This window comes from Amblyraja radiata, chromosome 13 (genome assembly GCF_010909765.2).
Source record: "Amblyraja radiata isolate CabotCenter1 chromosome 13, sAmbRad1.1.pri, whole genome shotgun sequence".
Taxonomy (NCBI): Eukaryota; Metazoa; Chordata; class Chondrichthyes; order Rajiformes; family Rajidae; genus Amblyraja; species Amblyraja radiata.
This window is the reverse complement of record NC_045968.1, coordinates 36338881-36459107: the sequence shown is the minus strand read 5'-3', so window position 1 is coordinate 36459107 and position 120227 is coordinate 36338881. Positions and strand designations below refer to the sequence as shown.

Below are 120227 nucleotides of genomic sequence, written 5' to 3'. Positions count from 1 at the left end.
TGCGTGACAAGTTGTTGGGAGATCTACAAGAGTGCAATTAGCATCTAAGAACAAATGTCCTTTGGGATACACCCTCTCCAAAAGATAAACAATCTCTGATAGTTGTCGGGCAATGTCCTGTCTGCAAGCATTTTCCTCACTTTAAGAAAATCCTCAGCTCTGTTCATGTTGAAGTGATGCCATAACCCAAAACTGAATTTTTCTTTAAACATTTTTTTTTTCCATTACTTTTCAGGATGTAGGTATGATTTGCAGAGCCAGCAGTTATCTCTGATGATATGTCCTAGACCCAGCACATTGAGGCAAGCAGAAAGAAAGCCATCAATGCCTCTACTTCCTTAGGAGACTGTGGAGATTCAATATGTCAACAAATACTCTCGAACTTCCACATGTGTTCGGTAGAGAGCATGTGGCCTGGTTCAGCAACTCAAACGCCCAGGAATGAAGAAGATTGCAAAAACTGATGAACACTGCCCAGTCCATCACGGGTACTGACCACACCACATTCAAAGGGATCTACAGGAGTCGATGCCTCGATAAGGCAGCCAGCATCAATAGAGACCCACACCACACACTCATTTCACTCCTATCATCGGGAAAAAGATATAGGACCCTGAAAACGATAACACCCAGGTTCAGGAACAGCGTCTTCCCTATAACCATCAGGCTATTAAGCACTATCCCCTCCAAGTATTACGCAGAATCACCACCATCTGACTAAAGAAATTCCTCCTCATTTCTTTCCTAAAGGAACATCCTTTAATTCTCCCTTATGATTGCTCTAAGTCAGTGGACTGGTCCATATTCAAGGACTCAAGAAAAGGTTCTCCTTCTCTCCACAATGCCAAGGCCATCTCTCACTGTTTCCCTCTGTGATTTCACACCTTCTGCTTTAATCTCTGGCCTTTATTCCAACCATCTGCCTATCAACCCCCCCTTTGCCTGTGTCCACCTGTTACCTGACACATTTCGTCCTGCCTCTCCTCTCCTAGCTTTCTTAGCCCCCTTCAAAACCACAATCAGTCCGAAGAAGGGTCCCGACCTGAAACGTCACTGATCCATGTACTCCAGAGATGCTGCTGAGTTACTCCAGCATTTTGTGTCATTTTTTATATTAACCAGCATCTGCAGTTCTTTATTTCTGTCATAGAACATATAACAGTACAGCACAAGAACAGGTCCTTTGACCCACAATGTCTGTGCCGAACATGATGCCAGCACGTTCATGTTTGGAGTAGAATTGGGCCATTCGGCCCATCAAGTCTTCGCTTCCATTCAATCATGGCTAATCTATCCGTCCCTCTCAAACCCTTTCTCCTGCCTTATCCCCATAACCCCTGATACACTTACTAATCAGGAATCTGTCAATCTCCGCCTTAAAATGACTATTGACGGCCTCCACAGCCGTCTGTGGCAATGAATTCCACAAAATCACCACCCTCTGACTAAATAAATTTATCCTCATCTCCTTTCTAAAGATACGTCCCGTTATTCTGAGGCTTTGACCTCTGGTCCTAGACTCTCCCATTAGTGGAAACATCCTCTCCACATCCAGTGTATCCAGGTTTTTCATTATTCAGTATGTTTCAATGCGATTCCCTACCTCACCCTTCTAATCTCCAGAGTACAGGCCCAGTGCCGTCAAACGTTCCTCATAAATTAACCCAAACATCTCCAGGATCATTCTTATAAACCTCCTCTGAACCGTCTCCATTGCCAGCACATCCTTCCTCAGATATGGGACCGAAAACTGCTCACAATACTCCAAAGTGTATTACAATACTACAATAGTCTGCCCAGTGCCTTATAATTCCTCAGCATTATATCCCTGTTTTTTATATTCTAGACAGTCTAATCAGCCTGTACATAATCTATATCCATGTAATTGCCATTGATGCAAGAAAAAACCCTTCCAGCAGAAGAAGACACAAGGTGCTGGTGTAACTCAGCGGGCCAGTTAGCATCTGTGGAGAAAAAGGATAGGCCATGTTTCAGGTCAGGACCCATCTTCAGACTGAAGAAGGGTTCCGACCTAAAACGTCACCTACCCAGCCTGAAAAAGGGTCAGAAAAGAAAGGAGGGGAAGGACCAGAAGAAGAGGGTCAGAGGGCAATAACTTCTAAGTCAAGCCAATCTACATTCTGGTAAACCTCTTCTCCACCCTCTCCAAAGCCTCCACATCCTTCCTGCAATGGAGTGACCAGAACTGCACACAATACTCCAGATGCGACCTAACCAAAGTCCTATAAAGCTGCATGATTACTTCCTGACATACTCCATTATCTGAGCTATGAAAGCAAGCATACCATGCTTTTTTTAAGAAACAAAGAATTGCAGGTGTTGATTTACAAAAAAAAAGGTACAAAGTGCTTGAGCAACTTAACACATCAGAGAGCATCTCTGGAGAACATGGATAGGTGACGTTTCGGGTCATGGCCCTTCTTCATCAGATTGCGAGTAGGAAAAATGTTGGAAGAGAGGAGGGGCAGAACAAAGTCTGCTGGGTGACAGGTTGATAGAGGTGTGGAGGGATATGGTAGGTAGATAGTTGAACAAAGGCCAGAGATGAAAAGATAGAGGATTGACGAGGTGCCAATTATGAAGTTGGAGAAAGGAATGCAGGTGGAAGGGGAGGGGAGAAATAGGTACGCATCCAGGTGGGGCATAGGGGGGGGGGGGGGGGGGGGGGGGGGGGTTATGTACGGAAAGTAGGGAGAGGGGAAGGGTATGTAGCTACCTAAAATTGGAGAATTCACACTCTCTAGAGGGAGAAAGATAAAGCACACCAATGCATCTTCTTCCCCAAGACTAAGGGTATTTTAGCAACTTCTTACCAACTTCTACGGATTCAATACAGAGAGCATCCAGACTGAGTGCATAATAGCTTTAAGCATAAAGGAAAAATAAGCTAAATTTGCACGAATTTTCGGAAAAGGATTCACCTTCATGTGAACTTTCTGCTCCAAAGAGGAAGTGAAACCAGACAGAGACACAGGTCACCAAATTAAAGGGCCTTCCCCACTTGGCCGTCATTTCCGTGCCATTTACGCGACCTGGTAGCGTGTGGGTAGCGTGTGGGTAGCTTGTGAGTAGCGCGGGACGGGCGCATGGAGTGGAGTGGAGGAGTGTGAAGTTGCGCGCGAAATCTTCGCGCGCCACCAGCCTGTCGCGTAAATGATGGCCAAGTGGGACAGGGTGACGTTTCGGGTCGAATGGGTGACGTTTCGGGTCGAGACCCTTCTTCAGACTGAAACATCATCCATTCCTTCTCTCCAGAGATGCTGCCGGTCCCGCTGAGTTACGCCTGCATTTTGTGTCTATCTTCAATTTAAACCAGCATCTGCAGTTCCTTCCCACAGATTAATTTGGTCTGCAGCTTGCTACTTTTCATTCACCTCTTTTTTTGAATAGGGTCATTACATCTGCAATTTTTCCAATTGCTAGCACCACTCAAGAAACTGGAACATTTTAGAAAATCACCATAAATATCATAAACTGGGTAAATATCATAACCTGGGTATTCAAATGACGTCACGCACTCCAGATGGCTGAGCGGACGCATGAAGTTACTACCGGCAGTCGCGTAAATGACGGCCAAGTGGGACAGGCCCTTAAGGAAGGAAAAGAGAACAATGAAGATAAACAGGTCGAGTTTATTGCCTTACGCTGAGGTACAGGTACAATGAGAATCTTGCTTGCAGCAGTAACACAAACAAATGGACTCAGACAATGCACAGAAACAAAAATTGCATTGGACAGTGAAATGAAAAAGGGCGGTACAGTGGCGCAATTGTAGAGTTGCTGCCTTACAGCGCTAGAGACCCGGGTTCGATCCTGACTTTGAACAGTATGTTCTCCCCATGAGCTGCATGGGTTTTCTCTGGGTGCTCAGGTTTTCATCCTCAACTCGTGCAGGTTTGTCGGTTAATTGGCTTCTGTAAACTTGTCCCTAGTGTATAGGATAGAAGTAGTGCATGGGTGATCGTTGGTTGGCATGGACTTAGTAGGCCCATGGGCCCGTTTCTATGCTGTATTCCAAAACAAAAACTAAACTAAAAAGACGGTGTTAAAATAGAATACAATTCGTGCAAAATGTGTAATGATGTGAAATCAACCCATGGTGCAACCTGTCAGGAACCTTTCCACAATGCATCCGTAGAAGTTTGTTCTGGTACTCGGGGACATGGGAATAACAGGGGAAATTAGGAACTGCAGAAGGAAGGGTTACTCAAAAGGACAGGGCAGCACAGTGACGCAATGATAATTGTGGCTACTTTACAGCGCCAGAGACCTGGGTTCGATCCTGACTACGGGTGATGTCTGTACGGAGTTTGCACGTTCTCCCAGTGGGTTTTTTCCAGATAGTCCGGTTTCCTCCGGCACTCCAAAGACGTACAGATTTATAGGTTGATTGGCTTCTATAAATTGTCGCTAAACTGCAAGATAAAACTAGTGGACAGGGTGATTGTTGGCTGGTGCGGACTCGGTGGGCAGAAGGGCCTGTTTCCGTGCTGTACCTCTAAAGACATCCCACGTCGGGACCCTTCTTCAGTCTCGATTGAAATGTCACTTGTCCCCTTCCCTCCACAGATGCTGCTTGACCCACTGAGTTTCTCTAGCACAGTGGGGGGTTTTTTTAAACCATTGTTTGAAATTGGGTGACTCATGTACCGAACACCTCCATTCAGTCCATAAGAGCTACCAGGAGCTACCAAATGCCTCAGGTGGGCCAAGGGACCCGTTTCTGTGCTGTATTTTAAAAGCACAAAGTGCTGGAGGTACTCAGCGGGTCACGCAGCACCTCTGGAAGAAGGGTCCCAACAGAAAACGTCGCCTATCCACATTATCCAGAAATGCTGCCTGTCCAGCTGAGTTACTGCAGCGAGTCACATTGTGTATTTTAGTAAGATTGGTGTCAGGACCAAAGGGCGGGTTATAGACAACACCAGTGGTGTTGATCGCACGGTATGACACAGATCGAGCACCACTCCCTTCTTGACTCCACTTTAACCCATGCTACAGGATGTGGTGTAGACAGGATGCGACCCACCCTTCTCTCAGCTGCACCGGCTCACATCTACAGTGGTGTCTGCAGACCCGTTAATCTCCAATACCACATTACATAAATCAGAAACAGCACTGGCGGGGAGACACAGAACTTCTTGTTTTGGTTAGCAGACAGAGAGAAGCGAGAAGAAAGAGTAACGGGAAGGAAAAAAACAAAAAACCCCATGAAGTTTCGCAAGTGCTAAACTTTGCCCTTTGAGCCACATTGTAGGTGACTCACTGCCATCCAGACACACCTTATAGCCCAGACAGATGGCAGACAGGACTGCCTTGTGGTGACTGCAGCACACACACCATCCACCACATCCTCACACTGCTTTACCTCTTCTGTTGACATAAGGAACTGCAGATGCTGCTCACAAAGAGAGGTGCAAAATGCCGGCACTCTGGATTTCTTACATTTTAATTGAGCAATGCATGATACAAATGTAAATGGAACAGGTTTGTTTTGCTTCGTCTTTGTTCCATTTCATCGTTGTTATTTTCTCTACTTGGTTGCTCAAACGGTATGTTATGCCTTTGTTAAAAAGTTACGTTTCATAAGCCCAGGATGGCACAGTGGGGCAGCGTTAAAGTTGCTGCCTAACAGCGCCGGTGACCCGGGTTCGATCCTGACCACGGGTGCTGTTTATGGGGAGTTTGTACGTTCTCCCTGTGACCGCATGGGTTTTCCCCCACATTCCCAAAACATACAGGTTTGGAGGATAATTGGCTTTGGTAAAAACTATACCAACTGTTCCGAACAGTATCTCCACAACTAAACTAAATCTAAGTAAAGTTCATAAATCCTAGGAGCAGAATAAGGCCATTCGGCCCATCAAGTCTACTCCACCACTCAATCATAGCTGATCTATCTTTCCCTCTCGAGCCCATTCTCCTGCCTTTTCCACGTAACCTTTGACACCCTTACTCATATTCAAGAATATGTCCATCTCCGCTTCCAAAATACCCAATAACAGCCTCCACAGCCGTCTGTGGCAATGAATTCCACAGATTCACCAGCCTCCAGCAAAGAAATTTGTCCTTATCTCCGTTCTAAAGGTACATCCCTTCCAAATGTGGGCGCATTGCACGTACAAATTTCCAGGGAGAGCTGAGCGTAGATCACATACATTACCCTAAAGCTAATGAAGGAAGACATAAATAGCTGGTGTAACTCAGCAGGTCATCCCTGGGGAACATGATTCACCACCAAAGTACTATCAACAATTCTTGCCCCACTAGGGGCCGGAAAACCCTCAACCACTGCTACACATCAATGGAAAATGCCTGGTTTAGTTTAGTGTATTGCCATGTGCACAGAGGTACAGTGAAAAGCATTTTTGTTCCATAATATCCAGCCAGTGGAAAACTGTGCATGATTACAATTGATCCGTCCACAGTGTACAGATACAGGGTAAAGTCCAGTAAAGTTGGATTAAAGATGGTCCAAGGGTCTCCAATGAGGTAGATGGGAGTGGGAGTAAATAAAGTGGGAGTGGCGGCGCCTAACGGCAGCGGCTCGACTACAGTCGTCTGTCTTTTTTTATTTTTGTCTTGTTAAATGTATGTCTTGAGTTAGTTTTTATTATTTTTTTTAGCTGTGTATATGTGGGGGTGGTGGGGGAGCTATGGGGGAAACCGTTTAAATCTCTTCCCTGTGCGGGGACCCGACTATTCCCTGTCGGGTCTCGGATGTCGTTGGGCCTAACATCGTGGAGCCGGCGGCGACCTCCGGCCGGGACTAACCTGAGGGCTCCAGTTGCAGAGCCTGCGGAACTGAGATCGCGGAGCTGGCCAACTTCGGAGCGGGAAGAGCTGTGGTGGCGTGCGGCTGCGACCCGACTTTGGAGTTCAGAGGCACCGGCCGCAGACCCGGTGGACGGGAACATCGGGAGCTCGCAGGTCCCTGGTGGGAGACCGCTTTTCCGAGCTCCGCAACGGCGACTTCTCCCGCTGGAATCGCGGGTTTAAAGGACATGGAGCCGGGGCCTAACATCGCCCGGCGTGGCTTAAACGGCCTCAGGACTTACCATCGCCCACCGGGGGCTTTAACATCGGAGCCCCAGTTCGCCTCGACACTGCAGTTGGACTGCTGGACCATGGGAGAAGGAACAAAGGGAAGAGATAAAGACTTTGCCTTCCATCACAGTGAGGAGATGTTGGAGACTCACTGTGATGGATGTTTATGTAAACTGTGTTAAGTGTGGGTCTTGGATTGTTTTGTAATGTAAAAAAACTGTAGAAATGATATTTCGTTCAAACCTAGGTTTGAATGACAATAAATCTTATCAAATCAAAATTAAGATGGGAGGTCAAAACCACTCACCAGTTGGTAATAGGATGGTTTGGTCGCCTGGTAACAGGATGGAAGAAACTGTCCCTGAATCTGTTGGTGGGCGTTTTCATACTTTCGTACCTCTTGCCTGATGAGAAGGAGAAGGGACTGTGCCCGGGGTGAGAATGGTCCTTGTATGTGATGTTTCAGGTCGGGACACTTCTTCCATGGAAGCTGCCTGACCCCCTGTTACTCTAGCACAGTTTCTTTTGTAAATTACCATCTGCAGTTCAATAGACAATAGACAATAGGTGCAGGAGTAGGCCATTGATCCACAATCAGTACCCCGTTCCTGCCTTCTCACCATATCCCTTGACTCCGTTATCTTTAAGAGCTCTATCTAACTCTCTCTTGAAAGCAGGCAGAGAATTACCCTCCACAGCCTTCTGAAGCAAAGAATTCCACAGATACCCAATTCTCTGGTTGAAAACGTTTTCCCTCATTTCCGTCCTAAATGGCCTGCTCCTTATTCTTAAACTGTGGCCCCTGGTTCTGGACTCCCCCAACATCAGGTACATGTTTCCTGTCTCTAGCGTGTCCAATCCCTTAATGATTTCATATGTTTCAATAAGATCCCCTCTCTTCCTTCTAAATTCCAGAGTATACAAGCCCAGCCGCTCCATTCTATCAACATATGACAGTCCCGCCATCCCAGGAATTAACCTTGTGAACCTACGCTGCAATCCCTCAAATTTGGAGACCAAAACTCCACACAATACTCCAGGTGTGGTCTCACTAGGGTCCTGTACAACTGCAGAAGGACCTCTTTGCTCCTATACGCAACTTGTCTTGTTATGAAGGCCAACATGCCATTAGCTTTCTTTACTGCCTGGTGTACCTGCATGCTTGCTTTCAGTGACTGATGAACAAGGACACCCAGATCTCGTTGTTCAAGTCACCCTGCATCCTCATAGCATCCTCCTCACAGTTCACACTGCCACCCAGCTTTGTGTCATCTACAAATTTGCTAATGTTACTTTTAATCCCTTCATCTAAATCATTAATATATATTGTAAATAGCTGCAGTCCCAGCACCGAGCCAGGCGGTACCCCACTACACACTGCCTGCTATTCTGAAAGGGATCCGTTAATCTCTACTCTTTGTTTCGTCTCTGCTAACCAATTTTCTATCCAGGTCAGTACCCTACCCCCAATACCATGTGCTCTAATTTTGCCCACTAATCTCCTATGTGGGACCTTATCAAATGCTTTCTGAAAGTTCAGGTACACTACATCCACTGGCTCTCCCTTGTCCATTTTCCTAGTTACATCCTCAAAATATTTCAGAAGATTAGTCAAGCATGATTTCCCCTTCGTAAATCCATGCTGACTTGAACCGATCCTATTACTATAATTGATTCCAGCATCTTCCCCACCACCGATGTCAGGCTAACTGGTCTATAATTCCCTGCTTTCTCTCTCCCGCCTTTCTTAAAATGTGGGATAACATTAGCTACCCTCCAATTCACAGGAACTGATCCTGAATTTATAGAACATTGGAAAATGGTCACCAATGCATCCACAATTTCTAGAGTCACTTCCTTAAGTACCCTGGGATGCAGACCAACAGGCCCTGGGGATTTATCAGCCTTCAGTCCCATCAGTCTACCCAACACCATTTCCTGCCTAATATGAATTTCCTTCAGTTCCTCTGTCACCCTAGGTTCTCTGGCCACTAGTACTTCTGGAAGATTGTTTGTGTCCTCCTTAGTGAAGACGGATCGAAAGTACCTGTTCAACTCGTCTGCCATTTCCTTGTTCCCCACAATAAATTCACCTGATTCTGTCTTCAAGTGTCCAACTTTGGTCTTAACTAATGTTTTCCTCTTCACATACCTAAAGAAGCTTTTATTATCCTCCTTTATATTCATGGCGAGCTTACCTTCGTACCTACCTCATCTTTTCTCACCGTATTGCCTTTTTAGTTATCTTCAGTTGCCCTTTAAAGTTTCCCAATTCTCCGGCTTCCCGCTCATCTTTGCTATGTTATGCTTCTTCTCTTTTATTTTTTATACTGTCCTTGACTTCCCTTGTCAGCCACAATCGCCCCTTACCCCTTAGAATCTTTCTTCCTCTTTCAAATGAACTGATCCTGTACCTTCTGTATTATTCCCAGTAATACCTGCCATTGTTGTTCCACCGTCATCCCTGCTTGGATATCTTTCCAGTCAACTTTAGCCAACTCCTCCCTCATGGCTTCATAGTCCCCTTTATTCAACTGTAATACTGACACTTCTAATTTTCCCTTCTCTCTCTTAAATTGTAGATTAAACTTACCATATTATGGTCACTACCTCCTAATGGCTCCTTTACCTCGGGTTCCCTTATCAAATCCGGTTCATTACACAACACTAAATCCAGAATTGCCTTCTCCCTGGTAGGCTCCAATACAAGCTGCTCTAAGAATCCACCTCGGAGGCACTCCACAAACTCCCTTTCTTGGAGTCCAGTACCAACCTGATTTTCTCAGTCTACCTGCATGTTGAAATCTTCCATAACAACCGTAGCATTTACCTTTGCGACATGCCAATTTTAACTCTAGATTCAACTTGGACCCTATACCCAGGCTACTGTTTGGGGGCCTGTACATAACTCCCATTAGGGTATTTTTACCCTTACAATTCCTCAGTTTTATCCATACTGACTCTACATCTCCTGATTCTATGTCACCCCTCGCAAGGGACTGAATTTCATTCCTCACCAACAGAGCTACCCCACCCCCTCTGCCCACTTGTCCGTCTTTTCGATAGGAGGTATACCCCTGAATATTCTGTTCCCAGCCCTGGGCCTCTTGCAGCCCATGTCTGTGTAATTCCCACAACATCATACTTGCCAATTTCTAACTGAGCTTCAAGCTCATCCACTTTATTTCTTATACTTCGTGCATTCATATATACTTTAATCCATTACAGTTACTCCCCTCACCTTTGACATCGATTCCTATTTCACTTAGCCATATTGTCCTATCCCTTCCTGAGCTTTCTGCCCTGTTAATTCTGGCGTCTTAACTTTTCTTATACTCTCTTTCCCTTTAACTCCATCCTTATATCTCCAGTATGTCTCCTCCCCCCCACTATTTAGTTTAAACCCGCCCGTGTAGCAGTGGCAAACCTAACTGCCAGAATGCTGTTCTTCCAAGAATCTAAATCCCTGCTTCCCACACCAGCTCCTCAGCCACCCATTCAGATCCCCTATCTCCCTGTTCCTGCCCTCACCAGCACGGGGAACTGGAAGCAAACCAGAGATAACCATCCTGGAGGTCCTGCTTTTCAGCATTCTTCCAAGTTCTCTGAAGTCAAGCTGCAGAATGTCTTTCCTCTTCTTCCCGATGTCATTTGTGCTGACATGCACGACCACTTGCGGCTGCTTACCTTCACCCTTGAGGATGCTCTGCAATCGGTCCGTGACGTCCTGGATCCTGGCACCAGGGAGGCAACACACCATCCTTCAATCCTGCCTGTTACCGCAGAAACCTCTGTCCGTACCTCTCACAATGGTTCCTTTTGTCTCCATTTAGTCTGCTCCACCAACGAAAGCTCCTCAAGGTATGCCTACTTTGAAGAAGTTCTCCTCGTCTGTCGGAATCCAAGTCACACTGGCTTGGATGATAGAGGCAGGGGGTAGCAGTGGAAAAATGCTTCTCCGACTGGAAGCCTTGGACCTCTGGCATTCCTCGAGGATCAGTGCTGGGACCTTTGTTTGTGAAATGTATTAACAACTTGGGATGTGAATGCAGGAGGTGAGATTATCAAGTCTGCAGATAACACAAAAGCTGTTAGTGTTGTGGAGAGTGAGGAGAGTTTTCAAAGGCTCAGCAGGGTATGGATCAGATGGCAAGATGGGTGGAGTGTTGGAGCGTGGAATTAATTCCCAACATGTGTGAGATAATGTGTCATGTAGGGCGTCATGGCAGCGCAGCTGTAGAATTGCTGCCTTACTGCATCAGAGACCCACGTTCCATCCTGACTACGGGTGCTGTCTGTACAGAGTCTGTATGTTCACCCCATGATCTGCGTGGGTAATCTCCAGGAGCTCCAGTTTCCTCCCACACTCTGAAGATGTACAGGTTTGTAGGTTAATTGGCTTGGTTAAATTGTAAAAGTGGTTCCTAGTATGTATATAGTGTTAGTGTATGGGGATTTCAGGTCGGTGCGGATTCAGTGGGCCGAAGGGCATATTTCCGCATTGTATCTCTGAACTAAAGGACCTTGGGTTTCAAGTTCATAGATCACTGAAAGTGGCATCACGTGTGGATAGGATAGTGAGAGGCGTATGCCTAGATCGCCTTCAGAGCTTAGGGCAGGGGTCGGAAACCTACGGCTGCCCGGGCCGAATGCAGCTCGTAACCCGAAATCATCCGGCTCGCAGGCGTTTTTTTTTCTTCCCGTAATCATCCAGCCCACAGACTTCCGTCATCTCTGGTGCCTCCCGGGCCAGAAGCTGCATTGGGGGAGCCGCCAAGCCCGGACAGAAGCGTCACCCATTCCTTCTCTCCAGAGTAGCTGTCTGTCTCCAGCTTTTTGTGTCTATTCACAAGTACTCTTTGTATCACTGTAGAATATAGACCCCGTGGAGGCGTTGCATGGTTTGTAATTGGTTTGGATTGATGATGGTTTGTAATTGGTTTGGACTGAGTGTTTATGTATCTCCCGTGACCTGTTTCAGTTCAGATGCTTACCAAATCGCATATAAAAAACACGATTAAAGCTCCTTCTGCATAAATTATACATAGATTGTACAAGACAGTGACAAGAAAAATACTGTGAAATGAAATCAAAACATTAGATCAAACAGCCCAAACTCCAGTACATCTCGTTCCACCTTAATCCCTCTGCCCGGGATGATTTTGAACCAAATCTCCTCTCAGCCCTTGATGCCACATAATTTGCATAGTGGAGTATCTTGCTCCGCTCTATGATCTTTGGCCAGTGTTCCGGCTGGCATCCACGAAGGAGCGGGATCGCTGTGAACACGTGATTTGATGCCTGCCATCCGGGGCGGGATCCATGTGTACACGTGATAGATGTGGTCCGCCATCCGCACACATACATACATCCAGGCCCCTATGCAGAACAAGGTTGCCTACCCCTGGCTTAGGGCAAAGAATATTACAATTCAGACATTACAGTGCAACTTTACAAAACACTGGTTAGACTATATTTGAGTATTGGCCCAGTTCTGGTTTCCCCATAAGATAAGGCAGTGTCATTAAGTTTGAAAGAGTGCAGAGAAAGCCAGAGAGTTGGGCAAATTGGGACTTTATTCTCTGGAGCACAGGAGGCTCAGAGGTGATCTGATAGAGGTGCATCATTTTTTTATTTTAGTTTTGGAGCTCAACATGGTAGGAAGGAATATCCTTCGACCATGTGGAGTTATGCTGAGACATGAGGAGCTTTCTAATGTTTAAAAGCGATATGCTGGAGTTTGACCAAGATTAAAGTGTACGAGTCTAAGAAGAAGGTTGGATGAATATCTTACTTTTTCTTCAACAATAAAGAAACTATTAATCAAAAGTCTGTGTTATGAAGATTTATCTTTCGAGAAGCTTTGAATGTCTCATGAAGAGCTCACATTCGTAAAACGACAATCTCCTAATATCATGCTGTCTCTTAAGTGGCTAGAGAGATAACAGAGCGATGTCTTGAACGATATAATTATGCCACTATATTAGAATCAAGAACAAGAAACGACAGGTTTAAGATGAGAGGTCAAAGATTTAATTGGAACCCAAGGGGCAGCTTTTTCACTCAGGGAGATGGATATATGGAACAAGCTGCTGGAGGAGTTGGTTGAGGCAGGTACAATAACATTTAAAAATATATATTTGGACAGGTACATGGATAAGAGAGGTTTAGAGGGAAATGGGCCAAATGGGACCAATTTAGATGGGGCATCTTGATCGGCAAGGAAACATTGAGCTAAAGGGTCTGTTTCCATGCTGTATGACTCAAGGACTATGGTTGAAAATGAGATGAGCACAGAGGAGATTCATGTTGCCTGAATTGGAAAACTAGTTATGGGGAGAGTTTGGACAAACTTGGATGTTTTCTCTGGACCACTGGCAGCCGAGGGGAGATTTAGAGATACAGCACAGAAACGGGCCCTTCGGCCCACTGAGTCCTCGCTTACCAGAGGTCACCCTGTACACTACACTGCTGGAGCATTGACGGGTGCTCTTGTGTACTCTGGAGTTCAGAAGGATGAGAGGATATCTTATTGAAACATATAAGATTATTAAGGGTTTGGAAATGCTAGAGGCAGGAAACATGTTTCCGATATTGGGGGAGTCCAGAACTAGGGGCCACAGTTTAAGAATAAGGGGCAAGCCATTTAGAACGGAGACGAGGAAACACTTTTTCGCAGAGAGTTGTGAGTTTATGGAATTCTCTGCCTCAGAGGGCGGTGGAGGCTGGTTCTCTGGATACTTTCAAGAGAGCTAGATAATAATAATAATAAATTTTATTTATGGGCGCCTTTCAAGACTCTCAAGGACACCTTACAAAATTTAGTAAACAGAATACAAAACATGTAAGCGGAATGAAACAAAACAAAAAATAACGACAAAAAAAAATATTTAATAAATAGTAAAGACATCAACAATACACAATTCAAAGACACAATTCAAAGAGAGAGCAGCGGCAGCTAATCGCGCCAGCGTTCGCTCTCCCTTCTGGCAGCCATCTTGGAAACGGAACAATAAGGATCTTTAACATAGAAACATCCCCCCACAATGGTTACCATTATGGGGGAAGGCACAAAGTCCAGTCCCCATCCCCAGTTCACCCATAGTCGGGCCAATTGAGGCCTCCACAGTTGCCTCTACAATGTTCCAGGCCGTTCTCGCCGGGAGATGGTGCTCCGGCGTCGGGAGAGTCCTCTCAGCGGCTAGGGACACCTGGAACGGCTGCCTCCTTACCGGAGACCCGCAGCTCCGCAATGTTTTTATCGGCGGTCTTCAGCTCACCGGAGCTCCAGCGCGGCGACCCAGGCAAGGCATCGCCCGCTCCGCTCCGCGATAGCGCTCCAACGCTGTGCAGCCGCCGAAGCCGAGGTGCTGGGCAGTCCCCTCGGGAAAACGCCGCTCCAGGCCCGCTGGTAGGCCGCGAGGACGGGTCGACAGTGCAACCCGGAGAAAAGCTGCCTCTCCGACCAGGTAGGGACCTAGAATGTAGTTTCCCCCTCCCCCCCCTCATAAAAAAAGTCTAGACCTCCTAAAAACAAACTCTGAAACTCACTAAAAATTAAAGAAAAAGAGTGAGAGTGCTAGCTAGCAGCCGTGCCCCAAGATGGCGCCCCCCCCCCCCCCCCCCACCATGATAGGGCTCTTAAAGATAGCTGAGTCGGGGGATATGGGGAGAAGGCAGAAATGGGGTACTGATTGGGGATGATCTATCTTTGATTTTGTCTACCTTCGATTTTCCAGCATCTGCAGTTCCTTCTTAAACACTTTGTCTACTCCACTGCGAAATCTCCTCAAGGTATGCCTACTTTGAAGAAGTTCTCCTCCTCCCTCTGGAGAGTTTCACAACCTCCTCTCTAACTGCAAAGCAGTCTGAAGAAGGTTTTGGCCTGAAACGTTGCCCATTTCCTTCGCTCCATAGATGCTGCTGCACCCACTGAGTTTCTCCAGCACTTTTGTCTACCTGGGGATGATCAGCCATGATCACATTGAATGGCGGTGCTGGCTCGAAGGGCCGAATGGCCTACTCCTGCACCTATTGTCTTCTAGAGGTGTATTAAATCTATGAGGAATTGATAGGATTATTGCACCGTCTTTGTTCCAGGGTAGAGGAATCAAGAACCAGAGGTCATAGCTTTAAGGTGAGAGGGGAAAGAAGGACAACATTTTTCCACTGAGTGTTTTGGGTATATGGAATCAGATGCCAGAGGAGGTAGAGGAGGCAGTTATCGTAACAGCATTTAAAAAATGGAAGACACCAAGAACTGCAGATTCAGATTTACAAAAGACACAAGGTGCTGTGTATCCTAACAGGCGATAAATGTTGGCTTTTGCCAGCGATGCTAAAGTTTCTGGAACGCCATGGAAATGATTGATGGAAAAGCTTGATTAGAACAGGAGCTGCTCTAAGTGTCCGAGCACACGGATTGGACGCGACCTGCAGTGGTGGAAAACATTTACATCGTCTGGCCAGAATGACATCTGCAACTCCGACCCAGTGCTTGCCGCGGGACTTTCAGGCCTCGACAACATCGAGATTTTTAACAACTCTTAACTTGAAGGTTACAAGATAGTGCTGAAAGACATGGCGAAACTTGTGCACTGCCCCAGTTTAATCTACCATCTTACACTCTTGTACTTGATTGTGCTTATGTGTAATAAGAATTTTACTGAACTGTATGGTAAAAAGAAAATTCACTGTACCTTGGTGCTTGTGACAATGAAATACCACTGAACTTCTGAAGTTGAAGAATTCACTTAGCAAGGTTTGATAGAAAAAGACACAAAGTGCTGGAGTAATTCAGCAAGGCAGGCAGCATCTCTGGAGAACATGGATAGGCGACATTTCACGTGGGACCCTTCTTCAGTCATTCAGACCGTTCTTTACTTCTTGACCCATGTCACCTCTCCATGCTCTCCAGAGATGGTGTCTGACTTGCAGAGTTACTCCAGCACTTTGTCTCTTTGTGCATTAACCAGCATCAGCAGCTCTTTGGGGTCAAGGAAAGAGCGTTCACGTCGCGGCCCTGTTTCAACCAATCTTTCCACCACCACGCACAAGACGCACAAGACAGACACCATTGTGCAGATGCCGAGAGGTGTGTTCAGCTCTGGCTGAACAACTTCTAATCTTGTGTGTGGACTCGATAAGAAGAAGAGCAGCTCTTTGTTTCTATTGAGGTGCGATAGAAAACAGGACACCATTTTAATACAGTACCTTTCATAAATCTTTATTTATAAAACCCATTGAACATTCTCCCAGTTTGAGGAAAGGAAATGTCATTTGGCATTTAGTGTTATTATATGCAGCATAGATACAGATACACACACACACACACATCAATGCAAGACAGTCTGTACCAATTACAACCATCCAAAGAGTGGTTTCAAAAATATCTTTAAACCAGTGTATAAAGAACAAAGAACAAATGTGTTGTGGGGTCTTCCCTACTTCAAATATTTAAAATTTAAAAAAAATCAGAACTTCATATCCCAAAGTGAAAACAAAAATACCAGAGGAAAAATATGTAAGATGTGCAACATTCCATTACGTTGGCCAAACCACAGCTGCAAGAAATGACAAATTGATGTATGTGCATCATTAGGACGAAGTGCAAGGTCTCCAGAAAGGACAAATATAATGAAGATAATGGCGTCTCATGGAAAATATTAACAGTACAGCCCCACCAGTCTATTCCAAGGAATCATCCCTTTTTGTTCACATATTTAACATACAAAAAAAACCCACCATGTTAAAGTTATGACATGCTCTTTGCAGTTATGAACGTTTCCTTAAAAACAAATCTTTAATGCTCACTTGTGCTTTATTAGGGCAGCTGATAAGAGAAATACACAGAAATAAAACTACACTTAAGGAACTTGACCTCTTAAAAAAAAATCGAAGGCATATTTACAATATAGCAGATAGATCCAAAATGGTGGAGTAATTGAGCAGGTCAGGCAGCATCTCTGGAGAAGGAATAGGTAATGTTTCAGGTTGGAACCCTTCTACAGAGTAATTTCACTCTGAAGGATTCCAACCCGAAATGTCACCTAATCCTGTCCTCCAGAGATGCTGCCTGGCCCGCTGAGTTATTCCAGCATTTTGTGTCTATCTTCAGTATAAACCAGCATCTGCAGTTCCTTCCTACACACATCAATATGGCATGTTTAGTTTTATTAGTTCTGAAACTACAGGTGATGCAACCCTGATTTTGAGGGGGAAATATTGATCTTTCAACATACACATCTACCCCAGAGTTACAATGCAGTCACAAATTACTACAATACCCACATAAAACTTGCATTCTGTTCTGTTGCGTTTCCCCCCTTTATTAAGTTATACGTTAGATGGCAGCTGATCATTGAAGTTCAACTTTCAATCAAAAATGTGTTATTTCCAACGTAATATTTTCCTAATTTCCACAATAATTTCCCCCCCGGAGGGTGGGGTGATAAGACTGAAAGAGGTTAAGATTCAGACAAGCTTCCACTGGTGCTATCTTTACTGGGTCGATGCAAACTATGCAATTCCAAGATCCCCCCCCGCTGGTATCCGAGATGGGGGAACCTTAGTTTAGTTTGGAGATACAGTGTGGAAACAGGCCCTTTGGCCCACTGAGTTCGTGCCGACCAACCATACACATTAGCGGCAATTTTACAGAAGTCAATTAACGTAGAAAGCCCGTATATCTTTGGAATGTGGGAAGTAACTAGAGCACCCGTAGAAAACCCATGGGATCACACAGCCAGCACCTGTAGTCAGGATCAAACCCGGGTCTCTGGGGCTGCAAGACAGCAACTCCACTGCTGCTTCACCGTGCCGCCCGCATGCAGCTGGTGAAACAGCCCTTGAAATTTCTAAAGATGCCTTGAACATAAACATTGTATTGGGGAGAGAGGTTATTTCAGCAAAATACAACAGAGGGCATTTCAGAACACTATGGTTGTTTAACAAAATTCAGAACAGGCAATTTTCGATTCACAGGAGCGTCCTTTATCATTCAACCTCATTACATTTAAAAAAAAACACTGCAGTATCTTCAATGTGTAGACGTTTATGGTTCTTCCTAATGGTTCAATATTCTCGGAGACTGTCACAAGTGGAATCAAAGAATATGTGCAACCAAAGGTTATGGGAAGATAAGAGAGTTACAAATTGACATTTACTGGGAGAGCAGATCACATTTTAAATGGCCAAAATATCCCATGTGCTGGTCAGCCAATGATTCACTTCGACAGACAGAAACCAAATTATGGACCCTCCCCCGATACAAGATCTGATCATGCAGATTTCAAAGCAATAATCTACACAAAGCGATATGGAACAACTTGAGAGCTAAACAGATGTGCATGCAGTGTAATAACTTTTCAACTCTGGAGTAATTCAGCAGGTCAGTGTCTCTGGAGACCATGGATAGGTTTCGGTTCAGGACCTTTCTTGAGATGCTGCCTGATCCGCTGAGTTACTGCAGTACATTGTCTCTCTTAGTAAACCAACAGCTGCAGTTCCAGGTATATTCAACACAATTAGCCTGCATACACTTTTGATCTCTTGTTCTGGCACTGCACAGGGTTGCAAGTACATGCTTCCTAGTTAATAAACCTAAACCTGTACGTCTTTGGAGTGTGGGAGGATATTGGAGCACCCAGAGGAAACTCACGCGGTCACAGGGAGAATGTGAAAACTCTGTACAGACAGCACCCATAGTCAGGATCGAACCCGGGTCTCTGACGATGTAAGACAGCAACTCTACCGCTGTGCCACCGTGCCGTCCCGGTGTAGAATTTAGAAATCAATGCAGAATTCAATCAAATCCCATTAAACAAAAGCAACAAAAAATTCCAACCCATTTCTGAAGACAAACCAAAAAAACATCCATAACAGCAGTTTGGCACACACAGATTACATCAAGAGTCATCAAAATTTCAACTGTCCCATTAAACCCCCAATATCTTGAGGAACCTTCCACGCCATCACCAAGGCTGCTCAGCACATCAAAGCAAATGAAATATTAAATCCAATTAATTCGGATTACTTCCAAATTAATCTTAACGGTTCAGTTGAGGACAGATAGTGGAAATTAATGACAAAATTCAGAATAATTATCACTAAAGAATTATTTATCAAACAATTCAACTATTCAAAGTTAAATAAGATGCTGAGAGAAGATATGCATCAGAGTGGCTGACCCGACAATGGTGACACTCCAGCACCTACCATCACCTGCTTAAAGCGTTTAGCTGGGAATGAGACACTGCTATGGTGGATCATGTGAAAGCAGTTCAGTGAAAATGAAAGGGATGAAGGAACTTCAATACCATGTATACTGACGGTTAAGTAAATCTGTGGAAATACAGGAGATGGAATAGACAGACAGAAAAAGGCTCGTTTATGCTGAGTTTTTCCACAAAATGCAACCATTGACCATGGTTCTAGGAATAACAGTAGAAATGATGAACAGCAGATGCTGGTTTACAAAAAAGGCAAAAGTGCTGGAGTAACTCAGCGGGTCGGGCAGCTCCCGGGAGAACATGAATTTAAGATGTTTCGGTCAGACTGGTTTGAAGAAGGGTCTCAACCCAATCATCACCAATCCACGTTTTCCAGAGATGCTGCTTGCCCTGCTGAGTTACTCCAGCACTTTATATCCTTGTTCGACCTTTAACAACTCGCAATAAAATAAAACTCATCTTCCTAATGTAACAGGAGCATTGGCGCTGAAAATTTGTATTGTCGTGCTGTGCTTTTGACTATAAAGGCATTTCCCCCCAATTAGAGGTTAATTTTCTTCTAAGGTCACTGCTCAAGCCAGTTAGTGAAAGGGATATTTGCCCTGTTGAATAGAACTGATGTCATGTGGTTATCAAACACATAGAATAACCTGCAGTGTCACAAAGTTCCCCATTTCTAAATGCAGGGAATAGCGGCAACACTATGTGAAAATATCAACCAGATTCAATATTTTCATCAAATATTCTACAAGACCAAATTTCCACCTCAACACAATCTTCTAAGGGGAAAGGCAAGGACAATACAGGGAAAAGTTAAATATTTTAATGTCTATATACCATTTTAAACCCTACACTATTTTGTTTTACTAACAATTGTTTTTGAAGTTTTCAAGATTATTGAATTTTTTAACAACCAAACTCACTTTTACTTTTGACACGTGTACACAATTAAATTATTACTTAGGAATTCTCCTGCAAACCTGTTCGGCAGCTTCTGGGTCTTATTGTTCTGACCCGTGGTCAAGTCTCACCCCCTTCCTGGTGCCCAGGTAGCTGGTATTTTTTTAAGAAATGGAGTCCAAGAATTAAATGTGCACTCCCTTGGCAATGAACGTTACTGAAAGGTCAATTAATTCAGACAGGATGATGAGTTTTAAGCATCCTGAGGAAATAAGCATTCGAGTGACCAGGCCAAATTCATACAAGAGAGCTTGCTTACGTCTTGGCAATGACAGGCCTCCAACACACATCACATCCTTTACTTTATAGATACAGGACCGAAACATGCCCTTCGGCTCACTGAGTATGTGCCGACCAGCGATCACCCTGTACAGTAGCACTATCCTGCACACTAGAGACAAGCTTTACCAAGGCCAATTAAACTACAAACCTGTATGTCTCTGGAGTGTGGATGGAAACCAGAGCATCCGCAGAAAACCCACTCGGTCACAGGGAGAATGTACAGACAGCACCCATAGTATGGTTCTAAGTCGGGCCTCTGGCAATATAAGGCAGCAATTCTACGGCTGCACCACTGTGCCACCCTATTCTGCCACAGGAGACTAAAGTACACATTGGTATCTTGAGCAACAGGCTGGGGAAAGAGTTAAGGAATCCAAAAGGAGAGTTAAGGAATCCAAAAATTCTCATCTTGCACAGCAACACCATACTTTGTTAGACACTTGGTTTGACAACAGGAAGTTCAACAACAGTGCAAGTCCTAATGCCAGACAACTTCTGCAATAAACAGAAAATACTGTGAGTGTTACCACGGCACCCACAAAGGGTGGAGATCACTAAACAGCAGTTATAAGAGGCTCTGTGGCTTGCTGAAGAGTAACAATCTGGAAAGTTGGCCATTTGCACCGATGAAATGCCTGGATTGGAGAACTGCGCATTAAAAGCAGTTTTTTACATTAATTATCACAGATCTTTACTGCCATCAAAAACAAATCCAGTTTATTATAAAAGAAAGGAAAATACAAAATGAAATCCCAAAATCCTAACATGTTTCATTAGCTGTAATGGGACAGTTTTTGTTTCATGTTAACAGACAAAAGGATGGAATAATGGAACACATTTCCCAAAATGTTATTCACATTTCCTGAATCTCAAGAAACAGAAAGTAACTTTGGTTCATCACTATAAATCAGCTGCAAAGAACAAATTGCAAGAGGACATCAATGGGTCAGGCATCATCTGAACATGGAAATAGACAGTTGCCGTTTCGGGTTGGGCCCTTCGGCACACTGAGTCCATGCCGACCAGCGATCACCCCGTACGCTAACACTATCCTACACACTAGGGACAATTTATAATTTTACTGAAGCCGATGAACCCACAAACCTGTATGCCTTTGGAGTGTGGGAGGAAGCTGGAGCACCTGGTAAAAACCCACGCAGTTACAGGGAGAACGTACAAACTCTGTACAAACAGCACCCATGGTCAGGATCGAATCCGGGTCTTTGATGCTGTAAGGCAGCAGCTCTACCGCTGCACCACCGTGATGCTGTCTGACCCAAAGTCCTTCGAGCAGTTTGTATTTTGCTCCAGGTGGCAGCATCCGCAGTCTCTTGTCTTCACGATAAATCATTTTTTCTATGTCGGGAATGGTCTGTATTCCAACATGTCATTCTAGCCAGACTAAAAGCAGGTTTCAAAGCAGATTAACAAGAGACATGGGGAGGCAATGGACCGCCATTTTAAATGCTTTTGAGGGGTGTCCTCTTTCAGAAGGAGTGCCACCAATTAACAAAAAATATTGAATGTAACCCTTGCAAACTGAAGACAAAACAGAAGTCAACACCACCGTATAATTTAACAAATACTGCAAATCTGTAGAAGAGGAACAGATGTATAATTTCTTTTACAAATTTATCACGATTTTTTGAAAAACAAAATCAAAACCAGACGCACCACAGAAAGAATTAAAATATTGTTAGATAAATGAAAATGCAAGTTTTCTGCAGCACCACAACTATACTAAATCTGTTCAATTAACTGCAGAGTAGTGGAATAAAGCTCAGAAAATGTAACAGGATGCATCTTCAATATATTAATAGCAATTTATCAAATGTAACAGCTTTCTTATGAGATAGGAAACTTTCATTTTGCACAAACAGAAGTTAAATCTGAAAGATGGGGAATGGTCAAATAAAGTTGCTAGTTATCAGAATCTTTGCTCAGGAAACATGCCTTGTTTATTGGACGAAGCTAAATTTGACTTTAATGAGGCAAGAGAAGGCAAAAATTCAAATGTATACAATGTCAACTGTGCGTGAATAATATTTAAATGTAGATTTAAGTCTCCATCCAGTGGATGAGAACACGTACGTTTGTTTTTTGGGCAATTAAACATGACAGTAACAGCTCCTAAAAAAGATGTGTGGTGTTCGAGATATCAGCTCAAGATACTACAATGAATGACGGGCCATTTTAGCCACTTCAGTATAATAAAGCAATCCCCAAACCCCAATTGTCTGTTAACCAGCTCATAATCCCAGAGACTTGGTTTCAAAGTGGCAGGATTGACAATCTCAATCGATGCACTATGGTGTAGAATTACAATTTTATCCTTGTATATTTGTAAAAATAAAAAAAGACATATTTCACAGCTGTGCAGACACGTAGAGTCACAGTATATTTGTGCACTTTTCTTTTATGGTTTACATTTATGTGGTTCCCCCCCAAAAAACATGATAATTTATAACCTAACAATTAACTAAATAAATGCTGTAAGCTATTCGACAAATGTATTTCTGTACATTTCCTTGCTGGCATCAAGCCAGTAGGTACAAGATGCTCGAACTGCTATACTCATCCCAACTTCAGACGCATTTTTTCAGCAAATAAGAGCAATGTTGAACCTGCAGGAGCGTTTTAGCCATAGCCACAGCTGCCATCTCCCTGAGCAATACCACCAGCAGCAGGCTGATGGAGATGTTGGGGGGGGGGGGGGGGGGAAGGAGGAAAGCAAGCAATGCCTTCAGATCACGGACACAAGGTTTACTGTAACACCATGAGGATAGTCAACTTTCCACCCAAACCTCTCTCCATGATTTAAAAAACCCTATCATTCTTAGGTAAGTTAAGACAGCACTTGCTCTTCACACGTAAAACTATCCACCTATTTAGTGTCAATAGGACTTATTTGGGGGCGGGGGGGGGGGAAGAGAGGTTGTCTCTCAACTGCAGAGGGCAAGTTCTCGGAAAGTTAAGCTGCATCTTACGGTTATGCAGGGTGAAATAATTATAGGCACTCATCCCCCCTTTTTTTAGGGCAAGAATTGGGTTGAGCATTCTCAGACGGTCAGCTGCAGAGTGGAAAGGCTTTGGCGATTGAAGCAAGGCATTTGTTGTTTTCAACTCTTCCACATGCAAGGGTTGGAGGCACAGGTCCAAGAGCGTGCGGACGTCAGCCACTCAGACACATTCTTCAGCCGACATCAGGAGCGGGTTGATGTATTCGAAGCCTTCAAATTCTGACTGGTCGATCTTCTTTACAGCGTCCCTACGGAAACAGAAGGAAGATCAGAACCCAGGGCCGTGACAAATTGCTATAATGAGCTACGAGGGTCATGTCATTAATTTAGTGCTCATGTACTACTGGGAATAAAATGTTTTCCGTCACAGAAGAGTACAGCACAGGAACAGGCCCTTTGGCCCACAATGTCTGTGCCGTACATAATGCCTTATCTGTCTGCACATAATTCATAATAAAAAAGGAACTGCAGATGCTGGTTTATACCAAAGAAAGACACAAAATGTTGGGAGTAGCTCAGGGGACAGACAGCACCTCGGGAGAAAATGCATAGGTGACGTTTTTGGGTCAGGAGCCTTCGTCATATTAAAGACTTCAGTGTCTGAAGAAAGGTCCAAACCCCAAATGTCACCTATCCATATTCTCCAGAGATGCTGCCTGCCCCAGTGTTACTCCAGCACTTTGTGTTTATCTTGCACATAATCCATATTGTGCCAGTCTAGGCTGTGGACACAATTTTTTTTCTTCCTGTACATCAGGTAGTTTATTTTAATCATCACTTCTGGGGGTTAAAGAAAGATCATGATTACAGCAAATCTGTTACCACTCAGATCTGCCAAGAAACCATTTTCTCTGCATTGCAACCTTTTATGGACAACTGCAGCATCAGCTTGCAAGAAACTGCTGTGAAGAATTAGCAGATTATCTGGCAGCAGGCCATCTGTCTGTATGTTAATCAGACTGGCTGCAGCAGGGAGAGATGTCAGGGAGAATGAGGTAAAAGATGAAAAATACAACTGGGACAGTCTGACACCAGCAAAGGGAGATGATGATGAAAAGCTATGGTGCACCCCACCCTAAAAGGCTCCAATTTCTCCTATCCTATTCATTTTCTCCCACCCCTCCTCCCCCCCCCCCCACCCCAATTCTTTCCCGAACCCAGTGCGCACCCATTCTCAAACTATCCCCCCCCCCCCCCAAACTTTTCACCGCTCCCTTCCACCTATATCCCTCTCTCTGGCTTTACAATTCACTGCTCTTTCAAACCCCTTCTCGCATTAGCTGCGACCTTTTGTCTCTTTAGTCTGTTTGTCACCCTTTTCATCTCCAGCCTTTGTCTATCCATCTACCTGGCCCACCGAGTTCCACCAGTCTTTGTGGTTTGCTTCAAGTGACATTTTCTTCTCGCCTTGAAATAAAAATGATTACCCACATGACCAAAAATGCTACTGGGGCAGGGTTTGCTTTTTGACAGAAATCGACCGGTCATGAGGGGAACGTACAAACTCCATATGGACAGCACCAGCAGTCAGGATCGAACCCGAATCTTGGACGCTATAAGGCAGCAACTCCACTTTGCCACCCACTGTACAGAGGTACAGTGAAAAGCTTTTGTGTACTATCCAGTCAGAGAAAAGACTATACATGAATAGCTACTGGGAATCGGCAAGATATTGAACTGACAGGTTATCTCTGAGAAGGAACAATATTTGCATCATTGAGCCAAAGGGCTTCTTCCTGACACAAAGGTTTTAACCAAGCAACACTCACTGAACTTTGAATTAATCCAATCCACATTGAAAATGTGGATTGGATTTGCTACTGCAAATAGACAAAAAATGCTGGAGTAACTCAGAGGGTCAACAGCATCTCTGGAGAAAAGGAATAAGCAACGTTTTGGGTCAGAAGCCTCATTTAAACTGAATGACTGCTAAAGCTCATGTTAAAGTTACTTAAATATTTTTTCGAACAAATCTAGTTGAAAAACTATACGAATGTTCCTGTTCTATGTGCCATTTGAGAGGCTGCCAGTGCAACAGCTGTTCAAAATATAATTGAAACTTCTTCACTTCCTTTGCGACATATTTCTAATTAGAATACAAACCAAGGCCAATGGAAGTACTAAAGGCACAAATAATGTATCTTGATGAAGGTATAACAACTTTAGCTGGCCAAAATGTTCATAGTTTAGGGTAGGGGCAGAATTTAATTCATTGCTCACCAATCTAAGATGAGCAACGTCTTGGGGCAGCTCAGTGGAGCCGTTCTCTCACAGCACTGGGGAGCCAGGATTAATCCTGGCGTTGGGTGCCATCTCTGTGTGGAGTTTGCACGTTCTCCGTGTCCACGTGGGTTTCTTCCTGGTTCTCTCCCACATAGTAAAGACGAGCAGGTTTGTAGATTAATTAGCCTCTGTAAAATTGCCCCAGTGTTTATGGAGTAGATGAGAAAGTGGGATAACATAGAACTAGTTTGGGAAGACACAAAATGCTGAAGTGGTTAGTGGGTCAGGCAGCATCCAAAACGTCATCTACCATGTTCTCCAGGATGCTGACCGACCTGCTGAAATGGTCCAGCATTTTGTGTCTTTCCTTGGTGAACCAGCATCTGTAGTTCCCCGTTTCTACATAGAACGAGTGATCGATGATTGGCGTGGGCTCGGTGAGCTGAAGAATCCCGTTACCATGCTGTATCTTTCAATCAATTAAACAATTTGATTCTTATAGAGAACAAATGACTATGTTACTTACTCATCGTCTGGAGTTAGCTGAACAGGTTCATTGGTGAACTGGGAGTCAAAGTTGTCAAGTCCAAATTCACCAGAAATATGTGGCTTGAAAGGTGGGATGATCTGTCTCTGTTCCATCTAGATTAGCAGAATTAAAAAAACGGTTTCATTCTCTGCTCAATTAAATTGCTTTCTCGGTCAATTATGCGGCCACATTCAGTCTGATCGCAGTAGTATTGCTCTGTGAAACAACTGTGTTGGAAAACAGCAGGGAGTGGGTGTAAATGGTCAAAAAGAACACAAAATGCTGGAAAGCTGGAGTAACTGAATGGACCAGGCAGTATCTCTGGAGAACATGGGTCAGCGACGATGAACACAGGCGAGGGGAGTTCTTGATAGCCAGCCGATTGGAGCAAAGGCCAGAGATAAGAGCAGAAGGTGTAAGACAGGATTAAAGAGTTGCGGATTGTGAAGCCAGAGTGAAAAAAGTTGCAGGAGAGGGTGGGAGAGTAGCATGGAAGCGAAATAAGTGTGGGTCGCAGGTGGGGCATAATTGTGTGGGTGGGGGGGGGGAATGTGGGGGAGATAGGTGGTGGTTTACTTCAATATACTTCTGGGGATATGTTGTCGGCACTGTTTGGGGCTCAGGTGCACAAGGGAGAAGAGCAAAATTCAAGGGCAAAGGTGGCGAGTGACTCAATAATGAGGGAGGAATAGACAGATGAGAAGCCAGGATGGTGCTGCACTTCCCTGGTGCCCGGGCCGAGAATGTCCAATATTCCACACCTTTAGGGGAGGTTCCCTTAAACTTGTTTGATCAATGTCAAAAAGGATGGCAAATTGTGGAACGCAGAACATAAAACAGAACTCTGGAAGAATTCAGCAAGTCAAGCAGCATCTGAGAGGGCAAAAGGTGCAAGGTGACGTTTTGAATCAAGACAATGCACCAGGACGGAGGAACGATTGTAGTTATGTAGCAGTGCGAAGGGGAGTGAGAGAGGCAGGTAGGGGTTGATGGGCAGAGGAAACAGTGTGAGGAGGATGGAAATAACTGGAAGGTGATAGATGGAACCTATCAGCCTCTGCCTCGCCTCACTCTCCCCCGCTATACACCAGCCATCTTCCCCATCCCCTCTCAGTCCAGATACACTTAACTCAAAACCTTGACTTGCACCTTTTCCTCCACAGATGCTGCCTGACACAGATTTTTCAGCGTTCTATTCTTCATGCACTAGAATGATGCTGCATTCTTCAGGAAGGTGATTGGGGTGAAATTTAATGGAGTGTCAACATGAGACTTTGTGAAGACAAATAAAAACCGACATTTTTGTCGTCACTTCACACGAGCCAAAAATTAAGTTAATTGGCAGAAGGTTTATTGGGGAACGAGGAAAGCTTTTAAACTCCCAACAGTAGCAGGAGACTGTAACTTACCATTTAATAGGATGATGGAAATAGAAACCTACATGCTTGATTGACCGTTTGAAGAGCTGTAGTCCAAAAGCTGGAAAATACTATAGCCTAGAGGGCTCCATTTCCAATTACACGAATTGCCTTCTGGTCCATAAATTTCTATGGTCGGCATTCATTGTTTCCACAGAACTACACAGACATTAAATGAAGTGTATTTTCCCCTCTCCCTTCAGGCAAGAGGTACAGAAATGTGAAAATGCATTCCTCCAGAATCAGGGACACTTTATTCCCAGTTGTTATCAGGCAACTGGACCATCCCATCATCAACTAGAGAGCGGTCCTGACCCACCTTCAACCTGGTTGGAGATCTTCCGACTATGTTTAATTAGACTTTACTGGACTTTGTTGCACTAAACATTATTCCCTTTATCCTATGTTTGTACACTGAGGACGACTTGATTGTAATCATGTATGGTCTTCCCACTGACTGAATAGTTTAGTTAAGAGATGCAGTGTGGAAACAGGCCCTTTGGCCCACCGAGTCTGTGCAGACCAGCAATCCTCGTACACTAGCACTATCCTACACACACAAAACTTTCACAATTTTTAACAAAACCAATTAACCTACAAATCTGCACGTCTTTGGAATGTGGGTAGAAACGAAAGCACCTGGAGAAACCCACATGGGCCCACCAAGAAAGCGCATACTCCGTAAGGACAGCACCCATAGTCAGGATCGAACCTGGGTCTCTGGCTCTGGAAGGCAGCAGCTTTATCATTACATCACCATGCCGCCCACTAATAGCATACGACAAAAAAACTTTTCACTGTATCTTGGTACATGTGATAAACTAGACCAGGGGTCTCCAAACTATAGCCCGCGGGCCACACCCGGCCCGCCACAAGATTTTATCCGGCCAGCAGAAAGGTATTAACACGTTCCGTGCGGCGGGCTATTTAGCGGGTTCGGTGGTAACGCAGCTTTAGAGATACATCGTGGAAACAGGCTCTTTGGAACATCGAAGCAATGCCCGTACGCACTAGCACTATCCTACACACTCAGGACAAATTCAATTAACCTGCAAACGTGGAGTGTGGGAGGAAACGAGAGCACCCAGAGAAAACCCACGCAGGTACAAACTCCGTACAGACAGCATCCGTAGTCAGGATGGAACCCGGGTCTCTGGCGCTGTAAGGCAGCAACTCTACTGCTGCACCACCATGCCATTGCTCCTGTGTTGCAATGGCAAGTTGTGTGGGGTGGTAGCATGGGGTGGGGAGCGAGGGGGTGGACGGGGGGGGAAGCTAGTTACAGCAGGGTTCCTCCCTGAGGGTGACCCATGAACATCTCTCGTTCCAGTGCGCCACACTGACCTGGACCCTTAGACCGGGTCTCCGTCAACGCATGCCGTCGCGGCCAGAGGAATCCTCCCCTGCCCTCCCCTCCTCTCTCCCCTTTCGCCCTCCCCTCCTTTCTCCCCTTTCACTCTCCCCCCTCTCTCGCTCTCTCTCCCTTCTCACTCTCTCTCCTCCCCCTCTCTCTCTCCTCCCCATCTCTCTCTCTCTTTCTCGCCAGCCCTGTGTAGATTGGCGGATTGGTAGCCGGCTCTGTGTGTGTGTATGTGCCCGATGGGTGAGCATTATGCGTGCATGGGTCTTTGTTAATATGCCTGAGGGGTGATCACAGTGCGTGTGTGTGAGAAAGGAAAGAGGGAGATAAAGATAGAGTGTGAGGGAGCGTGTGTGTGCGCGCGTGTGTGTGTGTGTGTACATTTGTGTCTGTCTGTGTGTATGTGAGTCTGTGTTTGTGTGTGTGGGTGTGCGGGTCTATGTATTTGTGTGTGTGTGTGTGTGTGTGTGTGTGTGTGTGTGTGTGTGTGTGTGTGTGTGTGTGTGTGTGTGTGTGTGTGTGTGTGTGCGCGCGCCTCAGTGTGTGCGCGCGCCAGTGTGCGAGTGTGTGCGTGTGTGTGTGAGACATTTATTTTTTCCTACGGCCCGCAAAAATGTGCCAAATATATAATGTGGCCCTCATGCTGAAAAGTTTAGAAGCCCCTGAACTAGACAAATAAAGATGATCACAAACTTTGTTACATGGTTAAAAAAAAATCCCCTAACATTTTCGGTGGAAATAGTAACACTGCTGCAGAATCTAGTTCCTCAGCTTCAGCAGAGTTGGATCAGCAGAGATTTAGGGGATTATTCTGCAGGTTGGCACACTCAGCAACAGGCACATTATTATAAAGCATAATTGCGGAATTATACAAATGCACTGGTTACAGTGCAGTGTTCCCTCATATGTCAGCCGACTGAAAAACTCACTTCCCTTCTCCACTGAAGAGTTGTGTGTGAACTTCCTCATGGGCTAATTCAGATGCTTTGTTCTTTAAAATGCTTTCAAACTCTCGCTGACAAGGCCTTGGAAAAGATCTTAACACACTCAGAGATCAGAACTTCTGCTTTTCATACATCGCTTTGGTGCATAAGAGTCAGACCTACTGACTTTTACTTATGGGTTTTGAACCATCCCGAACAGTTAACCTCTGCGTATGTGCGTCGGCAGTTTACGCCCATGCATGTCGCCATCGTACGTGCATGCACACCAGCATACCTGCCAGCCAGGAATGTCACGGTGCAGGCATGTAGATTGGTAACACTGTCCAGAGGACGTTGACGCGGGACATGCGCGAGATTTGGCTGAAAGTTAGGCTGCAGCCATTTCATGTATCAGAATATCTAACCTAAGAGAAATAGAAGATGGATCTTCCTTCCCTTTACCAGCACTCCTTGCTTTCTATCAGTACAGCAGTGTCGTGGCAAGCCTAAAAGGATCCAAGATGTATTCCCATCCTGTACCCCAATGATTTAATTGTTAGCTGAGGCAGGCTACCCTGATTTATCCTAATTGTCCCGAGTGAAAAGGTTAGTGTTAGCGTATAGGGTGATTGCAGGTCGGCATGGACTCGGTGGGCTAAAGGGCCTGTTTCCACGCTGTATCTCCAAAGTCTAAAGTAAAGAGAAAAGGTTGGTGGGTGGAACTGGAGACCCTCTCTGGTAGAGACCCAACCTGTACATGATGGGCCAAACAGCTTCCATTCACCACGCCATGACCATTCTACAGTGAATACAAGTACCAAAAATAAATAAGGAAATGTGATAATTTGGTTGCACCATCTAGCACATCATTTTGAAGAGAATTCCTTCCAAACTCACCAAGTCCCAGTCTACGTTGCGGAAGAAAGGATTCCCCTGGATATCAGCGAATCCCGTCTGCGGGTGACATCCAAGTCGCTCTGCTGGATCCTGGAATAAAGCAAAATTCGGTAAGACTACAGTGGAGGATCAATGAAAGCAAACAGTAATTAGAATTTAAGCAGCTGCTTAAGTAATGGAGAACACTGGCCTTTCCAGGAATCGAGTGAGAAGCCTATCCCCAGGTTGAATGTAATCAACAAATACCAACTTCACAAACCCACCTAAACCGAGAAAGTATTTGCTTTCAAAAAAAAGATCTAGCTCTCTCTAATCAAGCCTTATGTCCATGTGATGGCTAATTTTCCTCCTAATTACCAGTTTTAACAATTACCCCACCTAAGATAAACTGGCTGATGTAAAACACAAAGTGCTGAAGGAACTCAGAGGGTCAAGCAGCATCTGTGGAGGGAAATGAACAGCAGTATTTTGGGTTGACGGTAGGCCAAAGTCTGGCAGATTATAGGTGGATACAGCTGGTCAAAGATCAGAGTTGAAAGTGAGATAAGGATAGAAGAGGGGCTAATTGTGAAGTCAGGAAGGAAGGAAAATATGTGTGTGTGTGTGTGTGTGTGCGTGTGCGTGTGCGAGCAAATCCAGGTGGGGCACAGGGAAGTGAGGGGGGAGGGAGACTGGAGAAATTGGTTGTTACTGGGTTTATCATCACATACTTTCAAAAACATGGCTACAACATTTGCCATTTTCAGTCCTTGGGCACTACCATCACCACACAGTGGTTCAATATATTTTTTCAATAAAAAGATATGTAATGAATAAAATGGTATTTGCAAGTTGTCATTGTTTTATGTTTCTGGAAGGATCTACTATAAAATGGGAAATAAAACCAGTCAGAATTAAATACCTTGTTAAGAAATCCCTTTAATACACTTGCAGCTTTGACAGAGAGGGAGCGTGGAATACGTATCTGTTTTTCCAAAATGACTGAAATACACAAAGTTACAAGTGTGAATTAGCAGTGTCAAGAAATAATAATATTCCAATATATGCTTTGTGGTATTGGTCACCAAACAATCCTAACTATATATTCATCAATGTGTATGGTCCCGTTATATGAACTCTCCAGCCTAGTGAAAAGAGGAAGTGGGACCAGATAGCCATAAAGCCGACATCAGTGGCAGGCCATGTCGCTAAATTAATGGAATAGGGAATGTGCATCTTGTTTACCTGATCAATGAATGAATGACTTTCAGATTCATGACGGTACTCGGCAAGGGAACATCAACAAACCTTCTGGAAGATCAGAAGAAACAGTGTAAAGGAGGGGATATCAGGCGATACCCCCCCAACAATCATTATAAGACAGACCTGGAGTTTGGAACCCAAGATTACAACCCTCATTGTAGAAAGCCTGGCCAGTTCACCATGCGTGGGTGATATTTAAATCCAGGCCATCAGTCTTGTGATTTAGTGCAGTAAGTGACAAGTTATAACAGTGTGGAGTTATAGGAAATGAATTGTACACGGGCATATCCACGTAACTTGAGTGCTAATAAAGACTAATTGACTCGAGTGTGCTAATAAACCTTAGTTTGAGAATCTTTGTTTAACACGTCAGTTTATACTCTATGTAGATAACAGGGTCAACATTATATTCCTTGACTGTTCATTCCAGTAAGAACATTTCCAGTAAATTGAACTATAAAGAAGAGTGCATTTGATCAATGCATGTTCACAGTATGGATCAGTAATGAAAGAGCACAATAGTACTGAATCTTCAAGCATTAAAGAATGATCAGAACCTGAAAAAGACACCCCATGTTTATTTTCGAGATCACCATTTAAGATCCTAAAAGATATAAATAAGATAGACTCTGATTAATTATTTACTACGATCATTTGATTATGGTGATCAAGTAAAAGCTTAATCTCTAACTTGTTGAGCATAACACTAATTCACCAATTTACAGCAAAATAGTGAAGCTTGAACTTTTGGCCTCACCAGGGTGGTAGAGTTGCTGCCTTACAGCACCGGAGACACCCGGGTTCGATCCTGACCACGGGTGCTGTCTGTACGGAGTTTGTATGTTTTTCCCGTGACCTGCGTGGGGTTTCCCCCGGGTGCTCCGGTTTCCTCCCACACTCCAAAGGTGCACAGGTTTGTAGGTTAATTTGCTTTGGTAAAATTGTAAATGGTCCTATTGTGCGTAGGATAGTGCAAGTATGCGGGGATCACTGGTCGGCACAGGCTCTGTGGGCTGAAGTCATGGGCCACGTTGTATCTCTAAACTTAACTAAAGTGCTTTATTTGCCTCTATATCCCAAGTTACAGAACTTAGAGCAGAGTTCATATTTTAAGATTGAGAACTCTCAGTGCAGTCCCACTGAAAGTTCATTTCTTTCAGTCTAAACATTTACAGTAGAGTCAGAGTCATACAGCAGAGAATGGGCCCTTCAGCCCAACCCATCCTTGTCGGCTATTTTGTCTTATTATTTTAAAAACTGTCAGCATAATTGGACATCACCAAATAGCAGCAACATAGTAGAGTTAATATGGAGATAATGCAATCAAGATGTAGTTCCTTGTTGAGGCAAGAGATAACCACAGACAAAGTTAGGTGAAAAAAGGAACCGCTTGATTTAGAGTAGATTTGGCCCCAGGAAGGAGATTGGAGGAGTGAAAATTAATAGGGATTGAGCCAGATGGTCATAAAATACATGGAAATGTGGAATAATTGACACCATTATCCAGTACTGCAACATACTTAACCTAAGATAGACACAAAATGGAGGAACTCAGTGGGTCAGGCAGCATCTCTGGAAAAAAGGAATATGTGACATTTGGAACCCTTCTTCAGGCTGAAAACATCCGTAGCCAGCTCCGATTTGTTCGGGCCTTTTCAAGCTCTCTGTTTATTCTCTCCCCCCACCCCTCAACTTTCGTCCAAAGAAGGGGTCTGACCCAAAACCTCTTCATCTGGGGCAAAGCGGAATCTCCAGATTGCCCGCAATACTCAGGCAAGGGGACGTTGGAACACATCCTGAGCTGTTGCCCAAAGGCTCTTGGGCAGGGCCGGTACACATGGCGTCACGACCAGGTTCTCAAACCCATTGCAGAAGCCATCAGCATGGGAATCAGCAGCTGCAGACGAGAACGCCCCGCCACCCAGATGATCACCTTCGTGAAGGCCGGAGTGCAGCTGCCAAGAACCACAGCAGCCAGGAATCCATCAGGCATCCTGGCGACTGCGCAGGACTGGCAGCTTTCCGTAGACCTGGTGAAACAGCTGAAGTTCCCACAGCACATTGCTACGACCACCCTGAGGCCAGATATCCTCCTGGTCTCAGAGGCGACCAAAAACATCGTCTTGTTGGAACTGACAGTGCAGTGCCGTCTGGAGGAGGCCCACGAGAGGAAGATGGCCAAATATGAAGAACTGGTCATAGACTGCCGCAAGCAGGGCTGGAAGGCAAGGTGTATGCCCATCGAGGTTGGCTGCAGAGGTTTTGCAGGGCAATCGCTCTACAAAGCCTTGAGTGCACTGGGCATCAACGGAGTGGCAAGGAGAAGGGCCATCAAGAACACCACAGAGGCAGCGGAGAAGGCCTCGAGATGGCTCTGGATCAGGAGAGGAGGTCCATGGGGAGGAGCGAATGCCACCTGAACACGTCGTGGTCTGATCAACCACAGCTGGGTCGCCTGGGTGAGGGTGTCTGATGTTGAAAGACCCGAAACACCCAATGACCCCAGGTTACATCACTGATGATGTGTTCAGGAGCATCTATCGATGTATTTGTATCAAAAAAAGCATCTGCAGCTCCTTCCTACCACAGGTAACATTTCTACCACATTATAACCCAGTTTGATCTTACATTCTTTGCTATGCATGTGAAAGTCAAATCTCACTGTACCAATTGGTGCATGTGATAATAAACGTCTCTTGAAAGCTATCTTGCCGTCTCGGAGTCAAAAGCCAACCCCACCCTGTCCTTCTTGAAAAACTGCCCAAGTTTACCAGCAACACACAGGAACTGGTTGGTGTCAGCCTTTTAAGAGAAACGCTGATGTAACGCTCAGCGTTTCTTGAGTAATTGTAAATGGTGATCATGGCTTATATTTGAAGCACGGTTATTACAGTGGGAGAAAAGTGAATCATTTTAATCTCAAGCATCTCTTTATAGTCATTAAAGAACAATTCTCTCATTTAATGGTGATGGGAAATTACCAGTGGGGCTAAATAAAATGTCACAAAGGTAATCATAGATTCAATGGTTCCTGCCATTCTATTATCTGGAACCATGAATAAGAGAGCCATTTTCCAACAGTCACACTGGAAGGTACTTGCAGACATGCAAGAGGATGAACTAGCTCCATTATCAGAACCCACAAAATTAAAAATAATTTTTCATTCTTTTTAAAAGGCAAGGCAAATGGCTTGCAGACACAAGGAATTGCAGTTGCTGGTTTACCAAAAAAGACAAAGTGCTGGAGTAACTCATCGGGTCAGGCAGCATCTCGAAAAACGTAGATAGGTGTTGTTTCTGAAAGATGGTCTCCACCCAAAATGTCACCTGTGCACTTTCTCCAGAGATGCCGCCTGACCCGCTGAGTTACCCCAGCACTTTGTCATTTAAGGGGAAGAGCTTTCTTCTTGGGATGAAGGACACTTTAGGAGGCAATTTACAGAGGCAGATAAACCGACAAATCCTTGTCTTTGGGATGTGGGAGAAAAACAGTGCCAACCCACGTGGTAACAGGGAAAACGTGCAAACTCCACACAGACAGCACCCGAGGTCAGGATCGAACATGGGTCTCTGACTCTCGAGACAACAGTCTCAGCTGCACTACTGTGTCGCCAGTGATTAAAATAATTTTGAGATAACGATTAGATCATATGTTGCGTGACGTCTGTCATGACATGAAATTGTTCAGTGCAGAAAGGAGAGAACCTGTGAAATTATTTCAACAAGACAATTGGTTTTTTTTCAATATACACCTAATGGGGTTTAACATCTTATGTGAAATATGGTTGCTTGGGAAGCACTGTCCTTTCCCAACCAAGTGTCAACTAAAATGGTTTAATCATTTTAAAGTGAGATTTAAATCCTTCACTATTTCTTTCAGAAATAAATGCCACAGCTGCCAAGACTGGCATACGGAGACTCTTCAGGACCACTGTCTGGATACTTCTTGTTGTGGTTCAGGTGAACGCTTCTTCAGAAAGTCCAAAGTTTTGCTGTCATAGCGTACGAGTAATCAAGCTGCCTTTTGCAGGCAATGCTTTAGCTTGCTAGGATGCCAATCTCTATTTCATCACTCACAGAATCATACAAAAATGTAGGCTTTCTAAAGCCATTCTTAACATTCCACCGACCCATTCCACTATCATCCTCCAACAACAGAAGGTCTTAGCAAGACCCTCGGACTATCTTTAATCTGACTTTACCTTGCACTAAACGTTATTCCCTTTATCCTGTATATGTGTACTGTGGACATGTATAGTCTTTCCACTGGTTGAATAGCACACATCAAAAAAGCTTGTCACTGTACCTCACTCAATACACGTGATCAACAACTAAACTAAAACTAAAGACCCTGGAAAATATGGACTTGGACTCCCAAAGCAGATGTGCCATTCCAGACTCTGCCACAGGGAAATATTACCAAAGGAAAAGTTTCAGATTCAGGTACCTGAATAAAAATGATACATTAAATGGCGGCAGCACAAGGGCGCAGTGGTAGAGCTACTGCTTCATTGAGCCGGAGAGCCGGGTTCGATTCTGACCTTGGGTGCAGAACGTGTGGCGTTTGCACCTTCTTCTTATGACCGTGTGAGTTTTCTCCGGGTGTTCCAATTTCCTCCCACATCCCAAAGACGTGCACCTAGTGTATAAGGGGCTGGATGAAACGCTGGGATAACATAGAAAGAGTGTGCAAGGGTGATTGATGGACAGCGTGAACTCGGTGGGACAAAGGGCCAGATTCCATACCGTATCTGTCAATAAATCAATCACCGACCGCTAGTAATCCACAGCCCATGATTGTTCAAAGTGTTGAAGGAACATTCAGGCTAGAGCTAAAACCTTGTGTATGTGTTGGGAGCACAAAGATGCCCAGTGTAAACAGAGGAAAGAGTGCACCCATTTGACCTGTTAGCCGCTGAATGAGTGTGGCTGTCACACTGGCCTCAACTGCCACCTTGAACAAAACTGAAGTGGAAGCAACTCATCAAGTTTGAAGGTCTAAGATGGCTCCTTTAAGTGTTGCAAATTTCCATTTCACTTTATTACAGTTAAACACTGTCACATTCAACGTCATATTTTGCTTCTTTTTTTTTAAAACTTGTCTTTCACAAGTTTCAATGAATCTGGCTGTCATACATGTTAAGAAATACAAATTGCTTATCAGATCTTAAAAAATGACTGCTCAAGGAGGCATGAATTCTTCCTTATGAACCTTGAACATTAATTTTGCGTCTCATTTACTGGCAGTGAAGAGAATTTCTCTTTGTTGCCCCCTGTGGGAGCATTAAGCAGAAGGTTCAATGTAGTTTAAAAACAGCACCCTCTGTTGGACCGAAGATTCACTTGTTGCTAAAAGTGAAATAAAAAATAACAAAGGAAGGAGAAAGGCGAGGTGTTGCACCTTGGAAGAGGTAGTCCTCCGTGTTCTGATCTGGATTATCCGAGCTCCCCACAATATCAAACGGCGATCGGCCAGCCATCATTTCGAACATCAACACTCCCAGTGCCCACCAGTCCACGCTGAAACCTGGAAATAAAACAGGTTGCTATTTTTTTAAATCAACATTAAAGTAGTAAAAGGATGTAATATTGAGAAAATAATTGGTCTGTCAGATTTTAATCAGTCATCTCAACCATTCCTGTTTTCTGAACAGTCTGACAATCAAAGTGCTTCCAGTTCTTTGCTAACATTATACTCTGCATGGCTGCCAAGATGGATAACAAATGGCTCAGTGACTCATTGGACCTGCTGTTTGCTATTTCCCAATGGGTACAGATACCGTACAACTTTGTGGTGTTTTGGACCAGATTTCTCTCTATATAACCTCTAAGATTTCAGTGGTGTGCAATTGTGAACATCTTTGGTCAAAACTACATTTTCCCTTCCTCCATCCCCAGCTTTCACCAAGAAAACATTTTTTTTTTTAATAAATAAACTATCTGTGCAAAAATAAGGTTTTAAATTTTGTCAAATTACAGAACATTAATCAATCTCAAACTTTAAGAGGAATGTTTTTCTTGATACATCTGTGGGATCAAATGTTGTACAACATACAATGAATCGAACATATTAACCTTCCCAAAAGAGTGAAACATTTTCTCAATGATGTCAGCATCAACAAAAAAATTAGTGTTATAAATATGCAGAAGAACAAGACTCAAGACAATATCAATCCACTAGTGGGCAGTTTGTACTACACTTGATGTTAAATAGATTACAAACCCAAGGGCGACAACTGCAAATACACACCCACAACTTGATAAACAGTGAGGATATCAACCAACATTACACAGAACATCATCTAAAGCAGCTGTCATATCATAATCCCAAAAGTCCTGAAGATATAATCTTCAACATGAATTTGATCAAATACACTAAAGTGGAATAAAAATTATGTTCTTCATCAGTCATCCAATTTCCTCAAGGTTGAATAAAAGATGAACTAGTTTGGTACAAGTCTATTCATGTTTTTAATTTTCAGGAGTGGAAATGCTTATTAAATTCCTCATGCCACAACGTGCAAAATAGAATTAGACACCACAGGAGGAGTGCTGAGCATTGAGCTCATTCTACTACTATGAATGACCCAGTAAAATGTGTCTACCTGCTGTTATTCCCCAGAGTTCTGCAACTGTTCCCTTTTCCAGTATCAAATTGAATTGACTTAAAGATACAGCATGGAAACAGGCCCTTCAGCTCACTGAGTCCACCGACCATTGATCATCCATTCACACCAATTCTGTTTCTCCCACTTACGTATCCACTCCCTACATACAACGGGAATTTTACAGAGGCCAATTAATCCACAAATCTGCACGTCTTTTTGGGACGTGGGAGTAAACCGGAGCATGAGAGAAAATCCACACGGTCACAGGAAGAATGTTCCAATTCCTCATAGACAGCAACCGAGGTCAGGATTGAACCCGGGTCTCTGGCACTGAGGCTGCGACACTACCAGCTGTGCCAATAAGACTTACCAAGTTAGAATCTGCTTTCGGGAGGGCATTCCTGATTATAAACCATTCACAAAGGATAATGATGGACTATTTTTAATTAAAATGTGACACTAGTTTTCTAAATACTTTTCAACCGTGGACACCAGGTCAACATTTTAATAATAGAACTTCATTTTTTCACCCACAAACTACTCCTCCAGCTGGGAGTTAGGATTTTTCAAATGAATTTTTAACTGCTGGAGTTTGCACCAGAAGCATCCAAACAAGATTACCATAATCCTCGCCACGCAGAATCTCTGGTGCAATGTAATTGGGCGTCCCACAGAATGTGCTGGTTGTATCGCCAGGCCTCAAGCCTTCCTGCAGATAAAGTCAGGAATCAATATGAATAATTCTATGCATATTTAATAATGTATAGTCATAGAGTCTAACAGACTCTTCGACCCAACTTGCCCACACCAACCCAACATACCCCATCTACACTAGTTCCACTTTTCTGCGCATGACCTATATTGCTCTAAACCTATTCTATCCATGTGCCTGTCCAAAAGTCTCTTAAATTTTATGATAGTACCTGCCTCAACTCCCTGGCAGTTTGTTCTGTATAGCCACCATCCTTTGTGCAAGAAACTTGCCCCTCAGGTTCTTATTAAATCTTTCCCTCCATAAACGTATATCCTCTAGTTCTCGATTCTCCTACAGGGCAAAAGACTCTGTATATTGTCCTGCTCTATTTCTCATAATTTTGTACACAAATTGCAATAATTAAAAGAAAGTATATTATATTTTTCAGAACACTGTTACTCACAGTTTCCAGTACCCTACCTAACAACAGATTTGCTGTGAATCAACTGCAGCTGATGCAAATCGAGGGAACTGGCCCCTCGGCTGATATACAGTACAGTGCAGCAGTTAGTGCTGCTGTCACACCGTTCCAGCAACCCAGGTTCAGTCCCGACTCTCTGTGGCTTCTTGGTGGAGTTTGCATAAAGTGACCAGTTTTCTTTGTTGGTGCTATGGTCTTTGCCCACATTCTAAAAATGTGCTAATAGGTAAATTAGCAACTTTAAAATTACTCCAAGTGTAGAGGGGAGGTCAGAGAAGAGCAGAATTGGGAAGAAATTAAATTTCTGCATGAAGAATTCTTCAACAATTTGCATCCCCTTTATTCTTGGTTTGTACTGCAAACTGATTTGGACTTTACAGAGAAACAGCGCAGAAAGAGGCCCTTCAGCCCACCAAGTCCATGCCGACCAGCGATTATCCCATACACTACCACAATCCTACACACTAGGGACAATTTACGATTTTACTAAAGCCAATTAACCTACAAACCTGCAGTGTGGAATTAACCCAGAGCACCCAGAGAAAACCCACACAGTCAAAAGGAGAATGTACAATCTCCGTACAGTCAGCACCTGTAGACAGGATCGAACCCAGATCTCTAGCACTGTGGCAGCAGCTCTATCGCTTTGCCACTGCATAGAACAGTACAGCACAGGAATAGGCATTTCGATCCACAATGTCCAGGCCAAATATTGAAGCCAAGTTAAATTATTCTCCTCTGCCTGCACACGATCCATATCCTCCCATAACCATAAGCTTCTGAAATGTCACTAATGTATCCTGGTAGCGTGTTCCGTGCACCCACCACTGCAAAACAATAAACCTGCCCCTCATATCTCCCTTAAACTTTGCCTCAATTAAATGTATTCTATTAGTAAACCTTGTTTAATTGCAAATGATCAGCATCTTTGCTGATCCTCTCAGTGTGGTGCATTCTTACCTTACACATTCCATAGTCTGTGAGTTTAATATGCCCTTCAGAATCCAGCAGAACATTGTCAAGTTTCAAATCCCTGTAAATTATCCCATGTTCATGAAGGTAGTTTAACGCCAGACTGATCTCTGAAGAGTAAAACCTGCCATAAATAAGAAAAAGGTTCAGATCTCTTCCACATGAAAAATAAAGAAGAAATAGAAACGTCCAGATTTAAGACATCTTACGTCAGGAGCTTCAATGCCCCGAAATGTTCACTAAATGTGTACAAGAAATAAGCTCAGCCTACCTGGCATGCTCTTCTGGAAGCTTCCGTTGCCGCTGCATATGAAACATCAGATCTCCACCGTTCACATATTCTATGACAAAAAACAACCTGGAAGCAAATAATTTGAATTAACCACTAAATCCTCAACAATTTCTTACTTTACTAGATGTACAATCATCAACCACTTATTTTTATAAAGATATCGCTCTTACCACACGAAGAAAGCAGTTGAAGCTCTTGACCTAGTCACCTTGGACCTTAGAAACAGACCCTTTGGCCCAGCGTCATGCTGACTAAAATTCCCTATCTAAGCAAGTCTCATTCACCTGCGTTTGACCAATATCACTCAAAACCTTTCCCATTCATATACCTGTCCAAATGTCTTTTACATGTTATTGTGCCTTCCCCAACCACTTCTTCTGGCAGCTTGTTTCATATACATTCCACCCTCTCTACGAGAAAGTTGTCCCTCGGGTTCCTTTCCCCTCTCGCCTTAAAGTTCCTGATTCGTGGGAAAAATATTCTGTGCATTCAACATATGCCCCTCATACTTCTGCCACATACATGCATAGCTAGCACCTGACATTAAATGAAACCACAAGCAGACATTTTCTATTCCTCTAAATGAAGACTGGGACATGGAACATGAGGGGGGGGGGGTCAACCGGACAACTCTAATGGCAGAAGAATGGTACACCCCCAAATTCCACTTCTTCATAGGATTGATCAAAAGTGAAGCGAAGAAGGAAATATGTCCTAGTGGAGACGATTGTGGTGGTGGGAATCTTTTGATAATAGATGCCACATTAAATGTTATTTGCTTCGTATCAGATTTTTATCTCTGACTGCTGAACGGTCTGGAGAAGCTAAATTGCCATGTCTGTCCCTTATTTATTAAAAGGTTTGGAGCTATTCCTTCGTAGAGCACTACAGCGACTGAATGAAGGGAAGAATTATAGACGTGGCATGTATGTATCAGCCTTACTTAAAGTAACAACCCTGAGCCATCAGGTGCACAAAGTTAAAAACTTCAAATAGTCTGGTTTCTGTATTCCCAATTAAATTTGGCTACCACATCACATAAAAACATAGAAAATAGGTGCAGGAGTAGGCCATTCGGCCCTTCGAGCCTGCACCGCCATTCAATATGATCATGGCTGATCATCCAACTCAGTACCCTGTACCTGCCTTCTCTCCATACCCCCTGATCCCTTTAGCCACAAGGGCCACATCTAACTCCCTCTTAAATATAGTCAATGAACTGGCCTCAACTACCTTCTGCGGGAGAGAATTCCAGAGATTCACCACTCTGTGTGAAAAAAGTTTTCCTCATCTCGGTCCTAAAAGATTTCCCCCTTATCCTTAAACTGTGACCTCTTGTTCTGGACTTCCCCAACATCGGGAACAATCTTCCTGCATCTAGCCTGTCCAACCCCTTAAGAATTTTGTAAGTTTCTATAAGATCCCCCCCTCAATCTTCTAAATTCTAGCGAGTACAAACCGAGTCAATCCAGTCTTTCTTCATATGAAAGTCCTGACATCCCAGAAATCAGTCTGGTGAACCTTCTCTGTACTCCCTCTATGGCAACAATGTCTTTCCTCAGATTAGGAGACCAAAACTGTACGCAATACTCCAGGTGTGGTCTCACCAAGACCCTGTACAACTGCAGTAGAACCTCCCTGCTCCTATACTCAAATCCTTTTGCTATGAATGCTAACATACCATTCGCCTTCTTCACTGCCTGCTGCACCTGCATGCCTACTTTTAATGACTGGTGTACCATGACACCCAGGTCTCGTTGCATCTCCCCCTTTCCTAATCGGCCACCATTCAGATAATAATCTACTTTCCTGTTTTTGCCACCAAAGTGGATAACCTCACATTTATCCACATTATACTGCATCTGCCATGCATTTGCCCACTCACCCAGCCTATCCAAGTCACCTTGCAGCCTCTTAGCATCCTCCTCACAGCTAACACTCCCCCCAGCTTCGTGTCATCCGCAAACTTGGAGATGTTGCATTCAATTCACTCGTCCAAATCATTAATATATATCGTAAATAGTTGTGGTCCCAGAACTGAGCCTTGCAGTACCCCACTAGTCACTGCCTGCCATTGTGAAAAGGACCCGTTTACTCCTACTCTTTGCTTCCTGTCTGCCAGCCAGTTCTCTATCCATATCAATACTGAACCCCCAATACCATGTGCTTTAAGTTTGTATACTAATCTCTTATGTGGGACCTTGTCGAAAGCCTTCTGAAAGTCCAGATATAACACATCCACTGGTTCTCCCTTATCCACTACTAGTTACATCCTCGAAAAATTCTATAAGATTCGTCAGACATGATTTACCCTTCATAAATCCATGCTGACTTTATCCAATGATTTCACCACTTTCCAAATGTGCTGCTATCCCATCTTTAATAACTGATTCTAGCAGTTTCCCCGCTACCGACGTTAGACTAACTGGTCTGTAATTCCCCGTTTTCTCTCTCCCTCCCTTTTTAAAAAGTGGTGTTACATTAGCTACCCTCCAATCCTCAGGAACTACTCCAGAATCTAAAGAGTTTTGAAAAATTATCACTAATGCATCCACTATTTCTGGGGCTACTTCCTTAAGTACTCTGGGATGCAGCCTATCTGGCCTTGGGGATTTATCGGCCTTTAATCCATTCAATTTACCTAACACCACTTCCCGGCTAACCTGGATTTCACTCAGCTCCTCCATCTCATTTGACACCGGTCCCCTGCTATTTCCGGCAGATTATTTATGTCTTCCTTAGTGAAGACAGAACCAAAGTAGTTATTCAATTGGTCTGCCATGTCCTTGTTCCCCATGATCAATTCACCCGTTTCTGACTGCAAGGGACCTACATTTGTTTTAACTAATCTTTTTCTCTTCACATATCTATAAAAGCTTTTGCAGTCAGTTTTTATGTTCCCTGCCAGTTTTCTTTCACCATCTATTTTCCCTTTCCTAATTAAGCCCTTTGTCCTCCTCTGCTGGTCTCTGAATTTCTCCCAGTCCTCTGGTAGGCTGCTTTTTCTGGCTAATTTGTACGCTTCGTCTTTTGTTTTGATACTATCCCTGATTTCCCTTGTTATCCACGGATGCACTACCTTCCCTGATTTATTTTTTTGCCAAACTGGGATGAACAATTGTTGTAGTTCATCCATGCAGTCTTTAAATGCCTTCCATTGCATATCCACCGTCAACCCATTAAGAATCAATCGCCAGTCTATCTTGGCCAATTCACGTCTCATACCCTCAAAGTTACCTTTCTTTAAGTTCAGGACCCTTGTTTCTGAATTAACGATGTCACTCTCCATCCTAATGAAGAACTTAACCATATTATGGTCACTCTTGCCCAAGGGGCCACGCACAACAAGACTGCTAACTAACCCTTCCTCATTACTCAATACCCAGTCTAGAATAGCCTGCTCTCTCGTTGGTTCCTCTACATGTTGGTTTAGAAAACTATCCCACATACATTCCAAGAAATCCTCTTCCTCAGCACCCTTGCCAATTTGATTCACCCAATCTATATGTAGAAATCACCGATGATTTTTTCAAATAATATCTCCCATTTAATCCCTACAAGTTATTACAATTAGTTTTATCTTTTCTAACAGTAACATTTTGAAAATGAATAATACAAGTTAATAATTAGGAAGTTATGATTAAATAGCCACAGAATACTTCATCCAAAGTTCATAAAAGGTTATGGAATAAGTCACCAGGGAAGGTCACAGACTCAGTTGTTTAAGTTTATTCAAGGATAATAGAAATACTATGGAAAGGGATCAATTTTGATTATCCAGCCCCAAAATCCGTGTAATGAAAAAGATAATGAAAAAGACATCATAAAGAATTTTTAAAAGCAAAAAGGTTTCCCGAACCATATATGTTAGTTAGTTACAACTTTGTTTTGTACATTCACACTGCAACTAAGCCAGCAGAACAATTGGAATCTTATCTCACCTGCTCTCGGTCTGGAAGCACGAATGTAGTCCCACAAGAAAGGGGTGATTTGATGCCTGCTCAAATACATGCTTTTCTGTCTGCACCCAGTCTATATCCTGTTAAAATAAAAAATGAAACTATGATTTATATTTCACTTCAAACTTGCAAGCACAACAAATCTCAAACCTCTTATTCCAAAAATATTTTAATGGTTGTAAACAGTGCCATTTAAAATGTTAGCATGATTAAATAAAGTATGAAACCATTAAAATATAGACCACATCGCACATAAAACATCAAAGATACAAAACAATAAAAATAAAGGCAGCACAAAGTTAAATGCAAAGAAGAAAAACTCCAAAGTCAGGGTAGAGTCTTGCATGAATTAATGAAAAGGAAATGTTTTCAAAATCACTTGCTTTGACATTTTTGCATGGGAGTTACAAGATTGAAAAGAATTTGACTGCAAGGTCATAACAAGAAACAAAGATCACAATGAACAAAAGGGTAAGAAAGATACAAAGCAGTAATGAAAACAGGGAAGCTGCGTTACATGGCCAGCACTGCCCTTCAGCATCATAGATCAATATTCAGGTGTGAGATGGAATCCATCTCTGTACCTGGAACTCAAACAATACAATACCAACCAGAGTAAACTGGAGACACAAGGAATTACAGATGCTGGAATCTTGAGTAAAACAAAGTGCTGGAAGAACAAAGTGGGGCAGGCAGCATCTATGGAGAGAGTGGACAGGCAATGTTCTGGATCAGGACCAGACTTCGGGGTTGGGAGGATGGGAGAGGTGGGTACGCTTCAGCTCTGGATGGGGAGGGGACACAGGGAAAAGAGCGAGGATGGGGATAATACTTAAATTTGGAGAAATGATATAAGTACCATTGGATTGTAAGCCACCCATGCGGAATATGTTTGCATGTGGCCTCACTCTGGCAATGAAGGAAACCAAGGACAGAAAAGTCAATTTGGAAATGGGTAGTTAAAATAGTTGGCAACTGGGAGATCTAGCAAGCCATGGTGGACTGAGCAAAACGATCGCCGAGTCTATGCTTGGTCTCAACGATGTAAAGGAGGCCACATTGGGAGCACCGAGGTGCATGCAAACCTCCATCGCACCAATTAAACAAATGCAAAAATAATGGAATTCTGGATAGGAAATTAAGGATTTTAAGTGATTTAAGTTAATTATCACAGTTGTTCTTTGTCTCTCCGAGTAGCATCCAAAAGGTAATGTCTAAATAATCAAGTTATGCCATGAACACCCCATTACTATAACAACAATTAAAAGACACTTGGATAGGTACATGGATAGGAAAAGTTGAGGAATATGTGCCAAACATGGGCAGGTGGGACTAGTGTTCATCTTGTCAGCATGGAAAAATTGGGGTGAAAGGCCTGTTTCTGCGCTTTATACTATGACCCTATTCCGTTTCCAGTACTAACTTGGACCATATGTACGAAAAGGACTTTTTTTCCCAAATGCAAAATTTGAAACTTGCGCCTTGGATTTCATTCGCAGTATGCTTTGGAGTGCAATTGAGCGTAATTAGTATTCGCTCTCAGTCCATGTCATGGAAATCACAGTATTTTGCTCTACGCCAATATTTTAACATCTTGGAGGACAGTAGAAAACGTAATAATTTAGAGAGCAAATAAAAGACGCTATGCAGATTGTGATTTTTCCGTACATTTATTTGAATGGCTGTTATGCCAGAAAGGTGTCAATTAATCAGTATGCTTCCTAGCTTTATATAGACACACTGGGCATATCGCCACCATGAAGGGATTGACGGCTTTGTGGCCAAGTTTGCAGATGATACGAAAATAGGTGGAGCAGAAGGACTTGGATAGGTTGGGAGAGTGGGCAAAGTGGCAGGTGGAATATAGTGTAACAAAGTGCGGTCGTGCATTTTGGTAGTATGAATAAAGGCGTAGACTATTTTCCAAATGGGGAAAGAATCCAGACTTGGAGGTGTAAAGGGACTTGGGAGTGCAGATGTAGGATTCCCATAAAGTTAATCTGCATGTCGAATTGGTAGCAATGAAAGCAAACGCAATGCTCGCATTTATTTTGCGAGGGTTTGTATATAAAAACAGGGATGTAATGCTGAGGCTCCATAAGGCGATGGTCAGGCCGCATTTGGAATATTGCGAGCAATTTTGGGCACCTCATCTGAAGAAGGATGTGCTAGCTCTGGAGAGGGTCCAGAGGAGGTTTCTAAGTATGATCCCAGGAATGAGTAGGTTAACATATGATGAGTGTTTGACGGCACTGGGTCTGTTTAGAAGAATGAGGGGACCCTCACTGAATCATACAGAATAGTGAAAGACTTGGATAGAGTGGATATGCAGGTGTCTAATGGGAGAGTCTAGGACTAGAGGTCATCGTCTCAGAATTAAAGGACATTTTTCTAGGAAGGAGATGGAGGAATCTCTTTAGAGGATTGTGAATCTGTGGAATTCTTTGCCACAGAATGCTGTGGAGGCCTTCAATGGATACATTTAAGGCAGAGATAGATAGGTTTTTGATTAGTACGGGTGTCAGAGATCATGAGGAGAAGGCAGGAGAATGGGGTTAGAAGGGAGAGATAGATCAGCCATGATTGAATGGCGGAGTAGACTTGATGGGCCGAATGGCCTAATTCTGGTCCTATTACTTATGACCATGTCATTGGTAATTTTGTTCCTTCACATTCTTGCAAGCTTCAACCCAAGTCATGCACAAAACTTCCTTTCTTTACATCAGTGACATTGGCAAGTCACTGAACTTATTAACTTCTTAAAGAAGTTACAAAAGCAGAATATTTAACAGCCTTACCAATAATCATGTTATGAAATGTTATTAATTCTCAATCCGGTGATTTTCAGTCTCTTAATCGCACTGGAGTTATGAGTTTCTTACCTCATCATCATTAACCAATTCCTTTTTCACAACCTTCATGGCATAAATGCGTTCTGTCTTTTTCAGTCGGACAAGGAGAACCTTGGCGTAGCTGCCTCTTCCGATCACACGAATTAGGTCAAAATCGGGAACACCTAAACTGGAGGGAGCTTTCCCACTTTCCCTGCTGCTCATGGCCTGTCAGGAGATGAAGAAACAGCAGACCTAACATTAGCTTGCTCTTAAAAGCCAAAGGCACGGGGTTGAGCAAGGCTCCGAACACAAGAGGCAAAAAGCCAATTAAGTGGTATCTTACAGAAAAGCGCATCTAAATTTGCACCATGTATTTCGAACAGTGACAGCCTTGGCTGATACAACTCTCAGCAAGTTTATCTTTTACCCAACCAATAAATCTCTATCAGACTATTCCGCGACTACTCAAAGTTAAATTAAATCAAATATAGCCTGATCCTGCACAGCAGCTGTGATGAATCCACATTTGACAAGAGTATCTGGGAAGTCTGATTTCCAGTTGTTAATGATGCTGCATTGCAGTGGCGAGGAGTCTGGATAAATACCAGTGCTGTAAATATGATCCAAACTACAACTCATGTTTATCAATCATTTTGCAGAAGTAATTCTAACCAGTTTTATTTAAAATACTCATTGATCTTCTAAATATATGCCGCTTCTTTAACAATCAACTAATTTTTTGAAACAGAATAATTTTCATAAGAAAACTTTATGAAAAATTACTGCTTCTAACTGAGAATATTTTTTCCTGTCAAAATGAAAGTCCCTGACTGCCCTGGAACCGAGGCCATAAAGAACTTGATAATGCTCAAATTATATACCTTGGTACTCACGCAGCCAATATAAATGAAAGTTGTTAATTGCATAGATGTCCTTTGATCATTTATCATCAGGAGATTTATCACTAAAGATTTATACTGATTATTTTCTGATTTATTTCTGTGTTAATAGCAGATATTAATGTAGTGTCTGAGATACCAACATGGCAAGCTGGCTCAAATTGGAATTGCTGGATTTCCAGATTTAGGGTAGATTCAGTTTACAATTCTGTCTCCACAAATAATGAGCTCACCTCACAGAACTATATTGCAGAGGAAGGAACACGGAACAAATTGCCCGTAAACAGGAAAAGATATGTTCCCTTTCTCTGTTACTTTCCATGTAAAGCTCTCTTACTCCATTGAGTAAGAATGTCAAAAGATGAAGGAGATTCTGATTTCTGTCCACCAATGGTTCATCCTCTGCTTCAAGTCCATTCCCTCTGCCCCAACTTATTCCTACTTCCTTCAATTCCTGTTTGTTAAAACTACAGGAATCAATTGGGCACATCCTTAAATATACTCGGTGACTGAGCATACATAGCTCTTTAACAGAGAATTTCAAAAGATATACAACCCCAAAAAAAAACAACTTCTGCTAAGCTTATGATTTGGGGTGGCACAAAGACACAACAGTAGAGCTGCTGACTCACGGCACCACGTGCCCAGGTTCGTTCCTGATAATGGGTGCTGTCTGTGCTGAAGGACCACAAAAATGCTGGAGAAACTCAGCGGGTGCAGCAGCATCTATGGAGCGAAGGAGATAGGCAACGTTTCGGGCCAAAACCCTTCTTCAGACTGTCTGTCTGTGCTGAGTTTGTATGTTCTCCCTGTGACCACGTGGTTTTCTTTGGGTGCTCCGGTTTTCTGCCACATTCCACAGGCGTACAGGTTTGTAGGTTAATTGGCTTTGGTAAAAATTGCCCCCTAATGTGTAGGAGTGATGGTGCATATGGGTGATCGATAGTCGGTGTGGACTCAGTGGGCCGAACGGCCTATTTCCACGTTGTATCTCTAAAAAATGGCTAATCCTTTATTCTTTGAATATGCTTCTACAAGCATTATGGAAGTTGCTATTTAGTTTTGTTAAGAGATACATGGAATAGAAGCATGTTAAGAGAAGCATGGAAATAGGCCCTTCTTTCCACCAAGTCAATGACGACCATCAATGCAACAAGTTATTTTACACACAAGTTAATCTGCTTTCGAATGTTCTACCAGGATTAGTGATGGGTGCAGATTTGATGATTTTTATAAAGGAACTGGACAAATACATGGAAATGGAAGAGTGGAACTAGCTAGAGTGCTCTTTGTGAAAGCTTGTTCAGACATGATGAGCTTCTCTCTGGTCACTGCTTTTCTAATTCCTACTAAAATCCCTCAAATCTGAACACCAAACTCAAATCACACCCTAAATTAGATCGCCAAATCTGATATTTATTCCCCAAGAATGAAAATGGAAATTATTATACTCAATAACATAGCATTTTTCAACATGATATAGGATTGTAAAACAAGAGATGTCAACAAGCACAGATGCATTGGTTCTTTACCTCTTTCTCCTCGCCTACATGCTCCAGGTTTTCTTGGCTGGAAGATTTGTACGGAATAACTATACATAGCATAAAATGAGAAATATTATTAGCAAGGACTTAAAAGGGCTTGTTAAATTATAGTAAACGAGAATTTTAACAAATGGCTAAATAACCGTACAGGTTGATCACAGTTGCTGTACCAAGAGCAACCATCACAGGTACTGTCCTACCCACCAAAGGGATCTGCCGGAGGTTCTCTTTCAAAAAGGCAGCCAGTATCAAAGACCCACACCACTCTGTCCATACTCTCATTTCACTCCTGCCATCGGTAAAGTGGTACAGCAGCCCGAAAACCGTGACCACCAGGTCAGGAGCAGCTTCAAGAGAGCAGCTTCTTCTCAGCAACCAACTTGAACACACAATCACTGCAACAATTATGATCTTGTATGAACTGTATCTTTGGTCTTCAGTTTTTGTACTGTTATGGTTGCTTAGCATCACGGTTACTAACTCATTGTATTTTTGATCATATATTATCTGCATGTTGTTTAGTTTACAGGCCTGTTAAGCTGAGCAAGTAAAAGTTTTATTGTTCTGTTGTCGGTACATTTGGCAATTAAACACTTTTGATCACTCTGGAAAGCATGCTACTGAAAACACATTCAATTATTGTCCCTGCAACAGCTTAGGCATGGCCCTCCAGGTTGCTAACAAAACTGATGTCCAGAACCAGGGTTTGTCATTTAGGATGGATAGAAGAAGCATAATCCTCTTCACCCAAACATCAGTGAATTCTCTACCTGTGAGGTTGTGGAGATTTAATCATTTAAGCTTGATGTTGATTGACTTTTGGATATATGGGGAACAAGGGGAAATGGTTCAATGCGGTAACTAGCAAGACAATGCAGTAACTAGCACAATGGATGAGGACCTGTTTCTATCCCTGTTCCTTACATTCTTGCGCTCTCTTCATTTGGGGTCTTTCTTTGTCCTTGAATGAAGTCTCTTCCAGAGTATTCTAGATAATCTAAATTGTGCCTATAAAAGTTTTCAAAATTTACAAACCTCACTTCTCACTCTGCTAGATTTACCATTCCCATCGTTTCACATGGACAATGGAAAAGATCAAGTTAATCCCACCATTAACATGACCCATCACTGTCAAGGTTGAGCATAAACGCACCAAGCTTATTATCCTTTATAAATGCATTATTTGTCTCACTCCTAGAAATACAAATCACAACATGTAAGCAAGTTCAAAGGTCTCTCAAGCCAACTAGTTTCTTAACTACTCAGTTGGTGCAATAGGAATAATACCAGCATATGGACCTGTCATCCGATTAAATCAGAAATATTAATGGAATATTAGAACTTTTGGGGGGGGGGGAATAAAAATTCACAGAAATTTTTCAACAGCTCACACCTATGCTCATCCAAAAGCAATTTCTTTGCACGCTGCCCAATTTAAAATATTCCATGACATTTTGGTAATATCACACCCAACAAAATCATCTTCCCACTCAGTTTCATGAGCTCTCATATTTTAGATTTATTTTAAAACCAATTTATAATGATGAAAATTATGCCACAAAAAAAAATGGTGCAAATAAAGGAAGACTGAAAAAAGTGAAGAATGCTCAGCAAAAGAGAGAAAACTCGAGTTAAGGGTTAGCAGCTCTTCAACAAAATGGAATGATGAAAAGATAGAAGTGTCAAGAGTCTTATTCTTTATTAAGTTGCAGAAAGGGAAGTGATAGAGAAAACAAGAGGGCTTGCCAGTGACAGGGTGGAGACCGAAGTTGCCCAGGCAACAATTATTTTCAGGGCCAAAGTTTAAAAGGAAAAAAACCCATCGGATCCACAAAGCACAGTTGTGACTGGAAATACTAAACAGTAGAGAATGATAGAAACACCCAGTAGATTAGTACAAGGTGGACGATTTTACAAAAGAGCTGGTGAGTTCTGACAACACCAGGAAGGCGGGTTACCTGCAATGGTTCAACTCAACATTGAGTCAGGGCTGCAATGTGGTCAGTTCAGTTGAAAAAAAGTAAACAAGGGAGAGGCAGAGGGAAAATTATAAGAGGAAAGTGGTGGTGCAATTTTATTATGATGGTGGAATTTATGAAAACAGTGGCTTGTGAGATAGAAAGCAAGGATAAAGGAGGTCAGTGCATAAGTGCCGTAAATTGGAATTGACCCAATATTGAGTCAGCCACTCCTTGGTTCACTCTTCCATTTCCACAACCATTCCCCTTCCCATGACACAGTGAAGAGAGAGAAACAACTCTTCCTCTATCTCTCCCTTCATTATCTAGGGACCTAAACACTTCTTTCTGGGCAGCAATTCACTTTGGTGCTCACAATGTTCATAAGTTCATAAGTGATGGGAGCAGAATTACATCATTCGACCCATCAAGTCTATTTGATTAATTCTCATTCTTGTAAACCTCCTCTGGATCCTCACCTGGGCCACCACATCCTTCCTTAGACATTGTGCCAAAAATTGCTCACCAGCGCCTTATCGAGCCTCAGCAATGTTGAGAAAGTAAACAGATTGGCTCACTGTTTTGAAGAACACCGCGGTTCAGTCAGCAAGTCACCTGTCACTTTAATTCTCCATTCCACTCTTTGACCTCCTGCACTGTTCCAATAAGCTCATGGAACAGCACTTCATCTTCCATCTCTGCACAACGCAGTCCTCTGCACTCATCACTGATACCCAGCGATTCCTGTCCGGGTCAGGACTGGCCTGTCCTAACACAAGGCCATACATTTCTAGCTTTAGAACATAAAACGTAGAACAATACAGCACAAGAACAGACTCTTCGGCCCACAATGTCTGTACTGAGCATGATGCCAAGATCAACTCTTATCTGCCTGCACATTATCCATATCCCATATCTCATCCATGTGCCTATCCAAAAGTCTCTAAAATGCCTCTATCATATCTGTCTCAACCACCACCCTGGCAGTGTGTTCCAAGCACTCCATTAAGATGGAGACACAAGAGAAGACAGATGCTGGAATCATGAGCAAAGCACAAAAGTTTTGTCAGCGAGGCATCACCCCCTGACGAGCTCAATGCATTTTACGCACGCTTTGATAGGGAGAACACTGATGTGCCTTCTCGAGCCCCCATTCGCCGTGATGGTATTTCGGTCACAGTCGCAGAGGCCGACGTCAGAAGATCCTTCAGAGGGGTGATCCCTCGGAAAGCGCCTGGACCTGATGGTATACCCTGCCGTGTTTTAAAAACCTGTGCGGACCAACTGGCTGGAGTTTTTAACGGACATTTTCAACCTCTCACTTCTGAGGTCTGAGGTTCCCACCTGCTTTAAAAGGGCATCAATAATACCGGTGCCCAAGAAGAGCAAGGTGACATGCCTCAATGACTATCGACCAGTGGCACTAACGTCTGTGGTGATGAAGTGCTTTGAGAGGCTGATCATGGTGCAAATCAACATACCTCAACAAAAACCTGGACCCACTGCAGTTCGCTTACCTCCACAACAGATCAATGGTGGATGCGATCTCACTGGCTCTCTACTCCGTTCTGGACCACTTGGACAACATAAACTCATATGTCAGGCTGTTATTCATTGACTACAGCTCGGCATTTAATACCATCATCCCCTTCAAGCTGGTTACCAAGCTCTCAGATCTGGGTCTCTGCGCATCCCTTTGCAATTGGATCCTCAACTTCCTGATTCACAGACCACAGTCTGTCCATATTGGTGGAAATGTGTCATCCTCAATAACAATCAGCACGGGAGCACCTCAAGGCTGCGTGCTCAGCCCCCTGCTGTACTCACTCTATACTCATGACTGCATAGCCGGACATAGTGCGAACTCCATCTTCAAGTTCGCCGACAACACCACTGTTGTGGGACGCATCACTGATGGGGACGAGTCAGAGTATAGAAGTGAGATCGACCGATTAACCAAATGGTGCCAGCACAATAACCTGGCTCTCAACACCAGCAAAACCAAGGAACTGATTGTGGACTTCGGAAGGGGTAGGATGGGGACCAACAGTCCCGTTTATACAACGGGTCGATGGTGGAAAGGGTCAAGAACTTCACATTCTTGGACGTGCATATTTCCGAAGATCTCTTCTGGTCCCAGAACACTGACGCAATCATAAAGAAAGCACATCAGCGCCTCTACTTCCTGAGAAGATTATGGAGAGTCGGCATGTCAAGGAGGACTCTCTCGAAGTTCTACAGGTGCACAGTGGAGAGCATGCTGACCGGTTGCTTCGTGGCTTGGTACGGCAACCTGAGCGTCCAGGAGCAGAAAAGGCTGCATAAAGTGTGTGTGTGTATGTATATGTATATATATATTCTATGGTATATGGACACACTGATCTGATCTGTATTTATGTCTGCAATGTTCTGTTGTGCTGCAGCAAGCAAGAATTTCATTGTCCTACCTGGGACACATGACAATAAACTCTCTTGAAATGACTCTTGAAGTTTTGAAGAAGGGCTCTGAACCTAAACATCACCTTTCCATTCCCTCCCCAGCTGGTGCCTCCAGCACTGAGGTTTGCACCTCTAACATTAACTCAGTTCTCCTCTCTCCACAGATGCTGCTAGCTCCAACAAACTCCTGTGTTTATTTTCTCTTTCTAACTACTTCCACTGAATGTACTTTACCGAGACAAAGTTGGTCTCCAAAAACTCATGGGCATGTCTTGCGTTCTCTTCAACCCCTCGGCAACTTAGACGAAGTCCAATGTTGACCGTGGGGTAGAGGTGAATCGGACAGTACCCCAGCTTATCAAAGAACTGTTCAGATGTCTGATATCACAGGGGAAGAAGCAGTCCCTCTTATCCATGCAATTATCTATAAACCTCTTCAATGTCCCTTCAAAAGTTTACACTTTAAAATACTTGAGACATCCTGGAAGGATTTAAAAGGTGCTTTGCAAAAACTTGTATTTTTTATTTAATGAATGCTGCTTGAAGCCTCAGCTAATGTTGTGCTCTGTATAGGAGTGGAGCGAGTCAGAAGGGAGATGCAGCCAGGCTTTTTGATTCCTTCTGCCAACAGCGCAGGTGGCAAAGTGAGAAAGTCAGGCAAGAAGAGAAATCTCACTTGAGGCACCCCCTGCACCGTGCAGACTTCTGGCACTCGCTGCCCCTGATCGCAGCGATCAATTAGAAGACAGCTGCCACCTGCGCTTATATGTGAGTCTTCAACAAAAAAAAAGTAGAGGGACAAGTTGGTGAAAAGCTAGATTCATTTTACCCATATTTTTAATAAATTAAAAGCAGCAGATTATTTAATTAATTGAATTCCCTAATGCTTTAACTATTGTATTTGTGTTTGACTTGATTGTTTAGTATATCTGATCTGTTTGGATACATGCAATATTAAAGCAATATGAGATCTATATAATTCTTTAGGTTGTAATGTAGATTCTGCCTATATACTAATTTTAGGACAACACATGGAATTAGCATTTCCTTGAATCTATCGTCATCTACATTTTCCAATAGGTCTGAAGGATTCTGGCAACTTTTCTGCACTTGTAATGTAGATTCTGCCTATATACTAATTTTAGGACAACACATGGAATTAGCATTTCCTTGAATCTATCGTCATCTACATTTTCCAATAGGTCTGAAGGATTCTGGCAACTTTTCTGCACTTGGTTTTGCCTACTGAAGGGCCCAGAAACTTATGTTGGAAATGTAGATCAGTGCATGCTCCTTTAACATAGTGACCTCACCACTACTAACCACTCCCCATTATCTTCAGTATAACTGCAGCCTCCCCACGTCTCTCTCGCTCTCTAGCTCCAGTGACAGACCACGGACAGCTAGGGCAGTGTGTGTTTTATACCAGTATCTATAATAAAACATGTAGTGAAGACATCACGTCTTTGGAAGTCATTACATGGTGTCAGAAGTGGGATGCGAACCCACGCCTCCATTTGCCGCCTGCCTGCAGCTCTACGACAGGCTGCAGCTGCCTGTCTCCTACGCTTCCCGCACCATGAGCCCTGCTGAGCAGCGTTACGCTCAGATCGAGAAGGAGCTCCTTGCCGTGGTGTTTGCCTGCTCGAAGTTCAAGGACTACATCCTGGGCAACACCTTCACTATTGAGACCGACCACCAGCCGCTGGTCACGATCCTGAATAAGCCGATACACGTTGCCTCATCCCGCCTGCAGCATATGATGCTGCAGCTCCAGCGCTTCACCTTTCGAATTGTGTACCGCAAGGGCAAAGACATGTTTTTGGCCGACACGCTGTCCCCCGCACCGCTGACGTCCACTGCCCAACACCCGTACGAGTCGTCTGACCTGATGGTATTAAACGTTAACATTGTGCCTTCCCAGCAGATGCAGTCCCTGATCCATCACACTGCCAAGGATCCTGCCCTGCAGCAGCTTGCGGATGTCATCCGCCGTGGCTGGCCCGAACGTCGCTCATCTCGGCCTGATGGTGCTGCGCCATACTTCCTCGTTCGGGATGAACTTGTACTGCACGACGGCGTGGTGGTGAAGGGCCACAAGGTCGTGGTGCCTGCTGCGCTGCGGGACCACTACTTCCAGTCTGCCCACAGCGGCCATCCCGGGGCCGAAGCCACTCTGTCCCAGGACCAAAGTCAGTTTTATTGGCCCGGCATGGCGCAAGACATCCGGGACAGGGTCTCTGCCTGCTCGACCTGCAACTGCCTCGCTCCCCATCAACAACGCCTGCCGCTCCTGCAGCAGCCTGCCCCCAACCTGCCGTGGATGTCGGTCGCCACTGACATTTTTGAGTGGCGTGGCAAACATTTCCTGGTCCTTGTGGACTCCTACTCCAGCTGGTTCGAGGTGGATCAGCTGCCCTCCCTCACATCTGCTGCTGTCATCGGGAAGCTGCGCCGCCACTTTGCGACCTTTGGCTCTCCAGTTACTTTGCAGTCTGACAACGGCGGCCAGTTCTCCAGTGCGGAGTTCGGCGCCTTCGCTGCATCCTGGAACTTTCGCCACATCACCAGCAGCCCCGAGTACCCGCAGGAAGGCTTAAAATATTCAGTTAAAAATTATAAATCCTCCTTACCTGGTGCAATGTTTTCTGCATTCTCTGCACTTGGAATCATCATATGATCCTAAAACAGAGACATTAAGATAATCGTCATGCATTATATAAATTCAAATAGCCGGCAGTAAAGCTTATCTGAAAGATGCATGCTTACCTGATCACCGCTTCCCCAGGGATAATGGTGAGGATGTGAGAGGAGCTGCAAAACAAAGCAGAGTTGATGCACATTGCATTCACATTGCCTTTTTAAACTTAATGTTTGAGATGCCATTATTGTCAGTAAATGTTGATGATTTTGAATGTTAAAAATATTATCAAATTAATAATGCTTCTCATACTACAGCTATTTTAGAAAGATTACTTGAATGTGATATATGCTGTACGATATTTACAACGTATTCTGGAACTGAAAACCACCAGGGTTTAAACTTAGAGGTGGAAGAAATTTCACATCAGCATCACAATTTTAATTGTGTGAAGGTGACAGCTCCAAAGGCTGCTTGTGTTAAAGATTTCAGTGCAAATTTTATACTTATTAATCCTGGCAAAAATTTTGGAAAATTCAGTACCAATTGGATGTAATCTACCAATTTATGGATGCGTGTCAGGAAAGCTGAAGCTAAAGTCATGCCCCAATATCAAGTCAATACCCATCTTAACGTTATAATATAAATTACACCTACATTATAATTTTAAGAAAACACAAGCAATTGGCATTTCCTGGAAACTAAAGCAACGTTACATCACCCAATAGGCCTAAAGAATTCTGGCAAGATTTCTGCACTTGCTTTTCTTCCATTATTTGTCTTCCTTTCTTGTAAGTAATTACATCTGTGAGGTAGTATGGCACAGGACAGCAAAATCTTGCAGAGATGTACCATTTGCATGCAAGCTGTGGGTTATGCATAATCACTGAGGTGATGGGAAAGGCGGCATCAAGGCAAACTCGTTCCTGCCCTATCTCAACATCGGTAAAATAGGGGTCGTTCCTCAACAGCCAAATCAAGATCCTCAATTACTACTTTGGAAATAGAGATATTGTAGTTGAACAAGCCATGCGGAAACTGGGGCTAATATATCAGGAGACAAATCAAAATCCCACAGTGACCAACTGGAAAATTAAATCCAGTTAACTATAGAAATCTAGAACAATTGCCACATAACAGAAATAGCTACCAAAAAATGACCACTTGTCACAAAGCCCATCTGACTGAAAGGTTCTTGATTAGGAAGGGTGTCAAAGGTTATAGGGAGAATGCAGGAGAATGGGGCTGAGATGGAAAAATAGATCAGCCATGATTGAATAGAGTAGTCGACTCTATAGGCTGATTGGCCAAACTCTGCTCCTGCAGAAATGGTCTTAAAAAAAACAACACTACAGCCAATGAAGGAATTAATACATCGCCTAAAGAAGACTGCCCAATTTCTTTCAATTAAAATTCTAAGAGTGAGCGACTATTTTAATTTGAACCACTTCACCCTCTATATACAAAGAGGACTCGAGTTGGAAATTCAAAAGATATTTAAAAGAATAAAAAGACTTACTGCATGACGTCCGCATTCAATTGTGACCAGTTTGTGACATTTCTTATGGACCAGAAGCTTACAGTTGATGCATTTATACCCCTGGCGACCAAGGCCCCAGATCCGATCGGTACAAAACGCACAATGTGCTCGCTAAAGGAGAGAATGCGAATCAACATTTAGTTAAAGTTTGGGCTTAGCACTGAAATGCCATATTGGTTGTAGTAATCGCAATTTTAAAAACATTTCAGCACACCGCCAAACTCAGGAACAGCTTCTTCCCCCTCTGTATTGTCCTGTACTGTTTTTTATGGAAGTGGAGCGCTATAATGCTGAGAACTATATTCTACACTCTGTATCGTCCCCATCGCATCAGCTGTAATTGAGTTTGACCTGATTGTAATTATGTATTGTATTATCTGATCTGATAGCACGAAAAGCAAAGGTTTTCACTGTAACTCTGTTCACATAACAACAATAAACGTAAACCTAATTTTGAATCTGCTTGAAAATAAAATTGCTATTTGGGAGTTGAAATAAGTGAATTTTGTTTACAAAACATTAAATTTTCCAGCACAACTCACCTTCCTCTAATCTAGTTCTACTTCCTTGTTTATAGTGGATGTGCTATTTTAGGGCGACACGGTGGCGTAGCCGTACAGGGCGGCACCGTGACACAGCAGTAGAGTTGCAGCATTACAGCGCCAGAGTCCCGGGTTCAATTCTGATTGCGATGCTACCTGTGTGGAGTTTGTAGGTTCTCCCTGTGACCGCGTGGGTTTTCCTCCCACACTCCAAAGAGGTGCCAGTTTGTAGGTTAATTGGCTTCTGTAAATTGCCCCTCATGTGTAAGAATAGGATATGGATGATCATTGGCTGGCGCAAGCTCAGTGGGCCGAAAGGCCTGTTTTTCACGCCGCATCTCTAAAATTAAAACTGCCTCCATATTTTTCAATCTGCGTTATTCAATGAAATGCTGGTCCTGTCCACAGATTCTGCCTGGCCTATTGAATGTTTTCTTAATTTCTTTAATTCAGATTTCTAGCAACTGTATTTTTGATTTTCATCTTGAATTTAATGCTTTGCTTTGATTCTTTGCACTGCAGTGGCCATATGTAATCAAACACGCATTAACATTTATCCCCAAGTGCATGGCTCAAATCTATGAAATATTGTTATAACTGTTGAAGTACAATCCTGTAACAAACCAGGAACTGGCCAGGTTTAGAATCAACTAAAAAATGGTAGTAAATTGGGCTTTGGCAAAGGGCAGGCTAAATGACAGATCAGCGGGGACCTTTTGCGTGTCGAGTAACAGTGTCTCAAATAATCTGCTTAAACTGCCCCATCCATTAGATCTGGTAATCTTAGCTTTAATGTACGTTCTGTTTTCATTCGGACTTCAAGAGGGTGATTGGCCTCGACATTAACTGCTTATAAATCTGCCTCAGTTAAACCTTTAAGAATTCCAGAGCAGTTTAAATCCAGGTTATACCTTTAATCATGAAGATGAAATGGGAATCTATGCAGGGAAAAAAACACTGTTACATTCCCTAACACTGACCTTGTTGAAAACATTTAAAAATAGATAACAGTAGTTCTCACTCTGTTGAATCTTTTGGCTTGGAAAGTATGTCCATTTACACAATACAGTTTTCTCCAGCGCCGAGCCCCTCGCCTGTATATAGATTCTGAAAACAAAATGACACAAAATTAAAACAAATTTTGAGCTGTAGAGCAAATTAAGCTTTTAGGAAAGTGAAATTATTATTTTAAAATGTCAACGATAAGTTAGGATTAGACTAGGCTTTTCTGCTTTCGGCGTCATTGAAAGTATTTTTTCCCCTCAAACATACTCCAGAACATGTGGGAAACACGATAGTACCTCAACTTTTCAGAAGAGAAAAATAATATGGCATAGAAAAGATAAACTCTGCAGGACATTGTAACAAGTAGAGCTTCAAAATGGCTCCTTACACAGTAGTTTAAACAACAGCCAACAATATGGTCAGAATAAATACACAAAATGCTGGAGTAACTCAGCGGGTCAGGCAGCATCTGTCAAGAACGAGGATAGGTGACATTTTGGGTCAGGGCCCTTCAGACCTTTCTCTCTGGACCTTTTCATTTCTGTACCCTCTCGGGACTTTATTTCTAACTGCTGACGAGACATCAAATACTTTGAAGAATATGGTCAGCATAGTTTTGCAAATCATTTAAGATGTTGTGTTACAATAAATAAGATTCATGCCAGATGGATTGAATAATTTTGGCAATTATTCAAAGGCTTCATGGACACAAAATAAAAATGTAATCAACTGAGCTTGGATCCCCTGCACTAAATTCCAGTCTATCCCACAAACCAACGAACATTAAGAATAGGTTACAGCAGGTTCTCAGGGTATAATTTAATTTATAATGTAACATAGCATTGTAAATACATTGAGAAAGCCACCATTCATCTATATTCTACATGAATTCATGATCTCAAATTGGAAAATTGTAAGCGTAATTTAAACATTTGAACTGTTAAAATTAAATGTCAGTACTGATGTGTGAAAATGTCCTTTCACTTGTATTGTTGGTGAGATATGTGTATTATAAAACACCTAAAACTAACATTCTCCAAATAACGACCGATCACTAATTTATTTTGTTAATGTTCACAAATTGAAAGATTGCAAATTTATTATTAATTCTGCCAAATTGGAGTACAAGGCTATGAGCTTAGATGTGAGCTTCATACTGTCAATCTGACTGCCCTCTGATAGGACGATTAGCTTCTTTGCAGTAATTTAATTCACTAATGTGTCCACAAAGGAAAAAAAACTGCAGATACTAGAAATTAACAGAAAATGCTGGAAATATTCAGGTCAGCTATATCTGTGGGAAGAGTAATACAGCCAACTGAAATGTAAGCTGTGTTTCTCTTCCCACAGATGCAGCCTGACCTGCTGAGTATGTCCAGCATTTTCTCTTTTTAGTTCAGCAATGAAATTAAAAATTGATTCAACAAGGAAAATGAAACACTTACTATCTTCCCCAGGACAAGGCATGCCTGGCCGTTCTGGGATACAGGGGAACACTGCGGAAGGGAAAATAAGGTTAGGATTAAGTAGACATTTCTTATTTGACTTTCAACAATACAATCTAGTATACCCTCTACACTCAGTGGTCAATGGGACAAATGCATTATGTAATAGATGACATCTTTGTCATCTCTTCAGCCAGGAGCTAAACCTTCTACGCCTTCAACTCATTAACAAAGTTCACTTGATCTTTCTTTCTGATCTTGGAGAAACCTGCAATTAAATTTTGACACGATTTAAGTGCAAAACAGGTGCAGCAGAAAACATGAACACACAACAAAATAATGCAATCAATTACAAAGATAGATACAAAGTGCTGGGGTAACTCAGCGGGTCAGCAGCTTCTCTCTCGAAAAAGAATGATTGACGTGTCGGGTCTGAAACCTTTTTCAAATTAAACGTAGGGATGGGAGGAGGGAAGAGAGAAAATCGAGGTAGAAAAAGGCCAGAACTCCCCACCCCCTCCTTTCAGTCTGAATAAGGGTTCCGACCGGAAACATCACCATCACCTTTCTCCAGAGATGCTGCCTGACCCGCTGAGTTATTCCAGCACTTTGTACCGCTGAGTTATTCCAGCACTTTGTACCTATCTTCGGCATAAACTAGCATATGTAGTTCCTTCTTCGACTAGCAATCAATTCCATCCTCCTTTCGTATTTCCCTGTACCTGCAACATTCACTTACTCCCTTCCGATTCTTTCCCCATTTACCTCCCTGCACGCAGAAGATGAATGAATGGAAACCTATCTGGTCCTAGGGATTGCAAAACCTGCCCTCCACAAGCTGTTCCTATATAAAGCCTAATTATAAGCTCAAAATTATCTCCAGTAACAAAGACAACAGCAAGCATCTGCTTACCCATGTCTAAATAATCACAATGGATGGCACTCATTGTGGAATTGTCATTGGATCATACGGTACGGAAAGACACCCTTTGGCCCAACATCCCATGCTGCCCCATCTATGCTAGCCCCACCTGCCCATGTTTGGCCCATATCCCTCTAAACCAATCTATTTCATATATGTCCAAATATCTTAAATACCTGTTACACTTTTAATTCAAATTACTTGCACAGCAGGAAAGGAGAATTTTTTGCCTCTGAAAATTAATATTCATTAATCTGAATATTTGATCTCAGTGCCTGTGACTGATATTTTGGACACAATGGAAAAGTAAAATAATCAAGCCTATCCTGAACAGCCAGCAAGGTGGGGTTGTTGTTTTACTAAATAATATTACGTCCTAGAAAATAGAACATAGAAAAGTACAGCACAGGATCCGACCATCTCTACAAGATAGGTCAAGCTCAAACCATAAAAATATGGCAGTAAAATGTCAGTCAATAAAAGTGGAACAAGAGTAGGATACTCGCCCATTAATAACAGAACACCTTAAACAAACAGCGTCATAAAGTAAATACTGCATTGTCATTTGGAGAGCATTACACCTGGTAAGAAGCTTTCCTTCTTCAATCTACTTGAATGGGAGGCAGAGTAATAAAATCAAATTAATTGGTTATTACATTTTCTTCCACTTTGTGCAATGCTGTAATCCTGGATTTTAAAAAGAGAATAAATTCAGGATTTTTTTGGTTACCGTGGCACCTGACCAGATTATATGTGCGAACAGCTTGAATCATATTTAGTGTACAGGGAGTTAGCAATTAAGAGAAACAGAATATGTGTGTCTTAGATGATCAGTGGATTGTGTTTTGCTTGACAAGTATTGCTCCTTCCTGAATAAAACCATAAATACAACTGCACATCCAGTTTCTCCAATGAAAATAAATTTCAGGGCTCATGCAAGGTTGATCCTTCCCAACAAATGTGACCAAAATTCAAAATCTTACAATGACAGACTGACTTTGTACTGTTAATCACAAAAATAAAATCATACAAGTTAATTCCCAAAAGATTCAAGATTGTAAAAGATTTTTAGCTCACCATGAATGATCAGTTCAGAGTCTTTATTCAGCTCGTAGAGGCGAAAGGCTTCCTCCAGTTCTAGCTGGGATGAGACAGTGCAAGGATCGCCTGTTCAATAAACAACAGCAATAGTGCAATTTATGCATTTGAAATATTTTAACACTGTAGCACAGGATACTCAAGGTTAACATTTCTGACGAAGACCTGATCAGCAGCTTAGGCAGCATCTGTGGAGAACATGGATAGGCGATGCTTCGGTCAGGACCTTTTTTGCAGAGCTGATTGTGTACCTGGATGGTGCAGGGTGGTTATGGCCAGGTTTAGGTGAACAACTTGAAAGTGGTTTCCAGTATTCCAAGTAGATTAGATTAGATTCCTTTATTGTCATTCAGACCTTTCGGTCTGAACAAAATTATGTTGCCTGCAGTCATACACAGAACCAATAAAAACAAAACATACAATAAACACAAATTAAACATCCACCACAGTTCACCAAGCACATCCTCACTGTGATGGAGGCAAAGTCTTAGTCTCCGTCTCTTCCCTCCTTGTTCTCCCTCTGCGCTGAGGCGATCGATCCAGGCCGAAGATGCCGCCCTCCAGTCCAGCGGACCTCCGTGGTGATGTCGCCGCTGCCGAAAGCCGGAACGCCGTCTCCGCTCAGAGACGGCCCGCCACAGCATCAGCTCCGGGCCGCCGCCCCCGCTCCAGGCCGCCGCCCCAGCTCCGTGTCCCGCAGTCTCCGCTCCGAGCCGCTGCCCCAGCTCCCGCAGTCTCAGCTCCGGGTCCCGCAGTCTCCGCTCCGAGCCGCTGCCCCAGCTCCCGCAGTCTCCGCTCCGGGCCGCCGCCCCAGCTCCGGGTCCCGCAGTCTCCGCTCCGAGCCGCTGCCCCAGCTCCAGGCCGCTGCCCCAGCTCCGGTTCCCGCAGTCTCCGCTCCGTGCCGCCGCCCCAGCTCCGGGCCCTGCAGTCTCAGCTCCGAGCTCCGCTGCATCAGCTCCAGGCCGCCGCCGAAAGCCAGAACGCCGCACCAGCAAGTCGGACCACCGCTGCCTTAGCCCCGAAGATGGCCAGCCTCTCGTTGGTAAGTCCTGGCTGGTTCTGCCTCCGGAGCCTCGGGGTCAGTCGCAGATTGAAGGCCACCAGCTCTGCCACTAGGCCTCAGCGCAGACGGAGGCAGAGAAGGGGGATACGACACGAAAAAGTCGCATTCCCCTGAAGGAAGAGACAGAGAACATGTTTCACCCCCCCCCTCTAACACAACCCAACAAACTAAAACTTAACCAAAACAAGACAAAAAAAAACAACAACAAAAAGTAAAAACAGACGGACTGCAGGTGAGTCGCAGCTGTTAACAGCGCCGCCACTTCCAAGTACCCCCAGTGTTTTTGTCGATACCAGTTTTACAACTGATTTTTGCTGTAGACAGTTTATACAAGTTCATCAATGAACTTCATCTTCTATGAACCAATGTTGTATAACGTTAGGACCTCCACCAATGTAAAGCACTTTTGCCAACGAGAGTTGTTTTTTAAATGTGTTATATAAATAAAAGTGACTTGACTTGACTTGATCAGATTATAATGTTAGAAATGCAGTAAATTTGCCACAAGTTACAGAGTGATTTAATGAACAATTTAGATTTTTGTATTTAATAGTTTTAACCAGGAGGTCCATATCTTCAATCATGAATAGAACAAACATCATGTATACATGTTCTGCAGGGATGATGCCTGACCCACTGTGTTACTCCAGCACGTGTCCTTCCGTGGATAGAATGAGTCGTTGTTGAAAATAACTGACATTTTAATTGTTAGTGGTTACTTAAAAGCAAATGCTACAAAAACTTCAAAAAGGACAGATGAGTGCTTAAATGCTAAAATCAGAGGTGCTGTTGGAAAAAGTTCGCTTCATGGAAACAATCTGTTTTTTTATATTTATTGAGAGCACACATTACCCTATTAACAATCAAGTGGGAAGTTATATCGGGCAACCCGAGGCATTGAAAACTTTCAGTAAATAGTAAACCTTAAGAATTGTAAACTATCATTTTTGCTTTAATTTTAAACACTTTTAGATAATAATCCAATCATTATTTCCTTTATTACTATCTATACTTATTATCAGCCATGATCATATTGAATGGCGGTGCAGGCTCGAAGGGCCGAATGGCCTACCCCTGCACCTATTTTCTATGTTTCTATACCCGATTTAGCACTGACTTCATCATTCAAAACTGTACCACGTTGTTCAAAACTTGCACTATCCATTCCACCGACCTCCAATTTGAATCATGAAGGAGGCAACTGTTCTCCTACATCCAAGGAGGTCATTTGAGGAGGCTACACTATTTCTATGTTGTATGACAGCAATTTGCAAAGCAAAACATTGTAGACATGCACAAAAAGAGAAAATCGATTTAATTGTAGGGGACCTTTGTTAATGGGTTACAGAAGATTTTGATCCCATGTATTCTGCTGTTAAATTGTTGTTCTGCTGTTAAGCAGCTGCCAATCATTCTGGCAGCTAATCTGATAACCAAATTAAATGTATGGAAATTAAACAGCCAACCCAATTTGTTTGCAGCAGTATACTCAATGATAAATTTGCAAACAACTGGTTTTTGTCCTACTGCTGAGGAGTAAAAGCAGTTATTTGTTTGAGAGACAAAGAACTGTAGATGCTGGTTTATAGAAAAAAAGGCAAAGTAATGGAGTAACTCAGCGAGCCAGGCAACATCTGTGGAGAACATGGCTAGGTGAGGTTGGGACCCTTCTTCAGACAGATTGTAGTGGTGAGAAAGAAAGCTGGGAGGCAGAACAATGCTGGACAAAGCATTCTTGCACCAGCACTAAATCGCATTAAAACATATTAATTCACTCCACAATTAGTCAAATTCTCTGCTCAGTGTTCAAATAATGACTGAATGGGACCAAGAGTTTGGGGTAGAACTGATTTTTAGCTGTCTGAGTGAAGCACTCACTTCAGTGACAAAGCAGATATAACCATCTTCCTGGTGTAGTGTTCTGTTCTTATAGCATGGAAACAGGCCTTTCAGCAGAACTTGTCCATGCCAACCATGATGCCCCATCTAAGATAAAGTCCAAGAGTAATTTGAGATGAGCAATAAATGGTAGCCTTATCAAATGTTGGTCCTGTGAACATTGCTTCAGCAACATGTATTTACATTTCTCAAATAAATTCCAGAACCATCACGGCGAGAGAACTGCAGTCTTGCTCCCTCCAACATCAGCAGCATCTGAAATTCCACAATCTAAATAGGTTTCAGGCTTGGCCCAGAAGTAGCACCCAAATCACAAGCCTGCAAATTATCCTTCATTCCAAAGATTTGATGATATAACCCAGGTAGAAATAAAGCAAGAGACTTGCCTTTCAAATCAATCAATCAACCAATCAATCAATTTATTCATCACATACACAATAAAGTGCAGTTAAATGAATGTTCAAATTTCCACCCCCAAGATGGCCAAATTTCCAATGGTACTACAGTAAACCCGTTATAACGGATTTTGGTTATAACGGACTGATCTACCGCCACCGCTACCATCACACCTTACCTGCACTCTGGCTGCCCGCAATCATCGACTGCGCCGATCCTCGCCTGTCCCCTGGCCATCAACTCACCTGGATTCCAGGTCCAGTTCCAGACAGAGAGTATGAAGAAGAAGGTACACAAAATTGCTGGGGAAACTCAGCGGGTGCAGCAGCATCTATGGAGCGAAGGAAATAGGCGACGTTTCGGGCCGAAACCCTTCTTCAGACTGATGGGGGGTGGGGGGAGAAGGAAGGAAAAGGGGAGGAGGAGGAGGAGCCCGAGGGCGGGCGGATGGGAGGGTGGGAGGAGACAGCTAGAGGGTTGAGGAAGGGGAGGAGACAGCAAGGGCTAGCAAAATTGGGAGAATTCAATGTTAATGCCATACGGACGCAAGGTCCCCAGACGGAATATGAGGTGCTGTTCCTCCAATTTCCGCTGTTGCTCACTCTGGCAATGGAGGAGACCCAGGACAGAGAGGTCGGATTGGGAATGGGAGGGGGAGTTGAAGTGCTGAGCCACCGGGAGTTCAGGTAGGTTATTGCAGACTGAGCGGAGGTGTTCGGCGAAACGATCGCCCAACCTACGCTTAGTCTCCCCGATGTAAATCAGCTGACATCTAGAGCAGCGGATGCAGTAGATGAGGTTGGAGGAGATACAGGTGAACCTTTGTCGCACCTGGAACGACTGCTTGGGTCCTTGAATGGAGTCGAGGGGGGAGGTGAAGGGACAGGTGTTGCATTTCTTGCGGTTGCAACGGAAAGTGCCCGGGGAGGGGGTGGTGCGGGAGGGAAGGGAAGAATTGACGAGGGAGTTGCGGAGGGAGCGGTCTTTGCGAAAGGCAGACATGGAGAGAGATGGGAAGATGTGGCGAGTGGTGGGGTCACATTGGAGGTGGCGGAAATGGCGGAGGATTATGTGTTGTATTTGCCGGCTGGTGGGGTGAAAGGTGAGGACCAGAGGGACTCTGCCCTTGTTGCGAGTGCGGGGTTGGGGAGAGAGAGCAGTGTTACGGGGTATGGATGAGACCCTGGTGTGAGCCTCATCTATGGTGGCGGAGGGGAATCCCCGTTCCCTGAAGAACGAGGACATTTCCGATGCCCTGGTATGGAATGTCTCATCCTGGGAACAGATGCGGCGTAGGCGGAGGAATTGGGAGTAGGGGATGGAGTCTTTACAGGGGGCAGGGTGGGAAGACGTGTAGTCCAGATAGCCATGTGAGTCAGTGGGTTTGTAATGTATGTCGGTCAGGAGTCTGTCCCCTGCGATGGAGATGGTGAGGTCAAGGAATGGTAGGGAAGTGTCGGAAATCGTCCAGGTGTATTGGAGTGCCGGATGGAAGTTGGTGGTGAAGTGGATGAAGTCAGTCAGTTGTGTGTAGGTGCAGGAGGTGGCCCCAAAGCAGTTGTCAATGTAACGGAGGTAGAGGTCGGGGATGGGGCCCTGGTACGTCTCGAACAAGGATTGTTCAACGTACCCGACAAAGAGGCAGGCGTAGCTGGGGCCCATGCGTGTGCCCATAGCTACGCCTTGTGTTTGGAGGAAATGGGAGGAGTCAAATGTAAAGTTGTTGAGAGTGAGGACCAACTCCGCTAAGCGGAGGAGAGTGTCAGTGGCTGGGTATAGGTTGCTCCTCTGGTCGAGGAAGAACCGGAGGGCTCCGAGGCCATCCTGGTGGGGGATGGAAGTGTAGAGTGACCGGACATCCATGGTGAAGATGAGGGGGTGAGGGCCCAGAGAGTGGAATGCGTGGAGGCGGCGGAGAGTGTCTGAGGTGTCTAGAACATAGGTGGGGAGGGATTTGAGCAAGGGAGATAGGATGGAGTCATGGTATGTGGAGATGAGTTCGGTGGGGCACGAACACGCAGAGACAATGGGTCTGCCGGGAGAGCCGGGTTTGTGGATTTTGGGGAGAAGGTAAAAACGGGCCGTGCGGGGCTGTGGAACGATGAGGTTGGAAGCTTGGTCGGGCAGGGCGTGGGAATTGATGAAGTCGGTGATGGTGCTAGAAATGGTGGCCTGGTGCTCGTCAGTGGGGTCATGGTCCAAGGGTAAGTAGGAGGAGGTGTCCGAGAGTTGGCGCGTGGCCTCAGCTTTGTAGAGATCGACGTGCCAGACTACCACGGCACCTCCCTTGTCGGCTGGTTTGATGACCCAATCTGGGAGTCTGGACTGAAAATGTTACTTATCCATGTTCTCCAGAAATGCTGCCTAAACAGGTGAGTTACTCCAGCATTTTGTGTTCTTTTGTTTTTTAATCAGCAACTGTAGTTGTTTGTTTTACTATCTATGATAATCCCTTACTTGGTTATCGTGGACAATCAGCAATAACGAACACCATTTCCCTCCCTATAGTCCATTATAACGAGGAATTACTGTATTTGAACATGAGCATAAGAATTGTCCAAATGCTCTGCCTAATGTTTCACTCAATCATTAAAACATAGCTATCACATTGTTGTTTATTAGTTTATCTTCAGCACTTTGGCTGATGTGTTTCCATCCATCCAAGTAATTACTAATTAATTCATTTTGCAGCTTAACATTTCTTCAACCATCTACTCGATCATCTCTGGTACAATATTACACCTCACCTGCAACAAACTCCCTGCAGGCATGGAGTTAAACCACGTTGAATAGGAAGCTCTTCACTTTTCGTCATCCAACTCCAGAATCAAGATCATTCCAATCTAGTTACCGAGTTACAATTTGCACATATTTACAGATGTGCATACTTAGAGGCCAATCTCCCAAGTCATTGTTAAGGTTCACAAATTATGAGAGCACAAGCCTTAAATTCAAGATCAGCAAGACTAAGATCCTCCATAAAATTGCCCACAACATAATTTCACCCTACCAATCCCAACAATAAAGCTGGGTGTTGGAATACTGCCATATGTACAACAGGAGGTACAAAGATAAAAGATCCAGAGTGCAGCATTACAGTTATGGAGAAAAGTCCAAATCAATGCCCCATGTCTCAGGGCCTTGTCTTAGTGAAGGAAAACACAGAAGATGAAATTTAGTCAGTGGCAGGGGGACAGTGGTGGGACCAAGGTTGTCAACCTGGATAATTCTGGGATATGGCAGTATTGGATCTCACTGCTTTCTTGATCATCGCATCAGTGTGAAAAGACCAGGTTAGCTTGCTGGTGATATGGATGCTGAGGAACTTGAAGCTGGTGATCTCTGCAGCAGCTCTGCTGATGAGAACAGAGCTGTGTTCACCCCCTCACTTCCTCAAATCAACAATCAACTCTTCTGTCTTTCTGTCATAGAGGCTCGGTTGTTGTACTAATCACACAAGTTTCCCCGAACTCTTTCCTGTACTTCGTCTTGTTGTTGATTAAGCCGACAACAGTGGTATCGTCCAGGAATGTAGAGATAGAGTTGGCAATATTCTTGGCCATAAAGTCATAGGTGCGCAGGGAGTAGAGCAAGGGACAGAGCACATAATCCTGAGGGGCACCAGTGTTGACGTGCAGGGTGAAGAAAATGTTATGCCCAACTCTAACCAACTGAGATTTGCCAGTCAGGAAGACTAGAAGCCAGTTGCAGATTGAGGTCCCACAGCCGAAGGCCCAGAAATGTAGGGATATGCTTATTCAGTATTATGATACAAAGTTTGTTGGAAAGCAGTATTTGCTACCCCTTGTGTCTTCAGTATTATGATGTTGAAGGCTGAACTATGGTCAGTGAATAACATTCTAACATAAGTGTATTAATAGTCAAAATGATCTAGAGCTGAATGTAATACAGAAAGACAGCATCCTCCATCAACCTGTTTTTTGTGTGAGTCACCAAGTATTGATAGAATGAATGCAAGTTTTTACTTCATCTTTCTGTTTTGCATGAAACATCAGATATGAGAATGACAAGAGAAAGGTTCATTGGATTTTAAGAGAATGTGGTGGAAAATGCTTCTCACATTAACCAACCTACCCAAAATCCTGATAATGCTGAGAATGGTTTCAAAAATTATTCCGAAGCCTTTGAATTTCCTTTCATGCAAATTGCCCAGCAATTTCATGAATTCAATAGAATCCTTTTAAGCATTATAATATTTCACAGCAATTAGCAATGCATAACAATTTCCTGATCATTGTTATCCTTTATAGATTTCTTTGGGTTATAATACCACAACAAAGATTAAACCATTTCATGCTAAACTGCTGCACCACTTAAATGGAAACATTAGATTCCATAGCTCTGCTTGGAAAAGTACGTCATTAATGCTTCACACCCCATCTCTCTTCATTCCAACCCTTCTTAAAATTTGCTCTTACTCTGAGAAATGAACTGAGATAATGAGCATGCGTGGTGGAAAAACAAATAAAATGCTCGTGATTTTCACCTAACCATTGCAACAAGTTTGGTTTTAGTCACTTATTACTTTGAAAGCAGTTTTGCCCAAGTAGGGCACTCAATAAAGGTAGTAAATTTACACAAGGCATTTGTATTGAAAATAATTAAACATTATTCTGCAAAAAGTCACAATAATTCTTACTTTGACCTACCACGATCCTTCTGAAAGTTCTCAGAAATACGTAACAGAAATTTAGCACAAAATTCATTACCTTCTTCATCGATCCACTTCATTGTAAAGAGCTGTTCATTATCAAAGCAGCACATGTCACGAACTTCAGTGCAAAGAATTTCATATGTGATGGCAGGTTCAAAGTGGGTGATCATGATATCCCTAAATAGAGATATAAATAAAAGACCATGAATAACCAATAATACATTGCCTCACACAAATTTCACATCACACATTTGATTACAGTGTTATTGCACCATAAGTTTTTATTTGCACTACTTCAGGTTACATGACAACCTTTGAACCATTCACCAGTTTCATATTAATTAGCGTATTTACTGTTGTACGTTTTACCATTCATCCCGTTTACTCTGTGCTTCATGCGAATAAGAAATTTAATTGAGCAAATAACGAAGTGCTGGAGTAATTCAGCTGGTCAGGCAGCATCAGTGGAGGGAATGGACAGACGATGTTTTGGGTCAGGACTGATTCATCAGTCTGATGAAGGGTCCTGACCTAAACTGTCATCTGACCATTCTCTCCACAGATGCTGCCTGACCCGCTGAGTTTCACCACTGTGCTTTGCTCAAGATTTCAGCATCATCCAACTCCTTGTATCTCAAGGAACAATTATTTCATATGGTGAAAGGGCATGGAACTACAACCTGCAAATTAAAATGACATTTCTACACTAGTAGTAAGAAAGCAAATATAAACTCTAACAGAAAGATATATGGAAATCAAAAGTGAACAGAAACAGTCAAATCCGCACTCACCAGGTAAACCATTTAATCAAAAGATGCTGATCACCCATATTCAAGATATTTCAATGTATAGATGCGAACATCCAAATATCTTTTTTTTCCTTAATTAGTAATAAAAAAACATTTTCCCCCCTTCATAAATCACTAGCTTACAATTCTTAAAATAACTGGAAAAGTACCAAAATTGAGACACAAGGAACTGCAGATGCTGGTTTACAAGAAGAGGCAATGCGTTTGAGAAACTCAGGTCAGACAGCATCTCTAGAGAACAAGGATAGATGACATTTCAGGTCAGGGCCTTCTTCAGAATGATTGTAGTTTGGGGATTATTTCATCATTTGTGTCCTTATATGTACTCTTTATCCCCCCCCCCCCCCACCCCACTGCTTCACTACAACCAGTCTGAAGAAGGGACTTGACCAAAACGTCACCATCGATGTTCTCTTCAGAGACGTTGCCTGACCCACTAAGTTACTCCAGCAATATTATAAAAACATAATTTGGCTGTTTGGGTCATGGTAAAAACACAGGTTCATTGGACATAGTTTGATTATTTAACTAAAAAATTGTACAAATAGTGCACATCCGATATTTCTTTATGATCTGATGCATAGCAGCTCTTATAATAAACATTTAAACACACCATAAAAAAGGCCACATTATTCATGTAATATTAACAAAATTCTTACAGAAATGACAGCTCTTACACCGCATATACTCACTTTCCACCACAGGCTATAACAGGGGTCGGCAACCTACGGCCCACAGGCGGGAGCTGGCCCGTAATCCAAAATCATCCGGCCCGCAGGCGTATTATTTTTTTTCACTTGGTTTTCGCTACCTGGGAACTGCAGCCAATCCCGAGGCACGCAGACGACCTGGGAACTGCAGCTAGTTCTGGGGCACGTAAGCGACCTGGGCGCTACAGCCAGTCCCGGGGCACGCAGGCGACCTGGGAATTGCAGCTAGTCCCGGGGACGCGAGCCGACCTGGGAACTACAGCCAGTCCCGGGGCATGTGAGGGATCTGGGAACTGCAGAAAACTAATTGAAAAACGTGTGAAAACTAATGCGAAAAACATCAAGTGTCACACTAGTTAGTAGGTATTATTAGTATATATTATTAATTTATATATTATTTGTATGTATTATTACTAATTGCTAATTTAGTTAGTATGTATTATTATTACTATATACCATCAGCCATGATCACATTGAATGGCGGTGCTGGCTCGAAGGGCCGAATGGCCTACTCCTGCACCTATTGTCTATTACCTCCATTTATTAACCATGGCGATAGATGTGTCCGCCATCCGCTCACAGGCATGGCTCCTGGCCCCTATGTAGAACAAGGTTGCCGTCATACAGCAGGGAAACAGACACTACGGCCGAAATCGTCCATGACGACCAAACTCATATCCCTCTAAACCTCTCCTATTCATGTACCTGTCCAAGGCAGCAAATTGTTTAAATGGAGGTCTAAAAGTTTCATTTAGATTGCCAGTGATTGGATTGCATTTGTGACAGACTATAGCCAGGGGTAGAATTCTAAAATGGTCCCCAATAAATACAAGAATGAAATTCAGGTGAATCCTTTCAATCCAAAAATAGTTAGAATGTAGAATTCATTACCACATGCAGTGTGCTGTGTGGGCCAGGTTATTGGGTATTTTTTGAAAAGGGAGGTGGGTGGATTCTTGATTAGTAAAGGTGCAAAAAAAATCACAGGAAGGCAGGAGAATGGGGTAAAGAGGGAAAATTACATAAGCCATGAGCAAATAGCAGAGCAGACTCGATGGGCTGAATGATGCAATTCTGCTCCTATGTCTTATGATTAAGAGTGGCTTAGATGGACAAAAGCTGGATAGGGGCATGAAGGAATAATAAAGACGCTGACAGGATCAGAAGTGAGATGGATGCACGTAGAGACAACACATCTGTGGATCAGTTGGACCAAATTGGAGAGAAGGAATGGGTGACGTTTCGGGTCGAGACCCTTCTTCAGGCTGAAGGGTCTCGACCCGAAACGTCACCCATTCCTTCTCTCCAGAGATGCTGCCTATGCCACCGAGTTACTCCAGCATTTATGTCTACCTTCGATTTAAACCAGCATCTGCAGTTCTTTCCCACCCAGTTGGACTAAATTAACGGCTTCTGTGATACAAGTTCTTGGTAATTAGACATCATGCGATTAAATCGTGGAGCATTTTGAAATTGGAATAATATTTTAACATCATTGATCAACAAAAAAGTAAAGGAAACCAAGACATGATTACAGATCAAATTAATAGACACGCACAACAAGGGAATGCAGGCAAAGTTTTAATAATCAGCAGACTGATTACATGCAGATGTGAAGGGTTGGAAAAGTGGCGGAAGGAAATTGGGGAAAGCACCAGGTATGCATCACATGCTAACCTGGCTGGGCATCTTTTACCCCCCCCCCCCCCATGAACCTTAACATTACAAACCAACATTACTTTAAAAGTTTATAGCTGCTCTTGATGCAACCTATTCATGTCAAGATAGAAAATTGTTCTTGTCTGTATATGATCCTCAGGGATTGGAACACTTCTGAGGCAGAAAAGATAGGGCGGCACAGTGGCGCAGCAGTAGAGTTGCTGCTTACAGCGAGACCTAGGTTTAACTAGGGGTGCTGTCCATACGGAGTTCTCCCTGTGACCCTGTGGATTTTCTGAATGCTCTGGTTTCCTCCCACACTCCAAATACATACAGGATTGTACGTTAATTGGCTTCGGTGAAATTGAAAATTGTCCCTGGTGTGTAGGATAGTGCTGGTGTACGGGGTGATCGCTGTTCGGCTCCAGAGCCTGTTTCTGTGCCGTACCTCTAAAATCTTAAATAAAAACATGGACTGTAATCTAAAATAGTGGGTATTCCACTCCGCAACTCAATGTTCTCTTCATACCCACCCACCTCTGCTCATGACTCAGTGTAGGGATCTCACCAGAATCATGTATGATTCACTGTTTTCTCTCTCGCGAATTGTGAGGCAAAATAAATATTTGTTTCCAACATACAAGAGTTCATACACAAAAAAACGTTGAGTGTCTTTGTCACACTTATTTTGTAACATTGCAGACACGGGTCACTCGAATTTCCACGTAATTATAATTGATAGCTACTGAGATATTTAAACATATTGATGATGTCCTGGCCTGGATGTCTACCCTTGATCTACAACTTTAGGCTGTGCACGCAAGAAGAAGATTTAAACTTTTAGCTTTGTCACATTGAGTATACCCACTAATGGGAAGTTTTCTTCAAATACCTTCTTTGGCAGATATTCTGCTGATGTATGAAGCCAGAGCTTCTACTGCAAAAGTTAAATGTTGCAAGTGTTAATTATCTGTTATAACTATCTGTTAATCTTAGCTAGTAGGAAATCAGCTCTGAGGCCTCGAGCACTGCATAAATGTATTGGAAATGAAGCTATCAAAGCCAGAAATAAATTTCGGCAGGCAATCAATTTAAACTCAAGGCTGACAGCGATAAATTAACGGAGACACAAGAAACAGCAGATGCTGGTGAAAAATAATGATACAAAGTGCTGGAGAAATTCAGCAGGTCAGGCATTATCACGAGAGAATACGGATAGGTGACGTTTTGGGTGAGCACCAATATAATATAGGCCCACCACCAATTTTCCAGAACCCTTGGCTCCAGAGCCTTTCTGGATTATTCGTTTTGACAGACCAGAAGTCATGGCCTCCGAGAAGAGTTGAACTGTACTGGAACGGTCCGCCCAGGGACAGATACACCGGCCCGCAAAGTCGGCTATGGAAACGGAATTCTGGAGTTCCAGGGCCCCAGGGGGGCAAATACAACCCGCCATTCAGCCGCGGAATTCTTGATGAGGTAGAGATTCCGGGAGGGGGGGTTCTGATTTTGGCCTGATTATACAAGGTGCCGGACCGGAGAGGTTGTAGCTGGTAACTTTTATTCTGTAGGTTTAAAATTGCTTTCTGTAATTCTCAAATTCAGATGGTCAAAAAGGATGGAGGAGGGATATTTGATCAGAGTCTATCTATAGGTACTGAAGTCCATACCACCTTAAGACTGTCAAGTTAAAAGTATCCTGTGGCAAGCCTACAGTAACCACAATCCTCATAGTTCATAAAATATAATTTCGAATATTTAAGCGTTAAAAATCTGGACATTTGAGGATTCAAAAATCCACAATAGAATAAACAATCTTAGTATGCTTACGAAACTCAGCTTTAATGAGAGCGTTCACCAAATAAATAAGCCAGTTGCCTTTTTCAGTGTTTTAGGCAAATCCCATGTTGCATCAAACCAAAACATCAGAACCAGCTCACCTCCACTTGTTTTTGCGGCATACAGATTGTGTTTTTAACTCTCATTCAGATTTGCAATGTGTTTTTTTACATCTTTCTCCTTCGGTGAACATCTAGTACCCAGAAAAAAAAGGTGCAAGCAGTGACATCTAAACTGTGCATGTACAAACTTGCACTAGCAACTATGTTTCTGCGGTATCATCTAATCAACACTATAAAAATTACAAATTCCACTGCATGACCAGGCAAGTGTTACAGAACTCTGAACCGAAACAGACTTGCATTTATGGCACAGCACTATATATTTCAGAAATTGTGTGCAGTCGTTCCCACACAATTACTTTTGAAGTGTAAACGCTATTATAAAGCGGAGAATGCAGCAATAATTTTGATGTCACACTAGATTCTGTTTTAACATTCCGATTCTTTGGAGTAAAGCCAAAAGCTAGATTCTGTAGATGCTCAAAATAAATAATAATAATAATAATAATAATAATAATAGAAAGCACTCTAAGGATGTCAGGCAGGATCTGTGGAGAAAGAGTTAAGGGTCTGTCCCATTTAGGCGATTTTTTTCAGCACCTACAGGCGACTAGGCTATCGCCACATGGTCGCAGGGTGACGCCTGTATGGTCGCGAGTTGTCCCCTCAAGTCGCCTAAAGAGTCGGAACATTTTTCTTGTCACCGCTGGATTTTGAAATGTTCAAAACCTTTTGCCGACAGCGGGCTTGACGTAACTTGTCTTCTCATGTCGTAGGTTGTCGCCAGGATGACGCAGGTTGTCGCCAGGTGATGACTTTGGTGACTTCCATTAGCAACTACCTACGTCAACCAGCGACAGGTACCAACGACTGAATTGTCTTCAGTTGGCTCCGACAGAATCTTAGCTTGTCGTAGCTTATCGCGGGTGTACGTAGGTTGACTTTGGTTGTCGCCTGTGTAGTCGTAGGTTGTCGCCTGTGTGGTCGTAGGTGGACATTCAAATGGGTTGCCGGTAGTTTGATGTCGACTGGGTGGTAGGTTGTCATAGGCATTGTCGTAAGGGGGGGGGGGTCCAGTCGTTGCTTTTTCGGCGACCTGCTACGACTGTGATAGTCGCCGGCAGTCACCGAAATAAATCGCCTAAGTGGGACAGGCCCTTTAAAGGTTCAGGTCAATTACCTCTCAAAGGGAATACCTGCGATAGGCTGTTGAAACCTGGACTGCATTATTCCACTGAGTTTCAAGGAATAATCATAGCTTTAGACTTAATGTGCAATACTGCACCATTATCCCCATTTGCTTTGCATGTTTTGTTCGAGCACTTTAATTATAACCTTTTTGAGAAAACAAGGTATTTGTAAACCTTTTGTGCAAAGGGATATTGAGGTTTAAGATTAATAACCTTGCCTACAAAAGAATATGAAGCATTAGTCACCAGAAACCCAAGAACTGAAGGTCAAATCTGAAGAAGGGTCCCGGTCCCAAACCGAAACGTCACCTATCCATTTTGTCCAGAGTTGCTGCCTGACCTGCTGAGTTACTCTAGCATTTTGTGTCCATTACCCAACCTCTCAGAGTTAACAGCCAGCACTGATTCACCACAATACAGGCCCGAGTGGCTCAAGGCCTTCACTTTTAGAGAGGCCTCCACAGTTTAGAGGCGGCGCGACTCACGTTGCAGCGGCCCCTACAGCCTGTGTCTTTTTTTACATTTTTTGTCTAGTTAAATGTAGTTGTTCGTGTTTTTTAATACTGTTTTTAACTGTGTATATGTGGAGGGCTGGGGGGGGGGGACATTTAAAAATCTCTTCCCTGCACGAGAGACCCGACCTTTTTCCTGTCGGGTCTCCAGTGTCGTTGGGCCCGAGCACCGTGGAGCAGCCTCCAACCAGAACGACCTGGGGGCTCCAGTTGCGGAGTCTGCGGACTCACCATCGCGGGCCGGCTTCAGAGCATGGGGAGCGGTGGTGGATCGCTGCTCGGAGGCTCCAGTTGCAGGCCGGTGGACTGGGACATCGGGAGCTCGCGGGTCCTGTTGGAGACCGCTTTTCGGAGCTCCCGCAACGCAACTTCTCCAGCCCGTGTCGCGGGGTTGGAATGACCCGGAGCGGGGCCTTACATTGCCCGGCACGGCTTTAATGGCCATGGGACATTCCAACGCCCGCCGGGGGCTCCAACCTTGTGACTTTTGGGCCTGGAGCGGGGCCGTACATCGCCCCGCGCGGCCTTAAATGGCCGTGGGACTTACCATCGCCCGCCTGGGGCTTCGACATCGGGAGAGAAATGGTGCAGGGGAGAGAAAAGACTTTGCCTTCCATCACAGTGAGGAGGAGACTCACTGTGATGGATGTTTGTGTAAATTGAATTGTTTGTATGTCTTGTAGGAATTGTCTTTGTTTGTATGGCTGTGGAAACTGAGTTTCGTTTGAGCCTCACTGAGATTCAAATGACATGTAATAAATATTGTATTGTTATATATTATATTGTACTTTGAAAGATTGTGAACAGCACAGCAGCCAAACATAGATCAATTGGAGCGTAAAAACAGGGTCCCGGGAGTCTGCCAATACATGGAAGAGCTGCCTCCAGTACTGGCCCTGATGGACGGATGCAGTTCTGGGGTGTGGATCGCACCCCTGGGTAGTCACACCACTCGGCTCCATTTGCTCAATACCAAATAATCAAATTTCATTACAGACAATGGCATATCCTTTGAAAGTTATCCATGGTTAAAGATCTAACAGGCATTAATCTTTTGAACTACACCCCAGTTGCTTGGTCTGATAAACGTTCACTAATCCCTCAAAGACCCTTAATTAACGAGGTGTGAACTAGAAGAAAGGGTGAGAAAGATCATATGGGAAAAGACGTTCCCCTGAAGAAAGATGTACAAATAGTAAAAGAGCGAGACTAAGTCTTGAAACAAAAGCTAAAGGGCCTGTCCCTTTTAAGCTATTTTTAGGCGACTACATGCGACTTGGCTGTCGCCACATGGTTGCCGGGATGTCGCCTGTATGGCCGTGAAGTCTCCTCAGTCGCCCAAAGAGTCGTAACGTCTTTCTGGTTGCCGCTGGATTTTCAACATGTTCAAAAAATTTCGGCGACAGTGGGTTGACGCCAATGACGTAGCTTGACTACTCCTGACGTAGGTGCTGTTGTAGGTTGTCGCCAGGTGACGTAGATTGTCGCCGGTGCTGACTTTGGTGAATTCCATTGGTGACTACCTATGTCAACTGGCGACAGGGTCTAGGCTTGTCGTAGCTTATTGCGGGTGGACTTCGGTTGACGCCTATGTGGTCGCAGGTTGTCACCTGTGTGGTCGTAGGTTATCATAGGTGTGATCATAGGTGGACCTCCTAATGGGTCGCCAGTTGCCGGTAGCTTGCCGTCGACTAGGTGGTGGGTTGTTGTAGCTTGTCGTAGACATTGTCGTAGGGAGGGTCCAATCGCAGTTGCCTAAAAAATCGCCTAAGTGGGACAGGACCTTTAAGAATATTTACAAACACCATGGTATTCGAGTAGCAGCAATGATAGTGTGATGCCAAGTTGGATATTACGTATATTACACATCTTTAAACAAGGAGCACAAAACAAAGAGCAGCCCATTGCTGATACTAAGATCAGTTGCTTGAATTCAATAATCACTCCAGCTCTTTCTTCTCACAAACCAAACAATGCTAATTCTTCAATTTTGTTGCACCTAGACATTTCTTACATTAAGGAATTGAGGGCAAAAGGAAAAAGCAGGGTGAATAATGCCCTAGATTATAATCATGTTGAATGTGAGGTAGGTTTCAGGTGCTGGGTGCCCCCACACATGCTAATTCTAAAGTCAGGGACAAACAACATATTTTCATATTCAATGCAGAGCAGGCTTGAGCAGCTAAGAGGCTTAATTGTGTTGTTTTTTTTTGCTTTTGCATGCAAGACTGAGGAAGCAGAGGAGAGATATAGTTAGGCTAGATACAGATGGTACAAATTTCAGTGTAAAGTTTATAAACTGATACCTTCATAAAATGGGTGTGGAAATTATAGAAAAAGACATGGTAAAACAGCCGGCATCAGTTCCTATCAGTTCCTATCAGGAATTATCCATGGAATGCAAGCCAATTTAACTTTCCAGACATACAGAACTAAAAGGGATAGGCTGTGTTCCACACATGGACAAATTCTAAAACACTTTGTGGAGCCCAGCTCCCAAAAATTGGATGATATTAGCACGCCATTTTACAGAGCTTCTGTGGAACATAAATGTTTTATCAGAATGAAATCTTGTAGTTTATAACAGGCTGCTTATTCACAAGAGTTAGCATAATACTGCTTGGCTGGACAAATAAATTATGTTGTGATAAAGCATAAAACCATGTCCTAGCGTTATGGTCATATTGTTCCCCCAATTTCAAAGCAGACCATATTGATTGCAATCATTCCAAGTTCTCCCAAGTCTAGAATTGTGCACATATGTAGTTGTTGTTCTATATTTTGATATAGCAATTGACTTTGATTTGCATTATACTGCTTATAAGGAAATCATGCTTTACAAAGCTGATATTTGACAACATGGGCCAATTTTCATTCAAACTATAAATTTATGAATGAATGACTGTAACACTACCTATGGCAGTAAAAAATCTGCCATTCGTTGAAAGTTTACTCTGACACAAAGCACTTGACATAATAATGCCCAAATGTCATTTAAGTCTTTAAAATAACATTTCCAATAAACAAGATAAATCAAAAACCTAAATTACAATATAAGATTTCAAAACATTAATGATTAAAAAGCCATCTATCCCTCCAGTTTTTGTGGGTATCACCATCAAGGCTGACAGTTATTGCTCATTCTATATTAAATTGGCCCAACAAGCAGTTGACAATTGCATTGCCCTGGGTCTGGCCGGTAGGCGGCGCGACTCTCGTCTGCAGCGGCCTCTGCAGTCCGTCTGCGTTTTTATTATTTTATGTCTATGTTTTAATGTAGTTTTTGTTATTTTTGTTGGGGTATGTGTGTGGGGGGGTGGGGGTGGTGTGGGGGGGTTGGGGGTAACTTTTAAATCTCTCCCTGCACGGGAGACCCGACCTTTTCTTTGTCGGGTCTCCGTTGTCGTTGGGGCTGCAACGAGGAGCGGCCTCCAACAGGAAGACCGGGGACTCTGGTGCCGACTACTCACCTCACCGTCGCGGAGCTGGCCGAGTCCAGAGCGGGTGGAGCTGTGGTGGACGCTGCTGCGGCCCGACCCCCGGAGATTCGGTGGCTGCAACTGCGGGTTTGGCGGACAGTGACACCGGGAGCCCGCGGGACCCTGGAGGGAGACCGCTTTTCAGGGCTCCCGCAACGGCGACTTCTCCCGCCCGAGTTGCGGGGTTGAAGAGCTCCTGGAGCGGGGCCTTACAGCACCGCCCCGCGCGGCTTGGAATGGCGGCGGGTCTCTGCGAGCGCACGCCGGGGGCTCTAACACCAAGACCCGGTGTGCGACCTTGCATCACCCGGCGTGGCTTAAATGGCCACGGGACAATCGCCATCGCCCGCCGGGGGCTTTGACTTTGACTCTGACATCGGGGGGGGGAGTGCAGTGGAGAGAAAAGTTTCTTTGGCCTTCCATCACAGCAATGTGATGGATGTTTATGTAAAATATGTTGTGTCTTGGGTCTATTTGTTTGTAATGTATGGCTGCAGAAACGGCATTTCGTTTGGACCTCAAGGGGTCCAAATGACAATAAATTGAATTGTATTGTATTGTATTGTATGTAGAACAGAGCTACTAAGGGCAACTGATTTTTTTCTGCAAGACCAGTGACTAAGAAATTGGAAAGTTATTCAGTCTCCAAAATGTATCACACTGGTCAGATAGATCTCAATACTCAACTGAATCTCAATTATTTTAATTATCTTGATTAAATCATCTTTAATAGTTTAAGCACTTGGGAATACAAGACAGGTTTATACAATCTGTCCTCTGAAGACAACCCTTTCATTCCAGAAAAACAACGGTATTAAATCACATGGATACATCCAATGATTAATTGCAGATTATCCATGAACTGGTGGATTCCTTGTTATTCCTTAATCACCCATGACTGTGCAGCCAAATACAAATACAACTAAACTTACAAATTCACAGATGACACCACCATCATGGGTCGGATATCAAATAATTATGAGATGGAGTACAGGAAAGAGATTGAGAACCTCATAACCTGGTGCCTGGACAACAACCTTTACCTCAATGTCAGCAAGACAAAGGAGATTGTGATCGACTTCAGAAAGTGACGGGGCACACATAACTCGGTATAAATTAAAAGATGGTTGAAATAGTTGAAACCAGAGACGGTTGAAAGCTTCAAGTTCCTAGGATAAAATCACCAGCAACTTGTCCAGGACCAGCCATACAGAATGATCTAGAAAAAAGTGAACTTGCATGGGGGGAGGGTCTGCAGAGAACAACAAGTGTCCCGGCATTGGGGGGGGGGGGGGGGGGGGGGGGGGGCGCTGAGAACAAAGAGGAACCATTGTGCTCTACTTTGAACACTTGTAAATTTGTTGCCGCAACTCTTTGCAAACTTTGTGTATGGCATGCAAAACAATGAATTTCACTGTGAATGTCAAGTGATAATAAAGTATTAATTAAGAAAGATACACCATTCCTCCTCTTCCTTGGAAGGCTTAGGATGTTCAGCATGTCCCTAACAACTCTCGCCATCTTCCACAGATGCTCTATAGAAATCATTTTATTGGGATGCATCATAGCATAACAGCTCCATCCAAAACCGCAAGAAATTGCAGAGAATGGTGGTCACAGCCCAGACCATAACACAAAGCAATCTCCCTTACATTTACTTAATTTGCACATCATGTTGCCTCGGCAAGGCCGCCAGCATAATCAAGGACGAGTATCACCTCGGACACTCCCTCTTCCATCAAGCAACTGGTACAGAAGTGTAAAAATGCACATCTCCAAATTCAGGGACAGTTTCTTCCCAGCTGTTATCAGGTAACTGAACCATTCGATCGCCAATCAGAGAGCAGTCCTGACCTCCCATCTACATCATTGGAGATCCTCGGACTATCTTTACTCGGACCTTACCTTGCACTAAACATTATTCCCTTTATCCTGTGTCTGTACACTGTGGACGCCTTAATTGTAATCATGTATAGTCTTGCCGCTGACTAGATAGCATTCAACAAAAAAGCTTTTCACTGTACCTCACTACACGTGACAATAAACTAAACTCAACCCAAATGTCCTTATTTTTGACACAATTCTTTCAACTTCTGAAAGTGTATCTTGTCTGGACTCTGTAACCAAACTTAACACAGCATTCCATTAAAAATGACCCAATCAGGATATTTACAATAACCGAGATTCAGTGCAGGAGAAAATCAATAAACTTTATTCTGGTAAGTGATTGCATCCAATAATAATAATAATAAATTTTATTTATGGGCGCCTTTCAAGAGTCTCAAGGACACCTTACAAAAATTGAGCATGTAGAGGAAAAACATGTAAGGGGAATGAAATAAATAGTAGAGACATGACTAGTACACAAAGTAAAGACAGAATTCAATACAAAACACAGTATGAGGCAATTAATGCACAGATGAAAAGGGACGGGGACGTGGGGCTAAGGATAGGCAGAGGTGAAGAGATGGGTCTTGAGGCGGGACTGGAAGATGGTGAGGGACACGGAATTGCGGATCAGTTGGGGGAGGGAGTTCCAGAGCCTGGGAGCTGCCCTGGAGAAGGCTCTGTCCCCAAAACTGCGGAGGTTGGATGTGGATGGAGAGGAGACCGGCTGATGTGGATCTGAGGGACCGTGAGGGTTGGTAGGGGGAGAGGAGGTCAGTGAGATATGGGGGGGCCAGATGGTGGAGGGCTTTGTAGGTGAGGACCAGGATTTTGTAGGTGATCCGGTGGGAGATGGGAAGCCAGTGAAATTTTTTGAGGACTGGAGTGATGTGATGCCAGGATTTGGTGTGGGTGATGAGTCGGGCGGCTGCGTTCTGGACCAGTTGGAGACGGTTGATGTAGGTGGAGCTGATGCCAAGGAGAAATGAGTTGCAATAGTCCAGTCGGGAGGAGATGAAGGCATGGATGAGTCTTTCAGCAGCAGGCGGTGTGAGAGAGGGTCTGAGTTTGACGATGTTGCGGAGATGAAAGAAGGAGGTTTTAATGACATGGCGGATGTGAGGCTCAAGGGAGAGGGTGGAATCAAAGATCACGCCAAGGTTGCGGGCCTGGGGAGATAGTGGTGCCATCGATGGTGAGAGTGGGGTTATTGATTTTGCTGAGTGTGGCTTTGGAGCCTATGAGGAGGAATTCTGTCTTATCGCTGTTGAGTTTGAGGAAATTATGTTGCATCCAGGTTTTTATAGCTGACAAACAGGAGTTGATATGGGAGAGGTGGGGGGGTTGTGGGGGGATTTGGTGCCAAGGTAAATCTGGGTGTCATCAGCGTAACAGTGGAAGTCCAGATTGAAGTGGCGGAGTATCTGACCAAGGGGAAGGATGTAGATGATGAAGAGGAGGGGGCCGAGTACGGAGCCTTGGGGAACGCCTTGAGTGACTGCGGCTGTAGCAGAGGTGTGGTTGTGGAGAGAGATGAAGTGGGATCTGTTGGAAAGGTAGTCATAATGAGTCATAACCTCAAAAGTACAATCAGGATGAAATCAGGAAGCACACATTTCAATCCAAGTTGTCAAAATCTAGAACTTCTTGCCTAAATAGTTCCAATGAAATGAATATAGTAGGAAGACAAAAAGGATAAATAAGGTTGGGGTTCAGATGGGTTTAAATCTATCTGACATTTGCAAAAGAGACTTTTGGAACTGAATAACTTTCCTATATCTTGATCATATGTTCTGTGGGAAAGAAAAATCACTTGCTCTTATCAACACTTCATATTTGAATAACACATTCCTGAGATAGCTTTTGTTTAGCTTTTACAACATACCTTATGTACCTGTGCACTAGTTTTTTGTGATTTTTAAGTGCAGCCAATGTAAATGTAAAACAAGATAACACAATCACCACAACGTACCTTACATCATAGTTTCTGGTTAAATTCCATGGAAGACATGTTTCCTTAAAAATGCATTGCACTTTCAACATTGTGATACAGGTGCACAACCTTTTATCCGAAAGCCTTGGGACCAGACACTTGTCGGATTTCGGAATTTTTCGGATTTCCGAATGGAAGATTTTTAGCGTAGATTAGGTAGGTAGCGCGGGCGGCTTAAAAAGTCTGGAGCGGCTGCCTCCTCCCCGGAGACCGGGGAATCATTGCATAAATGTTAGTCAGTTAGTTTGGAGGGATTTTATGTGGTGGGGGGGGGGGGGGGGGGGGGGTGAAGGGGGAAACTTTCATTCTTAGTCCCCTACCTGGTCGGAGAGGCGGGAAGCGGGCAATGCCTTACCGGGTCGCCGTGCAGTAAGCTCCGGAGCACTGTGGCTGCCGACTCCCAACATCGCGGAGCTGGGGGCTGCGGGCGTCCGGCCGCGGTTGGAGCTCCGACCCCGGCAACTCTACCCCTGGCTGCGCGGCGCTCCAAATCCAGCGCGGCCCGCGGCCGGACGCCCGCAGCCCCAGCGCCGCTATGTTGGGAGGCGGCGGCGTCGCAGCGCTGGGATACCAGCGGGGAGCGGGCAATGCCTTACCAGGTCGCCGTGCGGTAAGCTCCACAGCGGTGCTGGGGCTGCGGGCGTCCGGCCGCGGGCCGCGCTGGATTTGGAGCGCCGCGCAGCCAGGGGTAGAGTTGCCGGGGTCGGAGCTACAACCGGCGCCGCCCGCAGCCCCAGCTGGGAGTAGGCGGCCACAGCGCTCCAGAGCTTACTGCACGGCGACCCGGTAAGGCATTGACCGCTCCCCGCCTCTCCGACCAGGTAGGGGACTAAGAATTAAAGTTTCCCCCTTCACATAAAAGCCCTCCAAACTAACTGACTAACATTTAAGCAATGATTTACAGATGTTTAAGTGTCTCCCCGGTCTCCGGGGAGGAGGCAGCCGCTACAGTAGTACAGACCTGGGTTGACCGTGGGTCGTTTCGGGTCAGGTTTGGCGCCAAATGCGAGCTTTGGTGTGCAGACGACATCCTGGGGAAAATGGCAGGTTTTCGGAGTTTTTCGGTTTCCGGAACTCCGGATAAAAGGTTGTGCACCTGTATTGAGATTTCCATTGCCACAGTGGCCCTTAATCGAAGAATTAAGAACAAAATTCACAGTCATGTGAGGTGAGGAATAGTTTATCAGCCTATAAAACCATGGAAAAGATTTGAACTTTTTTTTCGCCTTCCATGTGTGAGGAATGTGGAGGAGTCACTGTGGTGGATGTTTATGTTAAAATGTATTTTGGGTGTTCCATTGCTTTTTATTTGTATGACTGACTTGGCAAACAAAATTCCTCGTATGTTGCAAAACACACTTGGCTAATAAAGTATTATTGTGATATTGAAATCCAACACATACATTTCTGAAGCGAGTGGATCAAAGTGTAGGAAGGAGCTGCAGATGTTGGTATACACCAAAGGTAGACACAAAATGATGGATTAACTCAGCGGGACAGGCAACATCTCTGGAGAGAGGAAATGGGTGATGTTTCGGGTCGAGACGCTTCATATTGAAGTGGACACAATACCCCATGAAAGAACTCAAGCTGATTTTCCTTCCCTAACACAAGGTGTTAATCATGTCTAACAGAGCCTCAACTTTGACTATACAAGTCAGCAAAGACTGTAAACCAAACCCAGGATTTTCTCCGATATTTGTAAGAACCAGCACACGATTTATTATTGCACTGGAGTACAGACAAAGTATTTGCTAATTAACACAATGTCTACTAATTTCAGGGTGCACAGAGGTGTTGTCAGTAGCTCATTAGTGCACAAAAATATTTAGGAAGGAACATATTAATTCAAGCCAATATATTAATTATTTGCAAAATATTTGTATCTGCTCTTAATTTGTTACCCAAATTGCATCTAATAGAAACATAGAAAATAGGTGCAGGAGTAGGCCATTCAGCCCTTCGGGCCTGCACCGCCAATCGATATGATCATGGCTGATCATCCAACTCATTATCCCATCCCTGCCTTCTCTCCATACCGCCTGATCCCTTTAGCCACAAGGGCCACATCTAACTCCCTCTTAAATATAGCCAATCAACTGGCCTCAACTACCTTCTGTGGCAGAAAATTCCACAGATTCACCACTCTCTGTGTAAAAAATGATTTTCTCATCTCGGTCCTAAAAGACTTCCCTCTTATCCTTAAACTGTGACCCCTAGTTCTGGACTTCCCCAACATCGGGAATAATCTTCCTGCATCTAGCCTGTCCAACCCCTTAAGAATTTTGTAAGTTTCTATAAGATCCCCCCTCAATCTTCTAAATTCTAGCGTGTACAAGCCGAGTCTATCCAGTCTTTCTTCATATGAAAGTCCTGCCATCCCAGGAATCAGTCTGGTGAACCTTCTCTGTACTCCCTCTATGGCAAGAATGTCTTTCCTCAGATTAGGAGACCAAAACTGTACGCAATACTCCAGGTGTGGTCTCACCAAGACACTGTACAACTGCAGTAGAACCTCCCTGCTCTTATACTCAAATCCTTTTGCTATGAATGCTAACATACCATTTGCTTTCTTCACTGCCTGCTGCACCTGCATTCCTACTTTCAATGACTGGTGTACCAAGACACCCAGGTCTCGTTGCATTTCCCCTTTTCCTAATCGGCCACCATTTAGATAATAGTCTACTTTCCTGTTTTTGCCACCAAAGTGGATAACCTCACATTTATCCACATTATACTGCATCTGCCATGCATTTGCCCACTCACCCAACCTATCCAAGTCACCTTGCAGCCTCCTAGCATCCTCCTAACAGCTAACACTGCCCCCCAGCTTCGTGTCATCTGCAAACTTGGAGATGTTGCATTCAATTCCCTCATCCAGATCATTAATACATATTGTAAATAGCTGGGGTCCCAGCACTGAGCCTGAGTTAATTAGCAAATGCCATTCTTAATATGAAACCCAGCCATTCATTACACAACTGATCTTCCCAGCTAAAATGAAACATGGAAGGGCTAAATTGGGAACTATAATTCCAGCTGTCTTCCCCCCCCCCCCCCCCACACTCCTTCCAGTTGAAAAATATATAATAATTATCTAAAATGCTCCACAAAATATCTGTAAACAAAAAGTAGACAGTTTAAGATACTATAGGTCACAGAGAAGATGTGTCCAGAATGGAAAGTAGGTGGACATTTGTTTTTAAAAGAAAATGGGAAGAAATAATTGAACATTATTGGTTTGTGTTAGATTACGTCTTCCTGGGAACTTGCTTCACAAGATAAAAAACACATTGTTACAAAATGCTGTGAAGTACAACATTTCAAGGATGGAACTGTCGCACACCAAATGATTTATAATTGATTTTCAACGTACACAGTTCCCAATTCAAGCATCCACAGCAAAGCATTTTCACCTGAATTCATTAGTCACCACCTAACAAAATTTGGATTTTGTGTAACTGCTGCTCAGATACACTGCTGCTCAGAAGTTTTGTGAATGCAGAACTTCAAATATAGCTCAAATTGCCACATTGATAAAAGGCAACGCCATAACACCTGGTTAACAAATCAAGAAAAGACACAAAATGCTGGAGCAACTCAGTCTGAAGAAGGGTTCAGAACTGAAATGTCACCTATCTACATTCTCCAGGAATGCTTCCTGACCCACTGAGTTACTCCAGCATTTTGAGTCTTTCCTTGGTAAATCAGCATCTGCTGTTCCTCATTTCTATATTTACGAAATCAAGAGCTGGTCTTAATTCATCTGAATACATTCAATATATAATCATAAGACGAAAACTGTCAGGTCTTCTGAATGACTTTTGACATAGCATCCAATCTATGTAACCAGAAGATAGTTTCATGTGAAGTGAATCACTGCGTAAAGGTAAATTATCACATAAATGCTCTGCAACCAACAGTGAATAGGAGAATAAGGATTTTGAGTGTTTTAATGAGATTCCTTCGAATCCTCTTGTCCACTTAATATCTACTCATTTCCACCATCTCAGAAACAAAACAGGCGAATCTTTACTGTACTCCATCTAAAGCAGTTTTATTTTTAGGATACCAAAACCATGCACAATATTCCACATGCTGTCTCTCCCATGTCTTCCACAACTGTAGTAAAACACCGTACTTCTGTATCTAAATCCTCTTACAATAAAACTCAAAATATCTTTTGCTTTTCTAATAGCTTCCTCCATTTAGCTTTCAGCAACTTTTATACTTTACCATGCATAATTTCACAATTGTTCATCTTGCATTACATCTGCCGTATTCTGATCCATTCCTGCTGTTTGTCTGTAACCTGTTACAGCATCCTCACGCCATCCACCTTGCTGCAATCCCCAATGTTATATATCACCTAGCCTCATCAACCAAATCGTATATATATATGTGTGTGTGTGTGTGTGTGTGTGTGTGTGTGTATATATATACACACACACGCGTGTGTGTGTGTATGTATATGTTATATATAGCCAGTCTACCAACCAGAAAAACGTCTATTTATTCCCACCCTCCTCTGTCTAATATTCTAGTTCTGTCTAATAATCAATTTTCAATCCATGTGTTCATGTGCACTAATCTCATCTACTGACCTGTGTGACACATTATCAAAGCTGTCAAAAAATCCAAATACACCATATTCATTTTCTCCTCTTATGCATTCTACTAATCATACTATCAAATAATACAACATATTTCAGTCTTTTAACCAGGATAGGGGAATCAAGAACCAGAGGACATGTATTTAAGGTGAGAGGGGAAAGATTTAATAACGACTTTTTACTCTAAAGGTACATGGAACAAGCTGTCAGAGGAGGTAGCTGAGGCAGGTACTATCGCAGTAATTGAAAGACACTGGGACAGGTGCATGGATAGGAGATATTTAAAAGGATATGGGCCAAGCACGAACAAATAGAACTAACTGAGATGGGGCATTGAGTTGGACCCAAGGGCCTGGTTCCGTGATGACTATTATTAATCAATTAATACAGTTTTAATGTTCACTCAACTCAAGCCGCCATATTGCTCATTACTTGGTCTCATTGATAATCAATGTGACAATACTTAAAAACATTGACAGTAAAGTGCTTTGGAACGTCGGCAGAATTAACCGAAGCTCAATCTTCATCCTCCCTCGAAATCCATTACAACGACACAGTGCGATCCTCCCACAATACAACCAGCTGATGCCCATCAACCACCAGATGCAGGTGAATCAGGTAAACGCCTTGCCCACCACTCACCATCACACCGACAGGGGAACCCCTTCCCACCAAGCTAAACGCCTCTCTACGCCCCCCGTCAGGTAAACACCTCTCCTCACCACTCACCCTATACCACCTCCTCACCCTATACCACCTCCTCACCCCCCCCCCCCCCGAGTGACCCCCCCCCCCCCCCTTCCTTCAGGTGAGCCCCACGTCCCTTCAGGTATAGCCTCACCTTCCTTCAACCCACACACCCTCCCCCACGGATATATACAGCGTAACCCCCACACACACCGCTCGGGCCCCACTCCCTCTGCGGAGTTGTGGGGAGGGCGCCTCCGCGTCGAAGGGACCCCGAGTCTCGAGCACCAGGCCTCCAGCTCAGCGCTTACCCTTTGTAGTAGGCTTTGATGCGGACCTGGTGCTGGTGGTCGGCCGGGCAAGACATCACGCTGTCCCTGCTGGTCGGCATCATCGCTCTCTCCTGCGCCTCCCGCCGCCGCCGCCCGGCCAACTACAGCACGCTGCGCGCGCACCCCACCCCCACCTGCGGCCCTGCGACCGTGAAGGGGGGGGGGTGGGGGTAGCATCGTCCCATATCCATCCGCAACACACCCCACAGAAACACTCTTTAACTATCTAAAACAAATGTTCTTCCAAACTTTATCATGTTTACCGCCACAAAACAGACTTTCAGAGAGACCTGTATGAAATTGTGTAATAGACTGATCAGAGCACCCCTCCTATTGACGATTTGGTCGAGTCGCATTCCGCACACTTCGTCGAACGCATACCGGACCAGAGCGCATGCGCGACTCGCAGCGTCCTCTGGTATGTGTAGTCCAGAAATCGAGCCTACTTTAGTTTCGCCTCTAGGTGTGTTAGGAGGTGCAGAGAGTCATTGCTTTGCCTCCTCCCATTAACTTTTGCTCGTCTGTTTTTGCGGGGAGACTTTTTCACTCGTTTTTGGTGTCATAAATATACTTTTAAGCCCTATTTCAAATTTTGATTTTGCACAAAAAGCACAGGGAACTTTCTTTCAACAGACATAAAGATGCTTTATAAATGCAAACAGTTTTGTTGCGAAATTCTTTTGTGCTCCAGCTGGCTGCATTTCCTTATACAGCTCTAAATTAAATATGAAATTATACCAGGAAGCTTTATTCAAAAGAGGAGGGAATGATTTGAGTATTCATTTGATTGTTTGCATCTAAATCATCAGTGAATAATGTATTACATATGAGGAAGTAAATTCAAAAACAGCACATTTTTCGAGTGCATAGTATATTCTATATTGTTCTCTCACTTTGTTTACTTTCTCCATTTATCGATCCCACCACCATTACCAAAATTAATGACTCTCCTCATTGAACATAGATGTTTTTTATGTTTTACTCTCCTCATTGAACAACGTACAACAAAAGGAACAGGTAATTCAGCTCACAATGTTTGTGTCAAACAAGATGCCAAGTTGAACTAATCTCCTCTGTCTGCATGTGATTCATACCCTTCTATCTCAAAACTCCCTCCTCCGCTTCCTCTACCTGCTCCCCATCTCACCTGGCTCCACCTATCACCTACCAGCCATCTCACCTCTTTACACTGGATATCTTCCCTCATCACTCTGGCCTGATTCATAGTGTCAACCTGAAACGTTGACCATCCCTGTGCCTCCCTGGTTGCTGCCTGACGCATTGAGTTCCTCCAGCAGACACGAGGAACTGCAGATGCTGGAAACTTGAACAAAAAAATACAAGTGCTGGAGTAACTCAGCAGATCAGTTAGCATCTCTGGAGGACATGGATAGGTGACGTTTTGGGGAGGGACCCTTCCTCAGACTGATTCTAGCAGGGGGGTGAGAGGTGGGGGGAACGACAAAATCAGGCATGTGAGAGATGCATGTAAGTGGAGTTGCTTCTCAGATGAGTGGGCAAAGGCCAGAGATGAAAAGAAGACCAAAAGCTGAGTTTCTCCTGCAGTTTGTTCTTGCTCCTGACTACACTCTGTTGGCTGCATTCAATAGGTCATTTCATTTGACCTGATGTCATTGATACTATTTATTACAATACTGTGATGGCATATTTGGTTATTGTTGTCATGTGGTCTGCGGAGCTTCCAGCCGCGGGCGGTGCTGACTTTAACATCGTGGAACCTGGGATCCTTGCCGGGGTCACCAGTGTTGGAGCTCTGCCCAGCTCAGCCTGTAGACTTTGGGAGCCGCGGTCTCTGGTAGGAAGCGGCTGTTTCAGAAACTCCAAGCCACTGAGAGTGTTCTTCCTTTTGAGGGCCTGAAACATCGGGTTGCCGTTGCGGCGGCCTCAATAGGCTCCGGCCACAGGTGAACATGAGGAAGAGGACTGAACTTTGTTGCCTTCCCTCACAGTGGGAAACGTTGATTCCGCTGTGGGGGGATGTTTTTATGTTATGTTAAATTCTACAGTGTTGTGTTTATCTTATTTGTGTGCTGCACGGTAACTCAAATTTCACTGCACCAATTGGTGTATGTGACAATAAATGTCCTTTGGCCTCTGTGTACCGAGGTGCAGATAGGCAAGGTTTAGAAAGGTATGGTTCAAATACAGGCAAATTGGTTGAGATGTGCATCATGGTTAGCATTAAAGAGTTGGGCAAGAGGGCCTGTTTCCATGCCATATGACACTATGACTCAATGTTTGCTTGCATAAATGAGATGGAAGAATCTCCCTTGTTTATTTATTTTGTAAATATGCTTTATCCATAATATATGCAGTAAATAGTCAGTACACCCGTTTCTCTACATTTGCAATTGCATACAGTTTCAGCACACGTGCTTTCTCCTTAAATGGCATCCATTTGAGGGGTTGTAAGCTGGGCCTATCCCCTCAGTGGTCAGTGGTGCTTGTACTCCATTTGCTTACAGATGGTAGACTAAGCTTTAAGGTGGAGATACAAGAAACTGCAGATACAGGAATATTGTGCAAAACACAAAGTGCTGGATGAACTCAGTGGGTCAGCCAGTATCTACGGAGCGAATGACGAATTAAGATTCTGAAGAAAGGGACCGACTCAAGATGTCGTCTCTCCATTCCCTCCATGGATGCTGTCTGACATGCTGAGTTCTTCTAGCACTTTGTGTTTTGCTCAGCCGTTTGCTCAAAACATTGGTAAGAGCCGTTGAAGACATACCAATGGTTGTTCTCAGGCAACTGAACCATCCTATCACAATTGGTCTTAACCTCCCATCTACCTCATTGGAGACCCTCAGCCTATCATTAATTGAACTTTCCTGGACTTTATCTTACACTAAATGTTATTCCCATTATCCTGTAACTGTACATTGTGAATGGCTTGATTGTAATCATGTATAATCTTGTCACTGATTGGATAGCATGTCACAAAAAACTTTTCACTGTACCTCAGTACACGTGATGATAAACCAAACTAGATTTCCTTAGTTTTCTGAGGAAGTAAAGGCTTTGAGGAAGTAAAATACTTTCTTGGCCATAGCATTGATGTGGTGAGAATGAGGACTTTTTAAGGGGAACCTGGACAAGCATATGATGGCGAAGGGAATGGAGGAATACATTTGGAGATTTCTACAAGGAAAGTTGAGTTTTAAGTGGAACAAACGTGCTGGCAGGGACTGGTCAGGCTGAACAGCAGCAGTGTTTATTGTAGTTCATTCCTGCACAGGAATGCTCCCAATGCTCTGGGCAAAGTCTGTCCCTCAACCCAGCATAACTAAAATCAGAGGTACACAAAAATGCTGGAGAAACTCAGTGGGTGCAGCAGCATCTATGGAGCGAAGGAGATAGGCAACGTTGCCTATCTCCTTCGCTCCATAGATGCTGCTGCACCCGCTGAGTTTCTCCAGCATTTTTGTGTACCTTCGATTTTCCAGCATCTGCAGTTCCTTCTTTAACACTTTATTACTAAAATCAGAATGTAGAAACAATGACTCAAAGTGCTCGAGTAACTCAGCACGTCAGGCAGCGTTGCTGGAGAACCTGCATAGATGATGTTTCAGTTTGGGACCCTTTCAAACTAATTGTGGGGGGGGGAGGGGAGGGAAGTAAGAGACAGAAAGCTGGGAGAGAGGAGGGGCAGGACAAGGCGTAGCAGGTAATAGGTGGACGCAGGTGAGGGGGGGGGGGGAGATAGACAAATAGTTGGAACATTAAAACAGAATGTGTGTGACAGAAGGATTGAAGAATTGCAAACTGTGAAGCCAGAGGAAAGAATGTGTGTGTGTGTGTGTGTGTGTGTGTGTGTGGGGGGGGGGGGGGGGGGGGGGGGGTGATCAAGGGGATTTTTTTTTCCATTTTCAAGAGACTTTAGCATCAGCACGAATGCTTTAAATTTCATCCGGAGTGCAGTAGCTCCAAAATTGCTTTTCGCAGAAGGTCATGATGGGATGTGTAAAATCCATCTGGCATCAAGTTTTGCACACAGCTTAAGAAATAGCTCCAATAGTATTCGATTAGCTCAAACATTGTAAGCAGAAGAACCAGGGGGATGCAATGGAAATGAGCAAAGAAAAATCTACACAATATACTTCAAATTTACCAAATAAACATTTCCCATTAATATAGGGCCTTTAAATCATGGAAACATTCCTGGACTACTGACAAAGAATGACACCAAGCTGCATGGTGAGATATTAGGACAAAATATCATATTGTCAATAGACAACCCATAGTCAGGATCGAACCTGGGTTTCTGGTGTTGTAAGGCAGTAACTTTTCCGATGCGCCACTGTGTCACCCTAGAAACCTCTGAATTATTACTTTTACTCTAGCTTCAATCCCCAGTACTAGCACACATCATCCATCCTTTTCCTCCAGAGATGCTGCATGACCTAGTGGGTTACCCTAGCACTTTGTGTCTATCCCTCCATAGATGCTGCCTGACCTGCGGAGTTACTTCAGCACTTTGTGATTTGCTCAAGATTCCAGCATCTGCTGTTCCTTGTCTCCATATATTTATTTTTTAAGTTGCTGTAGGCAGAGAAAGCAAAACAAAATGTACTATTAATTTTAAGTCTGTCTAGATTTATTTTGACGTACGATCTTACAGATACTTTCATTAGCTGTACATTGCTTTATCTCTGGCAATCGGCCAGACATTCTTCAGTGACAAATGATTGCAATTTAATTGAAGATACAAAAGTTGCTCATAGCTTGACTCAGTAACATGTGCCCGAAACTGGCAAAAATGTCGCTGCATAAGACTCAAAGAATGTGAGGTATTTACTTTGCAGTGGGAAGGTATCTAATGGTTTAAAAAAGGATAACTCTTTTCAGATTCCTGCTGACTTTCCCTCTGACGACGCGTCTTGCCAGCATTTACAAAATCTTGCAGAGAAGTGATTCATTTTATTGCTTGTGTTTTTGAACAGAGATTTACGATGGAGAAAAAGGCGGAGGAGATGGCAAACAAAAGTTCGGACATGAAACAGGCACACGCTCTAAAGCAAGGAGCTCATTGTGGGGGAGATGTTTTGTAGAGTCACTGTCTAATCAATCATTCACCACCACCCCCCCCCCACTCCCCCTCCCCCAGTCCCTGTTTTGACCTCTCAAAGGTATTTCACTTCAGAGGTCACTCTGGGAGATACCAGCTGCTCTAGGCTCCATGGTAAACCAAATCTCTAAAAGGCAAAAAAAATCTAGTGCTTTAACATCAATTCATCCAGGTTCTCCAGAGATGCTGCCCGACCTGCTGAGTTACTCCAGCATTTTGTGTCTCAATTTACTTCAGCAAGCTTAGTTTTAAAAGCTTCGGTTCCACGCAACTTTGCAAAGATAAAATGATTAAATTGATTAAATTGTATGTCTTTAAACCAGTCATAAAGTGCTGGAGTAACTCAGCGGGTCAGGCAGCATCTCTGGAGAACATGAATAGATGACGTTTCAGGTCAGGACCCTTCTTCAGACCCAAAATGCCACATTATTTTTCTCCAGAGATACTGCTTTATCCACTGAGTTACTCCAGCACGGTGTGCCTTTATTTAGTTCAAAAAGATTAGTTTTAAAAGCTTTGGTTCCATATAGCTTTGTAAAGAATAAAATGCACCATTGATTATATTGAATGTCTTAAAGCCAGGGACAGAGTGCTGGAGTAACTCAGTGAGTCAGGCAGCATCTCCGGAAAACGTGGATATGTGACATTTCAGATCGGGATCCTTTATCCGAAATATCACTTATTCTTGTTCTCCAGAGATGTTGCTTGGCCCGCTGAGTTACTCCAGTACTTGTGTCTTTTTTGTAAACCAGCACAACAATTACATTTTATAGAGTAAAAGTCATCAGATAAGAATTGAGAAGGCATTTTTAGACAATTAAATATTAACTAATATCTTAGTTGATAGTTAATTGCCCAATAGTGCTTCTCCAAGTATTTCACCTTCGTCCACACACATTAAAAGTGATATCCGGCCAATCCGAACAACAAACAATCTGCGAGGGGTACACATAGGGTCAGGCAGCATCTGTGGGGAGGGGGGGGGGGGGGGGGGTTCGGGTTCGATGTGTCGGGTTCAAGACCTGCATCAGGGTTGAGCATGGAGAGGGGAGAGACAGAAATGAGAAGTGATTGTTCAACTGGGATGGTGTTTGGTGGGATAGTTTAGTTTAGTTTAGAAATACAGCGCTGAAACTGGCCCTTCGGCCCACCAGTTCTGCGCTGACCATCCTACATACTATCCTACACATACTAGGGACAAATTTTTAAAAATATTTAACAAGCCAATTTACTAACATACCTATACGTCTTTGGAGTGTGGGTGGAAACCGAAGATCTTGGAGAAACCCCATGCAGTCACGGGGAGAATGTACAAACTCTGTACAGACAGCACCCGTAGTCGGGGTCGAACCCGGGTCTCCGGCGCTGCAAGCGTTGTACAGCAGCAACTCTACCGCTGTGTCACTGTGGCCGCCCTGGTAGGTGGCAGGATGAAGGATGATGAGCAGAAAGAACGAGACAGGGGAGGGATGTTGGGAGGCAAACGCAAGCAGATAATGGGTGGAGGCGATCAGTGCTGGAATCTGATAAAATTGCAAAGTGCTGGAGGAACATTGATGTCAGACATCCCCCTCTGACCTTAAAGCTTTTGCACCTACAAAACTGGCACCTCATATACTGTCAATGGCCACATCAACCTATGGAATAGCCCAAACTGCAAACACAACAACTTCAACTTGCCTGGAAGCCCTGAGTTCTCTATCCTTTCTAACCCGTTGCTGAACCTGTTCAGTATCATCCAACTTCCAGTAATACAACCTACCCAAACCTGGTTTCTCCATTATAGACAGGATTTCTTCTTCTTCTACACAGAACCCTTTCTCTACTACCTTTCCTTTTACCAAAGAAATACTCTGTGACTTACTCTTCAATCTAGCCCATTTAAGATGATCATTTAATTTCTCTAACAACCTTTTTGTGCAGCTACTGTTATGGTCATATCATCCATATAAGCCCTGATTGGAGGGAGGCGCTGTCCGTCCTGCCGACAACCCACTGTGATGCTCTAGTCACTTGCTCCATCGCTATTGTAAACACTAATAGGGAAATAGTACACCCTGCCATAATGCCCATCTCTAGTCTCTGCCATGCTGTCGTAAAGTCTGCTGTACTAAAACACATTTGGACATCTTGGAAATATGCTTTCACTGAATTTACTATCGATCCTGGAATTCTAAAGAAATCAAAAGCACTCCAAATACGACTATGTGGCACAGATCTAAACACATTTGCCAGATCCAAAAACACTACATACAAATCTCTTCTCTCAAGCTTGGCTGTCTGAATCTGGTGCCATATTACATTAACGTGTTCTAAGCAACCTGCAAAACTTGGGATTCCTGCTTTCTGCACTGTGGTATCTATTAACCTATTCCTTTAAAAAAAAACTTGCCAGCCTCTGTGCCACTGTGCTAAAGAAAATCTTGCCTTCTACATTGAGGAGACATATAGACCTAAATTGACTTAACTCTGAAGACTCATCTCCTTGGGAATGAAAATTCCCCCTGCTTTACGCCAAACCCTTGGTATAACCTGCTTCTCCCAAACTATACGCAAGAGCCTCCACTCCAAGAATCTAAGCACATCAGGTGCACTTTTATATACCTGGTAAGGGACGTAATTCAGCCCTGGGACAAAAGAAGCCTTTGCACGCCTTATTGCTGCTTCCACTTCCTTCCACTTTAGTGGCAAAACATCTAACTTATACTCTATCTCTCTTATGGGTGGTATACCTGGAGGGAAATCCATTCCCCTTTTCTTTTCTGGATCCGAGTGTGTCCTTTTTAAATATTCATCTAACTCTTCCTTTGAAGCTTTGAGCTTTCCACTTTTTTTCCTGACTAAACTTTCGCCCACCATGCACAGTGCTGTTGAGATCAGGAACTCAGGAACTGTAGGAATGCAGGAAAAGGATTTTTAAATCTAGACTAAATATTCTCTTTAGGCAAATGCTATTTGCATGGGATTATATATTATTCTGATATAGATCAAAAATGCTGCAGTAACTCAGCAGGTCAGACAGCGTTTCAGGACAGGCGACATTTTGGGTCGGGACCTTTCTTCAGACCAGTATCCGCACTTCCTTATTACATTAAAGTTTAAAAGAGATGTGTGAGGCAAGTTTTTTTTTGTGCCCAGTGGTGAGTGCCTAGATTGTTCTGCTGAGGGCGATGGTGTCTAGAAGGCTTTTAGATGAACAACTGGGTGTGCAGGGAATGCAAAGATACGGATGATGTCAGTTTAGTTTATGTTGGCATTATGTTCAGTGTAGACCTTGTGAACTGAAGGGCCTTCTCTTGTGCTGCCATTTTCTACATTCTATGTAAGATTAATCAAAATGCAAATAGGAAACCAATTAGATTTGAAATGAAGATGCAATTAAGATAGAAAATTCTATTCCATATTGGTCTTACTTACAATGGTGAAGCTGTGGAAACATGGTCTGCTTCCAGCGCTGTTATAGTAAATTCTCCCAAAAGCTGCTCAAGGTTCACCACAACGCTATGAAGGTTTCTTAGAACATTTGCAGCATGAACTAAATTGAGGATCTTTATCTTCAATAGGTGTGTGAAAAATTAATGGTTGACGGACAGTGTAACCGTAAATATCACTTGAAATATCACTGCGAAAGCAATCTAAATAAATCCAATGATAGCATTGAAGGGTAATCGAGCATAATATTAAACGGTCATTGCACTCAATGTTGTTACTGACAAATAACTTTGTTATAATCACATTCTAGGCACTTACGATCAGGATTTCTAAAGAGTACATTTAACCGAGTGCATTGCTTCACGTGTCACACAAAAACATAGGGAAGAGACATTTATCTTTGCGTGTGACCCCCTAAAGTATGTGGGGAAGTAACACAGCAAATTATTTTTATCTTTCGACATTAGAGTTCCACTGAAGTTAGAAAGTACCAAGTGTCAGTAGACAAATACAATGAGTTGTCTGAAGAAGGGTCCCAACCCAAAACATCGCCTGTCCATTCATCCACAGATGCTGCCTGACCTACTGAGTTCCTCCAGTACTTTTTGTTTTGCTCAAGATTCCAGCATCTGCAGTTCCTTGCATCTACAAGTGAATCCAGTGAAAAAGACTATCTATATTACTAAAAGTCTGATCTTGACCGCTTTTGGCCCACTGTGCTGCGATTTCCGAGAGAACGCCGCCACCTACGGCCGTCATTTTTGGCCACCTCGCTCAGAGCCCCCCTCCGCCTTCTGGGACCAGAGGATTTTTCCCATCGATGAAAAATCAGAGAGATATTAATGTTTTTTTAAAATTCCCCATTCTCTCTGCTGCCCCCGCTGGCGGCAGGGGGTAGGGGGGAGGGACTATAAAACCCGGAAGTGTCGTGCCTCACTCAGTCTCTGCCAGACCCAAGAAACAAGAGGGTCATGGCTCTCTGAGCTATGAATAACACTGAACGCACGTCTACTCCACGGTGAGTCCCCTCGATGTGGCTGCTGCCAAATTGTTTGCCTTTATTTAAAGTTTGTGTTCACAAAATGAATTTTGGTTGTCAGATGGCTGCTGCCCAATTGTTTGCCTCGCCTTTTTAAAATAGTTTGTGTTCACAAAATGAATTTTGGTTGTCAGGTGGCTGCTGCCCAATTGTTTGCCTCGCCTTTTTTTAAAAGTTTGTTTTCACAAAATGAAATTTGGTTGTCGTGTGGCTGCAGCCAAATTGTTTGCCTTGGCTTGGCTTTCAAAATTGTTGCAACAGTTGGCTGCCAGCCCAAGAATCCATTCGGCCCACAATGTCTATACTAGCCCTCTGGAAACCAGTACCTTCGGCCCGCAACACCTATACTAGCGCAACAGAAAGCCCCCCCCCCCCCCCCCCCCCACTGGCGAGCAATATTGGAATTGGTGGAGAGGTGAAATATTGCGTTGGTGACCAGCCCTCCCGTGTGATGCTGGGACCCAACGGGTCCCACTTAGTCTAGTACATGAATATAATCAAGCCATCCATAGTGCACAGATAAAGAATAAAGGGCACAATAGCTAGTGCAAGATATGACATTGAAGTCCAATAATGTCCCATTAAAGATAGTTCAAAGGTCTCCAATAAGGTAGATGGGAGGTCAAGACTTCACTCTAGCTTGTGAGAGGACCATTCAGTTGCTTGATAACAGCTAGGAAGAAACTGTCCCTGAATCTGGAGGAATGCAATTTCAAACTTCTGTACCTCTTGCCTGATTGGAGAGGGGAGAAGAGGGAATGAGCTTGCAAGCAAAAGCTCGCCGTATCTCGCTACACGTGACTATAATAAACCAATACTATACCATATATCAGCAGCATTGAACATAGGACAAAAAATAAATAAATCATTACCCAGAGAATTTGCTGGATAATTAGAAAATTTTCACTGGTTACATATGATTTTAGTCGAGGGCTGTTGTGAGTCAGTGTAAAATTTTGAAGTTGCATTGCCAAAATGATTTAACATGGTCTGTGCATAATACTTATATGATGTTTAGTCTACTTAAGTCTAGATAAACCACTCGAGGTAGCTATTAGTGAACCACAAACATCAAAAGAACATGAAAAATTCTTGCAAAGGAACCTAGTTAGAGTCATAGTCATGCAGTGTGCAAAAAGGCCCTTTGGCCCAACTTTCCAACCAACAAGCCCCATCTACACTTGTCCCACATGCCTGCATTTGGCCCATATATCCCTCTAAACCGGTCCTATCCATGTATTTGCCTAATTGTTTCTTAAACGTGAGATCATCAGCATTTCAGATTAATACAATGTTCTTCAAGCATCATTAACAGAAGTCTATAGACTGTTGAGTACAACAAGACATATTTTGCTTCCCAATGTTTGAAACAAATACTATATTGTCTTTATCCCAAACAAAGTACAATGCGATGGAGGAACTTAGCAGCATCTGTGGAGGGAATCAAGAGACAACATTTCGGGTCGGGGCTGATAGGTCTTAAGAATGGGTCCCGACTCGAAAAATCATTTGTCCATTCCCTCCACAGGTGCCGTCTGACCTGTTGAGTTCTTCCAGCACTGTGTGATTTGCTCAGGATTCCAGCATCTTCAGTTCCTTGTGCCTCCATTTTCCTTCTTCCGAAACTCTGAGAGAGAGAGAAGGGCAAACAAAGACGTTGGATCGCGGTTAAAAAAAGATATAATTCCCTGAGAAACGACAATGGTTGAGGCTTTATTTTTGACCATTTTGGAGACTTTACTCCCATGCAGCAGGTTATCTTCCAGCTGTAGCAATGCATATTCACTGGTTCAGTTTATGGCTGGTTTTCCAGATTTTGCTGCCTACTCCATTGAGCCTGTGGAAAACAAGATAATTTCAGGTGTAGGAAGGAACTGCAGATTTAAGTTCAAGTGAGTTTATTGTCATGTGTCCCTGTATAGGACAATGACATTCTTGCTTTGCTTCAGCACACAGAACATAGTAGGCATTTACTACAAAACAGATAAGTGTGTCCATATACCATAATATAAATATATACACACATGAATAAATAAACTGATAAAGTGCAAATAACAGATAATGGGATATTAATAATCAGAGTTTTGTCCGAGCCAGGTTTAATAGCCTGATGGCTGTGGGGAAGTAGCTATTCCTGAACCTGTTTGTTGCAGTCTTCAGGCTCCTGTACCTTCTACCTGAAGGTTGCAGGGAGATGAGTGTGTGGCTAGGATGGTGTGGGTCTTTGATGATACTGCCAGCCTTTTTGAGGCAGCGACTGCGATAAATCCCCTCGATGGAAGGAAGGTCAGAGCCGATGATGGACTGGGCTGTGTTTACTACTTTTTGTAGTCTTTTCCTCTCCAGGGCGCTCAAATTGCCAAACCAAGCCACGATGCAACCGGTCAGCATGCTCTCTACTGTGCACCTGTAGAGGTTAGAGAGAGTCCTCCTTGACAAACCGACTCTCCGTAATCTTCTCAGGAAGTAGAGGCGCTGATGAGCTTTCTTGATAATTGCATTAGTGTTCTCGGACCAGGAAAGATCTTCAGAGATGTGCACGCCCAGGAATTTGAAGCTCTTGACCCTTTCAACCATGATATAAATGGGGCTGTGGGTCCCCCTCCTACTCCTTCCAAAGTCCACAATCAGTTCCTTGGTTTTGCTGGTGTTGAGGGCCAGGTTATTGCGCTGGCACCATATGGACAGTTGCTCGATCTCTCTTCTATACTCTGACTCATCCCCATCAGTGATACGTCCCACAACAGTGGTGTCGTCAGCGAACTTGATGATGGAGTTCGCACTGTGACTGGCTACGCAGTCATGAGTATAGAGTGAGTACAGCAGGGGACTGAGCACGCAGCCTTGAGGTGCTCCCGTGCTGATTGTTATCGAGGCTGACACATTTCCACCAATACGAACAGACTGTGGTCTGTGAATGAGGAAGTCGAGGATCCAAGTGCAGAGGGATGCGCAGAGACCCAGTTCTGCGAGTTTGGTAACCAGCTTGGAGGGGATGATTGTGTTAAATGCCGAGCTGTAATCGATGAATAACAGCCTGACATATGAGTTTTTGTTGTCCAAGTGGTCCAGAGCGGAGGGCCAGCGAGATTGCATCCACCGTTGATCTGTTGTGGCGGTAAGCGAACTGCAGTGGGTCCAGGTTTTTGTCGAGGTAGGAGTTGATTTGCTCCATGATCAACCTCTCAAAGCACTTCATCACCACCGGCGTTAGTGCCACTGGTCGATAGTCATTGAGGCACGTCACCTTACTCTTCTTGGGCACTGGTATAATTGATGCCCTTTTAAAGCAGGTGGGGACCTCAGACCTCAGAAGTGAGAGGTTGAAAATGTCCGTAAAAACTCCAGCCAGTTGGTCCGCACAGGTTTTTAGAACACAACCGGGTATACCATCAGGTCCAGGCGCTTTTCGGGGGTTCACCCCTCTGAAGGATTTCCTGACGTCAGCCTCTGTGACTGAGATTGAAATACCATCACAGCAAATGGGGGCTCGGGAAGGCACATCAGTATTCTCCCTATCAAAGCGTGCGTAAAACGCATTGAGCTCGTCTGGGAGTGATGTTTCGCCGACATTCGAGCTGCCTATTGGTTTTGCCTGGTGATTGCATTCAGGCCCTGCCACAGCTGCCGAACATCCGTCTCATCCTCCAGTTTGGAGCAGAAGTCCCTGTGGCCTTTTTGATGGCCTTACCAAGGTCGTATCTGGACATCTTGTAGGCTACTGTATCATCGGACGTGAATGCCCTGTGTCTGGACTTCAGAAGAGTGCGGATCTCAAAGTTCATCCAAGGTTTCTGATTGGGAAACACTCGGAAGGTTTTTGTAGGGATGCAGTCCTCCACACATTTCTTTACGAAGTCTGTAACGACTGTGGCGTATTCGTTCAAGTCCGTTGCCGAGTCCTTGAACATTGCCCAGTCTACAGACTCCAAACAGTCCTGGAGTTGTTCCTCTGCCCCCCCCCCCCCCCCCCCCCCCCCCCCAACCCCCACCCGACCAGCTCTGTACTGTCCTCACTTCTGAGAGTGCGCTCTTCAATTGCTGCCTGTAGGCAGGAAGAAGCAGCACCGCGGTATGGTCAGATTTACCGAAGTAAGGGCGAGGGATGGAACGATAGGCATTCTTGGTGGTGGTGTAGCAGTGGTCGAGGGTGTTAGGTCCTCTGGTGCAGCAGGATACATGTTTGTGGAAGTTAGGGACTGATTTCTTTAGGTTTGCCTTATTGAAGTCCCCAGCAATGGTGGTAAATGCCTCGGGGTAAGACGTCTGGTGTTTGTCGACCACGGCGTGCAGCTCCTCCAGTGCCAGACGGACGTCTGCCTGGGGTGGGATGTAGACCGCGGTCTGAATAATGTAGGTGAATTCCCTTGGGAGGTAGAAGGGATGGCACTTCACCGCCAGGTGTTCCAGGTGCAGAGAGCAGGAGTTGGACAGGACTGCCACGTCTGAGCACCATGCAGAGTTGCTGGTTTATACTGAAAATGGACCCAAAATGCTGGGGTAACTCAGCGGGTCAGACAGCATCTATGGAATAAAGGAACAAGTGACCTTTTGGGCCTGAAGGGTTCTGACCCAAAACATCACCTATTCCTTTTCTCCAGAAATGCTGCCTGACCCGCTGAGTCACTCCAGCACTTTGTGTCTATCTTCATGATAATTTCAGGCATTAGCAACACCATGGCATTATCAACATTATGCCAGGAGACAATCTGGCAAATGAGAAATTCCACAGCCATCACATACCCTTCTTAAAATTCTTTGGATGCAACTGCAACTTTCTGAAGAAACTTACTGAAGGCTCAGTCTGAAGAAGGGTTTCGGCCCGAAACGTTGCCTATTTCCTTCGGTCCATAGATGCTGCTGCACCCGCTGAGTTTCTCCAGCACTTTTGTCTACCTCCAACTTTAAACTCTTACTCAAGGTGTTTTTCTTTTGATTTATCATTAGAATGCGTCCGATGAGAAGAATGTATCCATCTAACATACAACCCATCTCCATACTCCTGCTTATTTATCTAGAGCCTTTGCACACTTGTCCATGCCAAACAAGATGCCCCATCTAAGCTAGTTCTATTTGCCCATTTTTGTCCCATAGCTGTCTAAACCTTCCTATCCATGTGCTTGTCTAAATGTCTTATACATGTGGAAAGGAATGTGGTTTAGGCAATAAAACAGTGAGTCTCAAACATCAAAAGACAAGTGAACTATATGAAATGCAATTAGATTTTAAGATAAGACTTTAACCAACTCAGTGTATTAGAAACAATAAAAACATTCGATGCCAATTTTCAGCTGGTAACCTCTGGCCTGCATCACTGCTGAATGAGAGAAAATCTTTATACATAGCGATCAAAATTATTTGATGATATAACTGAAACAAAGAATAGAGTACAGTAAACAAAAAAGCTAGCTCAACCTTAACTCCAGATACTGAAAAATTGAGTAACTCAGCGGATCATGCAGAATCTGTGGAGGGGGACAGACAGGCGATGTTTCGGGCCGGGACCCTTCATGCTGATAGTATTAGAACTGGTTTTTTAACCACACAAATAGTTTCCGTTCCAAGCGTGTGCGTGAAGTGTTTCATGTATGATACACAATCCATTTCACAAGGTACAGGGGACAGTTGGAATGTTACCAGTCCAGTAATTCAGAAGCCAGTAACACAGAGATTAAATTACAGCCTTACAAGCAGAGGAAATTCAAACTAGTTAATGGAATAATTAAGAATTAAAAACTGATCATTAATGATGATTGTGAAATCCATCTGATTTATAAACATTTGCTTCAGGTGAGGAAGTGCATGTAACTGCCCAGGGTCAGGATACATATTAATGAGACAAAATGGCTCAGCGTCCCACTCAGTTCAATGGCGATTAAAGGTGGAGAATTAATGCTAGATTTACCAATGAGGCACACATCCTGGGATGGAAGGGAATGAAAATTACTGCAACTTGAGGCAGTAGCCGCAAGCCGATTTCTTTGCCTCACAACGCCAGAGACCCTGGTTTGATCCTGATTACGGGTGCTATCCGTGTGTGGTTTGTATGTTCTCCCTGTGACCAACTAATTAACAAACTATGAAGAAACAAGGAAATACAGATGCTGGTTTACAAAAGACACAGAGTGATAGAGTAGCTCAGTGGGTCAGGCAGCATTCCAGTACAACATGGATAGGCAATGTTTCAGACCGGGACCCTTCTTCAGACTTTCTTGATTGGAGATCTTCTGAGACTGTTTAGACCCAGGGGTATATCTAGCTTTGAAGTCCAGGATGCTCCACTGTTGGGCACAGTCCTGTTATTGTACAGTGAGATATGGTACATCTAGGCACAGATGTGTCGTACAGTATTGCTAGATACAAACTTGGCAGTATATAACACTGGATTACCATGCTGGTAAAGCATAAATGTCACTGAATAACATTAATGCTATAAAGTTGATCAGAGGTGTTGACTGCGATTTCAAAAAGCTTTAAATAGCTTTTCAAAAAAAAGTTGCAAGATTCTTTGAATTATGTACTCTGCCACGGCTCTCTCTCAGGTTGGATTCCTATGGAGAGAATTAGAGTGAAGCACAAAGTGTTGGAGGAACTCAGCAGGTCAGGCAGCATCTGTGGAGGGAATGGACAGGCAACGTTTCGGGTAGGAACCCAACCAGTCAATTTTAATCCTTCACTTTTCTACACGTTTTGATCCACACCAATTGAACCAACAAGAAAGAGTCTGCCCAGAACATGCTGAGATTGTTCTTGGGTTAGAGTTCCTGAACGAGGTCCGTCCCCCCCCCCCCCCCCCACTGTCCAACAAGTGACTTGGATCAGTGTTTCAAATAAATAACAGATCCCCTTGTATCATTCAGTCCCGCCAGATGGTGCAAGGCAGCAGTGTTTCCCTGCCAATAATCTGTGCCAAAATACCAGAGAAACTGCTAATAATTTCCTTGGTGTTTCCTCTCCAGCCAAAAGCCAGGCTGCATTCACTGCCATCAGTAAAACAGATTGAATGGGAATGGTGAAAAAGTGGGTAATCAGTGGGACTTGCGATTTTTAGCTTTTAGTTTTTAGAGATAGTTTAGTTTAGCTTAGAGATAGAGCGTGGAAACAGGCCCTCGGTCCACCAAGTCCACGCCAACCAGCGATTACCCGTACGCTAGTTTTATCCTACACACTTAGGACAATTTACAGAAGCCAATTAGACAATTTACAAATGCCTACTAACCTGCACATCTTTGGAATGTGGGAGGGAACCGTAGAACCTGGCAAAACCCACGCAGTCACAGGAAGAACTTACAAACTTCGTACAGACAGAACCCATATTCAAGATCGAACACGGGTCTCCGGCGTTGGAAAGCAGCAACTCTGCCGCTGCGCCACTGTGCCACACACAAATAACACAGAACTAGTGTGAACTGTTGATAGATGGTCGGTGTGGACCCAGTGGGCCAAAGGGTGTGTTTCCATGCTGTATCTTTCAATCACTCAAACCAACACTGCCAAATCATCAACAAATGCAAGATTGATTTTCTGTGATATGTATACACGTTGTTTTTACCTGCATTGAAGGCCAGCTGCTGTTTTCGTCTCACTTCCTCCTGAGACAACGTACCCCCTGCAACAAGACACATTCCACTTTTCAGCATTTGCTGTGGGTCAGCTGGTAGCTGTGTTTCACACCACAACAGTGATGAAATTCAAAATTACAGTCAACTTATAGAAGCAGAATTAGGCCTTTCGGCCCACCAAGTCTAATCCGTCATTCAATCATGGCTGATCTATTTTTCCCTCTAAATCCCATTCTCCTGCCTTCTCCCCATAACACCTGGTGCCTGTACTAATTAAGAATCTGTCAATCTGCACCTTAAAAATACCCAATGACATGGCCTCCACAGCTGATGGTGGTAATGAATTCCACTTATTCACCTGCCGCTGACTAAAGAAATTCCACCTTATCTCCCTTCTTAAAGGTATGTCCTTTTATTCTGCATTCTGGTCCTAGATGCTCACATAACAAGTGGAAACATCCTCTCAACATGCACTCTTTCCAGGCCTTTCTCTATTTGGTAAGTCTCAATGAGGCTCCCCTTCATCCTAAACTGCAGCAAGTACAGGACCAGTGTCATCAAACACTCATCATATGTTAACCTAATCATTCCAGTGATAATCCGCATAAACCTCCCCTGGACCCTCTCCAATGCCAGCACATCCTTCCTCAGATATGGCATCCAAAACTGCTCACAATACACCAAATGCTGACCAGTGTCTTATAAAGCCTCAGCATTACATCCTGGAAGAGACTTCTTAAATTAATGAACAGCGCTATATAAATTCATCTGGTCAGGCAGCATCTCTGGAGAAAATGGATGCGTGATGTTTCAGGTTGGGACCTTTCTTCAGTCCTAACCCACTGATTTACTCCAGCACTTTTTTGTTTTTGTAAACCAGCATCTGCACTTCCTTATTCTATATACAAATTAATTAGTTTTTTCCCCCTTTTTAATACAATCCACTTGTTCTGATTCAGATATTTTAAACTCATAATGTGCCAGTTCATGTTTGTTGTTTGTTTAAATACTTACATGTATTTGAATTGAATTGAAAGATACAGCATGGAAACAGGCCCTTCAGCCCAGAGTCCACACCATCATCAATCACCCATTCTCACTAGTTCGATATCATCCCACTTTCTCATCACTCTCTGCAGACGAAGGGCAACTTTACTGTGGCCCATTAACCTACAAGCTTGCGCATGTCTGGAGCATATCTGGAGAAAAGGAAAAGGACTTTTCGGGTTGGAACCCTTCTTTAGACTGAAAGTATAGGTAGGATTGGGGGGGGGGGGGGGGCCAGGAGGGAATAAACTGGAAGCAAGAAAAGCCCAGAACAAACCAGGACCGGCAACAGGTGATCTCAGGAAAGGCCCATTGTTAGTAGGAAAGGTGTGATAACAAGAGGGATACCAGGATGCAAACAGTTGAACTGGTAGGAAAAACAGGTTGGGGGGGGGGGGGGGGGGGGGGGGAATGCTGGAGTTGCTTTGTGAACAGGGGAACTGTTCGAGTTGTAAAAATTCATCAAGTTCACGAATATGCACTCTCCCATCAACAAGGTTGACTCTTGATGTCCCAAGCTAGCCACGAAAACTACTACCAAAGGTGGTGGCTCAACTTTCGAACAATGTCGCATCCAAAGAATTTTCCCAAATACTGGATTTGAAAACAAAATTAGCACATTTACAAATTGTACAGTTTCCATTAAAGTTCCATTAAAACAGTTGACCTTGAGTTTCAATATATGCAGTAACTTGTGCAACTTAAGGTACCCTTTTAATGCTATTATTTTACTCACCAACAGTTCTCGGAATAGTGGAAACTCTACTTATATTTCGACGCTTCAGCTTCTCCAAGGCAGCCAACTCTGTCGCTGCTTCTAAGTTGAAGAAAAATAAATCATATACAAGATGACAGCGTACATCCTAAATATTAATTCTATAGACTTCTTGAAGCGTTCCCAATCACCATCCGTTTAATTTCAACAAGATGGTGCCACAGCTACAGGTCAAGTACCCAGGAGAAAGCAGTACTAATCCCCGAGTATTGCTCAAAAGGACACAAGGTGCTGGAATAACTCAGCAAGTCAGGTAGCATCTCTGGAGAATATGGAAAGGTGATGTTTTGGGTCGAGACCGTTCAAGTATTGCTCGCTTGCTACTGATTGAGGAATGAAGCCAATAATCAAGTGTACAGATCTCAAATCTCTTCTTCCATCCATTCTAGTAAGAGAGAGTTTTGAAAACAATTCACCCCATGTTAATTGATACATTTGAGAAATATATATATTTTTGCAAACCTTGGGTATTAAGAGACATTGGGAAAACATGCGCAAATAGAGCGAGGTATAAGCTCAACTTTCAAATAGAGTTATACAGATATACAGTACGGGAACAGGCCCTTCGGCCCTATGTCCATGCCGACCAAAATGCCCCATCTGAGCAAGCCCCTTTTGCCCACATTTGGACTTTAATCTTTTGTATCCATCCACCAGGCCAAATGTCTTTTACGTGTTGTTATTGTACCTGCCTCAACTACCTCCTTTGGCTGACCACCCGTTCACGCTCGTTCTATGTTATCCCACTTTCGCATCCACTCCCTAGACGCTAGGGGCAATTTCCAGGGCCAATTAGCCTACACACCCACGTCTTTGGGATGTGGTTGGAAACTCACATGGTCACAGGGAGAACATGCAAACTCCACACAGACAGCACCCGAGGTCAGAATCGACCCAAGTCTCTTGGCACAGTGAGGCAGCAGGTCTACCAGCTGCGACACGATATTGCTCTTACAACATGAAACAGTGCTGTATGGTTTTATTTTTATTTGTGTATTATTTATTATTGTATTATAAATAATGTATTATTTCTGTTCAAACACGATTGTTGAATCAGACCCAAATCAGCCAAGTATACAGCTCTTGCCAAATGCATCATCTTTTGTCTGAAGAAGGGCTTGACCCGAAACATCACCCATTCCTTCTCTCCTGAGATGCTGCCTGACCCGCTGAGTTACTCCAGGATTTTGTGTATGGGGATCTAAACATCGAAGAAAAGAACTACAAAACCAGCATAATCAAGTAAAAATATCAAGGAAGTCCAGAGTGTTTAATTGTCATACGTACAGACAACACAGCAATGAAATTACGACTTGCTTCGGCTTAACCGGCCCACAAACGCAATAACACACAGAAAATATAATAAAATAAACCTCCTTCTAATTCTTTTATCAGGTTAGAATTGCTTTCTGTCGTGGCTCTCACAACCCAGATGTATAACAAAACACCTTACAGCTAATGATATTTCAAGTGTCATCTTTGCTATAATTAGAGAAAGCAGTAGCCAATTTCTAATCAGCAAGCTCCCACAAATGTTAGGCAAAGTATCCTTCACAAATCATTCTTATTGTATTTCTTTACTACATGGAAGACCATTGAATAGAAGCCAGATCTCAGAGCAGGTTGATGGCAACCTACTTATTTCCCTGTAGTCTGTTCTCTCAAACTTGCCAATTAACACCCCCCCCCCCCCCCCGGGATATTACCCCACGGCTAATTTACAGTAGTTTATTTACCTAACGTTTGATACAAGGGAAGAAATTGGGACACTTGGGGAAACCCAAGCTGTAATACGGAGAGCCTGCAGACTCCACACAGACAGCAGCGGGGGCGAGAGTTGAACCTGGAATGCAGGTGTTGCAGATACGACCTCACTGTCAGCAGCATCACTTTGCTGTCACTCCTCTCCTCCTTCGCCCCTCCCCCTCCTTGATCAGTAGTTAAACATTTCCTGAATTTATGAGAGGATGACTCCCCTGCTCTTTGCATTCACCCATGAGAGAAAACACACACAATGACAAAACCGATCAGTTAGCTAACAATTTTCTACTTTGTCATTTATTCTAGCAGTTATTCAAATTGCTTATCATATCATAAGATCATACAACACAACGATGTGCAGATTTGTAGATTAATTAACCTCTGTAAAATTGCCCCTCGTGTGTAGGCAGTGGATGAGAAGGTAGGATAACATAGAACTAATATGAACAGGTGATCGATGGACGCACTAGTCTTGGTGGGCTGAAGGCCCCGTTTCCATGCTGTGTCTCTAAACTAAACTTAACATTTAATCAAAACACAAATGGCTGGCCAGATGCATTCAAATGCTCTTTCAAATTATTTTACTCTGCTGGTCCCAACCTACCATAATATAAAGTTTGCTCACAGGATTTTTAAAAGACTGCAAAGGTTAAGGAGTAGCTTAGATAAATCTTAGGCTTGACTTTTCTCCCCCAGAGATTCATAATACCAAATGTTACTCATCAAACCAAACCACTCATGGATCTCCCCACAGAATATACAACCAGAAGATCTCCCGGTGGCTCAGAACTTCAACTCCCCATCCCATTCCGAATCCGACCTTTCTGTCCTGGCCAGAGTGAGTCCAACCGCAAATTGGAGGAGCAGCACCTCATATTTTGCTTGGGTAGTTTACACCCCAGTCAATTGATTATTGACTTCAGGAGGTCCCATTCTGGAGAATACGCCCCAATCTCCATTTATGGGGAAAGTGTGGAGAGAGTGTCCAGCTTTAAGTTTCTGGGCACTCACATTTCAGAAGACCTCACATGGTCCACAAACACCGCCGCGCTGGTCAAGAAGGCACAGCAACGACTGTTCTTCCTGAGGACATTAAAAAAGACTGGTCTGCCCCAACAGCTGCTGACAACGTTCTACCGCTGCACCACAGAGAGCATACTAACGTATGGCATCTCTGTGTGGTATCTCAGCTGCACGGAGGCGGAGAGGAGAGCTCTTCAGCGCGTCGTCAACAGAGCGCAGAGGATCATCGGGACAGAGCTACCAGCCTTGGAGGGCATCTACCACACGCGGTGCCTCAGGAAGGCCCTCAGCATCCATAAGGACTCATCACACCCCTGCCACGGTCTGTTTCAACTACTTCCCTCCGGCAGACGTTACAAGGCCTTCTACGCCCGAACCTCCAGACTCAGGAACAGTTTCATCCCAAGAGCTATAGCGGCTCTGAACCGGCCCTAATGAGTGCCCCCCCACCCACCCCCTTTGGACAGTCTCCCTCAGATGGTCACGTCAATCAATTCAGCTTGTTTATTTATGTATTGTATTTATTTACCTTTCTTGTACATCAGTGGAGCTGCACACTAAATCTCGTTGCACTGACATGCAATGACAATAAAAGATATATTATATTATGAACATTGATACCTCCAATTTCAGGTAGTCCTTGCTTTCTCCCTCCTTTCCCCTTCCCAGCTCTACCACAGCCTACTGTCTCCACCTCTTCCTTTCTTTTTTCTGCCCCCCCCCCCTGAAGAAGGGTCTCGACCCGAAACGTCACCCATTCCTTCGCTCCATAGATGCTGCCTCTCCCGCTGAGTTTCTCCAGCATTTTTGTCTACCTTCGATTATTCCAGCATCTGCAGTTCTTTCTTAAACAACCAGAAGACAATCAATCATTCTTGCTGGCTCTTGCACACTTCCTAGTGGCGATCAGTTAGTCAGCATCCAAGATCAAGCTCTCAGCCAGAAAGTTAAAATGAACTAGCTAGGCACAGTAATGTCAAGAGTCAAGAGTGTTTAATTGTCATGTGTAATGAAAATGGAACAGTGAAATTCTTACTTTCTTACAGAACAGGCTTGTTGTCGATAACATAATAAACAAAAATAAAAATCAATAAATTAAAAACCCCCAATATTATTGCCAAAAGTCCGGTCCTTATTGCAACCAAAACAATTTGTAGTTTATGGTTTAGTTTGTAAGAAAGAGCAAACCAAAATCTTCACAGGCAAGTATTATATGCTTTATCCTGTATCTGTACACTGTGGACAGCTTGATTGTAATCCTCCGTCAGTTTCGCCACCTCCAACGTGACACCACCACTCGCCACATCTTCCCATCTCCCCCCATGTCTGCCTTTCGCAAAGACCGCTCCCTCCGTATCTCCCTTGTCAATTCTTCCCTTCCCTCCCGTACCACCCCCTCCCCGGGCACTTTCCGTTGCAATCGCAAGAGATGCAACACTTGTCCCTTTACCTCCCCCCTCGACTCCATTCAAGGACCCAAGCAGTCGTTCCAGGTGCAACAGAGGTTCACCTGCATCTCCTCCAACCTCATCTATTGCATCCACTGCTCTAGATGTCAGCTGATCTACATCGGTGAGACCAAGCGGAGGCTGGGCGATCGTTTCGCCGAACACCTCCGCTCGGTCCGCATTAACCAACCTGACCTCCCGGTGGCTCAGCACTTCAACTCCCCCTCCCATTCCGTATCCGACCTCTCTGTCCTGGGTCTCCTCCATTGCCAGAGTGAGCAACACCGGAAATTGTAGGAACAGCACCTCATATTCCACTTGGGGAGTCTGCATCCTGCGGGCATGAACATTGAATTCTCCCAATTTTGTTAGCCCTTGCTGTCTCCTCTCCTTCCTCAGCCCTCGGGCTGTCTCCTCCCATCCCTCAGCCCTCGGCCTCCTCCTCCTCCTTTTTCCTTTCTTCTCCCCGCCCCGCCCCCCCCCCCCCCCGCCCCCCCCCCCCCAGCAGTCTGAAGAAGGGTTTCGGCCTGAAACGTTGCCTATTTCCTTCGCTCCGTAGATGCTGCTGCACCGAGTTTCTCCAGCATTTTTGTGTACCTTTGATTGTAATCATGTTTAGTCTCGTCGCATGGACTGGATAGCATGCAACAAAACGCTTTTCACTGTACCTTGGTAAATGTGACAATAATAACAATAAATTTATATAAACTCATAAACTAATATAATATTGTTCCACAAGTAATTTCTGTTCTACAGTACAACTTTCTCAAGCAAGTAAAATACTTACTGTTCAGCAACTCATTTCTCTTCTTCTGATCTGGCACTGTTACAGAATATGCACCATAACTGGGGGGGAAAATTGATAAATTTTGACTTAGTCTTAAAACTTTTAACTTAGTCTGAAAAGTTTACTGAAAAACGGTCCCAATCCAAAACGTCATCTATCCACGTTCTCCAGAGATGCTGCACGGCTCGCTGAGTTAGTCCAGCGCTTTGTGTCTTTTTACTAAGCCAGCATATGCAGTTCCTTGTTTCAACAATTTTTTGCTGTTGAAAATCTGTGACCATTAATCCAATTTATTGAAGGCATGACAATCTCAACTGACATCACAACTGGTCTGCTTTATGCTTTTGGCATCCCACAAATGATGCGTTACAAGTTTGGTTTAGTTTAGATACAGCATGGAAACACGCCCTTCAGCCCACCGATCCATGCCAACCAGCGATAACCCGTACACTAGTTTTATCCTACACACTAGGGACAACTTACAGAAGCCAATTAACCTACAAACCCGCATGTCTTTGGAATGTGGAAGGAAACCGGAGCACCTGGAGAAAACCCACATGATCACAGGGAGAATGTACTATCTCTGTAATGACAGCACCTGTCGTCAGGATTGAACCCGGGTCTCTAGCGCGTAAGGCAACAACTCTACCGTTGCGCTCACTAAATGTAAATGGAGGGAAATCAAAGTAACAGTTGGTTAACAATTTGGATTCGGTTTGTTAAGATTAACAATTAGTATTAGAATTTTCAATTAGCATTTTTGAAAAGCTATTTGCAGTGTCCTGATCAAGATTCTTCAACCAAACCAATTATTTAATCATTATTGAATTGAATATGTTTATTGGCCAAGTATTCCCATCCAAGGAATTTGCCTTGGTGCTCCGCCCGCAAGTGACAACATGACATACCGTGACAGTTAAAAATGATGCATTAAACATTAAACATTAATAATAAAACATTATTGATTAAACATGTGAAGTAAATAAAATACCAGAGCTACAGATTTTTGGTTATTGAGTAGTGCTACTACTCGTGGAAAAAAGCTGTTTTAATGTGTGGCTGTGGCAACTTTGACAGTCCGGAGTCGCCATCCAGAGGAAAGTGATTCAAAGAATTTGTGGCCAGGGTGAGAGGGGTCAGAGATGATCTTACCCACTCGCTTCCTCACCCTTGCAGTGTACAGTTCGTCAATGGAGGGAATAACCTTCTCAGCTGATCGGACTATTCACTGCAGCCTCCGGGTGTCGTGCATGGTGGGGCTGAGCCAAACCAGACCATGATGGAGAAGGTGAGGACAGACTCTACGATGGCCATATAGAATTGGACCATCATTGCCTGTGGCAGATTGTGCTTCCTCAGCTGCCGCAGGAAGTACATCCTCTGTTGTGCCTTTTTGACTGTGGAGTCGATGGTAGCCCCCCACTTAAGGTCCTTGGAGATGATGGTTCCCAGGAACTTAAAAGACTCCACAGATGTGACTGTGGTGTTGTTGATGGTGAGTGGGGTGAGGGGAGGGGGGCTTTCTTAAAGTCTACAATCAATTTCACTGTCTTAAGAGCATTGAACTCCAGGTTGTTGCGATGGCACAAGGACACCAGCTGTGACACTTCCTGCCTGTAGGCAGATTCCTCCCCATCCCGGATCAGTCCAATCAGGGTTGTGTCGTCCGCAAACTTGAGAAGCTTGACAGAGGAGTCAGTCGAGGTGCAGTCATTGGTGTAGAGAGAGTAGAGGAGAGGAGAGAGTACGCAGCCTTGCTGTGCTCCTATGCTGAGGGTTTGTGGGTCCGGGATGTGCTTTCCCAGCCCCACATGCTGCTTCCTGTCTGTCAGGAAGCTGGTGATCCACCGACAGAGGGGTTCAGGCACAGTCAACTTGGAAAGTTTGGAGTGTAGTAGCTCTGGCACAATGGTGTTGAATGCAGAGCTAAAATCAACAAACAAAATCCTCGCATTATTTAAAGCTGTTTGAGAGAACTGGTTGTAAACAGTTTGGCTGCTGCATTTGCCTTCCCTGAGAAAGCGACATTTCAGAAATACCACGATCAAAGTCACTTCAAGTCTGTTTCTTTACTTAATACCAAAACAATTATAAATAACGTTAGAGATTTGCATTTCTGCAGCACCTTTCCTGACCGGAAGGCATTTGTCATAGACAACGAAAACACTACAGAAAATTTGCTTTGCACACAGCAAGATCAGACTACAGAAATGTAAAATTGACCAGATTATCTTGACCAAATAAATCTTGTCCAGGAAATCCAGGATAATTTTCCAAAATATAGAAACAAAGAACTGCAGATGCTGGTTGATAAAAGAAGACACACAGTGCTGGAGTAACTCAAATGGATAGGCTGCATCTCTGGAGAACATGGTTAGGTGATTTTTCCGGTCAATATCCTTCTCCACCTATTACCCACCATGCTTTGTCCTGCCTCTCCTCTCTCCCAACTTTCTTTCCCTGCTCTCCCTTCCAATCAGTCTGAAGAAGGGTCCTAACCCAAAATATCACCCATCCATAGTTTCCAGAGATATTGCCTAACCAGCTGAGTTACTCCAGTACTGTGTGTCATCTAATTTTCGAAAATATTTCTTTGAAACTGTGCCATAACACTTTTACGCATATTAAAGAGCACAAATAAAAATTGAATTGAAACATATCATCCAGCAGATGACACCTCTAACAAGGCAGAACTCCCACATTAAGAGGTTGACGTAACAACCTACTGTAAATATATTTCAAGATAGAGTTCGATTTTTAAGAAAGAGTTAGATTTAGCTCTTAGGGCTAAGGGAAACAAAGGAAAAAGCCAGAACGCGGTACTGATTTTGGATGATCAACCATGATCATATTGAATGGCAGTGCTGCCTACTCTTGCACCTATTTTCTATGTTTCTATGTTTCAACCAGGGTGAAGAAGGATCCCAACCTGAAAAATCACCTGTCCATTCCCTTCAGACCCACTGATTTCCTCCAGCATTTTGTGTTCTGCACCTGATTACAGCATCTGCAGTTCATTCTTTCTGTATCTTCTCAAGTCTCAGGAATGAAGTAACCTTCTGACTCTGAGATAGACAAAACTGCTCAACGGGTGAGGCAGCATCTATGGGGCGAAGATGCTGCCTCGCCCGCTGAGTTTCTCCAGCATATTTGTCAACCTTCAATTTTTCCAGCATCTGCAGTTCTTTCTTAAACATTCTGACTCTGAGATATAATTGGTATCAACTAAGCCACAGCTGACACAAGACCCAAAATCTTATCATTCTGCAAATATCAAATGGACATATTGGTAAGCATAACTTTCCAAAACTATTTATAGTTTCTGCAATACACCCATGCACATTTTATACTGGCTCACAGTTTAGAATAGTTAGAATTTGAGTCAATTTTGCTTCATTATATGCACTATACAATGTTTGTTTTTTAACCTGGCACAGGGGCAAGGGACTAATTCCACGGATTTCTTACCAGTGAGTTGTTTTTTGACCCGATTTGTGTGGGGTTACATTTTGATGAGTGGCAGTGCATTTCCGCACAACTGCAACACTGGCCTTACCCCCACCTGTACCTAGGCTTGTACTTGAAACCTTTGTTTGACTTGAACCTTTCCCAAAACCTATACCTGTGCTGGAATCTCTCCCCAGTCCTGTACTTAAACCTTTACCTTGTCCTGTACTTGAACCTTTACCTAGCCCTAAACGTGTACTTGGACCTTTACCTAGTCCTGAATCTGAACTTGAACCGCTCCCTCGCCCTGAACTAGAACCTCTCCCCAGTCCTGTACGTGTACCTGTGCTAGAATCTCCACCTCTACCTCTCGCTAGAGCCTTACCCATCCCACCTCCATTTGCCACTCCATCCCTATCCTGCCCGTTCTCCATAGCTGCGCCGGGCCGAGCCGCCCTTGTGACCGGCTTGGCTCTATTCACGATAGAATAAGACATGTCCTGGGAGAAGCAGCAGCGTCAAAGGTAAAGGCAGGGCCGACGCAGCGCGGGGCCCTTTGGGAGATGTAGTTCTGAAGGCCACGTACTCCCGTCCGCACGCACACAGCACCCAAGCAGTGGAACTACAATACCCAGACGTCCACCCGGCACCCTATCAGTGAGGAGGGGAACGAAGCAGCAAGGTTGCCACCAAAGATTGGTTGCCACAGCAACAGAATTAGAGGCTTTATTAAAGGGCCAAGTAAGTCGCTTTTCAAACGCCTAATGGATTGTTTTCAGCATTTCCAATTCCCCCGAATGTTTATGTATTGTTTCAGTTTATCTATGTGTACCTATATTGTTTTCTTCATTAGGCTGACAGAAATATCTTTCAAAAAATGAACAATTATAGAATTCTAATGTCACAGGAACACCATTCAACCCATCGATTCCATGGGTGTTCCTTGCAGAGTTATTTATCCTCTCTCACCTAACAGTTCATCAAATA

At 43.8% G+C, this 120227-nt stretch overlaps 2 protein-coding genes across 2 annotated transcripts; both read right to left on the bottom strand.

Annotated features, from left to right (window-relative positions):
• Positions 1-21235: 21235 nt before the first annotated feature.
• On the bottom strand, positions 21236-91951 carry prkci (protein kinase C iota). The gene is made up of 19 exons (XM_033031788.1): positions 91810-91951; positions 72114-72235; positions 64005-64094; positions 62006-62056; positions 60577-60662; positions 58993-59124; positions 57602-57646; positions 57466-57514; positions 50424-50482; positions 48041-48217; positions 45141-45238; positions 41179-41265; positions 40896-41031; positions 39382-39469; positions 37554-37679; positions 31812-31891; positions 30911-31000; positions 26310-26425; positions 21236-23808 (listed from the first exon to the last, which is right to left on the bottom strand). Exons 1-19 carry the CDS (start codon positions 91890-91892, stop codon positions 23721-23723), a joined length of 1803 nt encoding a protein of 600 aa, XP_032887679.1. The 5' UTR covers positions 91893-91951; the 3' UTR covers positions 21236-23720.
• An 11031-nt stretch (positions 91952-102982) lies between these two features.
• Positions 102983-119750, bottom strand: LOC116979873 (period circadian protein-like). The gene is made up of 5 exons (XM_033031787.1): positions 119262-119750; positions 115794-115852; positions 110736-110816; positions 108943-108999; positions 102983-103227 (listed from the first exon to the last, which is right to left on the bottom strand). The coding sequence occupies exons 1-5, from the start codon at positions 119735-119737 to the stop codon at positions 103214-103216; spliced, it is 687 nt and encodes a 228-aa protein (XP_032887678.1). The 5' UTR covers positions 119738-119750; the 3' UTR covers positions 102983-103213.
• Positions 119751-120227: the final 477 nt, after the last annotated feature.

Excerpts from the sequence above, each read along its gene's own strand:
- prkci (XM_033031788.1), bottom strand. The coding sequence starts at position 91,892 with ATGATGCCGACCAGCAGGGACAGCGTGATGTCTTGCCCGGCCGACCAC. Across the intron at positions 57,515-57,601 it reads CCTGGGGAAGCGGTGATCAG|GATCATATGATGATTCCAAG; the intron begins GTAAGCATGCAT and ends TCTCTGTTTTAG. Across the intron at positions 41,032-41,178 it reads CTTCCAGAAGAGCATGCCAG|GTTTTACTCTTCAGAGATCA; the intron begins GTAGGCTGAGCT and ends TATTTATGGCAG.
- LOC116979873 (XM_033031787.1), bottom strand. The coding sequence starts at position 119,737 with ATGTCTTATTCTATCGTGAATAGAGCCAAGCCGGTCACAAGGGCGGCT. Across the intron at positions 115,853-119,261 it reads GGTCAAAAAACAACTCACTG|TTATGGTGCATATTCTGTAA; the intron begins GTAAGAAATCCG and ends TTTCCCCCCCAG. Across the intron at positions 110,817-115,793 it reads GAGAAATGAGTTGCTGAACA|AAGCAGCGACAGAGTTGGCT; the intron begins GTAAGTATTTTA and ends TCTTCAACTTAG.